The sequence below is a fragment of the Heterodontus francisci genome, chromosome 11, assembly GCF_036365525.1.
Source record: "Heterodontus francisci isolate sHetFra1 chromosome 11, sHetFra1.hap1, whole genome shotgun sequence".
NCBI classification, from domain to species: Eukaryota; Metazoa; Chordata; class Chondrichthyes; order Heterodontiformes; family Heterodontidae; genus Heterodontus; species Heterodontus francisci.
The window spans coordinates 71,424,244-71,568,422 of NC_090381.1; the positions used below are offsets into that span (position 1 = coordinate 71,424,244).

Below are 144,179 nucleotides of genomic sequence, written 5' to 3' on the forward strand. Positions count from 1 at the left end.
GGGTTTTATTTTTAAACACACGGTGTTTTTATCTCCCCCTTGGTGAATCCTTGTTCACCACTTTCCAATTATAAGGGAAAGAAACCAGCACAAACAGGCTTTATTAGGTTTAAAGAAGAAAAGTTGAAATTTATTAAACTTAAACTCTAATTCGGTTAATGCCTACGGATAGATGCCGCGCCCACACTAGCATGCATATGCGATACACACATGCAGATACAGACAGAGAAGAGCATAAGAAAAATAAAGTGGAAAAATTTGAGGCAATGTCTGAAGAGGGTTTTTGTTACTGTGCTTCGAGCTCGCTATAGAGTCCTTGATAGTAGGTAGATATTGCTTTTCATTGGGGCCCAGTATTCTTCTTAAACCTTGTTCACTGCAGGAGACTTTTCTCTCTTGAGGTTCATGTGTCTTCAGTGGGTTTTGGAGTTCGGTGAGAAAGAAATGGGAGCAGGCAGACAGGAGAGGAGGTCTGCTTCAGTCCAGGAGCATTATGCTTTCTGCAAGCTCTCAGTTCAAAACTGTACAATTCAGAAAAAAACCCAGACTGCCAAGCAGGTTAGTCATGTGACTAACTGGTTTGACCACGTCTGTTTGTGCATTGTATTGGAGCTGCTCTGTTCCAAACACTGTCTGTTAGTATGCAAAAATGTCTTTCCAGCCAGGGGCCTGGCAACCCCTTGTCACAGGCTTTCTCTTGTTCCCAGCAGCAATTTGAAATTTAATGTCCACGTGGCGAAATTAATATGCCTCATTCTTGGCAGGCGGGGGCCTGCATGACAACCTGAAGAGAAAAGATTTGCAAGGCTACGAGAAAAGGCCAGGGAAGTGGGACTAGCTGAGCTGCCCTTGCAGTGAGCTGGCACAGACATGATGGGCCGAATAGCCTCCTTCCATGCTGTAACCATTCTATGATTCTATAAGTATTACATCAGTGCATCAGTCTGGATTATGTGCTGAAATGCTGGAGTGGGACTTGTGCCGACAATCTTCTAACTCAGAGGTGAGAGTTCTACTAATTGAGCCAAGGTGACATGAAGAGTTATTAACCCATTATGAACTTTTCTACTCACACTCATGATTTATATTTATACTATTTAGTACTTGCCAGATGTTTTATGCTTCACATTTCCATTTAATGTTTTAATGAAAATATTAGTTATTGTAGTCTGATTGTAATAGTCATTTGACATAGCTGCAATAACATAACATGGGACTCTTTTTAATTACCACCATAATCTATATCTGTTACAGGCACTTTTTTCCTCAAAGCAATGATGATTACTCCTAGTGCCACAATTGGCTGATATTCAGGAGGATGGGAGAGACCGGCACCTTCCTGATATGCTTGTGTTTCTGGACCTTCAATGTGGAGCGGCAGGTGAACACTACAAATGTGCTGCATACTAACAAAGTCCTGCTCCTGGAGGCCCCTCCCTTTGATTCCTTGAACTTTGTTGGGGTGAGCAGCACATTTCCAAAGCAGGCATAGTCTCAGCATCACCACTGGGATCACACCCCCAAGGATTGTTGAGATCCATGTGTTCCACTTTGGGTGAATGAATTCGGCCATGCCCATTTCTGGGGTCGTTTAAAGTGGGCCCGAGGAACACATGATATTTGGCCTCGAGATATTACTATCAAGCTTCAGAAACTAATAAGCAGCTCACTGGCAAAGCAGAATGGAAAATCGGACTGCTGCAATGCCAGTGGTTAAAGTGGGAAAGAGGCAACTGGGAAGGGTAGGGGGGTAGCGATTGGGTCAGGAGGTAGCCTAACAACATGCTTATATGAAATTCCTTTGTTAATATCTCCTTAAAATAGTGGAGACAGCAATTTGATACAAGCTTGTTAAATGTTCAAATGATAACATCACCTACAATTCCCCTAACTCAGTTATGTTGAAGTCCGAGGGTTAGGTGTTTCTCTATTTATTAGTTTTAGTTAAAATGTAAATGAGATTAAAGATCCAGGAATTTTGTTTATATTCTCCTTTTTAACTAAAATTAGTGCACAGGTCAAAATAATCCTATTAGTGGCAGACAGGAAACCTTATTTAAAATATTGAAATGTTGCTTTGTATCTGTAAGAACACTGTTTCCTCCACCTAGCAACCATCAACTTTCAATCTACTACTTTAAAGTTGCCCGTAGCAGGAGTGAATAATGAGACACATACACTCATTTGGATCAAAATTAGACAATGAATGTTTACAGTTACTGAGTACTGTATAATTTAAGACCAATACTTGCTTGCAACAGTACTGTTCACTGCATCAGTCTCAAAGCAAAAGCTGTGTGTGTGTGTGCATGCTTATACACGTTCAGAACTTTGTTCAACAGTGTCCAAATACTGATTTCTAATTTTAGCAGTTACGACATTCATTTTATCTTAAAAGTGAGGTTTAAAATGATTCCATAATAAAAACAGAAAATGCTGGAAATAATTATACATACAAAGTTCTGATGAAGGCTCATTGACCTGAAATGTGAACTCTGTTTATTTCTCCACAGATGTTGCCAGACCTACTGAGCATTTCCAGCATGTTCTGTGTTTATTTCAGATTTCTGTCATCTGCAGTATTTTGCTTTTGTTAAAAATGTTCCAAGTTGATTATATGCAAACTTTTTAATATTCATTTTACTCCAGCTTCAGTTATGATGTAACCTGTGCAAAGCCATTGTGACTTGAGACTAACATTTCAACTGCTTCTGTTTAACTGAATCCAAGCTGAAATAGCCGAAGTTGCATTGTATTAATTCAGTGTGATTTTCACATTGAATCAATGTAAGTTGTTAGGAACAGCTAGTCTATTAGAGAATTCTGAATGAACAAAATCCATTATATTGGCAGGTTTAATTTATTCCAAATTTTCATACAGCGTTCCCCCCAATGTAAAGTTTGGTAGTCAGTCACTGTCTATCTATGTCCTATTTTTGTCCCAGCTGTACTTCAAGGATGTCAGTGGGACTTGCTTTTTTAAAAATTCATTCACAGGATGTGGGCGTCACAGGCAAGGAATTTATTGCCCATCCCTAATTGCCCTTGCGCTGGTGGTGGCAAGTTGCCTTCTTGAGGGCAGTTAAAGAGTCAACCACATTGCTGTGGCTCAGGAGTCACATATAAGCCAAACTGGGTAAGGATGGCAGGTTTCCTTCCATAAAGCACATTAGTGAACCATTGTACAATTCTAAAGGGGGTGCAGGAGCAGAGGGACCTAGGTGCATATACGCATAAGTCATTGAAGGTGGCAGGACAGGTTGAGAGAGTGGTTAATAAAGTAGACAGTATCCTGGGCTTTATTAATAGGGGCATAGAGTACAAGAGCAAGAAGGTTATGTTAAACTTGTATAAGACACTAGTTCGGCCTCAGCTGGAGTATTGCGTCCAATTCTGGGTTCCGCACTTTAGGAAAGACGTGAGGGCATTGGAGAGAGTACACAAAAGATTCATGAGAATGGTTCCAGGGATGAGGAATTTCAGGTATGAAGATGGATTGGAGAAGTTAGGACTGTTTTCCTTGGAGAAGAGAAGGCTGAGAGGTGATTTGATAGAGGTATTCAAAATTATGAGGGGTCTAGACAGAGTAGATAAAGAGAAAGTTTTCCCACTTATGGAAGGATCAAGAACGAGAGGGCACAGAGGTAAAGTATTTGGTAAGAGAGGCAAAAGTGACATGAGGAGGAACTTTTTCACGCAGCGAGTGGTTAAGGTCTGGAATGCGTTGTCTGAGAACATGGTGGAGGCAGGTTCAATTGACGCATTCAAAAGAGAACTAGAAAGTTCTATGAAAAGGAAGAATGTGCAGGGTTACGGGGAGAAAGCAGGGGAATGGAAGTGAGGGAATTGCTCTTTCAGGGAGCCAGTGCGGACACAATGGGCCAAATGGCCTCCTTCTGCACTGTAATGATTCTGTGATCATTTTAAATAATATAGTAGTATTCATGGTCACCATTACTAATACTAGCTTTTCATTCCAGATTTATTTAACTAACTGAATTTAAATTTCCCAATGACCGTGATGGGAACAAAACTCATATCTTATCAGTCCAGTTGCAAAACCACTATGCTATCGTACCTTTACTTAATGTTCAAAAAGCATCTTGATGTAGGAGGATAAAAAATGAAAAGTTCCTTAGTCATGCCAATATTAACAAAGTATCTAGAGTGAGATTTAGAGTCATAGAATCATTTAAGGCGCAGATGAAGGCCATTCAGCCCATCATGTACATGTTGGCTCTCCACAGAGCTATCCAGTCAGTCCCACTCCTCTGCTCAATCCCCAGAGCCCTGCAAATTTATTTTCTTTAAGTGGCCTTCCAATATAGAGTCATTAAAGTGTGACCAAAAAGGTAAGACAGATTGGAAATGCATTTAAATTTAGTCTTAACTTGTAGATTTTTTTCATAGGGTGAAATGCCCTGCCTGGGAGGGTGGTAGAGGCAGGTTGCCTCACATCCTTTAAAAAGTACCTGGATGAGCACTTGGCACATCATAACATTCAAGGCTATGGGCCAAGTGCTGGCAAATGGGATTGGGTAGACAGGTTAGGTGTTTTAATGCATTGGTGCAGACTCGATGGGCCGAAGGGCCTCTTCTGCACTGTATTATTCTGTGATTCTGTGAGTCAGTGATAAACAAGCTGCCTGGTAGTGACAGTTGCACAGTTAGTTAATTAGGTGGCTAGTTAGAACTGGTTACTTGGTTAGCAGGAGCTGACTCAGGTCTTTGGCATTTTTGCTCGTATAAATACAAGGATTTTGCTTAAACATGAAATAAGTAGCACAAAGTCCAGCTTGATGGAGTATTGCTTTGTCAGAGTGCTTAACTCAGGAATTTGATGGATCAGGGAAGAGGTGCTGTTCTGGTCTTTTATAAAGCAAGGAGTGGTCCGAGTGAGGGAGCGGGGATCAGAAAGGCCTGAAAGCTGAAGTCTGGCGGCATTAGTTAGGTGAGCAGTGGGATATTTATTTATATTGCAGAGAGATTCGCCAGCAACAGTGCCAGTGGTTGTAGACTGAGTTCAGTGACTAAGGAGTTAAAGCAGTGGAGAGAGCCTCCAACAGCAAAAGCAATATCTGCAAAACAGCTATATTGATGTCCCAACGAGGGAAGGAGCTGTGGCTGGAGTCACTATGGGGCATCCATGAGGCTGAGAGATTTGTGGACAGCACATTTCTGGAGCTTAAAAATGTGGAGGCAGAGAGGGAATGGGTGATTACCAGAAGGACAAGGAGGACCAGGCAGGCAGGGCAGGGATCCCATGAATGCATCTTGATCAGTTCTGACTACTAGTGAGAGTGATGATTCCTCTGGGGAGTGCAGGCAGACCCAAGTCCATGGCACCATGTGTAACTCAGCTGCAAGGGTGGGTCGGAAGAAGAATGGAAGAGCAGTAGTGCGGAGAATAGAGGGGCAGTTCTGCAGCCGCAGATGTGAGTATGTTGCTTCCCTTGTGCTACATTCAAGGATATCACTGAGCAGCTGCAGGACATTCTGAGAGGGGACGGCAAAAAGCCAGAAGTCGTGGTCCATATTGGCACTAATGACATAGGCAAAAAGAGAGATGAGGTCCTGAAGGCAGAGTTTCGGGAGCTAGGAGAGAGATTGAAAAGCAGGACCTCAAAGGTAGTAATCTCCGGATTTCTCCTGGTTCCACATGCTTGTGAGTATAGAAGTAGGAAGATAGGGCTGATGAATATGTGGTGGGAAAGATGGTGCAGGAGGGAGAGCTTTAGGTTCCTGATGCATTGGGACCACTTCTGGGGGAGGTGGGACCTGTACAAGCTGGAGGGGTTGCACCTCAACAGGACTAAGAGCAATATCCTCGCAGGGAGTTTTGCTAGCGCTGTCAGGGAGGGTTTAAACTAACTTGTCAGGGGAATGAGAACCTGAGATTCAGAAGTAGTAGAATCTAAATAGTAGATTCAGACAGGTGAGAAGTCTAGGGAATAAGGCAGATCAGCTGAGAGCACAGATTGGCACATGGGAGTATGATATTAAAGCTATTACTGAGACAGGGCTAAAAGAAGGGCAGGGAGAGCAGCTCAACATTGCTGGTTACAGGATTTTCAGACAAGATAGAGGGGGAATAAAAACTGGGGGGGTGTCATAATATTCGTTCAAGAAACAATGAGGAGGCATGATACGGTACAATGATCATCAAATGAGGCCTTATGTGTAGAACTGAGGGAAAAAAGAGGGCAATCACACTACTGGGAGTGTACCATAGACACCCAAACAGTCAGAGGGTGATAGGAGAACAAATATGTAGACAAATCTCTGAGAAGTGCAAAAAGAATAGGGCAGTCATAATGGAGGATTTCAACAAGCCTAATATTAACTGCAATAGAATTAGTGTGAAATGTACAGAGGGAGCAGAATTCTCAATAAAACATTAAGAACTTCTTTTGCCAATATGAGAGAAACCCAACAAGAGAGGGGTGGTTCTGGACATAGTTTGAGGGAATGAAGCTGGTGGAAGGGGTATCAGTTGGGGAGCACTTTGGTGGAAGTGATCATAATTCAGTTCGAATTTGAGTAGTCATGGAAAAGGAAAAAGATAGACCAGGAATAAAAGTTTTCAATTGAGGAAAAGCTAATTTTACTAAGCTGAGATGTGATTAGCTAAAGTGGACTGGAAACAGCTACTTGAAGGTAAATCAGTGCCAGATCAGTGGGAGGTATTCAAGGAAGAGATAGTGAGGGTTCAGAGCAAGTATGTTTCCTCAAAGAAAAAGGGTGGGACAAACAAATCCAGACCCCCTGGATGTAAAGGGGCTTAAAGGAGAGGATAAAGAAAGAAAGGGAAGCTTAATACTACAGAAACTCTCGAGAAATTTATATACTGTAGGGGTGAAATTAAAAAGGAAATTATGAAAGCAGAGAGGGCATACAGAATAGCAAGTAAAATCAAGAAAAACCCAAAGATTTTTTATAAATATATAAAGAGCAGGAGGATAACTAAAGAATGAGTAGGGCCTATTAGTAGGGCCAAGTGCTGGAAAATGGGATTCGAATAGGTAGGTGCTTGATGGCTGGCACGGACACGACAGGCCGAAGGGCATGTTTCTGTGCAAGATAACTCTATGACTCCATGACTCTGAAGGGTGACGTATGAGGAGGCGCAGGATGTGGGTATGGTTCTTAATGAATAGTTTTTGTCTACTTTCACAAAAAAGAGGACGATCCAGACACTACAATCAGGGAGGAGGAGTGTGAAATATTAGACAAAGTTAACATAGCGAGAGAGGAAGTATTCAGAGGTTTAACATCTTTGAAAGTGAATAAAACCCCAGGCCCGGGTGAAATGTATCCTAGGCTGTAAAGGGAATCAAAGGAAGAAATAGCAGAGACTCTGACCATCATTTTCCAATCCTCTCTTGCTACAGGCATGGTGCCAGAGGACTGGAGGACAGCTAACATTGTACCATTGTTTAAAAAGGGAGTAAAGAATAGGCCGAGTAATTACAGGCCAGTTAGCCTAACCTCGGTGGTGAGAAAATTATTGGAAAAAATTCTGAGGGACAGGATAAATCCTCATTTAGCAACACACAGATTAATCAAAGACAGTCAACACGAGTTTGTCAAGAGAAGGTCATGTCTGACTAACACGGTTGAATTTTTTGAGGAGGTGACAAAGAGGGTTAATGAGGGTAGTGCATTTGTAATCTATATGGATTTTAGCAAGGTTTTTGATAAGGTCCCACATGGCACACTGTCCAAGAAAGTAAAAGCCCATGGGATCCAAGGCAAAATGGAAAGTTAGATTCAAAATTGGCTCAGAGGCAGGAAGCAAAGGGTAATGATTGATGGGTGTTTTGTGACTGGAACGTTGTTTCCAGTGAGGTTCTGAAGGGCTCAGTACCAGATCCCTTGCTTTTTGTCGTCTATATCAATGATTTGAACTTCAATGTAGGGGGTGTAATTAAAAAGTTTGCAGATGATACAAAAATTGGCCATATGGTTGATTAAGGAAGAAGATAACTGTGGACTGCAGGAAGGACTAGTCATGTGGGTGAAACAGTGGCAAATGGCTTTCGATCTGGAAAAGTGTGAGGCAATGCATTTGGAGAAGGCTAACAGCAAGGAGATACACAATAAATGGTAGAATACTGAGAAGTGTAGAAGAACAGAGGGACCTTGGAGTGCATGTCCATAGATGCCAGAAGGTGGCTGATCAGGTAGATGAGGTGGTCAAGAAGGCATATGGAATACTTGTCTTTATTAGCCGAGGTATGGAATATAAGAGCTGGACTGCTGTGCTGGAGCTGTAAAAAACACTAGTTAGGCCAAGCTGGAGTACTGCATTTAGTTCTGGTCACCCCACTATACGAAAGATATGATTGCCCTCAAGAGGGTACCAAGGAGATTTATGAAAATGTTGCCTGGACTGGAGAATGTTGGTCATGAGGAAAGATTGGATAGGCTAGGGTTGTTTTCTTTGGAACAGAGGAGACTTAGGGGAGACCTAATTGAAGTGTATAAAATTATGAGGGGTCTAGATAGAGTGGATAGGAAAGTCCTATTCCCTTGGTCGATAACCAAGGGCTATAGATAAAGGGTAAGAGGTAGACAGTTTAAAGGGAATTCAAGGGGAATTATTTTTCACCCAGAGGATGATGGGCATCTGGAACTCACTGTCTGAAAGGGTGGTGGAGGCAGAAACCCTCCTAACATTTAAAAAGTACTTGGATATGCACTTGAAGTGCCATAATCTACAAAGCTATGGATCAAGAGCTGGAAAGTGGGATTAGACTAGATGGATACATTCGCGTGGACACGATAGGCTGAATGGCCTTCTGTGCTGTAAATTTCTATGATTCTATTGATTATGCATTTGGAGTTGTGGCTAATTTCTACCGTACATCAAAATAGGTCTCAGGTTTAAACCACAATGGATGACCATCACTCTGACTGTCTGAAATCTATTAGGCACCAGTGAGCTGGGCATAGCTTCATTTTAAAGCTTCCTTTTTGAGCAATGTCAATCACAACATATAGAGTAACTTGAAACCTTTGCACTGTTTTTCTCTCTCCACATACAGGACAGAATTTTTCGTTGGGCAGGAGGCCCCGCACACTGGCGGAACAGTCAGCGGCGAGCCCGTCTCTGTTGAGCCTGGGGAGTTCGGCTGGGATTTTTCGCTCTCCAGGCCCTTAATTGGTCCCGTCTAATGGAGCTGCCAGCCAATCAGCGGGCCAGCAGCTCTTAGTCCCAGCAGCACCACCAGGAGCAGTGGCCCCTGCTGGGACTACATCCAGCCATCGCAAACAAGGTGAAGGACGACCCGGAAGACAGGAAAGTTTTTAGGGCCTCATCGGGGACAATCGGCCGTTCCCGGTGAGGCAAGGGAGGGTCAGTTAGGGGGGGGCAAGGGGAGTGTTTCGTTGGGGTGGTTGGGGCCTGGGGGTGGCCCTCTGTGGAGCACAGGGTGCCCAATCAGGAGGGCCCCCCAGCCTGCAAGAAGGCCGCCAGGTTTTACCAGGCGGGGTTCCTGAGGCTTTTGCCATCCAGCCACCGAGGGTAAAATACTCGTGGCGGTGGGAGGAGGCCCTTGAGTGACAGTTAATTGGCCACTTAAGGGCCTTGATTGACCTGGGGCGGGCAGGACGTTTCTCACCCATGTAATATTACAGCGGGAGGAGGTCGGGATCGCACCCCCCCCGCCTCCCACTCAATTTTATGCCCCCCAACACCAGCTCGCTCGTTTGGGGGCTGTAAAATTCCAGCCTTGCTACCTGACTTACTTAGTATTTCCGGAATGTTTTGTTTTTATTTCAGATTTCCAGCATCCACAATATTTTAACTTTATTTTAACATATAGGGTAAGTTCAATTAAAACTTTTTGAAATCGACTTGGTGTAGAAACTGGAAGCTTATAGGAAGGTGTGCTGATAATTGGTATGTTTACCTTCTGTGCTGTTAATGAAACAGCCTTACAGTGTAAATGGGGTGTTCTCAACATAAAGCAGAGAACTGAATCATCATTATAGCAATGTACACAGAAAGGTTATAAGCATTCATTCCTGGTCTGCTAAGAGAGTTTTGAAGATCAAGGCCATTCATTCCCCAGTGAGATGAAAGGTGATTTGAAGAAAGTAAAGAAATCTAAAGTTGTTCTTTAAAAAGGTGGGCATAAAATCCAATTTTTAAAAAATTAATATGATACAAGCCAAGTGTTACTGGGAATGGTGGGATTCCAAATTTAGACCACTCTGAGAAAGATATGAATACCTTTGTCTTCCATATTCATACATGAGGTCCCTATTGAGATTCTGTGTCCCACTTCATATCCTTTTTTCTACTATTTGCTACAAATGGTCCACATGTAGAATAAATGCTTTTAACATAGCCTTACCATTAAAGATCTGCTTAGGGAATTTATCATTTAATCCTCAGTGGAAACAGGATTATACCATGTCTGAATTTTCACCAAGTCCTGTTCACCTATCACCCTTGTGCTGACTGATCGATGTTGTTAAACAATGCCTTGATTTTAAAATTCTCATCCTTATCTTCAAGTCCCTCCATGACTTCGCCCATGCCTATGGCTGATTCTTCCTCCAGCCCTACAACCCTCCGAGGTATCTGCATTCCTCCAATTCAGGCACCCTGAGCATCCCCAATTTTAATTACTCCACGATTGGCGGCCAGGCCTTCAGCTGCCAAAGCCCGAAGCTCTGGAACATTCTCTCCTTTGTCAGAAGGTCAAGTCCCACTCTAGAAACTTGAGCATAAAAATCTAGGCTGACACTCCACTGCAGTACTGAGGAAGTGCTGCAATGTTAGAGGTGCTGTCTTTTGGATGCGACATTAAACCAAGGCTTTGTCTGTTCTTTCAGGTGGGCATGAAAGATCCCATGGCACGATTACAAGAAGAGCAGGGGAGTTATCCCCAGTGTCTTGGCCAATATTTATCCCTCAATAAATAACACAAAAACAGATTATCTGGTCATCGTCACATTGCTGTTTGTGGAAGTTTGCTGTGTGCAAATTGACTGCCCCATTTCCTACATTACAACAGTGACTATGCTTCAAAAAAGTACATTAGCTATAGAGCGGATTCGGAGGTTCTGAGGACTGGAAAGGCTCTACATAAATGCAAGACTTTCTTTCTTATGCAACGATTCATATTTAAATCCTAAGGCCGTGTTTATACTGCAGCTATCCTCAGACCAGAACGTGCAGCAGACAGGCGAAGCTCTGCCCCTGGCTGATAAATGTTAAATGTTTTGAAGGCATGAATGAGATCTTTGTCATTCTTAAAACATTGGAAACACCCCTGGGTGTGATTTTTTTCTTTCTTTCTGGGGTTGGTTTTACTTTTTAAACCCAGTTTGAGATCACACTGCAGTCATGCACCATGTAGCGCCCATAGGGTGCGTATTGGCAACCTCCAGGCGACCTCACACCGCACCCTGCCAGAGCTGACTTGAATTGCCATTTTTGCAAAACTAGGACCCAAATAGGGCTGCGAAACAGGGACCAGGTAGAAAACAACTTTAAAGCGAGATAGAACTACACCTGGGTTCACTTTAATGAAGGTAGAATAAATCTGCTTTCGGTCTCTTGCAATAACATAACCCGTGGTTTGTATTACTTTGGGATTTTTAAAAATTACATAACAAACCACTTCGTTGCTGTCGTACGGTTATTTATTAACCCGTAGGTGGCGCAAGAGACTTAACATTGAACCGGCATTTCCTTTCAGTCTCCTCATGAACTGGCTTCAGGATACAGACAATAAATAAATAACACGTTTGGAAACACATTGACAATATGCACCGGATGTAACCTTCCCCTGTGTTCCAGATCCCTTTATATTACAGTCCCTGCCCTATAGCCTGTGGACAAGTTACTAACGATGACTCGCCTATCATCTATTACTATATAGGATTAGCATACAGATTGCTGTACACACAAGTGAGAGGATTTTGCGTTCATCGTACATATCTAACTAGCTGTGAACATACTGTCCGAGCAGGGCTCTAATACACATAGTAGTGTCAATAGAAATACACCTGAAGATTTGCTAAAAAGGTTGGCAGTGATCGTTGTACCTCATTTTTCACAACCATTTGGTTTCTCTTAAATATTATACATGTGTGGACACCAATAACGAAGAATTAGAATCTCAATATTTAAAAAAATAACTTCGTCTCAGCAGTCTGTTTCCAGAGAATCCAGGTACTCAGGACAGTGATCAGCAGTAACTAGAAACTGTTAGAGATCTCTGTGCTTGGTTTAATACTTCTTCTTAATCCCTCCCCAAACGAGGAGAAACACTGACCTTCAACTGTATCATTAAACTATTCACTGGAGCAAGAAAAAGAATACAAACACCAAACGCGTTTTAATTGTTTAATTCTGACGCCGAATAAACATGACCTTTCAACTTTGGGGTTGCCTTCTACCTTTATTCTTTACAATCTTTAGTTTAAAATTGTTTGGTAGAAACGTTATAAAGTGCAAGTGTCTGAACCATGTATTAAGAAAAGAGCCGAGTACAGTTACTTTGATGTCAAACCTTTAGCTGAAAAGCGCATATTTTAAATTTCCCTGGAGCCATTTAATCGATAGTCGGTCACTGTAATCATCCGATCAGGGAATTCATGGCTACCGAATTCTTCTGACCGAAAGTTTAGCGACCATCGTGGGTATGAAGATGAACTTTATTTTCCCCAGACCTCTGGATCTTAAGTTGCTGTAGGCTACACAAGTGGTTGAAGTGAAAATCGGATTGGCAATAAAGATCTTTCCCAGAGTCAGCGTCGCCACAACTCGCTTAACAGAGTGGATTATACACTTAACCACTTCATTTCTTTTTTTGCATTCGAGCGATTAGAGAATTTTGAGAGTTTAAAGGTTGGTGCTGCAACTTTGTTGCCTTCAGCTTCCGTGAAAAAACTTTTCCCCTTCCCGATTAAATTCACAGGTCTGTGCAACATCTCAGACCGCTCAACCTGCAGTTCATTTGTATCTGACATTAACCTTCAGCTCAGCAAGAAGACTGCTTGATAAGAAATGACCTGCTTACTTGTTGGATGGTTGTTTAAACGCGGGCCTTTTTTTTACAGTAAAAAGATATTTATTTTATTTATTTTTCTTTACTGCCTGTGGGAATATGAATACACCTAACAGATGTTATTCGTACACAAACATTGCATGGCGGAATGTTGAAGTTGCCTATTTTGGTATATATTGTCCTCTGTTTCAATTAGTTTTGCTTCGCTTTTCTGCCATGTAAATGGCGCGTTATGCGTGAGTTGTTGCCGCCTGTAAACCCCGAGCGTGCGATGAATGCCGTGTGTGGGTTCATTTGTCGGGTAGCGACCTGTTCTTGAACAACAGACAGATGCGCTCGCAGAGAAAAGGGGAGAGAGAGTGGAGAAAAAGTAAACCAAAGGAGGAAGAAACGGCACGAACGTTAGCCTCGTAGTCTGTAATAATAACACTATCAGCGAATGTTAATGTCATCTGTACTTTGACATAAAGTAACAGAGTACTGGGATGGGACTAAACAAGGGAAAACTATTACACACCAACCTCGGTATAACCGTCACAATTGATAAGTACTCAGCCTTATCTTTAAAGCCCGTGTGCTACTCTATATTTGAGTAGTAAAGTGTCAAATTATCAGTTGATACATTTATGCTTTAAAATGGTTTGAAAATCTGATAAGACTATGTAGCAGCGAGCTGCTAGTTTACGTCAGAGATATTTGACGAACTCCTTGTAGTGTGGAAGAATACAGCTTTCAGGTGACTCATGGAGTCCCAGATGATGAGTCGTTTCCAGGTTGTTGCTCACCTGTCTGATTGCTTCCCAGAAGCAGGGTAGAAACTGCAGTTACAGAGTCATGAAAGCATCAGAAGTAGGGATATTTTTTAACAATTCATTTCGGTTGCATGGAATTGCAAATTTTACTGGAAATGTACGTGAAAATAACAACAAGCCTTTAACTAAATACGTGTAAATGATTATATTGCACATACATACAAATAATAACGTAGCTTATGTGCACATGTTCACGAATAAATTATAGAACAATGCCAGCCATTGATAATAATTGCGACATAGTCTAAACTAATAATCTAGTATAAGGTGTGTTGGTGCAAAAAACCCTTTAATATGAATAAACCTTACAGCAATGTATAATATTGATAATAACAGGGCCATACTTTGTACATATGTGTGGGTAATGTCACACTTTGTCCCAAGAGAAACCAAATGCTGGAGAGTATTAGTTTTCACGATGGTTGCAGATATTTATATAATTTATTTCTGTGCTTTTCCATAGACCTTTGCTTCGATTTCCCCCCTCCTTGTAAGGGAATCTTTTTAGGTAAAGGAAAACACACTCGTGACTGCTTTGAGTTTTTTTTGCTTTCAAATCTTCTGCTGGGCGAATCTATGAAGTATTTTAACAGCAAACACTATTTCCATTTTCTGTTTTAATTGAAATGAACTATCATTTCCATGAGAGTTTAAGGTGACATTTCAATAGGTCAAATTAAAGCATAATATGCAGGCCTTACATGTATATAATCTTCAGAGATGCCATGACATAGTCAAGCTTCTCTTTACACTAGGGGACATTCCCCTCGGTGTGTCGATTCTAATGCAACGGTAGAAGTGAGTTAATGGATGGGCAAGAGGAATAGGGAGCACTATTCTGAGACTCCCTCCCATACTCAAATGTGTGAAAAGAAACTAGCAAGAAAAAGATGCTTGTTACGGACAATTACATTCTGCTAAAGGTCAAAGAAAAGAAAGTCATGCAGCATTACAGTGGCCTGTGTGGAGACCAAAAAGAGAAGTGAGCTTTTAGCTCAAAATTAGAACTGCACCAGCTTTGAACAATAAGAATTCATATTAACTTGACAGCAATGAAGGTGAAGTCACAGATTTTTTTTTCTTTTGACACCTGTTCTCTGAACATACACGTTTCTATGCAATGATACCTTACAAAAAGCAAAAGCAGCTAACATCACGTCATTCAGCGTTATAACATTTAAGCATTAAATGCATGATTTATAACATCAACCTGGTTACATGAAATGACATCCGTGATACATTAAAGTTGGAGAAAAATAATATTGCTATAATGTGGTGTGGAACATGTATAGCATGGAACGTTTAGGCGGATTAGGTTGGGATGAGAAAAACATGCTTCTAAGTAAACTTGCTGCCGTATAATAGGGATGGACGTGACCATGCTTGTGATATCACTGCACTTAATAAATTGAAAACAAATTGAAAGTTGCTGTAAGTTGTTTATTCAGCCGACTGCACTTAAGTGTATGCCCATTAAGCATGTACTTTAAAGCCCAAATCTACCTCTATTATTTCTATAAATTCCCATTTGTTAATTGTACAATAAAATGTTTTTTTTCTACTGAACTATCATTTTACTGACAAGCTCCAACATTTATTTTAAATTCTGTTATTTTTCTCCCTGCCAAACCTCAGCCAGACTCAATATCATACTTCAGGATTCACATTCCAAAACTGTCCCCATTGTTAACATGAAGCAATACGGGTCTGGGTCCCTTATCAGCCTGTTTGCCCAGGCGAATTTACTCTTTGGAACGTTCACAAATAAATGTCCTTGTCATTTCTATGAATATCCACTGAATTCAGTAATGCGGGCAGTGCTTAGTTTTTAACGATTGTATTTGTCCATGTGCAAAAGATTTGCAGACAGTTTACAGGGAAATTGGTATGTCAGGAAATATCGAAACTTTCCAAATTGTCACCAAATATCAGTAAAGTTTGCATGCCTCAGTGCAGCAACACACACACACACAGCAACAGCGGTTGATTTAGCCGAACTAGAAAATAAGTCGATAAGGAGAGCAAGGCAAGTATAGTGGATTTTTTACTACTAAGGCGGGAACTTAAGGGCGAATCGACATGTTCTCCATTTTTGTAGAACCATTACCTACAAGGAAATTACAGTCCACCGCCGGACGCCGAATATTTCACCAGTTATGCCAATGAAGTCAGCTTAACTGCTTCGAAAGGATCATTATTATAAGGTTGATGCTATTTGCAGGCTTTCTATTGTTCCTCCGAATGATTAGGATTTTACCATATAGTTCTCAGGAATATCACACTCAACCACTGTTTCGATCGTTAAACTCTACAAAAAACAAATTCCTGAAAAAAGAGGAAACATGAGCTGTGAACACTGTCAAATGGTGGAAAATAATCTTTAATACTTGCAAAGCCAGTTACAGTGTTCTGTATCTTTCAACAAAAGGCACAAAATATTGTGGAAAGGATAATGCGCTGAACAATCTGAACAGTTAAATGTTCAGTTCCTGCACTATTTTCAGTTTGCAACTATTAAAGACTATAATTAAATCGAGCGTCAAAGACCGACAAGTTTGTTTTGCACCTGAACAGATGTGCGTTCCTTGTTAAAACACCACTTGTTATATTTTTACAGTAATTGCAACCTTCAGACTTGGGGTCTGATTATTGTTAACGATATATACAGTATTTATATATTTCGGGAAAATACTGGTTCTTTTATAAATCGCGGACTATGTAATTTTTAAATGCATAAAAGGTACTTTAGCGAAGCAGTGTAACAGCCTGACGAAGCAGCGGCTGGGTTTTCAAGATTCCAAGCTTGGTGCGAAGCCAATATGACAAGTAAACGGATGAGATCGATAAATAAATCACCTGTCTCCCTGTGTAATGACCTACCTGTCAATACCTTTTATACACTGTGCTGTAGTCAAAAAATCAGTAATATCTGTGCGACCTTCAGTGATTCGAGTAAGACATCAATAAATCCGTGTGAAGCCCTGCAGGTTAGTTTTGATATTGAAGAGCTGGTGTCCATTTGTCCGGTTCTGGTTCAGTTTGCTGTGCTACTTGGCTGCTGAAGATGGTGGAGGCCGTTAGGAGGCGCTCAGTCCACACAATCCCGACCCGGGAGCAGCCTCTCGGGTGCAGCAATGAATCGCTGAGCCTGTGGGCGGACTGGCCCCTCTGATTGACAGCCCGAGTGGCTTTCCCAGCAAGCCGCACTCATTCACTCCTGATTTCTGACCAAGTGCCAGAGCGATCGAGAGAGCAGTGTGAGCTCGGCACTGGAATAAGACGAGGCGAGCAGTGGGGAAGTGGCCAACGTTAACATTATGGATATCTCGGTGCTTTTGTACTTCTTCTTCCCGCTAGCCATGGCTGTTGAAGGTAGGACAGCCTTTCAGAGGTCCCATTACTCTTATCATTTGATGAAACGCAACAATTTCCATTGGATTCATACAGGGGGACGGAAAAGGCAACAATATCGCGGCAAATACATGACTCCACCTGATAGGAAAACAGCGATGCACATTATTTTTCCTTATGTTATACGAGTAACTCCATCTATTCAATCCAAGCCACTCTGTTACGGACCTGTAGTGTATATGGAAACAGTTACTGCATAAACTTGTGTCTTCGAGTTCATTACTTCATATTTGCTGCTTTCTGATAGCCTTTCCTGTGTAATACAAGGATGCATATCGTTAACGTTTAGATAGTTGCACCGTATGTATTCTATACTCGGAGGAAATGGTCAGGTTGAAATTTCGAGTATGTAGAACAGTTTTTTGTGCAAGAGTGTTGCCGATCGGGGCAAAAATTACTGGAATGTACATTCTGAGGGTTGCAGTCTGACTGCGCTTATGTTTTTGTGGGGCTGAGAAAATCTTGCGAACGAAGTTTGCGATCGGCCCTCACAATCGGGCAAACCTGCCTGTACCTGGCAGTTAGAGCCCAACCTCCCGGAGTTTTCTCTTACATGTCGAGGCCACTAGTCAGTAAGAAGGACCGATGCATTTCCATGATCCGCTGTGTTGCCCCCTACACTGCACCATTGTTCAGTCGCTGCTAATTTAAACAAGATAGTGAGGGATAAGCTGGGAAGCCCGGATCTTTGGAACGACGTTGGAAGTGCAGGAGTTTTTTTTAAATATTGTAATTCCCGAGTTTAGAAGTAAACAAAGTAACAAGCAATTTCTCGTGACGGAAGATAGGGGCGTTTTATATGGGGCTTATCTGCAGGCATTGGCGTCTTCCATTCTCTTAAGAATTACACAGGGATGGTTTAGAAACCTGAATCATTTTGAATCAAAGTGGTTAGAATTTTAGAGTTTTTTTTAACCAATTATGCAATCGGTCACCTATGAATGCCAATCAGAGTTTGGTATCCGTAACGATAAATATTCATTAATAACAAGTCTTGTCTCGATTGGCCTTGTTATGGAGAAACTAAGTTGACTGGAATGTGTATAGACTGGAAATAGCTGCCAAAGCGTATGTAGGTTGCCTCTTACAACCAAGGTACAAGGAAAATTCTCGGAACTTTGTAGGCAGTTATACTCATTGCAACTTGCGTTCAGTGTTAGACAAGTTTACATTTTGTCCGTGTGCGCTTAAAAAGTGGTCAGAGTGCCGTTTAACTATTTGTTGCTCCCAAATCAGTTTGGACTGTTGGCGTCCATGATGCCTTCGATAACTCTTCAATTGGTCTCAATCTTTCAACTAGACAGTATGTAAAAGTAAACCAATCAGCGGATAAACATGGAACTTCACAAAGACGTTTACTCAATAGTGAGATTTTATAGTTGCAGAGGAATGATAGCGCTCCTGGGTCTTGATTTCCATATAGTGCAATGGTTGTGAGCTACAGCATAGATTGTAATTATCTTCCACACACCCACCACATTAAACAGCTATATTCAGTAGCTGACTGTGACAGCTAGAAATTGTGGGATTTGCTCCATAGCTTCATCTATCACCGAGCAATATGTCAATTCCGGCAGATTCTCACTGTTGTAAGCTGTTCTATATTTTGTATTCTGTTAAACTGCCAGAGTAGTCAAAAGGCACTGGGCCGTCGGTTAACAGGGTACAATTAAAATTCTCCCCACGAACACAATCACTGTAGTTAGAGTAAGGTTTCCTGCGCTAAACTCGCCGCTGCCGCCTTCCGAAAATGTTCCGAGTGAATATCACAGATCTGCATCAGCGAGAGTGGTAGAGCTGCGACCAGACCCAGAAGCGACGGTAACACGACTAGGTTGTCTCACTTTGAGAAAATTGTTTTACTTCAAATCAGAGCTCAGCCTAAATTTTCCCATTATAAGGCCTGTGCCAAATTTCACGTCATTTCTGTTATTTATTGTTCTGGCAAACCGATGGAGTGTTTATTTTCATTGTTTGATCTTCCCTAAAACTTCATAAAACAACACCCAGCTTTCCTGGGCGGAATCCTGTAATTAGACATCACCAATGCCACTTTGCCAGCAGATTCACAGAAAGTGTGCACAGCTTGAGTGTTTAACCTCAGCATATAATTTAACCATTTGTTCATATAAAGCTGAGTCAACCATAAAAACCATAAAAATACTGCATTGTCAATTTTTACATTGGAACCCAACTTGTATATATAATGTCCCAAATGCATATTTGGAGAAATAATATTTTAAACAAAGGTGCATCCTCTAATCTATGCCCATTTAATAAAAGGCTAAGAATTCAAATTTATCAAGTATTCTGATCTCATCATAACCATGAATTAAGTGTTTTGATATACATGTTAAAAAGATGTATTATACAAAATTAAACGCAAACACGATATTTAATCACAAAACTTTTGATGATTTGTGTTGCATCCAGTAGTAAAACTTTAAAAAAAAATACCGTCCAGGGCTTTTCAGGGTTTCATTTTCTAAAACTGAAAACGTCAATTTTATTTTCGCTATAATTTGCTGAAAGACATCCTAATACGGGAGGAATCCTAAAATGGATTTATTTTTAAAAATAAAAAGTGATAGTGTTTTGCTTAAATTTATATTATGTATGCTTTTATTTGATTCTGGAATTACAAATTCCCGAGTAACGCAACATAATGAAATTGATAAACGTACAAAATGTAAACCATCAGTTTCACATTTCTACCGCCCAGTTACAATCCCAGCACAGATCTAGCACTGGACTTTGGTGATATTAATAATGTAGCGATGGCTGAAATTCCACGTACTGATTCCTTAGCTTTGTGAATCATGACTGTGCGCAATGATGGCCGGTACACATCAGCAGGCGTGAAGTGCTCAATGAACGTTTTGTTAAAGGGAACCGGCTGGCATATTGCATGGCATGGGCCACTCGTTAGAAGGAGACGGGGGCTCCAAGTGTTGGTCGTGCAGTGGGGACGGTGCGCGCTGTGTGCCCTGTCCCGGCAGCACGATCAGCTGCTGGTGTGCTCTGCGCCATTCCCTCATCCAAGGCAGACGTGGAAGGAGGCTGGACGGTGTGAATTTCAGTATGCTCCTGGGATCCTTTTGTCTGAAGTGAATTTCGCACATTACTGTTGGCTTTTCCTCCCCCTTCCCTCCACATTTCCATAAAGGAAACCGATCTAAGGAATGCAGGCTGGTTAAAAAGCTGCTCATGTGGCAGCCTGGTTTAGATTCTGGTTTCAGAGTTGCGTGCCTGCTTGTTGTGGCGTTTTCAGCATAAGGGGTGGCGGATTCAGTTCCTTTCAGTGGATTTATTTTAAAGGAAACAAATCCCCCAGATACCATGACAGCACATTAAGTAAACAACTGCAAGAAGAATTGGCGTTTCACTGGTTTTCTTTCTGTGGAGTGGTTTTTGCCTCATTATAACCAATCGGTTGCGGTTCGGTTTACAACTCTCGGGAGTATTATGCAAGGCAAAGCTTCCGGTTAGTTATAAACAGCTCATCTCTAATCCAGACATTTGATAATATTTTTATTATGGGGCGCCACAAAGTAAATGGTTCCTCGCTTGCAACTGGATACGTTTCGTGTAACTAAAAGAAAATCCTCGGAACAACTCAATCTATTGAAAGTACTTTATTCTTCCCTGTCTGTATCTCTCTATATGAGGTGTGTATAATCCCTGCACTGTAGATTGCCACACAAGTGAATTGGAACAAACATTTCAGGATTGGTGATTAAACTGGTGGTTTGGGTGGCCAGATAATGAAAATCCTGGTGCTGTCAAGGAAGACTCACCGCAGATAAAAACAATAGGAAATAGTGCATTTTCAGGTTGCTTGTTCAGACTAACGACACCCACAAGATCGATATTGCACCTAAACTTGGCTTCAATAACGTTTAGACTACGGCCGGGACAGGAAACAAGTTTAATTAATTAATAATAACAGAAATAAATTAAAATTGAATGATCACATTTATCTGTGGTTCTTTGATTATCATTCGCCTTGACTTGTCTTGTTTCCTTTGCTATAGAGCGAGGTTAACTTGAGTATTTGTTAACGTGAGGTTGATGTGTTGGGAACCAATTTTGAAACATCTTCGGGGAAGTCATTGCACACTGTCCTTTTGCACTAGAATGATGAATTGTAGAATTAATGCACTGGGAGCTTGCAGTTTTTAATCCTGAGGCATGAACTGTCATCAAGAGGGCAGGGAGAGGTCGTGAACTTGCTGATGGAAAAGCAGAAATAGCATTGGCGCAATACCGAAAGAGCCTTATTGGGAAAACGACAGGCAAATTGGATTACATTTGAAATGTATGATGAGTCCTGGCAGTGCAGGACACTGCTGGAAAAAAGGTCACATTAATTTCCTACATAAGTTGTCTCAAAAGCTTGACGACCTGTTGCTCATGTTTTGTTCATTATTTGTGCATTCTTAAGTAGCTTTTGCAATTTTGGTTCCCCTGCTTTTAAATGTGGAATAATTCCCGTCAATTTATGGCATCATTACATGGGGTGTGTGTAGGCCGTACATTGTTGATTAAAATAACCATTTGCGTGAGTAAGGTACTAGATGCAGGAATAGGGTATATTCGAGTAAATTATTTTACCAGATTTAGATAAAAGAATGTAAGAGAGTGGGTTGGATATCAGACAAGAGTATCATACTTTAGGTGAGAGGGGGAGCTGTAGGTCAGGCAGCTGTATGCTCACCAACAGTACAAACTAATTAAACCCTTAGGTAGTTCTGAATAGTAACATGACTTTTTAAAAAAGTGTTAGTATGTAAACTTTGATCTTCAAATATAATAAAGATGCAAATACTGCTTTTAAAATACAGCATCAAGTCCAGAAATGTATTGGCCCTTGGTTCCATGATATCAGCGTTGGTGTCCTTTCCTCTAATTGGTTCAAAGACTGCCTTGTTCTAAACTGAATTGGAGTAAGACTGCAGTGAATATTAAATAAATATTTACACTAAATGAATAAAAGACCAGAGATCATGACTTACAATCTGATTGGTAAGAAACTCCATGCTAAGGGAAGAAATTCTAATTTGAACACACACTTGTCATCTTTGACTGGCTAGGAAAAAAATATGTTGCAAGCTTGTTCCTGGTCCTGATGTCTTGCATGTTTATTTCTCAAATATATGCTGTTGAGAATAAGCATATATTTTGTTGCTTGCTCTATACTGCAAGTCATTGGATCTAAATGATAAGAACAGTTTTAGGTAATTTTTCAGTACAATTGACTTTTTTAAATAGCTTTTGTTCAAATTGATATTTAATACAAATGGCAATGGGCTTTTATGTGTATGGAGAACATAATGGGTCATACATGTATAAATGTCAGAATGAAATTTGTAGCTTGATACCTAACAGATAGATGAGAAAGAGTGTGAGAAAACCCTCATTTCCCAAGGCTGGCTGTGAAATCTATTTTTTGAGTAGGCAAATGGATCACGTTTAAACATCAACTATACACATGCACAACCAACGCCTTGATAACACTTCACACAGCCCACTCTGCAGGCAAGCCTGTGAAAAAAAGTCAATGACTCCCTCTGTCAAGGGCCCTCCCAGACAACAATGAGCATGAGTGTGCTTCACTGAGGAAGGGGAGACACTCCACAACACTAATGGAGCTTTTGATTCCTCCTTTTGCGGGACAGCAATTAGTGATCGATGGTGTGTACAGCTGGCCAGATGTTTTACAGTCAATGTCTGCTGCTTTTTGATGAACATTTTTAGTCAGTGAGAATTTGAAGTTTATGTGGGAATAATGAATACAACAACATGGTGATGGTTTGATTTAAAATAGTAAAGATGCAGCAAGAGAATTAATGGAAGAGAAGGAAAGACAAGGGACAAATACAATGGGATCTGAAAAGAGGGATTGCTGATTTGGAATACAGCCGGTGATGAGTGGAACTATGGTTACTAAAGTAAGTTAGCTTCAAGAACAGTTTTCAGAAAGTACAAAAAAAAGCATGAAAAATCAAATAAAGAAAATGAAAGAAGAAGACAGCTAGGAGGGAAAACAAGAGAGATGTCTGGTCAATGTAATCAATAATATCTGTGTAAACCAATTGTTTTATTCAACAAACCAGTTTATTTTTAATTGCACAAATAGTTTTATGTTAGTTATGAAAGTAAGACTAAAAGATAAATTTGCAAAATTAGAACGCACCAAATGTACTTTACAATCAGGTAAAAGTGGGTTCAGTTTCTCATGACCAGCAGCCCAGCATGGGCATTGTTTGGTTACAATTTAGTTTCATACATTGCATCCACTCTCTAGCTGGGAATAGAGGTTTTTGTTTGTTAGAATCCCATTATTGCATCATGTATCCTTTCTCCTTTGTCTTTACTGCCTCTACTTCAAGAAATCATATAGTGCTGCCATGCTGGCCATTTGTTAAGACCTGTGCAGTGACAATGCAGGCAACCAAATTCAATGAAATCTTGCTAACATTCACTATCTTCCAACCTTGAACATTACTCAGATAAATGCAATAGATTAATGAATAAATGCTGTGAGTCTAAAACCCCCAATAATTCCCAATTAGTACAAATTACTGCACTTGAAAACAAATCACACAATACCATCAAAGAGTGGTTTAGCTTTAAATCAATGAGTCATTTTTGTTATGCTTTATTTATTGCCCCTACAGTTAGTGCTGAGAGAAAGCTTTTGTCGTGAAGCATCTCTTCCTTGTAATGAATTGCATGACCTAGGGTTTGCTTGTGTACATATGTGTGTGTATGTGTGCATGTGTGCATGTGTGTGTGTATATATATATTTGTGTGAGTATATGTATAGGTGTGTGTGTATTTGTATATGCATATATATATATATATATATTTATACTTGTGTATGTGAAAGGAGTTTATTGGCATTGGAGACAAATATGGCTCAACTTGCAAATTTACGGATGAGAAAATGGAGTTTGATACTCATACTAAATATGCTTGTTTCTGTATACTGTATACTGTCAGATGATCTGTGGACTAGCTGGGCACTAGTAACAGTCAGACTGCCTGTATTTGTGCGTGTGGGGGCCAGGGTTGGGGCAGGGGAGGTGGGGGTGATGGTGGTATTGCTGTGCTGGGACATTAGGTGTCACTCTGGGGCTGCTTCACTCTAAGCAACCCCTTTAGGGCCTTAATATATATGTATTGTAATCTCTTTCGTGTGCGTGTATGGAGGGGGGTGCGGTCGGGGGGAGTGTGTGTGTGTGTGTGTGTACACGTTTGTAAGTGTGTTTGGTGTATTTGTGTAAAATCTGTACTGTGGGTAATTGGATCTGGGAGAGAGAGGATGCTCAGTAGCAAACCATTGATTACAAAATCTGGTCCAGGATAGAAGAGAACAAACAATTCATATGCATGTGAGTTCTGTAAATTCTGTAAATTATGAACAGAATAAGTTATATAATCAATGAATTCACGTCCAGTATTCTGTTTATACCACAAGTATCGTATCAAATGTGAAACTAGAAGAAAATACTATTGCTATTAAATATTTGATTTTAGTCTGGACTATGGGAATGTGGCAGTATCACAATACTTACCAACTTTAATCTCCAAAAGATTTTATTCAGCATTTTGAAAGTGACATTAGCAGAAATTAAAATGCTAAATTTATGGACAACTACATTCCCAGTAACCACAGTTAGTAAATATTTTAAAGCTACTGTTTTCAGAGTATCAACTGAGGAAGAAAACTCAGAATTTTTAAAAAATAAAGCTTTCAAAAAGTTTGCACTGTTGTATACTGTCTACTCGAATGTGGACTTACAGCAGCAGACAAAATGACAGCACAGCAACAAAAATTCCAAAGCGACCTGCCCCAAACTGCGCATGTTCAAAAGGTCTATTTTAATTTTAGCAACGAGTGCTCCACACTTTTTAAATTTAGAATTCTGGCTTATTTTGAGTTCTCACTAAAATGGTAGTCTAACTAGTCAAGGAATATTCCAGAATCATTATCCTTGTTGATGTCAGGAAAATGTGAAAAAGAGTTGTAAAAGATTATTTGAATCATAATACCTCATAATGCTTGTGTTCATGTCAGGCCTCATCCCATAAAATAATTTGTGGTTGGCTTTTAAGTCTTGTCCAAAATCTTCGTGTTTCCAAAGCACAGAAGTATAACATTTTAAGCTCTGGTCATTCTTTATTCCCAACTCCAAAAAAGTAACCAGCATAGGAGATCCTTGTAACTGATGCTACGTGCTGAAAAATTCTGCTTCTGCAAAAGTAAATATTTAAAGCTTAATGCAGTATTGTTTAGTGATTCATAATGATCAGAAAGCCACTGCATAAAGGCTGTATGAGAGATCTCATTTCAATCCGTGCAAAGAAGTAGATTTTTCTTGATGGTAGGAGAGAGTTATAGTTCATATATCTTACAGTGTTGAATTACATGTGACAAGGAGAGAAAAAAAGCTTCACATCAAGCTGATTCTGAGGGGTCTGCCCCTCCTTGTGGCGCCCACTGAGTCGTTATCTATAAATATAAGGCCTCTGTGCAGCCTTCCCATCCCAGCATAGATTCTATGTTTCATCAAATCTTTCAAATTTTTTTTCTAAAAGAAAAATGGTAAATGAAAAAATAAATGTAATCACTGAAATCCCAAATGCTTACACAGGTCATGTAGTTTTGTAATAATTCATTGAGTAAAAACTAGGCATTTGGTTAGAATTAGAACATGGCTACAAAAGTTCTGTTTTCTCATTATGGTCAGAAGGTAAAATAACACAAGTATAACCCTGGTGTGGAATTGAGAATTACTCATTGCAAATGATCATCGATGGTACATTATAAATAGGATGTCAGCAGAAGTTTTCTTGAAAAATTTGTGACATTTTATATGAGCCTGATACTGATTTATTGTGAAATGATTAATAGTCATGTTGTGAAGTGAATATCCATTTTATGTAGATGCAATTTACCCAACACTCATTGGGCTAGTTGATTCCCAATTAATTTTAGTTTATTTCCTTATTCAGTAAAAAATTGAAATTAGGGTGTGGTAAATTCAGTTTCATATTAGTAACAGGTATATATCATTGGTTACAGAATTTAAAAAGAACATTTCAGTTAGGCTAATAGCTTTACATGCAAACTTTTAGTACTTTGTCAGCTAAAATGGTTATATATGATAAATTTATTTTGGTGCATTCTGTATGGTACATTTATTGTGGAGTTGTGCTTAGGAATCTAGTATTTTGAGTTCATTGGAAAGAATTTGGGCAAGTGCAGGAATATTTGAGCTGTGAAAACTCTTTTGCAATATCATCATGTTGTCCATTGGGAACACTGTCACAACAGATGCTATATTTACTTCAATGCCAAAATTTTGCAATGCTATTTTCACATTACTAACTATACTTTACATTTTTTGTGCATTCAGTGATACAATTTCACCAACACTAATGATTGTGTTCTGGCTAAATTGTCTCACAAGACAGTTTACTAAACATCAAATCCCCTTTAAGGAACAGATACCAACTGGGCTTTATGGAGAAGTTAAATGTCAATGTGTTGAGAGGTTTTGTACTTTGCTGAAACTGTGAAACAACCCGTGAGGTAAAAACCAATTGTAACAGTAGTAGTAGACGCCTGTTAAACCACAGGACTATAATTTTTTTATGGATGAGACAGAAGATAAGGACAGTCAATAAAGATAATAGAAGAAAATTACAAAACTCTTGTAAAATGTCTAGGTAACAGCAAACACAGCTGGTCTCTGGCCCCTGGGCTAAAAAATAGTTTAAGCAACTGTTACATAGATAAAATGAAAGTGCAAATATAAGTCTTATTACTTTTAATAAAAGATTTGGCTATTGTTTCTACATGCCATGGTGAATATTTATTAGTTTCTGTATAACTTGGGTACATAAAAGGAAGCCAAGCAAAGTAGAAGGTAAGATGTGTGCATTAATAAAACAGTGCAAAGCATGAGAAAAGGTTTCACAAAATGTGTTTTTTTTTGCCTAAGGCTGCATCTGTGATCAGAAACTGGTTAGTGATTGTGCATTTCAGAAAACCAATGCCAAACTTAGACAGTAGTCTCTTTGTTACTGCACCCACATCATCACCCATATCTAACCAAATTAAGTCGACTCATCCCTTTACAACATTCTTTAACTTTCTGACTAAGTTCTAGGGTGTATACTCAATCACTGCCGTCATTTTTACGATCTTGTGAAATAAGTATATGTTAGTTTCACTGGTTTACTGTAAATCCACTTCAGTCTGTTTATTTTAAATGCAAACATTTTGACTTGTTGACAAGAATAAGAAGCACTTAGCTGAATGTTACATTATAACCATTTTGTATCAGTAGGACTCAGAAAGTGGCTCCTGATACTTTGGTTTTGTACTTTGCTGGCATCCCGGGCTCCTTGATATTATAGTATAATTGGTAAAAATTTTCAGAAAAGGACCTGCTTGGACTTACAGTTTAGATGTTAATTAACAGTTCGATCACAGTTGTGTCATTTAGCAAGAATTCCCATTGTGCCATTGGCAACTGTATTGTAATGTCTATGTGAAAAAATCCAGACAGACCACACCATTGTAATAAATCTACAGTAGATTTACTTCATTCCAAAATGAATAAATTTAGGAGGAAGAAAGCCTTGGTTTGTAAGTTGTTCATTGTCAGTTTAATTATTCACACTTATGCAATGACCATAGGAGAACAGTTTGGCCCTATATGCACTGATTGGAGTGCTTAAGATTTATGAATGAATGGCTTATGGGGTGTGTGACTGTGACAGGATGTAACCTAGGAAATGGTACCTCGTTAAGAAAATGCGAAGATATTATTCAGTTTATTAGTCAATCATAGGGAGAAGAGATATCTAATTGTGTGCTTTATGGGAGAAATAACTGCTCATGCTCAACCAAATTAAGTATATATATTATATTTTAATGTTACAGAAAGTCAAAACATTACCCAAAGTTGCCTATGCCCTCTAATTTCAACAGTCTTCTATTGATAAAGAAACCTAACAAGGCAAGCGATGGTGTCCCGAATACTTTTTCCATTTTTAGCAACTGATGTCAGCATTAATTAATCCTAGATCAGGTAGAGCATAGCAAAGTTTCCTGAGTGCTTGTTGCAACAATATATGTAAACACCAATCTCAAATGCACACTTTCTTTAGCACCAGTGTGGATTTTTCACTTTCAATGCCAACCAGCCCTAGAACTTTTGTGAGTGAGACAGTGAATGAATTGTGAACTTGGTTAGGATAATCCAGATTCCTTAATTGCCATCAGAACAAGACTCATATCATTGCTTAGAACTGGATTCAGATCTAGGTCCCGGGATAAGTCTGTTGTTCTAATGCATTGGACCACCCAGTTCCTAAATATACTGCAGTATTTAAAATTTATGGTACTGAAGACACTAAAATTTTAAACCAAGTGAAACTAGTTTGAATATATTAGTGCCAGATAATTAAACTTCTTACGTGTGCAAACAGAGACAATTTATTTTGAATTCAGATATGCTGTCACATATACTGCAGCTTAACAAAGCCCATGTTCCAACATGGTGGTTTCATGTATATACTTATATATTATATATATATAAATGTTATTATGATACAGGTTATGATAAGTAGCTGTTTATATTAGGGAAAAGCATATCTTAGTGAAGGGAATTTTTTAAAATAAACTTTAGGAAATATTCAGTTTATAGTCACACTCATGAAAATATCCAACAGGGATCTAGAAGTCTATTGCTACGTTTAACATGCTAAGACCTACTGCATGGCTTGACTATACTGTGATTTTCTTTCTTCTCAGATGAATTACTGCCTGCTGAGATGTTGCTCAAGTTCTCCTGAACTCTGCGGCATTTTCTTTCATTTGAGTCAAGGCTCACTGCAGATTGGCAGGCGAGAGACAAGCAGGGCAGCCTGTAGCTCATTAGCTGGTGAAATTACCATTTTCACAGTTTTTTTTCCCCTTGGTGTAATTGTTCCTTAAGAATAGTTTTGTATAACTGACTGCACTCTGCATGCAGCAAGTGAAGCAAGGGGCTGATGTGTGTAAAAAAAATAATTCTGTCTTGTGCAATTAACTATCAACTTTCTTTAGGAGGTGGACGATGCCACCATTGTTAACCCCTGTCAGATGCTTTTGTTCCAGGCCAGTGCATGCCTGAGTCCATTCTCAGAAGTCAATGTGCAATTTTTTTCCCCGGCCCATAGTTCTCTTTTGCCTTCATAGAAGTTCATGCCTTATTGTATTCTGTTACGATACAAGCAAAACGTTAGAGTAGCAGAGGCCACACACAGAATGCTGTGTACATTTTCTCCATGCCTACCCTCAATACTTCTAAACTGAACAGTTCTATGTTGCTTTTGGAATATTTTAAAATACCACGGAAATGTGTTAAAGTGTGATTCTGAGGGCACGGCCATCAGTTCAACTGAATTTGAAATCATTACTGGCTTCAATTATTTTAGCAAACCTATAGTTATGGAAAACACTTAAAGTGATTAAACTAACCAATTTAATGGTTTCAAATAAAAGAAAATCAACATTCAGAAATACTGACTATGCAGTCTTCTGGAAATAGAGACCACAATGTATTTGTAGAGCTTGTAATCATGGATAAAAGTAAGTAAATCAGTAAATTTGTAATAGTATGGATACTACATAATATGAGGTTTTACAAATATGCTCGTTAACTGTACATCTGATCTGAAACCTGCTGTGTGATATATGGATTAGCCTGCACCATGCTCAATTTATTTTCAAGATAATTTACGAAGTGTAGTTTGTTCCAAACTAGTGGGGAAAAGTGCAGCTGCAGAACCTTCCTTCACTAGTACTTAAGTGGCAGTGCTAGACCACTGGCCCACTCATTCACCCGGTTTAAAGTCCTAGTGGCAGAGATCTGGTTCAGTAAGTGCATCATGCCACTGTACTGGCATATCTGCTGATTGCCAGGGATTGAGGATTGAAGGGTAAAGGTAATTCCACAAGTATATGAACCAGGAGCAAATGAAATTAATCTGCACTGTGCACACTATAAATTACTTCAAAGCAAGTGGTTTTTTGGTCTTCAATTTTCTTGCCAATTTTCTCCACTTGGTAGAAGAACCCTTATAGTGAACATCAGCACACTATTCCACTATGAGTAGCAACCAGTAGAACTTGACCCTCCTCTCAAATACTATTAACATACACATTTGCCAGGAGCATTACATGGATAATAATCAATGGGCAGAAAACCTGCCTATTTTACTTCTCCTTATTCCAGAGATGTTGAGATCATTTTGAGTATCTTAATTGCCTTTCCAACTGAGATCAGCTAACTTGACACAGACTGCAGATCAAACTTAGTACCTTCCTGGATTGTTTGACTCAATACTGCAGCAAGCAGTGCAGTTAACTATTGAGACATAAGGGATGTTGAAAGCAAATGCTTTTGACATTTTTTGACTTTAAGGGCTTTCATATAATGATTAAAATCATTAAACTGCAGTTATGTGTTGCTCAGATTCTGCCTGAAATATCTTGTTTCAGAATATTGTTTTAATTCCAGTATTTAAAAATATATCTCCTGTGTGCGTATATATGTATCAAAAACCATACGCACAATAATACTTGAAATATGTCATGCATTCAAGTTAAAAGTGCCCTGCAAGATATTTTGACAATTATAAATAGAAAAGAACATTGTCAAAACCATTAGTTTGGAATCAATTTTCCAAACAGCCGGCTAACTCCAATATGCAGAGTAGTGTAACAGTAACCTATATTTTAAATTAAAAGTCATACCTCTCGAACTGTTGAAAAAAATCCTGAATATAGAAAATGCAAAGAGGAAGCATCTCAGTGAAACTTTTATTTTCAAGATAATAAGATCAAAATTAAATCACATCACTCTTTCACAGTGTCTATATGTGGAATAAGGTTCAGAATTGACCAGCTGTGGCACATTAGCCCTTAAAGTAACAAAGTTACTCAATATGGGGCTAAACATTTGTGACACTGCTCATGCACCACTGCATAACTGTCTGAAATGTGGCAGGATGGCTGTAAATTATATCAGGACCCAGCGTATGCTCTGGATTTTCTATTTGGCCTAATGGGAAAAGGACCTCTTTCTGGCCTAAATAAGGCCTTTCATACAGGAGAATGTGGGTGTGACCACTGGAAGTGTGGCATGCCAGCCCACCAGATGGCAGAGATGAGTTCCACCTTGGGATTCAAGTCAAATGATGGCTTGGACTAAGACACCCCTGCCGTACCCTTGGTCTGCCAACCCGGCCACCACATGCACACAAAAGAAAAGGGAAATTCTTAATTATATAAACACGCCCTGTCACACTTTGGCCACCTTAAAATTCTTTCTGTGTATAAACCGGCACCTTCTAGAACCAGCGTTATACTGGAAATTGTGGCTATTGGTCCAGGTAGCACCCTAGTTGTGACGTTGGTGACTTGGGCACCTGCCATTCACATGTAAATCAAGGAACCACCCCCTGATCCTGCTCACTTCGGTAAGGTCAATGGCAGAGGTTCAGAAGAGCACATCCTAGTACTTACACCAGGATGCACACCCTCAGTATTATCTGGATAGAAGCAGCAGCTACTTCATCCTATACCTCAGATGTCAAAAAGGTTCCTCCTATCTCCATGCATTATGAAGACGAGATTTAAGATTAGTATTATGACAAGAGCTGTAAGCTCGAAATTAATAGTTGGCATTATTAGCAGGCAAATGCATGGCATGCTGCTATTAACTTAATGTAGGCGTTTACCTGCAGGCCTTAATCTACTAAATTTTAAATAGGTCAGTGCCTCTGTTAAAGTGGCAGGTTGAGGAATTTCTTATGTGCTGGTGAAATGTGACGTGTTAATATTGGCAGCAACCATTTCCAAGACTAAACAGTTTCAAACATAATGGGATAAATGTGTGCCCCAATTCTCAAAGTATACCCTCAGCAGATGACAGGCTGCCAGACGTAATGCAGATGAAAATTTACCCCTGTGTATTCGAATTAGCTTGTTGTCACAGCTGGCTGGATACAAAAAGACGGAGAGGTTGAATACAAGTTCAATTTCCAGCATTGTAGATTTCCAGTCTTTCTGGAACATCTGGATAAGATGAGGCCCAAGCACACCAGCTCACCACCCGCCAACCCCCCTCCACCCACCCCCAAAACACTTCCCAGAAAATTGCAAGTGAGACACTCCATAAGTAAAAAGCAGATACTGGAGACCTGAAACCAAAAAAAAAAGCTGGTAACACACAATAGGATAGTCAGCATCTGTGAAGAAACAGGTGGTCAACACTTCTGGTTCATACTCATCATAGTTTTGATCAAGGGTAAGACTCAAAATGTCACAGATGCTGATTGACTTTGCTGTGAGTTTCCAGGTATTCCTCTACCAGATTGAAATTGATACCTTTGCTTAGTTAATCTATTTAAATATGGTGTTCAGACAGAGAAGCACAGTTTTTATTCGTTATGCCTGGCAAATATCTTATTAAGTTTTGTCCATTCAATTTCTGTAGTTTTTGTACTTTAGTGATATAATCCCAGCTTCAAGTTTGTATCAATGTTATAGTCATTACACTCTGATTGCACAGCCCAGTTATTTCATTATGATCCTCAGAACGTCACTTGCTAAACAATACTGGGGATAATTATGTTATTACTTGTGTTGTAAGATTTAATCAGTAAAGGCTACTCAACTACCATATGACAAAAGAATTTACACAACTTTAATTGCAAGGATTTGGTACACTTTTAAAGTGATCATACTAATTGAGTCTATTAACATATGGAAGATGTTGTTGGAGCTTAGGAAAGGTCTGGACTATGTCTTCAATGTAATTCTGCCTATCCTTATAAAGTGATGCTGAACAATATAATTAATATAATTTATCTACATCATAAACAGCTGAGCATGGCTTATGGGTCTTCAGATTATAACCCCATTAGGCATGAGGTGTAAAATCCCTCCCAAACTACCCATGCCACATAAGGAAAAGTCTGCTTTAATTCTATCAGCAACAATTCTGTGGAGAATATTTGTCAAGTTCTTCTTAAATTAGAGCGCATAGTGTTAGATATCTTTTACAGAAGTCTCATTATATTTTTGCTTGCATTTTCAACCTTCTGACGCCTTTGGAGACACATGGTAAGTATAATCAAGAGTCAGGGATCATTTCATCACCTCTGATGAAGATAAATGACTTCCAGTACAGGAACTGAACCTTGTCACAAACCATTTGCACAAAATGGCACACTTGGGTTTTACATAAATCTGTGGGGAATAAGATGAAAACCACAGGACAGCTCCTTGCAGGGCTTACGTAGCTTGATTTTTTTTAACTCTTTCACAGTTTTTAGGTATATTGGCCAAAGCCCAGCTGTGTCACTGCAGCAACGTTGGAATGTCTGCATCAGGTTTGACCTATAGCAGTCAGTAAAATAGTTATGACTATAGTCTTACTATTTTAAAAGAAATGCTCACCAGGTCTACCTCTTGAATGGGCTACTGTGCACTTCATAACAAAATGTGCTCTGCACATGCCTTGGTGTGTTTTGCGAGGTATGCAGAGTAGCAAGATTAAATCAAAGATAAATTTGAAAATTATGTAGAGCAGATTCAGAGAAAAGATATTGCAGAGAAGCTTTGGAGAACAGAAGCAATCTGTTTAAACATTCCTGAATTGAAGTAAATTGAAAGATTACTGAAGAAGGTAAAGGCAAAAAAGGCGATGAAAAAATTTAATCTAGATCTCAGGAGGAAGAAAGTAAGTAACAAGTGAAGAGACAGTCAGAGGTATAGCCATAACACTTCACGAAAGCAGTATATAGACCTGATGACTTGAACTGTAACACAATCAAAGTGAAATATAACTTTGTGGCATACATTTTCAGTTTTCCAGTATCACAATGAGAAACTACATCCACCTCTCCAATTCTGTTTTCTCCAGCTCTTAACCATTGTCCACAATATCCATCCTCTTCAGCAACGAGCACAATCTGTGTGACCATGACTCCGATTTCTTTTTGCATAAGATACAGTAAAATCCAAATATGTAGATGCTTTTAGTTAGTTCTGGCTTTTGTTAAAGTTTAAAAATTAATTCCAAAACTACACAGTTTCGAGTTGTGGCTAAACTCATTACTAAAGGTTAACCAAAGATGTTATTAACTGAAATAAATACATCAATATTTTTGGTGAGTATGGGAAATATTGAAGATCATTTGATCGAGCATATTATTTTTGCCAGAAATTATGATCCCCAATGGTCATTTAAGTCTCCTTCCCATATAGACAAAGAAAGCCTAAGAGAAACCTAGCACTTGTGACCTCTATTCAGTTTTTAAAATAATTGTTACTTGTTCTTATCTCCTGATATGCAGTGAAATGACTTTGTGATTGACATACTGGACTATAGCAGCATAGAAATAAAAATTCAATTCAGCCAAGTTTCCAGTTCAATATTTCAAGAAGTAAATGGTTTTGAATTGTGATTTGTGCTACAGCTACTTCTCTTGAGGGTGAGGCTATTGATTCAAACTAATCAAATTGTCAGGCATGCAGCTTTAAATTCTATAGCTTAAATTGATATAAGTAACTAAAAGTAGATGGTGGCCAAATGATTCTGCAACTTTGATTGTTTGTATTAATACCTAGGACTTGGATTTGTAAAGGAAACAATGGAATGGAATGGAATGGATCTGCTTTGTAGTACATTTTAAATCAGGGATCATATTGTAGCAATAACATAGGTCACTGTCATGTGAAAACCAACAGAGGTAAAGGTATTGCTCATACAGTTTATGAGATTTCTATGCTTGAATGTCTTAACATGATGATTGTTTTCATTTTATTTCAATAATACTATGAATTAAAGCATGTTCTGTAGTTTAGTTTATTTCTCTAATTCTGCTTTTTAGTATTCATCATTAGGAATTTGAAGGAAATTACTTTTTGTTGCAATTATTTGAATGGAAATGGTACAAACAGACAAACATTCAATCTAACACATTTGATTATTGCGTGTTTTGAGAGCATTGGTGTTAAATGGCTTGATTAATTCTCGTTCACTTTTGTCAAGATTTAAACTAAGCTAAGAGAGGCTGATATCAAGAGCCAATTTCAGGATATCAAAAAACCCTGCAGGGGATTCTTTTGTTAGCAACATTATGCTATATGAAACAACATATTATAACATCCACAAAGACAGCAGTGTTTATAGCTTGGAAAAATGCAAATGCTGTACATGTTAAAGCTGACTTTAATGGCAATATTATTTTCTACTTTAAATTCACTGGAACAAACCAGAATCATTTATCTTCTGTCATCCATGTTTTGTATTATCTGTATTGTTTGAGGAAATGCTGAGCAAACAGGCAGCAGCAGCCTGATCTACTCAAATTTGCTTACACTAGCATGTCACTTGATCCCACTGACCGAGAGCTCCTGTCGATTTACATCTCATTATGGTACTAATTGATTTGTTTAGGCAACAAATTTGGCAACAGCTTTTCATGAGTTACCATCCATAATTAATTGGACAGTGTAATTGTTAATATTTGCACTTTTGTCATCCCTGTTCCTCGGTTTTCAGCTATTGCTCAATTGGCTATTGGCACAATTGATTACCTGCAGTCTCAAACCCAGGAGTTGACCAGTAGTGGTGTGCTTTTTGCTTTCAGGCAAAATAATTGGAAAAATGTTTAATTTTGGAATGAATTAAGGTGTGTCTTTTCTGTGAAACAACAAATGATTCACTTTTATTTGCACTTGAGTGTGGCTTTTGCCTCAGTTTACATTGCTGTAATTAATATCTTGCAGTGATTTTTTTTTCTGATATATGAACTGTCTTTCTGCAAAATTTTTGAATAACTCTATTGCTTCATTAAGGTATAAGGGCATATGGAGACATATATACATTTGCCTATATATGCACAAGCAATCACACACATTGAGAAAAATTAAAGGGCAAAATATGTTTAACTATTTTATTTCAGACTGTGTTTGCCACAATTTTTCATTAATTAATACTAAGCAGATTTTTAAATTATATTTTGAAATGAATGTGGTAATACAATCATCCATAGGGCACTATATAATCATAAAATCAGACAGTATTGAAGGACAGAAATAGGCCATTTGACCCATCACATCTGTCCTGGTGTTCTTCCCATGACTCACCTAATCTAATCCAGTTTTCCACTCACTCCCCTTCTCTTTAATGTTCTTATTCCTGCCTCAGGTCATAGGTTCAAGATCCACGACAGACATGAGCATATGATTTAGACTAACATTTCATAGCTGGAGGGGTTGTATTTTGGATGAGAGGTCAAACTGGGGTTCAATCTACCTGATGAATGGCCTCCTTCTTAGGTGAATGCAAAATATCCCATGGTACAATTTGAAAAGAGCAGGGAATTTTCCTGGTGTGCTGCCAACACTCCTCCCTCAACCAACATCATCAAAAACAGATGAACTGGCCAGTCGTTTGTGGGATGTGTGTGCAAATTGGTTACCGCATTTGCCTACATATCATCTGTGTCCTTCAAAAATAATCCATCGGGTGTGAAATACTTTGAGGTCTCCTGAGTATGTGAATGTTGTTATGTAAACACGAGTTCCTACTTTGCAACAACAATCTAATTCCCTTTTTAAAAAATTATGAACACTGCTTCAACAAAAGCTTATGGCAAAGAAGCCCATATTCTAACCACCATATGTGTGAAGAAATGTTTTCTAACTTCTTTTTGTCTTAAAATTGTGTTCTCATGTCACTCTCAGTGATCAATAGAAACAAACTATTTACTCTTAAACTTTTCAATATTTTGAAAGCCCTCAAAGTTTTCAGTTCCACTTAAAAACTCCTTAACTTCTCAAGTTTTTTTCATAACTGTAACCCCTAGTGACTGGTTGCATCTCAGTGAAGGTACATTTTACTTTTCCCATTGCTATTATATCCCTTCTTCAATGGTGTGCCAATAAATGTCCAACTGCAACGTAAATAAGCTTTTGCACAAGTTTAGTATTATCCTCTTTCACTTGTTATTATTTACTTTTCTTCTGTACCTGTGATACATTAGCAACAATTGTAAATGTCTTTTTATGGCCTTATCTACTTGTGTTTTCATCTATAATGACCTATATCTGTACACCAAGGCTTCTTTTCCCTTTTTAAAATATTATAATTAAAGGGACACGTCCTTCACCTATTCTTATTTTCAAAATGTATTACCAAGCATTTCTCGACATTAAATTGCATCTGCCACCTATCTGCCCATCCTGTTAGCTTATTTCTGTCCCATGTGATCTTTCACAGTCCTGGTCATAGTTTCCCATAATCCCAAATTGATACCATTAGCAAATTTTGATACTGTTTCCTTAATTTCTATGTTAAGGTCATTTGCATGATTAGAGTAAATAACAGCAGCCTCAACACCAGCCCCTCTGGAACATTAGTTACCATGGGCTGGATTTTGCTTGTGGGCTTCTGAACCCCACCATCAGGTTGAAATATGGGTCAGAAGCTTGCTCTGTATGGGGAAAGTAATTCGTTGGGATTTTTCCTGGGGCGGCCAATTAATGGCCGGAGGGCAGGCTCGGTGCCCAATTAAGGACAGAAGCAGGCTCTTGAAGCTGGCGGCCAATCAGAGGCGTTACAGCTTTAAAGGAGCAGCAGCCTGCAATGGAGGGTAAGTGAGGGAGAGGATGCTTTAAAATTGAGGTGCTGTCTCTCCAACTTTTAAATCTGAACCAAAAAATGGGTTTTGTAGCCAGGTCACCACTGGTGGTGGGGGGAGTTGGGGGGGAGTTGGGGGGGAGGGGGCATGAGGAGCCCTTCGACAGAATGGTCTGCAGCTGCTGTAACACGTAGGCAGGCAGGGAGGACCTGTAGCCTGCTTACAGTACTGCTCCCCTGGCCTGTTGCCTGGAGGCCACCTCCAAGTAACTAAACTGGCCCCACCCACCTGCAGGAACCTGAAAGCATACTGGAAAATTCCAGTCTGCCTCCTTTAATTGGCCTTAATAGACTCTTAATAAGCTGGGTCAGCTACCTTTTGCATGCAGGTGGGTAGCCCGACTACACCCCATCCCCCCGACCCCCGTCCTGCCTCTACAAAAACGGCCCTGGGTGGGACGGAGCAGGGGAATGCCAGCTGGTACCAGTATTTCCATTCCCCCCACCCAACCCCACGACTCCAATCCTGGCCCCGATGGGGCCTAAAAATCAAATTCCATATATTTACAGCCCAACAAACGTCCCTTTATCTCTAACTTTATTGTTTGCACACGACTCATTTCTCCAGCTATGTGTCCTCTGTATCGAACAAAATTAGCAGTTTATGCTCAAAGTATATTTTGGAAAATTTACTTATCTGCACAGATTTAAGTTAGTGGTAACCCTTTATAATGGTCAAGCCAGTGAGCAGCTGTTTTTCATCATAAATGGCTACAGAAATCATCCCCAGTTTCACTGATTTGTAACAGTCTTTCTCTGCTGTAGGGCATGTTTAATGCGAATTACCCTGATCCATTTTAAAACCCTTCTGTGCTTTTGACCCTGTCCTCCCTCCCAAGCAATTTGTGCCCCTGGTTTCCTTAACCTTTGTCTTTTAAAGTGCTGATTTATGTGCTGAGACCCCCAGGTTGTATTTTGCATAAATCAAAAAATTCTGTGGATAGAACACAAAACATTTGTGTCAAAAGAAGTAAATGTACCCTTTGCACTGTTTCTTCTCCATGAGTGAATGGCATATTCGGGTTATAATAGTAGGAGAGCAAAGACATGTCATATTGTATGCAGCAGCTATGGGCAGAATTTTATGCAGCCTTTGGGGACAGGAATGGAGGCGTGCAATGGGTGGTGTATAAAATCGGGACGGGAGACGTCAGACCGCAAGTCACATCGATGTCATGATATCCTGTCCCGATTTTATTGATGGCGGCAAATGTGGAGGGTAGAGCACAAACACAACATTGCGGGCAGGCAATTAGGTACTTAAGAGGTCTGTTGACAGTGATTATATTTTTAGAGTGGAATATTACGCCACGCCAAGGAGCGTGATGGTGGTGAGGGGTGGGGGGGGGGAGCGGGGGGGAGGTGGCGTAAAAAGGAGTGGGAGGCTCCAGGAGGCTTTCCCGACCCGCTCTCATCTCCATCGCCCTTTATGTAGGGCAATGGCGGGGAGCGAAAAACAGCCCGCCCACCCCAGGCCAATCAAGGCCCTTACGTGGTTACTTAACGGCCACTTAAGGGCCTTCGAAAATGAGCATCTTGGAGCTGGAAAAAGCTGCCTGGGAAAAGCAAGTGGCTTCTGATGGCCTCGGGGAGGTGGGGAGGAAGCAGGGGTTGTTGGTGGTGGGTGCCCCATGAGCAGCATGGTTCCATCACTGCTGATATACCCTTGTGATCTAAGGTGATGTTGCTAACTTTGGAAGGTGCCCCTGCCTCACTGTCTGCAACACAACGTCCGTCCTGTGCTGGCCTCCTCCTCCATTGGGCTCCAGACATGGAGATTTGGCAATTCGCTGTTGGTCTTGGCCTGCTCTCTGCGATTGTATGCTGTCTTCTCTTTTAGACACAAGATGAATGATGTTAGTCTCCCAGCAGGGACAATCCCAAGACATATGCTGGAGGTAGTCAAGCAGGTATTGATGGGGGCGCACAGATGCCTCCTGCATGCAACCCCTTTCCAGGGACTTTGTGAGGGTCTCCAATGACAAAAGACCACCTGTCAGTGCCATTTTGCCATGCCTCAGGTAGCTTGTCTTTATACCCTAACCCTTTGCCCAAATCTGGGTGGGCACTCCACCCAACGCACCCTCCTTCTCTGGCCCTTGCAAGGCTCAAGAGGTGAAGGGTTTATGAGATATTCACTCTTGCTGCCTGCATGAGGTCATTGAGCTGCCTGTGGCACTGGATCCGGGTCCTTCGGGTGATCCCACGACTGTCGACCTCCTCCGTTATCTGCAGCCCGGCTTGTTTGATCAGGTTCCCAGCTCTCCTCCTCCCATCCCGAGGGAAGAATACCTCCCACATTTCCTTGACAGCCTGTAAGAGAACCTGAAGGGAAGCATCATTAAGTGGGGCCACCCAGTAACTTCCTTCTGCCACCATTGTGCAGCCTCTGTCTCCTGAAGAAATCCTTACACTTTGCAATAAAACATTGAATGCAGGGCTGGTAGCCCTTTAAGTATGGCGCTAGCACCTGCCGTAGCGTAAGCTGATGCCGGCATCTCTGCCTTTGCCACCATCCACTGTATTGGACAGCCCCCGCACCTTATTCAACTTAATTGGCCGGATGCCACTTAATTGTGTGCGGCCTGCTGCTCATGGCCCCAACGGAAGCCGCGCCTGCTTCCAGTCCTAACATTGGGACTTGTGGTTTCAGGATAATCAGCCCTATATTTCTGAAGAATGGGTACAATGGGCCAGTAATGTAATTCTACTGTGTTTTATTCTTCTGATTCCATGAATATGTGAGTTATTGTGCAAACTGCTTTGTATTTTTCTTGCTATTCTTTCATTATTGGACCTTACATTGATTTTGCCTTTATTTTGATCCACAGAGACTCTTATGGATTCAAGATGGGCGACTGCTGAGTTGGGATGGACTGCACACCCAGAATCGGGGGTAAGGACAATTTTCACAATAGATTATTGACTAGCAAAATTAAAATAATAATAAAAACAGATTCATTGAACTTTTTCGTGCTTTGAGGTGATCGCTTAGGCTAAGATTCCAGTGCAGTACCAAGGGAATCAAAACAGAAAATGCTGCAAATACTCAGCAGGTCAGGCAACCTTTAGGAGAGAGAAACAGGGCTGGATTTTACCAGCTCTCTAGGGATGGGCTGGGAGGTGGGGGGGTTGGGGTTGGGGGCTTAAAATGGTGAGGGAAGGCAGGGAGGTGGAGTGACTGTTGCCTTCCTGATGCCTTGGAATTTTACTCGGGGTGGGGAAGGTCGAGGAAAGCCTTCCTGCCCAGAGACTAATTGAGGCCCTTAAGTAGCCAATTAAGGGCTACTTAATGGCCTCTTCCCACTGCTGCTGTTATTTACCATATATGGAGGCTGCCTAGTAAAAACCGGTGGTCTCCTTGCGAGCTCGTGGGAGATGCTGTCCTGATCGCGCACCCTGTGACACATGGAGGGCCCCCTGGGGGCAAGAGCCACCCACTTGGAAAGAACACCCCTGCCCTCACAAACCGCCCCTCCTCCCCCACCCCGGCCAGGGCCTGCCTGAGTGGCTCTGATGAGCCTCACAAACCATGCTGGCTGGTCCGGGCCTGCTGCTTGCCCAGTAATGGCCACCGCACCCAGTAGCGCTGCTGAGACTTAAGAGCTGCCAGCTCTCCCATTGGCTGGCAGTTCTTGGAGGAAGGCTCCAGTCTGCACCAAAAACTGTGGCAGCTTGTCCCCTGCATTGCCGAGGTGGGGTTACCCCTGGTTTACAGCCCGATGTTGGGACACCATCTGCGGGCTCAACATTAAGCCCAACATTTCAGGAGAATGACCTATTGTCAGAGTACTGAGGGAACTGGACATTGATGGAATTGCTGCCTTTTAGATGAGATGTTAAACTGAGACTCTGTTCATTAAAATTGTTAAAGATCCTTTAGCACTGTATAAAGAAGCATAAGAAGCATATCCTAGATGACTAATATCACTAAAAGCAAACTATCTGATCATTCATCTTGCTGTTTGTGGGGCGCTGCTGGTGGCCGCTGCATCTACCTAAATTGTAATACTCACTGCACTTCAAAAATAATTAGTTCTGTGAAGCACTTGAGGATATTTCAACATGATGATGTGCTGAATACAAAGGAGTGTTAGTACTTAGAAAACCTTGCTCACCACTTAAAGTATCACATTTGAGCCACTAGCACAGGAAGAGTTGTGAGGAGGGATTTTCATGGATCTGGGGCCAGGTGTATTGGGAAAGTCCAAGTGCACACCTGTAATTGAACCTGCTTGAGTCATTTAACTTAATGGAAGGAAAATTGAGCAACTTACTTTACAGGCCTGTGCTTCAACCTCGCTGAATTTCTGATATTCACTCTTGCCCATGCAATGCAGTGCTCCTGGGCACAGACGCAAGAAAATGTCTCCTTTACCTGTAATTGGTGATTTATTTATTATGAAAAATTTGTTGTTTTTTAGTCTTTCAATTACACACCAAATTTTGCAAGTGCTATTGTTTCTACAGCTTGAGAGGCAAAAAGTCAGCCCAAGATCCCTAACACTTTCATAACAGTGGACAATTACAAACTGGTGTGGAATTATATCAGGGCATAAAGTAACTTGGAATTAACTATTCATTGCCAAATAATGAATCAAATATGCCAGTTTGTGTCAGTAAAAAATGGTAAAAAGCAGGGTAATAGTAAATAATTAAAAGGATTGTGTGCAAATGCAGAAATTAATTGGAAGGAATATTGAAAACAGTCAAATCCTGATACATATATAACTAATTTGCCATGATAAAAATTCTGCCTAAATCAGTATTATATTTAAATTAACGTTCCATTAAACTGCAAATAAAATTAACAGATGATAGATCTTTGTCCTACACAATATTTAACAATTGTTTCAAGTATTGAAAATAAATCAAAAGAGTATCTAAATTATGATAATAATAAATGTGATTTGATTGCTTAGCAGGCTACAATGTCCAGATCAAACTTGAGAATAAATTGGTTCACTGCGAATGCATTGATAGTGTTTAACACACTGCTGTGTTTAGTGTAATAAGCATCAAAGTACATAAGGAAAATTTTATGCTTCAATAATCATTTTGTATTTATGTATTATGATTGAATCAGAACTCCTGTAGTTAAAGTCATTGGATATATTGGAGTTTAATTCTGTATCAGGCAATCTGTATAGGAATGCTCCAGCACATTACAGTTGAATTCCTGGATCAGGACATCAGTGTAATCTGTGAATGGTATGTGATTGGCACAATGGAATTTAATTTTAGATCAGATGTGCATTTATTTTCTAAATTAAGGAATATGAAAATGAAGGGGCATACTGCACACACCTAAAACTTCCTAGTAATTAGCTTAAATGATCCATTGAATGATATTGTGTGACACAATTGCTAAGAAATATTCACCATCATATTGCCCACCATGAGTGACTCTTGCTTCATATCATTTCAATAAGAATCAACAAAATGATTGTGATTCACAACATATCTCTGATATTTTATGCCCTATTTATGCCATGTGTTGGGAGAATCTGGGACATTCTGGTTTGTGTTTGATCCAGCTGGAGTGGATACTGCCCACCAGCACTGACTGCACTGTTTGCTTTCCTCTGCAGTGTACTTCTAATCTCACACTCTGGTCTACAATTGACATTATAGGGTGAAATTGGTCATGGACAGTAGGACCAAGCAGGTGGTAATGAATCAGAAACTCATTTTACACCCATCCAGATTTCCTTTTTCATTGAAGTCATTGACATGAAAATCCATGAGTGACTGATGGAAGGGATAAAATACCAGTAGAAGCCACATACCAATAAATGTCTGAACAAAAAAAAACCTAAATGTGACTTTTAACCTACAGAAGGTAAACTATCTTCAAGTAACAAAAGACAGCTATGTGATTAATTAATGACAAAAGCATAAAATCTCAGAATTTGCATGCAAGGTATCACTGGCCATAGATATTGTACTATCTTTGAAGTTTCATTTTTTTTACAAACCATTCTTTAGCATTATTTTTGTTGTTGGTAGTGGTAAAGGGTGAAATATTTACCAAGTACTTTCATAAAGGAAGGAATATCAGGATTAAACCTATTGCATTGCAAAAAAAACCTTTCTGTATGTTAAAGCCTCAGCTTTAGTTGTTTAATGAAATAGGGTACAGAACATTTCATCTCTTCCAGTGGCAATATGAAGAGGTATATTTGAACAGGTGTGAAGCTTCTGAATAGAAGAAAAAGATTGGACATTGAGTGAAAGTATCATTAATCTTTATATACCTTTTCATTATTTAATATGACAAAGAGTGTGGACAAATTTCATCTCTGCATGCAAAACTACATGCAATTACACATGTGTAAATTATGTATTTTCCCACTGTGTTCATCAAATGGCTCTTTTATATTGAACGCGCATGGGCAATATTCGGGATTTCCAGGTAATAAAGCGAAACATTCTCACCATAAGCAAAGTCTGAGTTTGACTCGATTTTTGTTTTCAATAATTATTTTTCAACTGTTTTAAAAGGACACTATATAAAAGTCCCAGAGGATGGATAAGATAACTGCACCAAAGGGCCTTCCTCAATTGCATTTATCTTTGTTGAATCTATGTTCATAAATTAGTAAGGCGACTCCTCAATTTAAATATGTGTACAAACATTCTAATGAACTGTTCTGAAATGGATTGTGGTTGCCAACCTTTTGGAAGGTTACAGCATTAAGTGATTACTGCAACCACAAAAGTTACTTCTTAAGATGCATTTGTGATCGTTCTGAAAGATAAACATAAGAATGTACGTAATGGAACAAGAAAAGGCAGTTTAGCCTGTTGAACATACCTCATTCAGTTCGAAAAGTTTTAATAGCATTGCATAACATGCCCTCTTCCTCTTCCAGTTCTCATCCAAAGCTGACAATTAGAATCAGTTTTACAATGTAACTCTACTCTTATCTCATTTTCTTTTTAGAAAAACCTAATTAACTGTAGTGTTACTACACAATGCAGATTATTTAACAAAAATTATTTCACAGATCAGGAAAAAAAATGAAGTATAATTCGATTCTTTGAAATTGTTTTGGTGATTTCAAAGAAACTAAATTTGTTTGCAGTTTCTGCCTTAACAGTTGTTATGCATGTTGTAAGCTATGAGTGATGTTCCATACACTGACCAGTAATATTACCCACACCTTAAAAAAAATCTGCTCCTTCACCAAGTTTCAGTCCAGGCTCCTGAGAGAGGTCTGGCTACTTTGAAAAAAAGCAGCAGCCTTGGGCATTACATTGACTTAACTAGACCTGATGGGACCTGTGACCTTTAACAGCTATTAACTACTTAGTAAATCTAGCAGCCTAGACATCTATAATCACATTTTAGAAAACAAATCTTAGCAGTTGATTTTCGTTTGCCTAAACCAGTAACCTCAAATGTCAATCTGTGTTCTTGGAAGATTACACAAATTTGCAGGATGGATTTTCTTGTACATGAGACATTTCTATTCATAGAAAGTTGTTTATTTAAAATGTTACAAAAACTGATTCGAATGTTCAGTTAAATATTGCGTTGGATGTTTGATAATATTAGAGCAGGATGGCGCTAAAATATGTATCACAAATTGTGATCATATGCATATGAATGTTGTTAGAAGTACAGCAATGTTGCAGGGATTGCAGCAGCAATGAAGGGTTTATTTTTAAATGATTGAGAACCCTACCGATCATAATGCCATGAATCCAGTATAACACTAATAGAAAATTTGAAGCTTTACTCCCAATTCAACCATTTTATAGTTAATATATAGATAATATTATAACCATTATGTGTAAAATGTTAGGTGTTTTACTGTTACAATAAATATTCATTGTTTCCTTTGTTCAGTGGGAAGAAGTAAGTGGATATGATGATGGAATGAATCCAATTCGCACGTACCAGGTCTGTAATGTGATGGAAGCAAACCAGAATAATTGGCTTCGAACTACTTACATACCACGTAAAGACGTTCAAAGAGTATATGTGGAGATGAAATTCACTGTGCGGGACTGCAACAGCATACCAAATATCCCAGGTTCTTGTAAGGAAACTTTTAATTTATTTTACTATGAGTCTGACACAGACTCAGCAACAGCGTCTGCTCCATTCTGGATGGAGAACCCTTATGTGAAAGTGGACACCATTGCACCAGATGAGAGTTTTTCCAAACTGGAGACTGGTAGAGTCAACACGAAGATCAGAAGCTTTGGCCCATTGTCCAAGAATGGATTCTACCTAGCATTTCAGGATCTGGGATCATGCATGTCAATCATTTCTCTGCGTGTGTTTTATAAGAAATGCCCATCTGTGATCGCAAACTTTGCAGTTTTTCCAGAAACAGTTACTGGAGCAGAACCTACATCGCTTGTCATTGCTCCTGGTACCTGTCTCAGTAATGCTATTGAAGTATCTGTCCCCCTGAAGCTATATTGTAATGGGGATGGGGAGTGGATGGTACCTGTTGGAGCTTGTACCTGTGCTGCTGGATATGAACCTGCTGAACAGGAGACTGCATGTCAAGGTAGGAAAATGATCAAGTGTTTCAGGTATTTTTGTCTCTTTTCACCCAACTGTTTTAGAGATTTCCTACTCCATGGGAACTTTAGGCACTTAAGTCTAATTTTGGAATATTTTCCAGTGTGTTCCTTCCCACTCTCAAAAAAATCTGTGGGAAAGTCAGATAACTTAATAGTCTTGTAGAAAATAGACAAATCTCTGGAGATGTAAATATTGTTTCTCCCCCGAGTTCCCCCTCTGGAGTAACCAGAAAATTTGGCCCAGCTGTAAAGTTGTGCTAGGATTTCTTATGCCATGTACATAATGGTTCTTGCAGCAGGTGATAATGGTTATTCTGCGTGTCAGACCCAACTGAAGCAGAACACTACTTGTGAATCATGGGGCCAAATTTTGAAAAACCCGCTGGGGGCAGGAGCAGGTGCACACGTGATTTAAAGATCGCTTTCTCGGAGCTCGGCACTGGGTCCCGCTGCCTTCTGAATGCAAAGCCATTTTTAAAGGGAGGGAGGGAACTGCAATTTTGCCTGCCTCCAATTATGTGCTTGTTGAGCTCATTGAGGAGCTCATTAGCAGACATGTCAGCAGCAGTTTTGGATTTTCACAGGAAGGGCAGAGGGAGAATGCCATGTCTGAAACATAGCAGGGTTTAGAAGACATGAACAATGTGGAGGGCTATGAGGACTACAGGAAGGAATGATTAACATGATGCAGAGGCACAATATAAAGCTCAATTTCTTCAAAAGTTCCACAGATTAGTTATTGCTGGAGCTGTAAGACTTGCTTTTCTCAGTGGTGAGTGGTAGGAATCACTGGGGCAGCTGGGGTTGGCAGGGGAAGGCCTGGTGAATGCACAAAGCCTAGCTGAGGGAGTTGAGATGGGAAGAAGCTACTCTTGACATTGGACAGAGCAGCCAGGTTGAGCTGAAGCAGATGCAACCTCCTGAACAGCAGGAGGCCGGAGGAGCACAGTTGGGGGGGGTGCGGGTGCAAGGGGAAGAGGGCACTACCCTAGACATCGGGTCTACTGCCCAGGAGACTGCTATCAGCAAATAACAGAGGACCAGTGCCATAGGAGGCTGCACCTATCCAGGCAGATGGTCTAGGACCTTTGTGCTTTTATCCACACTGACCTGAGGCCTTGCGGCCCCCATGGCAGTTCTTTACCTGCAGCCATCAAGATATCTGTTGCCCTAAATTTCTATGCAACCGGGTCATTCCAGGGATTAGCTTCAGAAGCAAGTGGCATCTCATAGTCGGCAGCTCATCATGCTATCAGATGCATATTCCAGAGGGTGGGGGACTACATCCATTTTGGGACAGATGGGCAAGCGCAGGCACGGATGGCAGTCTGTTTCATCTCAATCACTGTATTCCCCAAGGTGCAGGGCATCATTGATTGCACCCATGTGGTCATCAAGGTACCCAGTAACTGGCCAGTGAGATACATCAACAGGAAAGGCTTCCACTCCCTCAATGCCCAGCTGGTCTGCGACCACAACAAGAGCTCCCTCCATGTGTACTCATATTCCTGGCAGCTGCCATGACTCCTTAATCTTCCCCCAGGCTGCCTCAGATCTTCACTCCATCCCCCAAAGTGTGTGGATGGATCCAAGGGGACAAGGGAAATCCCTTGAAGAGATGGCTACTGACCTCCCTACGGGATACCCAGACAGAGGCACAATGGCAATACAACCAATGTCACCTGCTGAGCGGGCCAATCGTTGAGCAGGCCATCGGATTTCTGAAGAAGTGACCTGGTGCTTGGATCGGTCAAGTGGTGCCTTCCAATACCCTCCTGCAAGAGTCTCTCTCAATCTGGTGGTTTGCTGCACACCATAACATGGCGAGAGAGATGTGAATCTTGAGGGCAGTGAGGCCCTGGAAGGAGACAGCTCATCAGGGGAGGAGCAGGAGGTAAGAGAGGAGAAGCAAGAGGAGGTGGAGCGGAATAACACTAAACAAAGAGGTGACCCTGCTGCACGATGATGTGGCCGCCTCCTGCCACCCTCCAGGAAGAAAATCACCCTCCTCTCCCTCATGACCTGCAGCATTAGATCCAGGTCGGCATCGATGAAGCGAGGGTCTGCCCTGCCCCTAGTGCCAGGCCTCCAGCTCCCTTGTGACATCTCATTTCCCTCTGGTGTGGTGGAAGGTTTTGGCACAAAATGCATATCTCTCCCTCAGGACATCTAGCAGCCTCAGTGATGGATGCCGTGGGGTATCTACATGAGCCCCATACTTGATCTTATCTCCTCCATTCCCAGCCCCACTACCTCTAAGTGGACAGGAAACCTGTCTCCTTACCAATTAAGGGCTTACCCATAAATAAGAGTATAAGCACACTTGAGGTGTGAATTAAAATTGATAGTTTAAACAGGTTACTAATTAGATTGTTTAAAAAGGACTGAGTGTGACTTGAACAAAGTGCTGGGAGTTTGGTGAGTTGGGTGAGGAGGGGAAGGAGGTGCTCCTTTGCTTTTTCCAACTTTTTCACCCTGTAGAAAGGAAGAAGCTAGTTGTTTGTTGAGTATCTGGTATGTGGTTAAGGTCTATTCTATTCCTAAGATTTAAAATAGTGCAGGAACTGGTGATAAGGTTAATAAAATATATATAAAAAAGAAAATAAATAATTGGATAAAATAATTAGGTAGTTTATTAAAACACATTAAGGATGGCAGAACAGGTGGTGTGGCACGACTGCAGCATGTGGGAGCTCCTGGATCCCAGTGTGATCCAGGGCAAACACGTCTGCAGTAAGTGTTTGCGGCTCGAGGAACTTCGGCTCAGAGCCATTGAGCTGGAGGCTGAGCTGCAGACACTGCGACACATCAGGGAGGGGGAAGTTACCTGGACACTTTGTACCAGGAGGCCGTCACACCCCAAGGATAGGGTCTTCTGATTTGGTCAGTGGTCAGGGACAGGAGAGTGTGGCTGCACCTGAGGTGGATAAGGGGACCCAGAGGGCAGGAGTGCAAAAGCCTCAGTTTTTGTAATTGTCCAACAGGTTTAAGGTTCTTTCAGCTTGTTTGAATGAGAGTGGGGGCTGCAGGATGAGCTAACTGACCATGGCACTGTGGTACAACCATTCAAGTGGGGGGAGCAAAAAGGAATTTAGTGGCAGTAGAGGACAGTATAGTGAGGGGGATTGACACTGTTCTCTGCAGCAGAGAGCCAGAGTCCAGAAGGCCATGTTGCCTGCCCTGTGTCAGGGTTCGGGACATCTGCTCAGAGCTGGAGAGGAACTTACAGTGGGAGGGGGTGGATCCATTCGTCATGGTCCATGCAGGTACCAATGACATAGGCAGGACAAGGAAGGAGGTTCTGCATAGTCAGTATAAGGAGCTAGGCACCAAATTAAAAGGCAGAACCTCAAATGTTAGAATCTGTGGATTATTATCTGAGCCACGTGCAAATTGACATAGGGCAAATAAGATTAGAGAAATTAATGAGTGGCTCAAAGACTGGTGTAGTAGAAGTGGGTTCCGGTTCCTGGGGCACTGGCACCAGTACTGGGGAATGTGGGGGCTGTACCATTGGGACAATCTATACCTGAACCGTACTGCGGCTGGTGTTCTAGCCAGTCACATAACTAAGGAAGTAGAGAGGGCTTTAATCTAAATAGTGGAGACAAGGAATCAAATTTGGGAAGATGTGGTAAATCAAAGAGTAGAGACAAGGCAAGAAAGGTATTAAAAAGGGAAATGATAAACAGACCGTGACAGGAATGGATAGAGAGTACAAATCTAAGAGTAAGTCAGTCAAGGCTAGAGTTACAAAAATAATAAAAGGTCAAAACAAAAGGCGCTGTATCTGAATGCATGTAGCATTTGAAACAAAACAGATGAACTGATAGCACAAATAGAACTAAATAAGTATGATCTGATAGTCATTACAGAGACATGGCTGCAGGATGACATAGATTGGGACCTGAATATTCAAGGCACATGACATGTAGGAAGGACAGGAAGCTAGGAAAAGGTGGAAGGGTGGCTCTATTAATTAATGATGGTATTAGCACAATAGAGAGGAATGAACTAAGTTCAGGAAACCAGGTTGTAGAAGCGGTTTGGGTAGAGATGAAAAATGATAAAGGCAAGAGGTCACTCATGGGAGTGGAGTACAGGCCCCCTAATAGTAACCACACAGTAGGACGGAGTATAAAGGAAGAAATAATGGGAGCTTGTCAGAAAGGTACAGTGATAATCATGGGGGATTTTAATTCACATATAGACTGGAAGAATCAGTTGGGTAAAGGTAGCCTAGATGAGTTCATAGAATGTTTTTGGGATAGTTTTTTAGAACAGCACATTCTGGAGCCAACCAGAGAGCAGGCTATACTAGACTTGGTATTGTGCAACGAGATAGGATTAATTGATGCCCACATAGTGAAGGCACCCCTAGATAGCAGCGATCATAATATGATTGAATTTTACATTCAGTTTGAGGGAGAGAAGAATGGATCCAAGAGTAGTATTATAAACTTAAACAAGGGCAATTATGAGGGCATGAAAGTGAACTGGCAAAGTAGATTAAGGGATGGGTCAATAGAGATGCGGTGGCAGACGTTTAAGGGGATATTTCAGAATATACAAAATAGATACATTCCAATGAGAAAGAAAAATTCCAAGGGTAGGACCCACCATCCATGATTAACAAAAAAGTTAAAGATATTATCAAACTTAAAGAAAAAGCATATAATTGCACAAAGATGGGTGGCAGGTCAGAAGATTGGACAGAATATTAAAAAAAGCAAAGAATGACTAAAATATTGATAAGAAGGGATAAGTATAAAAGAAAGCTAGCTAGAATTATAAAAACAGAGAGTAAGAGTTTCTGTAGATATAGAAAGTGAGTCTGGGGAATTAATAGTGGAAAATAAGGAGATGGCAGATGAATTGAACAGGTATTTTGCATCGGTCTTCACTATGGAGGATACAAGTCACATCCCAGAAATAGCTGTAAATCAGGAAATGGAAGGGAGGGAGGAACTCAAGAAAATTACAGCCACCAGGGAAGTGGTACCGAGAAAACTGTTGGAGGTGTGGGCTGACAAATCCCCGGGTCCTGATGGACTTCATCCTAGGGTCCTAAAAGAAGTGGCTAGTGAGATAGTTGATGCGTTCGTTTTAATTTTCCAAAATTCCCTTATTCGGGGAAGGTTCCATGAGATTGGAAAATAGTGAATGTAACTCCTTTCTTCAAAAAGGGATGGAGACAGAAAGCAGGAAACCACAGGCCAGTTAGCTTAACATCTGATTTAGGGAAAATGTTAGAAGCTATTATTAAAGACGTTATAGCAGGGCAGTTAGAAAAATTCAAGGTAATCAGACAGAGTCAACATGGTTGTGTAAAGGGAAATCATGTTTAATCAACTTATTAGAGTTCTTTGAAGAAGTAACATGTGCTATGGATAAAGGAGAACCGATGGATGTACTCTACTTAGATTTCCAGAAGGCATTTAATAAGGTGCCACATCAAAGGTTATTGTGGAAAATAAAAGCTCATGGTGTAGAGGGTAACATATTGGTATGGATAGAAGATTGGTTAGTTAACAGGAAACAGAGAGTAGACATAAATTGGTCATTTTCTGGTTGGCAAGATAACGTGTGGTGTGCCACAGGGATCTGGGCTAGGCTGTCAACTTTTTAATGACTTGGATGAAGGGACTGAAAGTATGGTTGCTAAATTTGCTGATGTCACAAAGATAAATAGGAAAGTAAGTTGTGAAGAGGACATAAGGAGATACAAAGGGATAGAGATAGGTTAAGTGAGTGGGCAAAGATCTGGCAAATGGAGTATAATGTGTGAAAATGTGAAATTGTCCATTTTGACAGGAAGAATAAAAAAAAAAGCATATTATCTAAATGGTGAAAGATTTCAGAGCTCTGAGATGCAAAGGGATCTGGATGTCCCAGTGCATGAATCGCAAAAGGTTTCTACAAGGTACAGCAAGTAATTAGGAAAGCTAATAGAATGTCATAGTTTATTGCGAGGGCAATTGAATACAAAAATAGGGAGGTAATGCTTCAGTTATACAGGGCATTGCTGAGACCACATCTGGAATACTCTGTATAGTATTGGTCTCCTTATTTAAGGACGGATGTAAATGCGTTGGAAGCCTTTCAGAGAAGGTTTACTAGACTAATACCTAGACTGGGCGGGTTGTCTTATGGGGAAAGGTTGGACAGACTAGGCTAGCAACCACTGGAGTTTAGAAGAGGTGGCACAGTGGCGCAGTGGTTAGCACCGCAGCCTCACAGCTCTAGCGACCCGAGTTCAATTCTGGGTACTGCCTGTGTGGAGTTTGTACGTTCTCTTGTACGTTCTCCCTGTGTCTGCGTGGGTTTCCTCCGGGTGCTCCGGTTTCCTCCCACATGCCAAAGACTTGCAGGTTGATAGGTAAATTGGCCATTATAAATTGCCCCTAGTATAGGTAGGTGGTAGAGAAATATAGGGACAGGTGGGGATGTGGTAGGAATATGGAATTAGTGTAGGATTAGTATAAATGGGTGGTTGATGGTCGGCACAGACTTGGTGGGCCGAAGGGCCTGTTTCAGTGCTGTATCTGTAAATAAAAATAAAAAATAAAAGAGCCGACTTGATTGAAACATATAAGATCCTGAGGGGTCTTGACAGGGTGGATGTGGAAAAGATGTTTCCCCTTGTGGGAGAATCTAGAACTAGGGGTCACTGTTTAAAAATAAGGGGTCACCCATTTAAGACAGAGATGAGGAGAAATCTTTTTTCTCTCAGAGGGTCATGAGTCTTTAGAACTCTCTTCCTCAAAAGTCAATGGAAGCAGAGTCTTTAAATATTTTTAAAGCAGAGATAGATAGATTCTTGATATGCAAGGGGTGAAAGGTTATTGGGGGTAGGCGGGAATGTGGAGTTGAGGTTACAATCAGATCAGCCATGATCTTATTGAATGGCGGAGCAGGCTCGAGGGGCCGATTGGCCTACTCCTGCTCCTAATTCATATGTTTGTATGAAAATCTGAACATGAATCTGTTTCCCTCCAGAGACGAGTTTCTGACACAAAACCATACCCGGCTCCTGTTTCCCACCTCTGTAGTGAAAAACCAGCACCTGTTGTCACTTGAACGGTCTTCGTCAACACCATGCAACATGTGCAAAAAATGTTTCCATTAATTTTATTTTCTCTTTTTCGGCTAGCTGAATCTTTAGTCTTCATTAATTATTATTTATCTTCCTTAATTTCCTCTCCTAAACAATTGGTGAATCATGGGGCTAAGTCTTTATTTAAGTGCACAAGCATTGTGGAAAACAAAAGACGACAAATGCTGGATCATAAAACATGTGGTTCTTCAATTGCATTGATCATAGGAATGTAATGTTCTGAATGCAGCTAGTTCAGAATGATTTACTTTTTAGTGTGACAGTGTAAAGTTTGGTAGAAACTTTTTACAGAAGACAGAATAAATTAGGATAGTCCAGAAAAATAAAAGCAAAATACTGTGGATGCTGGAAATCTGAAATAAAAACAGAATATTCATAGATTGTGAGATAGCATGTTGAGGTTGAAACACACTGGTATAGAGTTTTGTCTTCATCACCTAGGTTGGGGCCCACCAGATCAAGACCGAGGCAGTGAAAACAAAAATCTACCCCAGCGTGTTAATAGAATGCACTTGATTTCATTCCATTGATTTCAATGAAATGAAAACCAGGCAGGTTCTCTAAAGTGTAATCTGATTATGCTCAGATCACCATAGCTGTTAAGTGGTAATGATAAAAATCTACCCAACTGTGTCATACAGCAGAAAGGCACAAGACCATAGCCTTAGTTGTTGTGTGTATGCCCAGGCCAGATCCTTTGTTACAGGTAGGGTAGGATGCTTTTGTGGGAGAATGATGCTGGGCCAATCATGGGGACCTCCTGGATATAGATTGAAGCCCTCTGGTATTGGGTATGGTGCAGGAAGACTAATAGAAAGAGAGACAATTCTACGATTAAATAAAACAACTGCATGGTGATGCATGGTACATATAAAAGCAAATTTTGCCAGGTTCCAGAAGCATCGGTCTTATTCTAGAGATCTTTTGTGTTGCTTTGAAAACATCTATGAAAACTTTAGGGTGGGACAGTTCAAGACAATGAGAAATAACTGAAAATCCTCTTCATCAGGCCTCATCTGTCATTCTACTTCTTTCTCTTTGGAATTATAGAGTTCATGGGAATCTGCTTATTTTACAACATCACTGGATATTTTTTGTTGTTTTATTCCTTTTGCCAGACAAAAGGCACATATGACTCCAGTGTCGCTATTTAAGTACATAATATTCAGCTATTTTGGTCAATTAAAGGCTGTTCATGCAGGTGAGGCATCTAAAAATAAATCACATGCTTTCTTAGCACAGAGAATTTTTACTGCTGCATGATATAAAGTACATTTAAAAAGAAACACAGAACAGTATTTCCTTCAGATAAAATGGTCTTTAAAGAAGTATTATTGTGAAAATACAAAACAGAGCTTTGTTTGATGATTGATGATGTGTTCAACAGTTTTAAAGAGTACCTAGGCTTCAATTACGTAGGCCTGAATTTCATCGTCAGTGGTGAAGTGATGGCACTTGCCCCTGGCCTTGAAGAAAGCTGCCCAAGTAGATCTCTCGATCTCTGTGGCCTGGATTTTCCCTTTCCCAACCTTAGTTTGAATCTGGTACCAGGTCCAGGGGATCTCAACACATCCAGCAACAGCAAAGTCATCAAACAGGATAAGCAGCCAATCACATTGAAGTATTCTGATAGATAGAACATCAGGAAGTAAAATGCATTGATATCCTTCACTTTTAATTAAATTTTACAGAGAATAAAGTAAACAATTGCAACATACATTTGGGACTAAGGTAGAAGCTAAAATATCATAAACAAACTTTTAAAAAATTTGAACTTTTTCATCATAATGGAGAATTTTGACATTTTACAAGTATAAAATTAGTTTTCCAGGGCCAGAGAGGTTTTTCAGCAGTAATTATGAACTTAGTGTGTCATTAAAATACCCAGTTACACTTCATTTAACTGGGTATAACTTTTTCAAGGGTTTTTACAGTGGTACTATTAGCATAAAAGGGCAAGTTCTCATAATTGATTTTTACTTTGATTGAATTCTGGAGGAACTGCAACAATGCGTCAGTAGCTTCAGAATAAGGGGAGGCCATTTAGAACTGAGATTAGGAGGAATTTAGGTGGTGAATCTTTGGAATTCTCTTCCCCAGAGGGCTGTGGAAGCTCAAGATTGAGTATGTTCACGACTGAGATCGATAGATTTCTCCATATTAAGGAATACAGGTGTTGAAGTAGAAGATCAGCCATGATCTCACTGAATGGCGTGTGAGCTTGAAGGGCTGAATGGTCTACTACAGCTCCTATTTCTTATGTCCTTATGTCCTATTGAGAAATGTAGAACCACTGACAGCAACTTCTGGATTTCCACATTTAACTGCACATGTGCAGACTCTAGAAGTTGTCAGTTTCAGAGGAGTAATGATGGTGAACGCTGATGGTTTCATCATCATTACCACTGCAAATTCTGGGCCATTGAAAGTCATTTGAAATGTCTGTTGTCTCAATGGCATTATCTTGATGCCGCTTTTGTCTTTCTAAGCAATGTGTACAAGGTTAATAAATAATGGAAATTTCTGGTTGTTGATGGTAATTCAATGGCTGAAAGCTCATTTCACAATTTGTCAAGTATGATTTGATGAAAGCTTGATTCGTTCTTTCATCTGAACACAAATTGATACTTTCATTGATGTTTATTAATACTCATTATCCTTTCTCATTCAATAGTGTGTACAACAACAGGCCAGGTGATGTATACAGTTGGAGGCAGTCACTTTATATGTAGGGCTAAGCCCATGCCATAAATAATTTCTTCCATGTAAGGTTGCCCCACTTACTGCCCTGCCATTTTTATTTAAAATATTAATTTTCTTTCTATGTAAATTTGACCTTTATATCTTGAAGGAATTGCCTATGAAAAATATGGTTGGAGTATAAAATCGCCTTATATTTTGTTAGGTGGTTACTATAGACCCTTATGTTGTCACCATCTGGCCTCAGTCATACATTATCCTCTCCCACTGGTGGAATACACTTAATTGCATCAGAAGAGATGTCCCATATGCCCCATTGTAGCTGAATATTGATTTTACTGGCCTGTGGGTGCCTTGGACCTCCCACTATCCTGATTACACATAACTAGTATGCACTTTGAGAAAACAGATTTATACTCCTTGTTGTCTTGATAGATAACTTTCTGTCTGAATTCTCATTGATAAAATATTGACTGAGCTGTTGCTTGACTGAACATAACACTGATCACCCACAGAGGTTGATGAATTTGTTTACCAACTGCAAAAGAAATTAATTACTGCTGCCTGTGCTCTGCAAACACTCAAGATGTGCGCATTAGAGACAGAATGCCGCAGTCATATAATTATAGGATCCAGACATTATGCTCAAATGTAACTCAGATGCAGATGAAGCCAGCTGCTTTTGGAGCAGTAACATTGGATTATGTTTTTTATATATAATATATGTATAGTAGCATTATGCATGTGGGGCGGAATCTTGTCCCCTTTAAAAACTAATCGAGAGTCGGGACCATTTCCGGGTTCTGACCCCGCACTTGCTCTCAGCGTGCCCGCCTGGGAGTTCTTCCTAGAGGGGGCAGACAATTAAGAGGCCGCTTCTGGGCCTGCCATCCAATTAAGGATAGCGGGCGAATCCCTGAGGCTGCAGGCCCAATCAGAGTGGCTGCAGCCTTGGAAGAATGGCAGCCCCACTCCCAGAGGTGGGCGCTGCCGCTGCAGGATGGGGATCTTGAGGTGCCCTCTGAAGAGGTATTTACTTCCATGAAATAAATGGTGATAACAACTGCCAGGCCACCCCTGTGGAGGAGAGACCCCTTTACAGGATGGCCGGCGGCTGCAGCTGTAGCCTGCTGATGGCCGCCGCTCCAGTATGGGGGGAGGGTGAACTGAAAGAGGCCTCACAGGCACCCCCCGCCCCTCCCCCCCCCCCCCCCCCCCCCCGCAGCTAGTCACCAGCAAGCCTCCTCCAGGCACCTGCTGGGCTTACCCCTCAGTGTGGGGTCCATCCGCTGCTGGAAAGATCTTGGCAGTGTCCCCAATCAGCCCACCAATGGACAGTTAATTATTCAAATTGGCTCCTGCCACTGCTGGACAGGTAGCCATTGCCGTAGATGACCTGCCTTCGGGAAGATCACCCGGAGGTGGGAACACATTGGACTGCTGACCCGATACCCAGATATCTGAATTTCCTCCCAGACCCACCTTTAAGCCCGCCCCCTGCAGGACCAGGAAGATTCTGCCCATGGAGCATGGATTAGTTTTAGTATTGGGGCCAAGCAGTGCTACAATATGGGGTGATAGGAGCAGGAAGGAGAAGGCGAATGCATGGTGAGAAGTGGATGAGGGATGTACATAGAGAGTGAGATGAGGCAAGTGGATGGGAGAGAGGTGGGAAGTGGGAGACAGGGAAGAGAAGGGCAATAGAGTAGGAAAAAGAGTTGGGGCATGGGGGTGGACGGCACTGAGCAATGGCTCATTTTCTTTGAAGTGGAAGTGGGTGCAATGGGGCATCCTTCACGATAGGGCAGGAGGGTGAAGATAGGGATTATGGGCAGAGGGGAGGGGGAAAAATGCTGGGGACATGTCATGGAGCAGAGTTCACAACAGGACATGGTGAAGGAGTGGGTGGCCCTAGGCCAAGAGCTGACTTCGTTCTCAGTGAGGGAGGGTACTGAGGACCAGAGTTAATTTTCTTCATATGGGGGTGGAGGAGTTGTACTAGCCCAGGGGCAGTTTTTATTTCCATGCAGGGTGGGGTGAAAAGGAACAGCTCTGGTTTTCTTTTCAGTAGTGTGGGGGAGCAGAGGGTAGGTTTTTAGCTTAATGTGGCGGGAGTAATAGCCACATGTTCTTTCCCCATTGCAGGGAGAAGGGGACGTTATTGGCCAAGGGAGGTTTTCCTCGCTTGGGGGTGTGGTGGGAGGAGGTGGGGAGAGGCCAGAGTTAGTTCTCAAGAGTTGGCGGGGTGGTGGGGGGAAGGGGGGTGCGGTGTGGGTGTATGAAGGGTAACGACCTGAATTCCTTCTCAGCGGGATGGGAGAATGAAGTTGGTTATTGAGGGAAGGATCGGGGGTGGGGGCAGTGGTGAGAAGAGAGTATAGTACTGATTGTCATTTGGACATGTGTATTATATTGCTTCTCTTACCTTAGCAACTCTCGCAGACATCATAATTTCATAGCCTGTGGTCTGAGGCAACCGAGTTCCATGCTGAACAAAAAGGTTTATAACTTGTTTACTGTGTGTTTAATCTGTTTTTACTGTGGACTTCAAAGGCAGCATGTAGTGCAGGTCTGTTCCAAACTGTATTTGCACTTTGTGTTTCTCTAAGCATCAGCATGCAATATACTACCCTTTGTGTTGGCCGTGTAGATCCTGGTGGTCCCCAGAGGGAGCTGGGAATGCTTACACCAATACAGGATCAAGCGTGGAAATCCTGTGCAGATACAGTGGAAATGACAACACAGTGCCTCCCTGCAAATATTTTTGAATCCATGCCAGGCGATGCCCATTTAGAGGTGCAGCAACTGTAAGTGGGCCTTAGTCTTTGTACCTAGCCCCATTCAGGTTGGAGGGTCTGAGAATCAACATTTAACCTGTAAATGGAAGCCAAAAACAGGTAAATGGCTTTGTTTTCTAGGTGCTGCACTGTACCTTTTGGGTCTGAGTCCCTCTGGCTGCTACTTTTAGACTGACTGCCATTATAACAGCTGCAGACATCAGGCCTGCACCAGCAGTTGACTTTGCTCCCCTGCTTCCAGGCGTATGACCCTTTCAGGAGACAGAACTATGCTGGGGCAAAAACAAGAAATGCTGGAATCACTCAGCAGGTCTGGCAGCATCTGTGGAAAGAGAAGCAGAGTTAACGTTTCGGGTCAGTGACCCTTCTTCGGAACTATGCTGGGGGAATGCTGTCTAGTAAAATGCCCTGAAACCAGCAATACAACCTCAAGGGTGAGGATAAGATTGTTTCTTAAATCGTGAGATAATTTCTAAACCGTTTGTTTTTTTCCCCCTACTTTGCCACTTAGGTATTAATCTTAGTTTGTGACATTTGATGTGGGGCATCAGTTTATTTTCGTCCAGCTTCTACTCTGCAACACTGGGTTTCCCCGTGGGATCCTCTTGTATCTCTGATGTTTGGAAGAAAATGAGAAGCAACGGAGGGTTGCTGGGAAGGTCAGGGAGCACCTCAGATGTTGTATGTTCACCAGTCGGTATCCTCACACTCACAAAGGATTGGTTCATGCAGTGCTTACAGTTCCCAAGGAACACTATTACACCAAGCCCAGCGGCACAGAAATAATATGTGAAGGCCTGACTAGTTAGATGTGCAGGATGGTTCTGTAGGAGCAAACCAATCACAGTATGTCATGCACTGAATGGCACTGCATGAAAGGCATGCTAGGGTAAACAACAGCCAAACAGAGCCTGATGAGCTACTTTCACCAAGCTGCCACCACCTGTATCTGCAGGCCTTGGTACGCTAACCAGAAAAGGACCATGTGGGGCTGTATTCACAGGGTCTGACTTAGCAAAGAGTCAGAAGGAGAGCTATGTCATCTGCTGTTAGGACACCTACAGCTAACATGCAGATAGAGTGGCAGCACCAATGAGGTACAGAGGCCTCAAACTTACCTCATCTCCCTAGAGGCACACTGAATTATACAGTTGTGGGCATGGAGTGACAAACAAGGCCACTATCCTTGCAGCTACCTTGGGCAGCACCACCTCTACTTCAGCAGCCATCAAACAATGAGGGTTCTGGACTGCCAACACCTGTCTCTAGACTTAGGCCTGCATCACGGTTTCCTTTTACTTCATTTTTGCCTGTCACTTCTTATTCCTCTTCCCCTTCAGCCAAAGAAAAGTCTGCTAGTGGATTGAGATATGTATTAAAATTCTCCTAAGGCTGAAAGAGTTTTGTTTCACTATTCTGACAGTGAGTTGTCATACCCATTAATTGTTTGCATCATTTTCAATTTCACTTACAGGCAATTTTCTGCATGAAATTTGTGGTTCAAGCAGAAAAGTATTCTTGAGACACTATAATGGTGGAGGAGAATTTAATGGTAATTTACATCTCGGCAGTGTGTCCTGGTGTGGTATAGATATGCATGAGGTTGCAATGAAAGAGCTGTGAGATTCAGTGAAGGTTGCTCAAGGGCAAACAGTGAAAGCTTAATACATATTGTGCCCTGTAATCCAGAGCTGTTTACCTATCTGGGTCGTTTTACCTTGTCAGTGTGTTGCCTTCTCCCACTTTTGTTCTGTAGCTACTACCATCAGCATTGAGCCAGGTTGTCAGGTTCTGCCAGGTATGCTAGAAGAGTTGGAATCATAGAAACATAGAAAAGTTATGGCACAGAAGGAGGCCATTCAGCCCATCGTTGATCTGAATGTAAGCCCCAAATTTCAAAGGTTCAGTTGGCTGCAGTTCTCTTAGGGAGCCTCCATGCACCATCCCTCCATGCACCATCCCTCCACGCACCATCCCTCCATGTCCATTCCCTCCATGCACCATTCATGCACCATCTCTCCGTGCACCATCCCTCCATGCACCATTCATGCTCCATCCCTCCACGTACCATCCCTCCGTGCTCCATCCCTCCGTGCTCCATCCCTCCTTACACCAGCCCTCCTTGCACCATGTCTGTGTGCACCATCCCTCTTTGCGCCATCCCTCCTTGCGTCATCCCTCCTTGCACCATCCCTCAGTGCACCAGCCCTCCTTGCCTTGCACCATCCCTCATTACATGCATCTCCTGCAGCAACACATCTACATTGCCAGGCATCTAGCAGGGCCATAAATGCATTGTGGAATAGCTTTTCCTTGCTTTCGTCATGGCATATCACTTCTTGCCCTCCAGACAGCCTTAACAAAAATCACAGATTTCCCTGTCCCAATGTGGTCGCATTCCTTTAATTAGATAAGTTCCCTTTAAGTTGAAGATGCAGCCTGTCAGGGATATGGGCTGTGAGTGCCATTTCTGCTCAACACAGAATCACACTGTGTGCAAGGCTCCAGGAGTTTAGGGGGTGTATTTAAATCACATGCATGAGGTGGATTTGTAATATCTAGCTAGCTAGTGAGCCCAATGTTAGCCCCAAATAATTTATAGTGCAGAAAATATCTTCATATAGGCTCTGCTCTTTTAGGCATGGGAATTGGCTTTTCCGAAGTCTTTGGTGACCTATTGGTTTTGTATCCTTGATGGCATCTAGCACCAGCAAGGTAACACGCAGCTGAATGTCCTCAGATTTTGGACAATACAATTATTCTGTGACTAGAGCACCCTGTGGTGAGGACATGGCACAGATGGCTATTTCTCACAAAAACTACTTCAGGCAGAAGAATCCTTTCCACATCAACAGTAACTTGTGACTAATTGCAGTCATCTGTTACTAGAGAATTCTTGCAGGTGTCAGCGTTGTAAGGGATAACAGAAGAATTTGTTCCTGACAAATTAGGAGGCAAGCTAGAGCTAACAAATGATACAACAGTAACTCCAGCAAGGGACATGAATAGGAAAGTGTAAGGAATGAAAGAAAGAAATTCTGGTCTATTAATGTAGGTAGTTTTGACAGGAACATTGAGTATCAATTTTAATTGGGAAAAATAAGAAATTGTTTTATGTAGGCTAAGGCTAATGATGTGCGGAACTTTAATATTTCACTAAGCATTACTATTACAACAGCTTACATTTATATAGTATTTCTGAGTGTAATACACAACACAAGGGAGAGCCAACTGTGTAACAGCCCCGACAACCAATTTTTTCTGCAGCACCTGTGGAAGAGTCTGTCACTCTAATATTGGCCTTTATAGCCACTCCAGGCGCTGCTCCACAAACCACTGACCACCCCCAGGCGATTACCCATTGTCTCCCGAGACAAGGAGGCCAAAGAAGAAGAAGACGCAGTAGAAGAGAGTGATGGAGGCTGAATAGGAAATAAAGGGGTGAGACTGAATGCACAGTTGAAGGGTTTTTTGGAGCCTTTGAAAAGTAGAGGGAGAGGTAGCAAGAGGAAATGGTTTTGGGAGCGAGGGCAGGGAACATGTAGTGATGTGAAGTTAGAATAAATGAGGGTGTAGGATCAAACATATGTCTGAAGACAACTTCCTAAGTAGGATGGTGCGAGGCTATGTTGAGAATGAAAAACTAGGACCAGGATCTTGGAATTAATTTGCCGGGGTGCAGGGAACCAGTTAAACAGTGAAAGTAGTGCAGGAACTTGTGAGGGGGCAGCATTAGTTCTGCATTAATTTGAGGGTGGAGATGGTGAGGCGGGGAAAGAGAGCTTTAGAGAAATAAGTCTTTGTAGTGATGGATGAGGATTTGAGCAGTTGGTTGGGGGGGTGCGGGGGGGGACAAACTTGCATAGTGGGGAATGCTCTAGAGATGGAAGAAGGTGATCTCAGCAATAGAGCAGTTGTGTTTAAAGCTCAGCTTATAGTTCAACAGAATGCTGAGCTTACACACTATTGGCTCACCCTGAGTGAGAAACCAAAGGAGATAATAGATTTTAAACTAGAGACTCATAGGCACCCGACATAACAGGGTTGCTTCAATTTTATTGATGTTGAACTACAGGATATGTCATGGCATTAGATAATAAATCAGCAGCCCTGGAGTCAATGGTAGTAGTAGCTAGGTAACGTATGGGTACACAAATCTTCAAAGAGTTGTCTCAGTAAATTGGTTTGGTCAAATACAGCAGATTTTATGAGGACAGAAATGCTGGAAGCACTCAGCAGGTCTGGCAGCATCAGCTTAGAGAGAAACATGAAGGGTCACAGACCTGAAACATTAACTTTGTTTCTCTCTACACAGATGCTGCCAGACCTGCTGAGTATTTCCGGCACTTTCTGTTCTCATTTCAGAGTTCCAGCATCTGCAGTATTTTGCTCTTACAGTAGATTTTATGTTGGATTTTACCAGTGCATGCTCCTGCCACTGAGTTTCACCTATTGGGATCATGTATCAGGAATTCAGGTGGAGAAGTCACCAGTCTCACAATCTCTCCTGTCCATTCCCGCAGGTGAATTTCTGTGCCAACAGCAGCTATTTCATATCTACCCTTTCATTCAGATTGAAACAACCTTCTTGCAAAATAAAAACACATTGATTCTCTAGTTACTGACATTACTACTCCCTGTTATTGCTTGGGGGGAAGGGGAATTTTGTTCTAATTAAGGTGAGGGATGATCATGCTGTGAAATGCTGCCTTTTACCCATTTGTCCATAGTCCACATCCAGCATGTTTCCATCTTTGTCCATAGGTTTGCAATATTGGCAGTTTTCATTGCTGATTATAGCTGGCTTTTGTGTTTATTTATCCATCAGTACCTGCCAAGAAGAAAATCAGATACAAAAGATCACATATCTAACATGGAGCTCGGTAGTGATGACTACAGTTTAGGAGTAGCTATATTGGCATACTTCAGACAAATAATTCCCTAAATCACCGTAGGTGGGGATTCATTGGATACATAGCCAGCCATTAAACTATCAGAAAAATCACAAGTAACAGTTGGACACAGTAACATTAAAATTGATTAAAAATACAAACATGAAATCTGCCTCTCTTCCAAATGCCTGGAGCCAACGATGGTAGCTAACTAGCTTTTGCTGCTATACTAACAACAAAATGATGTCAGCGCTTTTACTGAACAGCCATTTTCATAAAGCACCAGTGGCACAAATCCAAATCTTTTGAATTGGGTTGGATTTTTACAATAAATGGGCACAGATTTCGTGTGAACTTGCTGGAGGAAAATCCTGTTTGTTTTTCATTTCAGAGTTGAGAGTGCTACCATTGAGCCAAGGTTGCCCCTTAGTCAAAGTACTTTTGTGTTGAAGATTCATTTTCTCAACATGTACCATCTGTTTGTGATTCCAGTAGTAGCACCAGCTGAATTTGAATCTCTTTTACATATATATTTAGAGCTTATCAGGGCCAACAGTCAGATTGGTTGGCATCCTTCCATCTATGAAAGATGATAGGCATGTAGAAAACAATCCATTTAGGTGGGGTGTCTTCTCTTGGTGCACCTTTGTTGATGGCTATGAAGGCCAATACTTGAGAGGCAAGTTCTGCCTCAAGTGCTGCACGTGAAGCTGCCAAGTGACGCTGTGGGTTGTTGTTTTTGACAAAAAAGTGTTCATTCCAAGACACATAGTCGTCACATTCCAGCTTTCAAGCCGCAAGGTTACCTTTCTTTGTTTGCTGCTTAGCCTAGGCATGGTTCAAGGAGGTGCAGACTTGCCTACCATCTGCACTCCTCTCTTGACCTCGTCAGTCAGATGAGCAGCCAAATAAATGCGATGTCTTAGCATTTACATTTGTGCTACTACCAACTATAGTCAAAATATTGGCAGGAATTTTATGCCACCCCAGCAAGCCGGATGGTGTCGGGAGGGGATGGGGGTGGGGGGGGGGGGGTGGCATAAAATTGAGCGGGAGGCTCCAGGAGGCCTTCCTGACCCGCTCCCACCTCCGTCCTACTTTATGTGGGCTGGGGGGTGGGGGGGCGAGAAACGGGCTGCCCACCCCAGGCCATTCAAGGCCCTTAAGTGGCCACTTAACGGCCACTTAAGGGCCGTTGGCGCCTCCGCGGGGATTTTACCCATGCCAAGCAGGTGTCTGGAAGTGGGCCCTGACAAACGGGCACAAGGTGCCCAATTGAGGGCTGCCCCTGCTTCCCCACCCACCCCCAGGACCCAAGACGCCCCTCCCCCTTCCCCCCACATGACCACCCTTGCCTCGCTGGTCACGACCGATCGCCCCAGCGAGTCAACTCTAACTTACCTGTTGTCCTGGCTCCATGTCCTCGGCTGGGCCACAGTCCCAGCAGTGGCCACCGCTCCCAGTGGCGCTGCTGGGACTAAGAGCTGCTGGCCCGATGATTGGCCGGCAGCTCAATGAGGCAGGACTTCCCCTCAAGCAGGTGGAAGTCCCGCCTCGGAACAGTAAAATCCTGGGGACCCATAATGCAGGATGGATCCCCAGGCTGGGCGGAAGCAGGCTCGCCACTGACATTTAAGTTAGTGGCCAGATCCCGTCTGCCTGACGTAAAATCCAGCCCATTGTGTTGTTATAGAGCTTCAAATCATCTGGCTTGATTAATATATTTATTTACCTTTTTAAACTAGGAAATAGTATTTCAGTGATTCGGTTTGATCAAAATTAAGTTCTTGCAGGTTGATATTAAGATGAAAAGATTTTTAAATCCTGTAGAAATGGGTGACATAAGTCTCTGTTTCATCAAAAATACTAGTACAATATTAATCATAGATGATCCTTTTCTAGCACAAGGAATAATCACTTATAATGTTTTCTATGTAAAATTTCAATCATTTGTTTTTAGGCTGTGTTCTTTCCAAAGAAAAAAATGATTACAAGCTACAGTGTAGTCAGAAATAAAGTTATGTCCAATGGAGTGCTCTTCCGGTCTTATTCAATGCCTTCTCATAGCTTTGACCAAAAGTGGCTGTGGCAGAATTTCTCGGTTTAAGTGCTTAGGAATAGAAGAGTGCATAGAATAGTCTTGTCAGTAAAATGGGTCATTCAACCTGAAAGTCACTATAACAAATTGACAATTGAAATCTGAGAATTGAGGAAAATACAAAAGTGATGAAATATGAGAGGGGAAAGCACTTGTCTACATATTAGAAGTGACATTGAGTCAAAGGAAGTGACATCAATTGACAGGTTATGCTACACATGAATTTTGGAGAATCAAATGTCACATATAACTGGATCTGAAAATGAAACATCTGAAAATGACAAACCTCTACAAAAAGAGTTCAGTCTAAGGATTCTTTCTGTTTTATTCATCATGTCTCACTATACTCTTCATTCCTCCAATTCGTGATAAAAAATGAGTTTCCAGCTGCCCAATCAAAGGATTATTTTTAATACTAAAATTTTGCAGCTTTCAAATGATTAGCTTGATTTTTGTTACTTAAAAAAAGCCTAAATGTTTAAGTAGTATATTCAATGGCATACCCGACAAATTGATTTTTTTTTTAACTGCTTTTTACAGTCGTAGAATATTAATGTGGGAATTTTAATAGTGAATAACTGAACTCAAGTTGTGGGTAACTAACAGTGAACTTAATTTAGAAACCCTGGATTACTGCAACCACTAAATTAACATTGCAATCTACTTGGGCTTTTGCCTTCAGAGATTAATCTCTTCATGGTAGAAAGTTCATTGCCTCCACCAATTGTATTAGTAGTTTCTGTATCTGAAACATACCTTCTTGTTATAAATTCATTTTGTGGTTTAATAAAATGCCAAAATTAATAGATACATAAATAGACATGTTGTAGAGATCCTTGCAACTGTGAAGGGAAGTAGAGTGCTTAGGCAGAAGCAGAGGGTCTTTAAGATGGGACTTGAAGCTTCTTCAAAGTAATCAAGACTTTTTGCAAAGATGGATAATAATGGAATGCATCTTGAGACTGGATGCATCATTAGGGAGATGAAATGGGATCAGTAGGTTTCCTTGATCTCAAAGGTTTGCAATTTTTTTTCCATTAATGCCGTTTGTTGATCATGGATGAAAAGATTCCTATTGAAAAGAGAGTGACTTAAGATTGATGCCATTATCAATTATGTATTGGATGGCTTTGTAAGGAATGAGCTCAAAAGTGCGCAAAGGCTTTCTGAAATAATCATGACACTTGATTTTGTAAAAGAAATGTTGTTGCCAGGCTCATTTGGAAATCTTAGTGTCCTCCAAGATAAACTGATTATAGATACTAAATGTTTCTCCTGCTCTATACTCCATTGCAAAGATTTGTTATTGCTGACCCTATCTAATTAATTAACTATGCTTACAACAACAACACTAAATTCCAAAGTTCCAAAAATGTAACAAAATGTCTTGTGGTCCAACAAAACTCATAGGATTATAAAGGATATATGGCACAGAACCAAGGCCATTTGGCCCACCCAGTCCATGCCAGCATTTATGCTCCACTCAAACCTCCTCCCCATCTTTCCTCATCTAAATGTATCAGTGTAACCCTCTATTCCCTTTTCCCTCTTATGCTTGTCTAGCCTCCCCTTAAAAAATGCATCTATACTACTCACTTCAACCACTCCCTGTGGTAGCAAGTTCCACATTCTCACCACTTTTTGGGTAAAGAAGTTTCTCCTGAATTCACAATTGGATTTCTTGGTTACTTATCTTATATTGATGGCCACTAGTTATGCTCTTCCCCACAAGTAGAAACATTCTCTCTCTATCCACTCTATCAAAACCTTTTATAATTTTAAAGACCTCTATTAGGTCACCACTGAGCCTTTTTTCAAGAGAAAAGAGACCCAGCCTGTTCTTCCTTTCCTGATATATATACCAGGCATTTCTGGGACTCCTGCGCTGTCAGGAGCACAGTAGATGCCTGGAGGCGGCTTCCTGGCAGCAGACCAGGGTCCCAGTGCTCTAGGATCAGTTTGAGACTCCCCACCCACAGCCACCATGCCTATCTGGCCACAGCTGCTGCCGCAGGCCATCCTATGGTGGACCTGCAGCTGTGGCCATTTTTAATTTCAATTATGTTAAAAGTGCTGAGAGGGCACCTCAAGATGGAGGCGCCATCTGTCTCCATTACCTGCAACGGCAGGCTGCAACTCCTTCAGTGCTGGAGGGCCTCCTATTGACCCTCTAGCTTTGAGCGCCCTTCCGGCGTCCTTAATTGATCACCAGCATGCCCTCTGGCCAATAATTGTCCAATCCAGCAAAAATCGATGTCGAGTTACTGCTCCCATCACAGTATGGCGTCAAAACCTGCTTTTGATGTTGATATCGTGGTGCTGACCCAAAGCAGAAAATCCTGCCCCAAATTTCCATGAGAGAAAAAAAAGAATATTTTTCATATCTTTAAGACATCTGAAAGCACTTCCCAGGCAGTGAATAACTTCTGAAGTAGAGTACTGCAATCATTGGTTTACAAACGTGGAAAAATCAATGGGGACACCAACCTCTCCCTTTCTCCGAAGCATGATAATAAATGTGAGTTAAACAGACTCGTCTTCAGAGCACAAAATAAAAGGGCCTGCCTCCTGAACTATATTCCTCTTCTTAAACATATTTGGATTCTATTCCAGCTCATATGTCAACTTCCTTATTCTAAGAATTAATGCAGTCAAAAGAATGGGATTACATATTGTGTGAAAAATTGAGAGGATCTCCAACATAAGCTGATGATCTAAAAATGCTTATTACACCTGGAATCATCTCCTCTATTTCAAGACTTTATTGATGGAAATAGCAGATTAATCTCACCATGCACTAATTACACAAATTTCAGTGTAAAAACTAATGGATATATTTTCATCTTCAGAACTCTTGGCACATCTCTCCACACTCTGTGAGTATATGTAGGGATTTCACCTGTAAACTCCCCACAATTTTCCATCCAGTCATGGTAAGGAAATGGTGAAGGCACCCCTCCTCACCAGATTCTACATATGCACTCCTGCCAGAAGCACAATTAATAAAAAATTAACCTCCGTTTGCTTGAACTCTACTGCCGAGGTTTATACCCTCCATTTACTTTTTCCTTCAATTCTTCCTGTGCCTCCATTTCTATTTGTTTACTGCTTCAATTAAAGGTTTTAAATATTTAGGCCCTGAAAATCCACATGAAACAATGTGGCAGTTAAGCAGGGAATGCACCCTCCACTGTCCTCCAATACTAAATCCACCAGAGTTGTCAGTTTCATGGCAAGGTACCTCAATTACATGGGGAGCCATTTTTGGCACGTGGCTGCTCCTTTTGACTGGAAAATCTGGCATTGGAGATGGGGAACAGCCAGGCCTCCCCTGAACTAAGCCAAAATCCCTTTAGCCCCTATGTAAGATCACTGATCACCAAGTATTTTTCTTTAATTGTCCATTCTTCAGGAGCCCACTTGCTCTCATCTGAATGCTGATAAGTCTAATCTCATTGGAAACACCAAGCTCCAGTAATATGTAGAATCCCAAATGAAGCTGACAAATGGAAACGCCCAACATAGGAGGTCCCTGCTCCCAGGCCCAACAACCCACCTCCTGCACCCACCACCACCATACCCACCCCCGCCCCCCCAACATCCTGACTCCCCAAAAGCAGTTGCCTTATAAGGGGTTGAGAGTGTTACCTTACAAAACAGGCCTGAAAATTCAGAAACCAACAGGCCAGGCATAACTGGGTTCCTGATATTTTCTGGTGGATTCTGCTGATCTACTGCTGGAGTTCTGGCATGAATCTGTTGATACCCTCGAGGATTTTCAGGCCCTTATGAAATGTGCTGAATCTTCTACTTTGCAGTTACTACTACTGACATGTTCCAGTAATATTGTTTTCAATCTAATTACTTTCAAGCACTAAATGTATGAGTCAGTTTCTAATGGATTCTGTAGCTTTAAGTAGCTGTACTGCTACTTACAATTTACTGACTTCCTTAGCATTGAAAAAAACACTGCAGTCAGTGAGACATTGTAATGGCTGGAATTTATGCATTACAGGAGTACCACTCATCTGTCTGTAACTAAGGTTAAAGATCTTCAAAGCCTGGGGCTGACATACTGAATAAAATGCAAAAAGTTAAATGAAAGGTTTTGGCCAAAGAGTTATTACTGAATAGAGCAGGCAGAACTGGTGAAGCAATAGGATAAAGTGTCCCTTCATTCTGAACTCAAAAAAAAATTCTGCTATAAAACAGCAGAAATATTCTGTGCTCCTTTTCAAATAAAGCCTAATTAAAACTGGGATTCAATCCAAGAAAGAACCAGGGGCTAAAAAAAAAATGAAAAGTTATTGTGAAACCTTCCCCTTGCATTTTTTGTGCTTTATTCTCAGTGCATTTTTATTAATCCCATGAGCCTTGGAATTGTAACATTCAACCTCACCTATGGCAAACCTTAAATTAAACTGGCTTTTATTAGGCTGAGAGCTCCTGCTTCTCAGAAATCAGTTACAGACATGACTGGGAGTAATTTTAACCTAGCCCGGCGGATGAATAACTGATGGGATCTGATCAACCGCCCATTTTCCATCCCGCCCGATATTCCAACCTACCCCTTCCATTGCAGTCAAAGGAAAGCAAAATCAGGCAGGGTATAAAATTGAAGGCCAAAACATTCCTGTCAGTTTTCAGTTGGGCATGTTAGGTTTAAATTATTCCCAGCATATTTATCCTTAATTCAGATTTTTCCATTTAAGAAAAATTAAGAATTTATTAGTTTTCATCTTACACAGTTACAACAAGCAGCACATAGTATATAAAAGCAAAAAATGCTGGAAATACTCAGCTGAGAAACAGAGTTAGCAGGCTGAATTTTTCTGCGGGTGTTGGGACCTCGATGTTGGGACCATATGCAGATCTCGCATCCAGGCATGGCCTTAGTGCACCTGCCGGAGCAATCTTACATGAGGCGGCCTACTAATTGGCCACCTCTGTGTTTGATGCCTAATTAAGGATGCCGGACGGGATCGCGACTTGCGAGGCCCAATGAGAGGGCCCGCGGCACTGGATGGCTGGCAGCCCCACTAGGTGAGATGGGCGCTGCTGAGGGAGGTAGATGAGTGTGAGGGAGCCTCAAAATGGAGGTGCTCTCAGATGTCTGATGAATATGTTTAAAAAAAGCCCCAGAGGTGTTAGGGCGATCAATGTGGAGGGGGAACCCTTCCACAGGAATGATTGTGGCCGCGACTGTGGCCATTTCAGCCTTGCTGCTCCGTCATTGGGTGTTTGAGAGGAGGCTCCGATGGCCTGCCAGCCTGCCATGCGGAGGCCATCTCCTTGCAGTTGCTGGGTTCCGAATCAACTGCGGGCCCATCCAACTTCAGGAATGTCTATAATGCTCTTGATTGGGGCCTTAGTTGAAGATATTGGCTGCCCCATCCATGGAGGAGACTGCCGATTCCCCTGGCAGCCCGCCCTGGGAAAGTCGCAGGGAGGCAGGACAGGACCAGGGAGCCATCTCAATGGGGTTTCCCGCTACTTTCTCAGCTCCCCCCCCACCTCCAAACCGTCTTCACGGGGCCAGGAAAATTAACCCCAGCGTTTCAGATCGATGACCTTCTGTCAGAACTAAAACATTAACTCTGTTTCTCTCTCCATTGATGCTGCTTGGCCTGCTGAGTGTTTCCTGCATTTTCTGTTTTTAGTTCAGATATCCAGCATCTTTTGGCTTTTGTATCAGCACATCGTATATTATGTTAATGATAGTTAATGTAAAGCAGCAGGACAGAATTTTACTTATGTTAACCAAGTCAATGGTCTTCAAAACTTTTTTTGTATGAGACAGACCTACAAAATGTTTGTGAGGTCCTGCTGTTAAGATTGCCAGAATCTCCTCGACGCCAACCTTGATGGGCTCTTTGACAGCTTTTGCACCATCTCCCTGTGAATATCGGGGCCAAGATATTAGCAAGTCAGCCGAAGAGGAGTGCAAAAATCTAGAACCCCTGGGACCTTCTCATAGAAACCCCCAGGTCCAGAGACTACAGTTTAAAAACCAATGAACTGAATGATTACTTAAGTGCAATAAAAGGTGGCTAGAGAAAGAAAAGAAAATTTTAGTAACTTGCTTGTAATACTTCATATTTTTATTTTGATGACTTTCCATTTTGTGAATAGGTACATTTGAAATTTTATCAAAATGTACATATGCAGTATCTGCGGAAGCATGCAGTTTTAATCTTGTACAATTATTAAAGGAATTACTAATTTAAAATTCTTGTGTTGGGCTTGGCAATTAAAGCATAATGGGCAGACTTGGTCAGTGTGAGTATAAAGTGGGGAATGGAGCCTTTAGCCAGCAAAAAAAGCACATGATGGAACTGCACCAGCTTGAAAATTAACCCATGTAAAATGGTGGTTTAATTCAAAGGTTTGACAACACATTACTGCTTTTAGTATTTTATTTAAAGTTTGCTGATGAATTAATTTCCTACTTTGAGTACAAGAGCTGATACTGTGCAGCCCCTCTGTTTTTTGTTAATCCAAAATATAGATGCAGGTCACAAATTCACTGTAACAAGATGCGTTTCTCCTCAACATGGTATACATATATTCATTAAACCATTTTATTACCTTTATTGTATTAAAATAACCAAGGGAATGGTTGAGATATTTTAATTACACTACAGTATTCGAATGTTACGCTTTTGGGCATATTTTGAAGACATCTGCTATTCATTAAAGCATCTACGTGTCCTTATTAAACTGCAGAGCAGGACAGATTAGGTCCAAGAACATCTATTTGTTTTTAATGACATTAACTATCCCATTGCATTCTTTTTACAAAGACAATAATGAAAAAATACTCAGGCAGCAAGTCCCAAACAGCATCTCACTATTTCTGAACTTGAAAATACTAATACTAAATATAAAAAGACTTCTGCTGTAGTCTTTCAAATGCTCAATTTTGGAAGAATGTACGGAAAAGGCTTTGAGCAATGTTCAATGATCCACATTATACAGTGCCACTGAAAGGTCTGAAGGTGATCATAAAAAAGAATGTGAATAATACTTCATAGAAACATTAATTGTAACATGCGAACTGAATTGCATGAAGTAATAGCATTCACTTATTCTGCAGTCTTAGGAAACCTTCTGTAGCAAAAAAGATACTAGATTGTATTCTATTGCTACAATAAGCAATACGTTGTTTGGAGGAAGTTAAAAGTTGCAAAGATAGTTTTGAAGTTGAAATTACATTTTTTAATCAATTTTTCCACAATGTTATCCTCCCCTGAAGGTGACAGTTCTTGCTGGGTGTTATCCCATAGGCCATGCTTTATGCACAAGCCCCAACAATGCGAATCAGCAGATTGTTTAACCATGGAGGGCATGACAGTTTACCTTAATCTGGTTCTTAGCCAGCATCCACAAGCTTGCACTTTGCCTCAGGAGTCACTGAATAGCAATCAGGAGTGGGAACACTGAGGCCAAGTGTAGCACCACAAGTGCTGTCCCTGCTGAGATCAGCTAACTAGGCACAGACCTGGAATAATATGCAAGACACCCCCGTATGTAGGGCTTTGTGCTACACTAGACAGTACTTTTAGCCATCAGGCCATTGGTGGAACATCTACAACAAAGTCTGCAGCGGCATAGGGCATAGATTCATAGAATGTTGCAGCACAGAAGGAGGCCATTCAGCCCATTGACCCTGTGCCATCTCTTTGGTAGAGCTATCTGATTAATTCAACAGTACTGCCCTTTCCTCATAGCTGTGTAAATTTTTCCTTTCAAATCTTTATCCAGTTCTCATTTGAATGTTACCATTGAATCTGCTTCCACCACCCTTTCAAGCAATGTTCTATGTCCTATGTTCTAAAGTCCTAAACCTAGTCAAAATATCTCAACACAAAGAACTACAAGTTTTACACTTGCAGTTTAAACATTATTTGAGCCTCCTGAGATAAAGCAGACAAATTCCCCTTCATCTTTTTTATTTCTCATCCACATTGGTCCAAAAATGTTTTCAAGGAGCAACCATAATACCTGGCACCACTGTACAGTTTGCAGTTTCAGTTGTCAGTCATTCATTGTTCTCTGATTGAATTATTTGCTCTGACTTCTAGTCCCATTGGTAATGAATGTGCATGTTGGCTACCTATCTGGGAGTGTTTATTGCACACATTAGGCAACTTATCTGTGGCTATTTGTTGAACATACTTGAAGTATTTTATTCTTATTTCAATTCTCTGAACAAAAGTTGTTTTGACATTGGTTTTCCCTCATTTATCATTACTACAGTCTGCTTATATCTTCCACAGCAGAATAATTTAACTCAGATGCTTCAATTTATCTTCTGCCTTTAAAGATGAATTTTCTAAGTTGTGTGCACCCAGGGTAGGGAATTGTATGTGTGGTAGGACATTCACCCAATACATTGTGAATTCGTGTTCCTGCTTGAACAACTAGGTTAGGGTAATCATTCATTATTCATTGGGAATTCCCACTCATACAGGGGTTGCCTCAGAATGGCCATTTAAAGGCAATGGCTTTTGAGAGATGAAAAACGTTTCATTCATAAAGGACATCACTGTTCAATTCACGAAGTGCTGCAGGAACATAATTCCCAAATTAACAAATACTAAAGTGGCTTCTGCAAAGTGGGCTGCCCTTTCTTGGCACTCAGGGCACCATTCCTCAAGGACAGCAGTGTCGCATGTCTAGAAAAAGGAAACAGTCAATATCAATGCTGTTTCCAGTATCAACAGGCCGCTGGCAGCAGGCTGCCAAGGTGAACCTATCCAACAGTACCATATATTACCTTTATGTCCTAAGTGTAAAAGTAACCAAATTTCGCCTGTCAAATCTGCTGCTGCTTTACTGCTGCTTCAAGCAAAGCAAGCATACAACTTTACAGTTTTATTAAAATATTTACATTTTAATTTAAAGCCTATGGGATTCAAGGCAAAGTGGCAAGTTGGATCCAAAATTGGCTCAGAGGAAGGAAGCAAAGGGTAATGGGCCAGTAGGTGTTTTTGTGACTGGAAGGCTGTTTCCAGTGGGGTTTCGCAGGGCTCAGTACTAGGTTCCTTGCTTTTTGTGGTGTACATCAATGATTTGAATTTGAATGTGGGGGGTGTGATTAAGAAGTTTGCCGATCATTCAAAAATTGTTTGTGTGGTTGATAACAAAGAAGAAAGCTGTAGACTGCAGGAAGATATCAATGGACTAGTCAGGTGGGCAGAACAGTGGCAAATGGAGTTCAATCCGGAGAAGTGTGAGGTAATAGATTTGGGGAAGGTTAACAAGGTGAGGGATTACGCAATAAACGGTAGGATACTGAGAAGTGTAGAGGAACAGAGAGACCTTGGAGTGCATGTCCACAGATCCCTGAAGGTGCCTGGGTTTCTGCCTCTACCACCCTTTCAGACAGTGAGTTCTCGATCCCCATTACCCTCTGAGTGAAAACATTCCCTTCGAATCCCCTCTAAACCTGAACAGATAGATAAGGTGGTCAAGAAGGCATACAGGATACTTGCCTTTATTAGCAAAGGCGTAGATTATAGGAACATGGAGATTATGCTAGAACTGTATAAAACATTAGTTCGGCCACAGCTAGAGAACTGCCTGCAGTTTTGGTCACTGCAGTATAGAAAAGATGTGATTGTGCTAGAGAGGGTACAGAGCAGATTTATGAGGATGTTGCCTGAACTGGAGAATTTCAGTTATGAGGAAAGATTGAATAGGCTAGGGTTGGTTTTTTTGGAACAAAGGAGGCTGAGGCGAGACCTAATTGAAGTGTATAAAATTATGAGGGGTCTAGATAGAATGTATAGGAAGGTCCTTTTCCACTTGATTGAAGGGTCCATAACCGGGGGCATAGATTTAGGGTAAGAGGTAGGAGGTTTAGAGGGGATTCGAAGGGAATGTTTTCACTCAGAGAGCGGTGGGGATCTGGAATTCACTGCCTGAAAGGGTGGGAGATACAGATACTCTCATAACATTTAAAAGTTCTTGGATATACACTTGAAATGCCACAAGGTACAAGGCAACAGACCAAGAACTGGAAAGTGGGATTAGGCTGGATGGCTCCTTGACTGCCAGCATGGACACGATAGGCTGCATAGCCTCCTTCCTGGATGTAAATTTCTATTATTTAATGGTTCTATGATTCTATTGCTTATGTCCATTTACAGCTGGAACCATTAGTGGTGTAGGTCCTAACCCTAGTTAAGTATCTCAGCACAAGTAGGTACCTTAATCTCAAACAGATTTCACTGAAACTCAGCAGCCAGCCACCTTCCACTGAGGAGTCATTTAGGAGTCATCACTAAGCACTAAAAAGATATACTTTTGCGAAGGGGAATCAGTGGAGCAAAACATATTAATATCATGAACGTGTAGCACAAAATAGGCAAATTAAAAGCGCTGTTTTGGTCCTTCTCCAGGGAATGTCTTTTCCTTGCTTTTAATGCCCACTTTGGATGGATGAACTGAACAAAGCCAGGACATCTGTTTGAAAATCAGCAAATGCTGTATGCAGGCATAATGGGGCTTTGTACATTCTGTGCCCTGGATACACTGATGAGAATGCTCTCCTGCTTCAGAATTTCCACCTTTTTATTAGTGTGCAATGGTGAATGGGATGATGAGGCTTTGATAAAGCTTTGATATCAGTTACACTGTTACCACTTTACCAATTGTCCATGTGCATTCAAATTCTTCATTTGATGTCTCTTGAGTATCATCTGGTCTCTGTCATTAACTCACTTAAGTAAACAATGAATCTACTTTTTTGGCAGTGATTCTTTCCAATATGCATGTCTGTGGTTTCTTTAGCAATGGACATTATCTTAGTTTTTCTGTCTGTGGTATGGAGCCCAAATTCCACTCAGAAAAGCAAGAAACCATAGAAAAAGCAATCAATTATAGAACCATAAGGTTAAGTATTGGATGTTTTTTAACTTCAAATTTAGAGTATTTGAATACTACTTAAAATTTGAACTCTGTAAGTAAAAAGAGAAATAGTGAGTAAAAAAGAAGCAAAACTTGCATTTACATAGCACCTTTCACAATCTCAGGATGCCCAAAAGCACTTTATAGTCAATGAAGTACATTTAAGTGTAGTCACTTTTCTAATGTAGAAAATGCAGCAGCCAAATAGTGCACAGCAAATTCTCACAAACAGCAATGTGATAATGACCAGATAACCTGTTTTAATGATGTTGATTGAATGATTAATTTTGGCTAGGACACCCAAGGATAACTTCCCTGCTCTTTGAAATAGTGCCAGGGGATCTTTTACATCCACCTGCAAAAGCAGATGGAACATCAGTTTAATGTCTGGCACCTCTGACAGTGCAGTACTCCCTCAAATGTTGCACTGGAGTGTCAGTCTAGATTTTTGTGTTCAAGCCTCTGGGACTTGAACCCACAACCTTGTAAGTCAGAGAGTCAAGTCTAAGTCTGAGACGGTTTAGCATTAAGAGCTACTCACTCAGGTTACCAGATGAATGTTTCTCCTTGGTTTGCCAAGGCCAGTGAAGCCAATTGCTCTCCTTCAACAGCCAGGGTTTCAGATCCATATTCCATAAAACATTTGTAGATGAAAGCCTTGGATCAGAGGACTGCTGTACTTATACTTGTAGAAAGTGCAGAACACATAGCAGCATACAAATCTCTCACCCAGCCTCTGCCCTGACTCCCTGCTACCCACTTTCCACCCTTAAAATGCTACTCCTGCTCAAAGGGTGGCCAACAAGCTGTTGACCAGCTACTGATGTCCAAAGTTCTAGTGGCTCTCTGGATGGGTCATGGACTATATGTTGGGAACATCATAGGATGATGCTGTTGAGTGAACCTTGCATTATGGGGTGAACAGAAGGACCTGGGTGTGGCAGGACATATTGAGAGGGTAGTTAGCAAAGCATATGGGATCTTGGGATTCATAAATAGAGGCATTGAGTACAAAAGCAGGGAACTTATGTTGAACCTTTATAAAGCTCTGGTTAGGGCCCAGCTAGAGTAATGTGTCCAGCTCTGGTCACCACACTTTAGGAAAGATGTGAGGCTCCTTGAGAGGGTGCAGAAGAGATTTACAAGAATGGTTCCCGATTTGGAGGATTTTAGTTACAAGGTTAGGTTGGAAAAGCTAGGGTTGTTCTCCCTGGAGCAAGGGAGATTGAGGGGAGATTTGATAGAGGTGTACAAGATGATGACAGGATTAGATAAGTTAGACAAGGAAAAACTGTTCCCATTAATTAATGGTGCAAGGACTAGGGACACAGATTGAAGATTTTGGGCAAGAGATGCAGGGGAAATATGAGGAAGAAATTTTTTACATAGCGAGTGATGATAACCTGGAATTCGCTGCCCACAAGTGTGGTGGAAGTGGAGACAATCAATGATTTCAAAAGAAAATTGGATGGGCACTTGAAGAAAATAAACTTGCAGGGCTACGGGGATCGAGCGGGGGAGTGGGACTGACTGGATTGCTCCGTGGAGAGCCAGCATGGACTCGATGGGCAGAATGGCCTCCTTCTTTGTGGTAAATGACTCTGGATGGAATTTTATGCTCTCCACCATGGTGGGAGGAGGCCCCCGCCAACATCCTGCCTCCGCCAAAATTTAGCTTGGGGCAGGAAGGCCTTTGAATGGCCTGGTCTTCCTGCCCAGCTGCCAATTGAGGCCCTTAACTCTTCTAATGAAGTCCAACATACCATTTGCCTTCCTAATTGCTTGCTGCACCTGCATGCCAGCTTTCAGTGACTTATGAACAAGGACACCTAGGTCCATTTGGACATCAACACTTTCCAATCTCTCACCATTTAAGTTATACTCTGCACCTCCATTCCTCCTACCAAAGTGGATAACCTCACACTTATTCACATTATATTCCATCTGCCATGTTCTTGCCCACTCACTCAGCCTGTCCAAATCCACTTGAAGCCTTAGCATCCTCCTCACAACTCACATTTGCACCAAGTTTTGTGTCATCTGCAAACTTGGACATATTACAATTGGTCCCCACATGCAAAGGTCCCCACTGAGGGCCACCCACCTGCCCTTGCTGCTGTCCCCCTCCCCGCGATCCTGCGAGACGCCTCACTCCCTGACCTACCTTAAGCCTGGTTCCAGTACCTTTTAGTGTCTGGTCATTGCAGCTACAGCAGCAGCCACTGCCTCCGTGGTGGCGCTGCAGCTGCCGGCCTTTGATTGGCCGGCAAGTCTGCAAGGCCGGAACTTCCAGTGATGGGATCCTATATCCTATGGAAGGCCCGCAACTGTCCAGTTAAGTGCCTGATTGGCAGTAAATTCAGCGGGCCTTCCGTAGAAGAGGGGCCACGGGGATCTCAACATCGGTTCCCCTGGACATTGAGACCCCCACCACAAGCATAAAATTCCCCCCATGACTCTAAGTCAGCTCATTCAGGGCCGGTGTACTGTTCCTGGTACTTCATTGCTGGGATTACATAATTAGCCCCAATGTGACATGTAGAAGCACTGGGAAAGTACATCAGTCATGCCATGAATATGTTGTTTTCTTACACTGCTGTACATGTTCTGTTTGTCAACTACTTGTACATCATCTCTTTCATGCCTCAATTGCTCCCTGTAGTAAACATTCCATTCTATTCCTCATGACTTTCTGTGTAAAGAAATTTCTCCTGTCCTCTCTCCTCACTCTTAGTGACAACTTTAAATAGGTAACCCCTGCCACTGACTGAAAATTGAGGGAAATAATCTGTCCCTATTCACTCTATCAAAACCTTTAATGATTTAAAACAGTTGTATCGAATCTCCTCTCATACTTCTGTGTGCCAATGGGAATAGTCCCAGTATTTCAAGTCTCTCCTCAAAACTATAGTTTCTGTCCCTGTGGGGAGATTTTTTCTGTTTTGTGCAATAAAATCATAAATAATTACACTTGGTGCACGAAGCCAATGCTACCCTCCTCCATATCAGCTTAAATTAATAATTGCCCACCATCCATGGAAAATACAATTCCTAAAACTTCCCATGATGCAATCAGTGTTTTATAAATGCTCCAAATGTGTCCTCGCTGAAACTTATCCTTCTTTTGTCTTGTTGCCACCCTGTAGAACTACCATTTCCAGGCACAGGGAATTACTGTTCCTTTAAAACATTCCCTGGGGATCTCAGCCCATATTATCAGCAACTGTTTTATTCAACTCAGGATTTATAGAATATATTTACAATTAATCTTCGGCCAGGTTTCAGTGGAGAAAGTGAGCAAGTAGTTTCAGAGAAATCCCTTTTCCTAATGTGAATTTCATTGTGAAGCCACGAAAATACTTACTGAAAAATGGTGTTTCTCCCTCAGATGTTGTGAGCTCACGATGTAGCACAGTACAGGCATTTTTTTGTCACATCACTGAAGATACCAGTTAAACCACTTTGCCACTAAATTCTTTTGCTGTCTTGCAATGTTCTGGAAGCAGTTTGCTGCAAGAGATCTGTGTTGACATTGGTCAGATTAGAAAGGAATGAGTTTCCTGACGGATAAGGCTTGCCAAGAGGCCCTTTGCAGATATATTCTATTTTCACTGCTGTGATAATAGTTGGAGTGAGTCTCATATCATAGAAAAGCACTCGTTAAGCTTTTGCTGTCTAAGTAGAACATGGAAGATCACCACATATTATCAGCAAATTCAGGAGGCCCAACAAGGACTGGCTGGCTCACGCAAACCTACAATGCTACAGTAAAATCACTGTACATAAATTTGCAGGGTCAAATCATTTGAACAATTCCCAATACAGCTTTGACCTTGTGCCAGCAGGTAACCCATTGGAGGATGCACAAAATCTCAAATTTAAAAGGTTGTGCCCAATTAAAGGTAAATAGGTAGAGAGAATTACTGTTTCAGCCTTCATAAAGCTTCAAAATGAGATTAAAATATTGGTTAGCCTTTGACAGGGCTTAGGAGAGACTTGAGAAAAGAACCAGGTAGAAATGAAGTGAAAAAAATGTGTGGCAGGGAGAGGAATCGTTTTCCATAGCGCCTGATTTTTGGGTGAAAAATAGTTGTGGGCACCAGATTCCCAGTGCATTCCCCCATGCCCAACACCTCCTGAAGTACACCAGTTGCCAAACTGGTACCTGGAAGCTTTTTGAGTGCTCAGCCAACCTACCGAAATAATGTTATCGGTTCTGTGAATATTCTAATCAGGGTGCTAATACATGTTTCAGGACACAGTTGCCACATTAGGTAAAAACTGGGTGTGCTCCATTCAGTTTTTCTGGATCTACAGTGGCCTAATCAATGGAATTTATACAGACAGCTGCAGGCTGCAAGATAACTGGCAAGTTTTTATTTTCTTATTTACCATACTATGGAGCCACGAAGAGCAGGATTTCTTGGACCTACCTGCAGCCCAGCTTTGTGCTGGAGCCAAATATCCAGGCTGGCAAGTTGTATTGGAGTGCTTAGTTGACACCCACTGCTTATTGGTGTTTTGTTGCTGAGGCCCGAGGCCTAAATTCCAGCAAGTCTTAGGGTTTTTTTTCAGCCTCAGGTGCATGCTACCCATTTCAGGCCAGTTTTCACCACAAAACTAATTTCTTGTCTGGAGTCTTTACCCAAGTGACAAGGGTGATACAGCATCTGACTTTCTGTTTGATGATCAGCACATTGGACATGCTGTTGCATGTGCATGAGCAGAGATGTCCTGTTTGGCCCTCAAGGCTACCCTTCCCAGAAGACAGCACTGCAACTCACTTGTCAGGAGCTGTTGGGCAAGATCCAGTTTGTATGGAACATGGGCACTATCTACTACAACCAGTGTTCTTGGGAACCCTTGCACCTGGGAAGCATTCTGTGCCCTAGCAAGCTGCTGCCTCCTTTCCACAGGGAAAGGGGTGAAGATGTTGCCCTTGAAAACAATGCCTCTGTCACATGTTTGATGGAACTGTAGACAGCAGACTAAATGATGTGACATGTTACTAATGGTAACTTGGAAGAAGCTGATGGCAAAAAATGTAATACATTCTCACGAGATGACTTATCCCTATTGCAGACGTTGTCTGCAGGTCAGACTCCAAGAGATGGCGTAATTATATACTCGCCCCCTTGTGAAGCAAAGGCAGTGGGACAGGTCTCATTTGACATGAGCAGAAATGACTGTCATGGCCAGTAAATGCAGTTGTTACATTTTTTGAATTTGTCTTCCTCATTTAGGCCACACAGTGCTATCAGAACTGGAAAAAATGAATATCCTCAATATTTAGTTTGCTGTTAGATGAATTGCAGCAGCAAGTAACAATACTTACAGGAAAGTACTACAAAAAATTCAACAAAAATGACACTCTGCAGCAACAAAAGCTAAAAGCAGGGAGGAAGTATCAGTGTTTTTAAAGTTTCCATTCATGTTTTGTTGCAGTAATACAACTTAAGTAGACCAGAGCAAAGGATTAGTAATGTGCTTGTTTTATAGGGTGAGCCTGGTGCTAAGGGCATAGTAGGCCAGAAACTTGTTTTAAATAGTCATGAAATGTAGCGAGGAGTCTATATAAGTAATGATCAGGGCCTGTAATGTAACATGTGTTTGCCAGCAGTTTCCAGATTTCTTCACCACAAATTGTAGCCACTGTGCTCTGGGCACACGGCACAATGTTATGATTTCCTCTCACAGTGAGATTGGCTCTGCGTTGATAGTGGAGCCATGAAAAGTTGGCTCTATTCTCCAAAGGCATTCAGTTTAGGTGGAAAATAACTCTTGAGTTTGAATTACATTTTGATTGAAAGTAAACTGTTGCTTCAGTCATTTCTAATCACACTGGAACCTCACCTATCTATGAAAATTTTTATGGGAGTCAAAATCTGTTATGGAGCACAGTGGGTTTTAGAACTGAGGGAGAGAACGTTGGTAGTCAGGGCAGTGTCAGGAGAGGAGTGGTAATTAGAACTGGAGGACCAGCTGGAGTCAGGTCGGGAGTTGGACTTTTAACAGCCTTCCTGCACAATTTTACTTATATCAGCTTTTGCAAAGTTCAATAAACTGTTACTCATGCAAAATATTAGTTGACCTCTTGGGCCTGCTAATTCAACTTGTGTCCTGAGACTACATTTTCAATATTTGAAATTTAAAACATCAGGACAATTTTCTAGAACACACTGGCAGTCAGGGAACCTTGCCTGTTGCGAGCGCATGTTGGAAGATAAGGCAACGCTGCTGTGATTTTCCAATTTGTGCGGCAGCTGGAATTTGCCACCAGTATATCCTTGAATGATTACACCACAATGTTTACTTCATCCTAATTAGCAACAATTGGATTGTGTGCAGTGGAACTTAGATGAACTTCCAGTTTCTGTTATTCATATGGGTTGGAATTTGCTGTCTCCATTATCTTGGGTGGCTCTAAATAATCAGAGTAACAGCATCAAGAGTAGAAATTTTTCAACTTACAATTTATCTTATGTAGAAAGCAAAATTGTTAAACTTGTAAAAACAATGAGAACATGTTCACCAATTTTGTGAAGCAATAGCACAATAAAGAAAGAATTACAACGGGCCAGAATTTGCTGTCAAAATAACTGTGAGGTCAATGGCACTTGCTGTTATTTATACTTGAATGGTACAGCAACTTCAGGCGAGGGACATATGCATGATTAAAAGTAAATGTCCAAAAGTTGCTGGCGGAATTGTGCCACTTTGACGGGAAATGGTATTTTGCTGTCTTCCTCACCATTAACATGCATTGAATGTCGTGAAGTTACTGTACTTGTGCAGTAGATGCAACCTAAACTCACCACAGATAGTAATTAATCGTGCATGTACCCTTTTATTGACATGATAAATGTTATTTACTGCCAGTCAAACACTCTAGCACCAAAAATTAACTATTTCAAGTCTGGAGTCTCATTCTTTCAGGTTTTGAATTTTTCGAGTAATTTAAAATATGTCAAGTTTTAATTTTAAAATGTTTTTTCGTACTTTTCCTTTCTGTCTCTTTTTTCCTCTCTTAATCCAATCTTTCTTTCCTTCTTTTTATTTCTCTTTCTTTACCTGATTTGACGTTGAATTAATTCCCTTTAATTCACTTTCCTTTCTGTGCTTATTTCCCAATTTTTAAGCCTCATTGGTTAAGGATATGTTGGTTGCACTGGTCACCCAGGTCCCAGGTACCCTGTTTTCTTCACTGTGACGTTACCAGGTCACACTTTCATCAACTCTATGAGCAAAATTCTTTTGTTCTGAACAGTGCAGGTACAAGTCTAACAATTGGCAGGCAACATTAGATGCCCGCTACAGCAAAATTTAGCCCATAAAATTACGACAGATGACCATTGTCAAATAATACAGGATATCTGTAAAAACTTATATTGCTAGCAGTATACTTCAGTATAAGCCTGTGTAATATTCAGAGTTGAGGCATCTCTTCAGAATCTGTTGACCATTTTAAAGAATTTGGTCTCCTCTACATTGGGAAGACCAAATGCAGATTGGGTAATCGCTTTGCAGAATACCTCCACTCAGTCTGTAAGCATGACCCCGAGCTTCTGGTTGCTGGTCATTTCAACACCCGCCCCCCCACCCTGCTCCCATGCTCACATCTCTGTCCTGGGATTGCTGCAGTGTTCCAGCGAACATGAACGCAAGCTCAATGAACAGCACCTCATTTATCGATTAGGCACACTACAGCCTGCCAGACTGAACATTGAGTTCAATAATTTCAGAGCAGGACGGACCCTCCTATTTATTTTTAGTTATTTTTTTATTTTTTATTTGTTTATTTTAATTTAGTTTGTTTAGTTTGTTTCTACTGTGCCTTCCCACTGTTTTTGTTTTTGCTTTTTTTAATGCTTGTGCTTGGAGCCAGGTCTGTTCCTTTTACAGTCAATTCACACCCTCTGTACTAACGCTGTGTCTTTCAGCACACTATTAACATACCGTTTGCCTTTGTTCCTTGACCTTCTGGTTAGTTATTTTCTGTGACCTTGTCCTATCAGCACCTCTTTTGTTATTTCTTGCCCCACCCCTGCTTTACTTGCTTAAAACCTTTTACATTTCTAATATTTGTCATTTCTGATGAAGGGTCACTGACCTGAAACATTAACTCTGCTTCTCTCTCCATAGATGCTGCCAGACCTGCTGAGTATTTCCAGCATTTCTTGTTTTTATTTCAGATTGCCTGCATCTGCAGTATTTTGCTTTTATTAAAGAGTTTGGTGTTGGATTCAAGGAATCAAAACGTTCTATCCTTAGCTACCTTCTGCATGCTTTGCAAATATGGTAGAATAAGTTAATTGCTAACTGTGCTCATGACATCTAGCAGCAGAACAGCAGTAAACTGCATCAACATTATCATTCTATTGCACTGAGACACTGCTCACTTTGGACAATCTGAGTCTTTTTTTCTTGTGCTGTTTGGCTGGAATCTTAGATCTGTCATTGATGTAACTTGAATATCAGACTTTTTAGGATTATCTCTGGTGGGATCACTTCCTTCGCAAAGAAAATTTACTGATGTTCTTTCCAAATGTGGTTTTGTCTCTGAAAGGAACGCTCTTTGCTAAAGCGTTTATTTTTTGTTGGAATTGACTTGCGAGTAATGTTTACAAATCCAAATGTATTTAATGGTAAAATATTATGTTCCTCATTACTGTTTGTTCTTGGTTTTCAGCTTGTCGCCAAGGAACATTCAAATCCAAACAGGGGGAGGAACCCTGCTCCCTTTGCCCATCTAACAGCAGGATCAACTCTGAAGCAGCCACTATCTGTCCCTGCAAAAACGGATTCTATCGAGCAGACAGTGACCAGCCTGAGATGGGATGCACAAGTTAGTCACTGGCCCTATCTGTTTATGTCAACAGGAAATGTAGCACTTTCTCAGGACAGCATTCATATCAAGCTCTGTTGATTTCATAGCAAAGATCTATTCTTGCCAGAATTGATTATGATTCTGGTATATTGTTCTGATACCCATATTTAGATTTAGATTTAGAGATACAGCACTGAAACAGGCCCTTCGGCCCACCGAGTTTGTGACGACCATTAACCACCCATTTATACTAATCCTACACTAATCCCATATTCCTACCACATCCTCACCTGTCCCTATATTCCCCTACCACCTACCTATAACTAGGAGCAATTTATAATGGCCAATTTACCTATCGACCTGTAAGTCTTTTGGCACCGGAACACCCGGAGGAAACCCACGCGGACACAGGGAGAACTTGCAAACTCCACACAGGCAGTACCCAGAATTGAACCTGGGTCGCTGGAGCTGTGAGGCTGCGGTGCTAACCACTGCGCCACTGTATGTGTCCTGATCTCCTAGTCTGTAAGAGAACATTTATATCTTGATTTTTCTGCTGTTCGGACTCCAGCGACATGGCAAATTTACCAACTTCCAAATCTCTACAAAGTCTTTTGATGCTCTGAAATAACTTTCTTTGTGTTATATCCTCACATTTAACTTAAACTTCAGTGGAACTTGCTTATTTTTCAGTACAGTAGTTATGTCTGAATTTTTCATATTTTAAAATTATTAGTATTATTATAATAATGAAATCAAATCAGCATTAGACCATGGTTTTTTTTATTTGTTCATGGGATGTGGGCGTCACAGTATAGGCCAGCATTTCCTGCCCATCCTTAATTGCCCTCAAGAAGGTGGTGGTGAGCTGCCTTCTTGAACCACTGCAGTCCTTGGGGTTTATGTACACTAACAGTGCTGTTAAGAGTCATGCCTACATCCTAACTCTCTTTATTGCTAAATTATGCACAGCTGGTATTCTGATTATTGCTGTTTTCCTCTTTAATTTTTTTTTGCTTTATCCTTCATTTCAACCAGCTCTGTCTTTATTTCTCCATTCAAATGAAAATGAATGTAGTTTCTTTGACTTCTTAAATATTGATCAGCAGTGAACAGTCAGATAACCAGAAACCCATAAAAACCCGACTTTGTCCACCAAGTCAAAGGTCCAAATATTCAAGGCCACAATGATCAGAAGCAGCCTTACTCTGCCGTTATTTTGCATTAATGAAAAATTTAACAACAAATTCTCGTACTATTAAATATCAATAGAAACGCAGCCAAATGGAAATGACCAGTGTAGTAATGGGTAACTTCAGACCCATCTGAAAGAATGACATTGCATCCAACCAAGTTCCAAATATTTTAAACACTAATCAAGTCCAGTCTTCTCAGCATTGGTACAGTAATTGCTGAACCTAAGCTGCCTAAGCCAGGATATACTCTTACTCACATAGATTATTTTACAGACCTAAATAACAGTTTGTGTTGAGAAGGACTTTAAAGCAGACAATGACTTACAAGAACAAAGACAGCAGTTTTTAAACCACTTCCAAGGCTTTTATAATCTTCTTTCTGTTTTCCCTGTGATCCCAAACCCATTAGTTTCGACTTTTTATGGCACTAGAGGGAACATGTCTGAGACAGATATATTTTTATAGTGCCATTGGGTTATTTGCAGTTTAATTATCTAGAATAGTAAAGGCACCTCTGGCACATTAATGACCATGCTGCTAGTCTGTAAATCTTAAGCAACCATGTCTGTGTGTAGTTGCCGCACATTAATTTTAAACCTGAGCACTATTCAAAGTAGTTACATGCATATTTTGTCCATATTGGCAGCATTAGTGCAGATGTGAAATGTTTCAGTTGATAACTGAGGATTTTTTACACATCTAAGCAGCCTGTGGGTTCTTAATCTCAAAAATTCCTGACCTTTGTTGAAACTTGCTCCTATACCCCTATGAAATTTCTTGTACAGTATGTATTCATTTTTTTAAAAAGCTATTTGTTGAAGTATCACAATGAAGTGTGCTGCAGGGGCCTGCTACAGGGATACAAGTACTGAAAGGTGATTTTTTTGGCTTTGCTGAATTTTCATGTGAAAATATATATTTTGCATTTTAAAAAAAAGAAACCATACATATAATAATCAATACTCTCAAATTTCCCCAAAAATCTCATGTGAGGAAAAAAAATGAGTTAAGCAATAAAATTTAAACTTGATATCTTTCATAACCATGATTGGCAAGATCTTACTGAGGTAATTGCTGTCACTCATTGAATCAATCTCTGTATTTCTCTAATGCAGTATTTTCAATGCTGTTCTTAGCTCAAAACACAATAATGCTAGTTATTGTGTTAAATTACATCTGGGAGAGTGGACATTTCCTACTCTAACTTTGATGTGATAATTTTTCGCTCAGCAACAGTATTAGGGGAAAAATGTATTCTTTCGATGAATCAGTGTAGAACATAATGTGACACAGAGCTATACCAGATAGACCCCTGATTTGATCTCTTGCCTATGCCAAAGCACCACAACTGTCATCAAGATTCATGAATTAGAAGGGGGAAAAAATGGCCAGAGCTCTTGTTCCTTATAGTTATTCAGAAATGCTGGTGAATGTATATGCTTGGGTTTCAGAGGAAGAACATTAAATTGTAGTGTTCAACCTCAAATAATGAAATATTACTGCTAAGGGAAGGTAACAGAAGGCTGCCATACCCAGCTGTTAAACTGCTGCCTTCAAGAGATGAGGGGGTAAAATTTCATCTTTAGCAGTTCCAGTGTAGGGCTTAGCACAATGAGACAGTATATTGAGAATTCAGGCATAGAGCCCAGACATAAGGGGAGAAAATCAGAGGTGGGAAAGTTGAAAGCCCTACGAAATGTACATTAACTTCTAAAAGGCTGTTGCTAAAGTTCCCATGAAAGTCTTATTATTTGAACTGTTGGGATAATGGGAAAACCTTCATAATGAATAAAAAACTGATTGAAGGGTAGGAAACAATGAGTACTCATTACAAGAGCTATGTTCAAGTGAGGTACACAATATTGGTACCACTGCTGTTTGTAATTTATAGAAATGACCTAGATTCAGAAATCCAAACACAAAATAGCAAAATTAGCAGTTGATACTAAACTAGGAGGGACAGTGGAATGAGAAGAGGCAACTTAGAAATTATAGGAGTTGGAGAACCTATGTATCTAGGCAGATCAGTAGCAGATAAAGCTAATGCAGTCAAGTGTAAATTACTGTACATAGAATGGAAAAATAGATGACAAACATAATAAATAAATGTTATTGAAATAGCTGAAGGTGAAGCTGAGAGAGAAATAGGAGTCTTAGTTGATTTGACGTTAAGCATATCCAACTAGGGGAAAGCAGCAATCAAGAAAGTCAGTAGAATGTGAATTATACAGCCTAAACAGTAGAATATAAATCAGAGGAATTCATCATCAAAACAAATAGTGCTTTGGCTACTCCTCGCCTTGAATCCTGTATCCATTTTTGGTCATCAAGAGACAAAAGAGACATTCAGATGCTATGCCAGTGCAGATAAGAACCACGAGGCTGATCCCCTGTGCCAGAGGTCTGAGTTATGATGAAAGACTGGAGAAACTTTGACTTCTCGGCCTAGAAAGGAAGCATTGGTGAGGTGATCTTACAGAGGTATGCAAAATAGTTAAGTGAATGAAAAAAGTAAATTAAATAGTGAAAATAGAGCAATAGGACAACAGTTAAAACTAGGAAAAGGTAAATTAAGAAATTCTTCTTCAGATAGGGTGATTAATATTTGTAGAATAACAGAGGGCAGAAATTGTAAAATTATTTAAGAAACAAGTTGGATGTTAAACTGAGGAGACATTAGGATCTTTCTGAATGGATGTATTAAATATGGGTGGAATGGCTTGCCTCATCCCTAATTATCTGTGATTTTGGGAAGAGATTTTTCTAAAAAGGTAAATCTTAGGTCTGTGTAGATATATATATGTCTCTGAAGATCTTAGTGCTAGAGAAGCAAATGACTATCTTTTCTGGGTTTGTCATATTTATTCTGTATTGTGCACTTTAGGTGTTCATTGTTCCAAGATACTTCAGACCAAATAAGTGAGGAATGAACTAAGATGTTAGAAAAACAAAGCAGGAAACCAGTAGGTTTGAACTGTAGCTTCAGAGAGGGTCAGTGTGTAGAATCCCTGCTTGGCAGTGACCTTAGGGCTGAATAAACGGGAAGACAATTTGTTGTATTTATCCTCTTTCAAACTAAATGCTATCTTTCCTAAAAAGATTCTCTGCAAATAGTTCTCCCCAACACATTTGGTGAAAAAAACACTTTACAACATCTACCTTGCATTTAAAGGATTGTCACTATCTCAGATGCTTTCCATTTCTTTTATCAGCACAATGCAGGCAACAGACTGGCCGTTAAATGTACATCTGAAGTTTCTTTCTGCCTTCTATAAAATTAGGGTCTCAGATGCTTCCGTGGCTGGCTTATCAGTAAAAGCAGAACCTAACCCCAGATGTGAACAGGCTTTAATTGCATTTTATAACTTTTCCCTTTTAAACACTAATTTGTCTTTCCAGTGACCTTCACAAACTGTTTTTAAAGCTGATGTTATATTCTTTCAACTTGCTGTGTATAATATCCCTGTTGTCTCAAAATGCCAATACCTTTCATTTAAAAATAGTACCAAACCTACTCTTATTTTACAATAAAGAAGGCAAGTAAATATTGCAGTCTCCTTCCTGCTGGCCTGCTAGATTATTTGTGTTTTTATAGATTACTTTATTGAAAAGATTGATCTCTTTGAAATAGAATGTAAACAGATTTTTATGTATTTTAATTCAGTGTTTGCAAGCCAATAATATATATGTATGTTACGTATAATATGGATTACATATACTATGTTATTTGTAGTATAATACATAACATTATGTATTATATACTTAATACATTGTAGGTATTTAACATTTATACATGTTGAATGTATATATATCAACATACATTCTGACTTCCATTTTCAATTTCAATTTTGCTAAGGTGTGCCTTCTGCTGCACGTAATGTTATTTCAAATGTGAATGAGACCTCTCTGAGCTTGGAATGGAGTGAGCCACGGGATACTGGTGGCCGTGATGACCTGCTCTACAACATCATCTGCAAGAAGTGCAGTGTAGAAGGCAAAATCTGCTCCAGATGTGATGACAATGTCGAATTTGTTCCACGGCAGCTTGGCCTGACAGAAAGGCAGGTGTTTATCAGCAATCTTTTGGCTCACACCCGATATACATTCGAAATCCAAGCAGTAAATGGCGTCTCCGGCAAGAGTCCATACCCTCCTCCGTTTGCAGCAGTTAACATTACGACAAATCAGGCTGGTAAGTAGAGCAGTGTTTCAACATTTATGAATGTGATATCTATATAAAACTTAAACATCCCATATTTCAGCTCCCCAGTAATTCAGTGAATCAGTGCACCGTATGCTGCCCAATGTGGTATGCAGAACTATAGAGTGAGTGAGGTCTCAGGACCAGTCCATGCGCTGGTCTGTTCATATACAGGTAGCTTTATGGGTGCTAGAATTGTGAGGAGAAGTGTCTAGGATTCATGCTGTTGATCATTACCCAGTGATTGCTGTATTACAGTGCATGTGTGTGGCTATAGAAGGAGGACAAGTAAGGAGAGGACAAGGTTGAGTGAGGAGGGGATGGGAAAGATTGGGAGGGAAGAAAGGGAGATGTTTCAACTTATTAAAAAATCTCAGAATCACAGAATTGTTACTGTGCAGAAGGAGGCCATTCGGCCCATTGTGTCCGCACCAGCTCTCCAAAAGAGCAATTCACTCAGTTCCATTCCCCCGCCTTCTGCCTGTAAGCCTGCACATTCTTCCTTTTCTTCAAACAGTCTTAATTCACTTTTGAATGTTTCAATTGAACCTGCCTCCACCACACTCTCAGTCAGTGCATTCCAGACCTTAACCACTCTCTGCATGAAAAAGGTTTTCCTCATGTCACTTTTGCTTCTCTTACCAAATACATTAACTCTGTGCCCTCTTGTTCTTGATCCTTTCATGAGTGGGAACAGTTTCTCTCTGTCTACTCTGTCCAGAGCACTCATGATTTTGAATACCTCTATCAAATCACCTTTCAGCCTTCTCTGCTCTAAGGAAAACAACCCTAGCCTTTTCAGTCTCTCTTCATAGCTGAAATGTTCCAGCCCAGGCAACATCCTGGTGAATCTCCTCTGCACCCTTTCCAGTGCAATCACATCCTTCCTATAGTGCGGTGACCAGAACTGTACACAGTACTCCAGCTGTGGACTAACTAGCATTTTAACCAGCTCCATCATAATTTTATGCTCTTATATTCTGTGCCTCGGCTAATAAAGGCAAGTATCCCATATGCCTTCCTAACCACCTTATCTAGCTGTGTACAGCCTTCAGTGATATATGAACAAGTACACCAAGGTCCCTCTGACCCTCTGTACTTCCTATGGTACCACCTTCCATTGTATATTCCCTTGCCTTGTTAGTCTTCCCAAAATGCATCACCTCACACTTTTGAAATTGTGGCTGGGGAGTAACTTGTTCACAAGAGAGTGATTGATAGTAGAGGGCAACACAAAAACAGGCTGGAGTTTGGGGCCCTACCAGAAAACTAGGGCTGGATTTTAAGCAGCCCTCGACGTCATGATCCGTGGTGGGGGGTGGCCTGAAAATGGCTCCGGATGAGGCCCACCACAGACCTCGATGCAGCAGGGCCCAGCCCGATCCTCCTGGCGGTGGCGAGGCTCAGTGGCGGCCCCCCACCACTGGGCAACGGGACCACAATTTGAATGTTTAAATCAATAAAATTAATTAATTTAAATATACTCACCTGTGATCTTGAGGGCCCGCCGCAATCTTCGGCGTAGTGGTCGGCACTCCCACACCTTCAGATCCCCGTCTGGGGAAATGAGGCGTGATACTGGTTGGGAGGGGGAGGAGGTAAGTTTATCAGTGCGGGGTGTGGGGGCCGTGGTTGGATGGGGTCCTGTAAACTTTATGGGTGTAGGGGATGATAGGAATGGTTGTACTTTAAACTTTGTGCAGTTTGGGAAAAGTCAGATGTTAAAGCTAAGTGTTTTTTTGGGGGAAAAGGGCAAATGTAATGTAATGTTCATGTAATTGTTATGGGGGGTGGTGGGAAAGGGGGTTTGAAACTTTATTTATGTAACTCTGGTGGGATATGGCTTTAAAAAATTAAATATCCCAGCAGGGCTGATTGCCCTTTGAAAATGGCACCAGCACCTGCGCACAGGCAGCTGACGCCATTGCCGGGGACCGTCCCCTCCATGTGATTGAGAGGGGGCAGGCAACCCGGCTATTTAAATGAGCTGCCACGCTTAAGATTACGGTGGTTCTTTGGCAGTAGCCTGCCAGTTTTTGAGCTCGCCACTCATAGAATCCAGCCCCTACAGGGGCATTGAGTCAGGGATAATAGAGAGATGAAGAGGGGGCTAAAAAGATTAACCATCGGTTAATGAGCTGGGCAGGATGATTGTTAGAAAAGGGGAAGAGGTAGTTGGGGATGCTGCTGTGGGAGAGACAGTAATGAATACCACTGGTAGCCATAGTCTGTGGTAGAACAGAGGGAATTTAAACCAGTAGCCTGGAGTGACAACAGAAGAGGTTGGCAAGGGAGAAGTGTGAGATAGGGGGTATTTTATGCTCTTCTCCATGGCAGGTTTGGAGCCAGGGACAGCACTTAATCGGGTGGGATGGTGTTTGGGGGGGCGGGGTCCACTCCACTAGTCTGCCATTTGGAATCTTATCAAAAGACTTGCTAAAATTCAGATGGACTACATCAAATGCACTACCCTATTGACTCTCCATGTTACCTCTTCAAAAAATCAGTCATGTTAGTCAGACACAACTTTCCCTTGAAAATCTGTGCTGATGTCTTTGATTAATCCACATCTTTCCAAATAAAGATTTATCCTATCCCTCAGAATTTTTCTCAACAATTGTCCCACCACCAAGGTTAGGCTGACTGGCCTGTAATTACTCGTTCTGTCCCTTTCTCCCTTTTAAAAAATTGATACAATGCTAGCTGTCCTCCAGTCCTTTGGCACCACACCCATAGTCAGAGAGGATTGGAAAATGATGGTCAGAGCATCTGCTATTTCTTCTCTTACTTCCCTTAACAGCCTAGGACACTTTTCGTCCATGCCTGGGGATTTATCCATTTTCAAAGATGTTAAACCCCTTAATACTTCCTCCCTCACTATGTTAATTTAATATAATATTTCACACTCCTCCTCCCTGATTGCAATGTTTGTATCACCCCTCTCTTTTGTGAAAACAGATTCAAAGTATTCATTAAGAACCATAGCCACGTCCTCCACCTTTACACACAGGTTACCCTTGTGGTTCCTAATAGGCCCAAATTTTTCTTTAGCTATCCTCTTGCTCTTTATATATATAAAAATTCTTTGGGTTTTTCTCAATTTTACGTGTCAATATTTTTTCATGCACTGACTTTGCTTTCTTAATTTACTTTTTAATTTCACTCCTATACTTTTCATACTCATCTAGATTTTCTGCAGTTTTGTGCCCTCGGTATCTGTTATATGCTTCCTTTTTTTTCTTTATCCTCTCCTTTAAGCCCCTTTACATCCAGGGGGCTCTGGATTTGTTAGCACCACCCTTTTTCTTTAAGGGAGCATTCTTGCTCTGAACCCTCTCTATCTCTTCCTTAAATATCTCCCACGGAACTGGCACTGATTTACCTTCAAGTAGCTGTTTCTAGTCCACTTTAGCTAATCACATCTCAGCTTAGTAAAATTAGCTTTTCTTCAATTGAAAACTTTTATTCCTGGTCTATCTTTTTCCTTGTCCATGACTACTCGAATTCGAACTGAATTATGATCACATCCACCAAAGTGCTCCCCAACTAATACCCCTTCCACCAGCTTCATTCCCTAAAACTATGTCCAGAACCACCCCTCTCTTGTTGGGTTTCCCGCATATTGGCAAAAGAAGTGTTTTTTGAGAATTCTGCTCCCTCTGTACCTTTCACATTAATTCTATCCCAGTTAATATTAGGGTACATGAAATCCTCCATTATTACTGCCCTATTGTTTTTGCACTTCTCAGCGATTCACCTACATTTTTATTCTCCTATTACCCTCTGACTGTTTGGGTGTCTATAGTACACTCCCAGTCGTGTGATTAACCCATTTTTTCCCTTCAGTTCTACCCATAAGGCCTCATTTGATGATCCGTCTACCGTACCATGCCTCCTCATTGTTTCTTGAATGAATGTTATGACACTCCCCAGTTTTTACTTCCCCTCTATCTCATCTGAAAATCCTGTAACCAGCAATGTTGAGCTGCTATCCCTGCCCTTCTTTTAGCCATGTCTCAGTAATAGCTTTAATATCATACTCCCATGTGTCAATCTGCTCTCAGCCGATCTGCCTTATTCCCTCGACTTCTTGCATTGAAGTTTAGCACTGTCAAGCTGTTTCCAGTTCACTTTAGCTAAATCACATCTCAGCTTAGTAAAATTAGCTTTTCCTCAATTTAGAACTTTTATTCCTGGTCTAGCTTTTTCCTTTTTCATAACTATCCTAAATTTAACTGAATTATGATCACTTCCACCAAAGTACTCCTCAACTGATATCCCTTTCACCTACCCAGCTTCAGTCCCTACGACTAAATTCAGAACCTCCTCTTCTCCTGTTGCGCTACTGGCTACAAAAGTTCCCCTGAATGCATTTTAAGAATTCTGCTCCCTTTCGCAATAGTTCTATCCCAGTTAATATTATTGTATTCCAGTTATTATTAGGGTAGCTGAAATCCCTCATCCAATAAGGCATCTTAAGTAATCTTACAGTGGGAATATTGCATAAAAAATTAAAGTTCATTTCAAATCACTTATTTCTGTGCTGATTGCATCTGCAGAGACTGCGACAGTGCACCCTGTGAAGGAGCAGGGTATCTCTGATGGTAATGTGTAGACGCTAGCAGGTGCTGTCAGTTTGTCAGAGTAGTGACGCCGAACGCTGACAGTTTCTCCATCACTACAGCTGCAAAATCTGAGCCTTTCTTTCTCAATTCAAGAAAACAAAATCGGCATTAAATATCGCTTTCTTGAAAGCACACCTTTACATTTAAAATAAGAGCTTTATTTGTTCAGACATTTTTTTCTTGTTTTTAAAGCAAAATTACCCCTGGTTAAAGTAAAAGATGTAAAATCTTTGAATGTGTTACAGAGTTGAAGTTAAAACTGTATTTACATCTGTTGAAAACAAAGTTTATGTTGCTCCTGGCCAGATCTGTAACCATGTTGGGCAAAACACCAGGAAGACCGGCCTGAATGCTAAGCAGCTACTAACACATTGGGCTGATTTTGTTCCCAGACTGACGTCGGGTTCCATGACAGGGGTTGGGGGGGTGGGGGCTGTGGGCTGGAAAATTGGAGCAGCCGCAGCCACCACGGAGCCCGATGCCAGGATTGCCGGGCCCAATCTTCCCGGCAGCAGGGAAGCTCTGTGGCGACCGCTCCTCTGCTCTGCGATGGGACCTGACTTAGCATATTTAAATAACACATTTGCATGCATTAAAAATAAACTGCAGCATTCTTACCTTCAGTTCCCAATCCTCAGCACTATGAGCGGCACTCGCGCGCCTTCACTTTCCCATCCAGGGAAAGCTGGCACCACTGAGGTGGGGAAGGGGTGAACTCTGCACTTTGTGTATGGGGAAGGGGGGAAGGGGTGAACTCTGCACTTTGTGTATATGGAAGGGGGGAAGGGGTGAACTCTGAACTTTGTCCAGAGTTTTGTCTGCAGGGCTGGCAGCCTTTTAAAAATGGCGCCAATGCTGTCCCCGCCACGTGATTAGGCGGGTGGGAGCGGCCTTCGTGAATATGTAAAATGGCCATCCACCTTGCAATCACGTCCACGCGGTGCGCAGGTCTCGTGGAGGAGGGCCACCATGTTCTGCGCCTGCTGCTGCTGCCGGTGACGGGAATACAAAATCCAGCCCACTCTTTTTATGATATGGTTCCTTTAGTTACAAAATAATAAAGGATATGACAGTGTTTTTTTTCTGTCAGAATAGTAGTCAGTTTTCAAAATGTTCATTGTTTCCAGCATGGCTCAAGTCACTGTGTAACACCTGGCGATCTCTTATAAATCCTTTCTTGTCTCCTTCAAGTTTTTTGATTAACATTAAGGATGCATGCAAATAAATACGAAAGTGGATCCTTTCCAGCTCTCCCCCTTCCAACTTGGCATGTCATTCCACGGCAAAGGCACTTTTGTACAATCCCCCAAACTGCTGCAAGAGGGAAGATTACAATTCTTGCAGCTATCATGCATGTACTTATGCCTGTGCAAATTTAAATTATTTGTTGCTTTGGTTCCCATCGGTGTCATTATCTGCCCTGCCCATGTCGTAAAGAACAACAAAAATACGTTTATTTCAAGATGTTAAAAAGAACATGTAGCTGGAGTATTGCAGCTTTTGGTTGCACAAAAAGCCTGCAAATTCAAAAAAAAAAATGTCGTGTTGACACACATTTGTCATAGCAATAGAAAAATCTTACATTTGCAATAAGTTTGTAAAATCTGCATAGTCATAGTTTTGATACATGTTTTACAGATACACAAACATATTTTAGATATATATCTGTTAAAAGATTATGCCCTGTTTATCGAGTCTGTCACCACACACAGGATATTGTTCCAATGGTAACAGCCCTGTAGATTCCTTAAACTCTTGATTCCAATTATTGAAAGCTCTCGACCCTTGAGAAGAGAGGATTTATTTGAGGGTGGCCATCCTTGGGGTTAGGACATGTCTGACTTTCACATTAAGCTCCCCTTTTGTACTGTAGCTTATCTTCCAATGATTAGGGCCTGAATATTCATTCATCTGGCACTTTCTATATTATAAGTCTGACACAATGAAATAGTGTTAGGAGACCTGCTAAGTCACAGCCTGAAGCAGCTGGTGGGATGCCATCAGGCTTTGTCAGACAGGAATTCTCACTGGCAGTCCAGGTGCTAGATGGCGTAATTGTAATTAGGCCCTGAGAGACAGATGACTGTGTTCTGAGTTAGGCCTTTAAGGGAATCTTACCTCCAGGCAGTATGTATGTAATTTGTCCATTGATTGGTGTTTAATGGACGGTATTAGCTTCTATTCATGTGTGACTGGATTAGAGGAGTTGGGCAGCAGGAGCTGTAAGTGGAGGAAATCTGAAGTCTTTCTTTCTATAGATAAAACTTTTAAAATTGTTTGGATTTAAACACTGCAGCAGGATGATGGAACTTGCTCTGTGTATTCACAATTCCACTTGAAACTTTGTATAGAAAGAGAACGATATCCCTCTTAAAGTAGATTGCTGTACAAAACCAATAAATTAGAAAGCAAATAAATATATTTGTTCTTAACAACAAACACACAATGACTTGTAATTATATAGCACCTTTAACATAGTAAAACATCCCAAGGCATTTCACAGGGGCATTAGAAAACAAAATTTAACACAAAGTCACATTAGAGCAGATGGCCAAAAACTTGGTCAAGTGGTAGGTTTTAAGGAGCGTCTTAAAGGAGGAAAGAGAGGCAGAGAGGTTTAGGGATGGAATTCCAGAGCTTCGGGCCAAGGTAAGCTGAACACACATCACCAATGGTGGAGCGATTGAAATCGTGGTTGCTCCAGAGGTCAAAAGTGGAGGACCACAGATATCTCAGAGGGCTGATTGGGAGGGGCAAGACCATGGAGGAATTTGAAAACAATGATGAGAATGTTAAAATCAAGACATTGTTTAACCAGGAGCCTATGTAGATTAGTGAGCATGGGGTGATGGGTAAACAGAATTTGGTGCAACTTAGGACATGGGCAGCAGAGTTATGGTTAACATCAAGTTTACAGAGGGTAGATTGTGGGAGGCTGACCAGGAGTGCATTAGAATAGCAGCAGATGAGCTAAGGCAGGGGTTGAGTCAGGCAATGTTACGGTGGTGAAAATAGGTGCTCTTAGTGATGAGATAAATGAAAAAAATTACCTTAAAATAATAACCTTAGATGAAAAATGTGTTAGAAAATATTTTAAAAAGTTAATTTGTTTAATCTTTATTAATCTAATGAGTTTCGAATGTAATTAATGTAATAATTTGTACATATTATGGGTTATAAAACAAGAAAACATTTTTTTCAGTTGTAGCTAAAGTACAGGTGTTATAAATAGAATATGCTGTGGGTGCAATGAGATGTAATGAATTACTGCACTCACAAGACAGGACATATCCTACTATAGACTTCATCATATTCATCACTCACTCATGAAAGTATGCAGCTGCTCAGGACATGCTTTTAAATGAGTGTCTGTCCTTGTGATTGAACAAATAAGACAGTTTAGTAGAATTGTGGCTTTTGCATTTTTAGGTGTCAGCCTTGGCTCAGTGATAACTTTTAGAGATTTAATAGAGGTTTTTAAAATGATGAATGCTTTTGACAGAGTGAATTGTGAAGGATTAATTCCTGGTTGAGGACTCAGTAATCAATTTAAGGTTATCAGTAAGGGAATGAGGAGATTCTTTTTCACAAAGTGTTGTTGGATTTGCGAATGCTTTGCATAGGAAATGATTGAGGCTGTGAGCACTTCATCTTAATATTGTGAAAATTGGCTACTTATTTGAAACAGCGGAAGATACAATGCTACGGGGTGTGGGATTTGTTTTGGATTGCCGTAGTAAAGAGCTGGTAGAGATACAATGGGCCAAAAGATGATCTTCTGTACTGTACACTTCTGTGGCTCTGTTGGTTGTGCTTGGTGGCAAAAAAATGTTGGCAATGTTTAATGCTTGTGTCTTCTTTGCAGCTCCTTCTCCTGTGCTTATGGTGCATTTACTGAGTGCCACTTCAGATAGCATGACTCTATCGTGGCTTGCACCTGAGAAACCTAATGGCATAATTCTGGACTATGAGTTGAAATATCGTGAAAAGGTACAGTAATGCTGTGCATAGTTAAAGAGCCTTGCTGAAAAGATCAAGTGGTACTTTGGTAACACTATTGTCTTGCCAAAGATTATTTTCAATTCTTTTATGTGTGCATTGTGCAGTTAATTACTGGGGGCGGGGTGGGGTGGGGAGGGGGGTGGAATGTAGAATCTTTCAAAATGTTCAGGAGGGAATGTATCTTATTTATCGTATTTTAAAGAATATGACCTTTTCAAAGGTCATTTGTAGGTTAATACCCAGAACACTTTGCATAGACTTTTCAATAATGCATCAAATAATTTTTTTTTTGCAAAATCAAAAAACATTAACTTCTTCATAAACAACTTTCTGAGTCATGTAGCTGCTGAGTTGTGGATTGGACAATAACTATTAAGCCCATGCTAACATACTTTTCCTTCATATATTTACACTTATTTTAATCCAGGATCAAGATGAATCAACAGCATCGACCATTACAAGTCAGAAAAACACTATTCGTATTGAAGGGTTAAAACCAACTGCTTTTTATGGAATTCAAGTGCGTGCCAGGACAGTGGCTGGATATGGAAAGTACAGTGAATCTGTAGACTTCCAGACATTGATGAAAAGTATGTCCATTTTATTTAGAGTTTCGCTGGCAGTATTCAACAAAAATATTTAGAGACATCAAGTTGATGATAACTAATTAACACTATGTCTGATGCATTATCAATATTGCAAAAATATAAGTAATCTAAATCTCTTTTAATTTGTAGACATTTATTATAATTTAATAGTGGCATTTGTCAAATGATTTAAGGAGGTCAGATACTATGTAGAACCGTGGGAAGGAGATGATTACCTTAGACCAGGATTAAATCTTTGTTAAAGTGGAGTGTACATATAAAAATATTCACAGATTGTTAAGGGCTTTGCATTTCTTTGATTTTATACCTATTTGTGTGAAACCACCTTTTTTACTGGTGGGGCTCTTAATTAAAACCTGTCTTTTTCCATTTAGATGAGAGTGGGAAAAGCATCCAAGAACAATTGCCCCTGATTGTAGGTTCTGCCACTGCAGGCTTGGTTTTTATTGTAGCTGTACTTGTGATTGCGTTTGTGTGCATCAGGTAATTAAATATTTTCATTTATTCAAAAAAAGCCTTTTGTAAGAATTCTCATTGTGTGTATTTAATGCTTTTAGTATCACAATAGAGGTTTTACATATAATGATTTTTTTTCTTATTTTGCATGAAGGAAACGTGGAAGTGGCTCAGAGTCAGAATACACAGAGAAACTCCAGCAATACAGCACTGGCCACAGTAAGTTCTTTGAAAAAACCTTTCCATAAGAAACACATTGGGATAGAAATTAATCTTAATATGTTTTCAGGCTCAGAATCAGTGCTGTGTAGGCTCTGTGTGGCCCAACCTGGAGATCCACGACACCCAAAATTCAGGACTCCTTTCAGTAGGTTTGGTGAAGTGAAGCACCTGTTTTGTCTCCACAGGCATCTCAAACTTTTCAGATTTTTGAACTTTGTTCAATGGTAACGACCTCTGATAAGTGCTGGAGCAGAGTGGGATGCCTTTGCATGGGGCGGGGAAGTCAAGCACAATACTGTGGAGTCATGGGGACCATTCCCGCGCCTCCTGTCTCCACAAGAACAATTTTATCATTTTTTAAAAAAGAAAACAGGAAACATTTTTGGTGGCTGCATTGGATGCTGAAGAATTCTAATTGGAGCAGGCCCAAGTTCTGCTCTGCTCATCCAAAAGCAATTTCTCCAAGGGGCTGAAAACAGACATTAAGCCCCTCATTTGCATATGTAAGGGGCCTAATATCAGTTTTAGGGCCGGCTGAAAATTGACTTCCATTGTGCCCATTTTGTGCCTGTAAAAGGGGCAAGAAGTCCAATTTCTATTTCCCATAGCTAACCATTGATCCAGAAAGTGGAATCTATGTTGTTCCATTAAAGCTATTTATCACTTTTCTTTATGTACCAATAGTCACACCAGGAATGAAGGTGTATATTGATCCTTTCACCTATGAAGATCCAAATGAAGCTGTCAGAGAATTTGCCAAGGAAATTGATGTATCCTGTGTAAAAATTGAAGAAGTGATTGGAGCAGGTAGACTAAAAGGCATTGACAACCTCTTATACTAAAATATATCTAAATTTACTACGTTTTATGTAAGGCTAAATTTGAAATTTAATTTGTTGTCTTTTTTGTGCAGGTGAATTTGGGGAAGTATGTAGAGGACGCCTTAAACTGCCAGGGCGAAGGGAGATCTTTGTAGCAATAAAGACACTTAAGGCTGGTTATACTGAAAGACAGCGAAGGGATTTCCTAAGTGAAGCCAGTATTATGGGACAATTTGATCATCCAAATATTATCCATTTGGAGGGTGTGGTCACTAAAAGCCGCCCAGTAATGATTGTTACTGAGTTTATGGAGAATGGTGCCTTGGACTCCTTTCTCAGGGTAAGTGGAAGAGTAAAGGCCTCTTACATATAATGGTGTTTTCTATCAAGTGGTCCTTTTCACTAGTTGAAGTCCATAGAAAGAAAAATCAGGTGGGGTGTATTACAGGCAGCCAATCCACTACCAGCACTTTGTACCCATCAAAGCTGAACTTTACCCTTATTATTATGCTTGATGAATTTTTCAGTTCATGGTTTCCCTCTAAACTTAGGTTACATGTGACACAGCAGCATTTAATTTGAATGGAATTTCATGTATTTCCTAAGCTGAAGTGAAATGCCTTGATGATGGGTTAATATCCTTGCTGAAGGCCTATAACTAAATACAAGCACACTTGGCAGATTTCTTTGTGTGATATAGTGCAGGTGTGTTCTTTATAGTCACCTGATTGAAGGGATGTCATTCTTTTCATCAGGGTCGCCTCAGGAATTTCAAAGAAACCTGAGCTCCTCTTCCAACTGCCTTCATAGAAACAGAATACTTAATGCATTTTGTCCATTGAATTTCTGACCTTGCTGCTTGCTATTTTGCTTGCTTTGCAGATGAATGATGGACAGTTCACAGTGATCCAGCTGGTTGGCATGTTGAGAGGAATTGCAGCTGGGATGAAATATTTGTCAGAAATGAATTATGTGCACAGAGATCTGGCAGCCAGGAACATCCTGGTCAACAGTAACCTTGTGTGCAAAGTGTCTGATTTTGGTTTGTCGAGGTTCCTAGAGGATGATCCAACTGATCCAACTTACACAAGTTCATTGGTGAGGGCAACATTGAGTTATGTTGTGTATACTTCTTTCTCAAGTCGTGAAAACACTTTCAATGTTAAAGTACAAAAAAAGTGTTGTAAATTTTATACTGGTTGCAAATGAATCATAAAAATCATCTGAAAATACCAATGATAAAACTACTCTTTGTGTGGATAGATTCATTCTATGTTGTAATGTTCGGCTCAGGTGCTGTTTAATTTATTTATATAATTTATTTATTTAGAGATACAGCACTGAAACAGGCCCTTTGGCCCACCGAGTCTGTGCCGACCATCAACCACCCATATATACTAATCCTACATTAATCCCATATTCCTACCACACCCCCTATATCCCCCTACCACCTACCTATACTAGGGGAAATTTATAATGGACAATTTACCAACCAACCTGCAAGTCTTTGGCTGTGGGTGGAAACCGGAGCACCCGGCGAAAACCCACGCGGTCACAGGGAGAACTTGCAAACTCTGCACAGGCAGTACCCAGAACCAAACCCGGGTTGCTGGAGCTATGAGGCTGTGGTGCTAACCACTGCGCCACTGTAGAACCTGAACATAGCTTTTTAATGTGCTATTGTTTTGTTGAATCTTGGTGATCAGGTGAGAGCTGGGTGATTGAGAGTCGGCAGTGATCGAAAGTCGGTGGGGGTGGGGTGGGGTGGGAGGGAGCGGTGACAGCACGATCAGGAGAACTCTAAGGCCAATGGTTAGGCCGGATGTAGACATGTTTCTCCTGAATATAGCAGGCCTGTTGCTGGGAGAAAGGGTATTGATGTGGGTAGGGGGACCAAAAAGGGCTGGCAGTAGGCTGCTGTAAAGCCTGGCCCGACCCGACAACAGCCAACCCAAACCCGACCCGGGCCCAAGTCCTTTAATTTTTTTAAATGCCCAACCCAAACCGAACCTGACACATGTAGTCGGGTTTGGTCGGGTAGCCGGGCTTTACTGCAGAGTGCAGAGTCCAGAGTGCACATTTCCGACTGGACCTCCTGAATGTTCATTTGAAGATTACTTCCCGGAGCAAGGCAGCACTGTCCATGTCCAGCCCGACCTGACCCGAGCCTGAATGCTGGACCCGGAAGAGAGACCCAGAACGACCCGAACCCGACACACGTCATTGGGTCTGGTCGGGTTCGGGTCAGGTAGCCATGCATTAGGCTGCTGTAGCTTTATTGGGCCCAAACTCCTGCTCCTCCACATCCCTACAAAAATTCTCCTCAGAAAATTCCCACGCTGTTTTTGGAATGGCTTTCCCTTCAACAACCTGCTCAATAGACTCGTACAACTGGACTTAGTGTGAACGGCACATGTTTCATACTTTGTACGTGATAGTGGCAAAGAGGGTCCGAGCAACCCAATTTGCATATTTAAGCAGCCTTCTGCCCTTTAAAAGCATGCCTGAAAATTGAATTAGGTCAGCCTAAGACTGTCCAAGGAATCCACTTGATTTTCCTCTGCCAGTCTCCCATTTTTCAGCTGAGAAACAGGCAACAACAGTTAAAACTTGTCGCCATCCTTTTTGAAATTCATGAAACTAAATTAGGCTCATACCCTGAAAGCTTCTGCTGCAGAGTAATAAGATGTAAACTGGCAGTGAGGCTGGTGATTTATAGCTTTCTGCCAAAATGGTTTGCTCCTGAAAAGAAATGGCCTTTTGTTTTATGCTGCATATAACTTAATATAAATCTGTTAAAAATGAAGGGAGACTGAACACAGCTTTCTCTTTTTACCAGGGTGGAAAAATTCCAATCAGATGGACAGCCCCTGAAGCAATTGCATATCGCAAGTTCACCTCAGCCAGTGATGTGTGGAGTTACGGAATTGTCATGTGGGAAGTAATGTCATATGGGGAGAGACCATACTGGGACATGTCAAACCAAGATGTAAGTGTTTGAGCAGATAAGCAGGTATTGCCTGACAGATTCATTTGAAGTGTTAAGATAAAATGTTATACCTTTACTCACTTCTAATGAAATAAGGATTAGATTATTTTGAGTACCTTTAGGCATCCAGGATTTTGGCTAGTTTAGATAATTCTCAATTTTAAGTATTGGATTAGGTCCCTGGGGTCAGCATTGGCTTAAACACGCACTTTGCTACCAAAACCCCAATATTTCCTACCAAGTTCTCATCAAAGTGATCTGGTAGGACTCCAATTCAACATAAATTTAACAGTAGGTGTCGCACACTGCTCTAGAAATGTAGGCCTGTCATCATGAGTCCAATTATTGGTATTAACAGAATTCAGATGGATACCTGTGAAGCATGAATGCACCATATGGAATTACAATAAGTATTTCTGGGTAATTGGACTTGTTATGGGGACATACTTGCTCCATACCTACAGAATTGGATGTAAAAGGTCTATCCATTATAGAGTAAATGCTGGAGATTTGAAGCCTGTAAATGCAGTGCCTTGGAGCTGCTTTTTATGAGGCTGGTGAGTAGAGACACACATTCCTTCTATACTCCAGAATCCAGTTCTGGTTTCTACCCACAATAAGAGGAAACCTAAGCCTGAAAACTACCTAATATCTCACGATATTCAAAGTTCTTAAAATGGTTCCTTGGTTTGAAATCATGGCATGTACATTGAATGCTTTTGATCTCACAGAATAATCAGAAAGGGCCTGGCTGCATTTTGTTCTCATGGGGAATGATGTGGGCAGGTCAAAGCTTTATACAAAATTGCAGGATGTCATGTGGCTGAGGGGAAATCCAATTCCATTGCTTTCATTGACTTTTGCAAGACTTTTGATCTTGCACCACATGCAGCCTTCATGGAGAAGCTGGACTGTTGGAATATCTGTAGAAACTTGAATATTATCGAGCTGTGTATTTTGATTCAAATCCGTATATGATTAGTTTGGAAACTCACCAAGTCTGTCTCTCTCAAAAGAGGCCAATGTACCTTTGCTGAGGTTTGGTGCTCAAAACTGAATGCAATACTCCAGATGGGATCTAACCAAGACTCTGTACAATGGAGGTATTACTTCCACACTTCTGTATTTCAATCACTTTGAGATAAAGGAAAACGTTCCATTTGCTAACTTGATTACTTTTTATACCTGTACACTGGGGCTGGAATTGTACGTTGAGGCTGGAAAGCCAGGGGTGAGCCCTCCTCCGCCGAGCCTGCAAGCCCCGCTGCTATTTTGCTTGGCTCAGGCCATTAATTGGCTGCAGCCAGCCAGTACCAGCAACAATGGAGGAGACCCCGGACAATCGGCTAGGCCCCAGCGAGGAGGGGGTAGTCGGAGTGTAGGACGGGGTGGGGTGTTCAATTGGGGGCAGCCCGTGTTGCTGGAGGGGTCCCTCTGTAGGGCACAGGGTGCCCGATCAGGAGCGCCCCTCTCCCCAGCCCACATGCAGGCTGCCATGTATTACTAAGCAGCCTCCTCAGGTGCTGATGTGCCTGCCATTTATTGGCTACTTAAGGGCCTCAATTGGCCTAAGGGCAGGCGGGCCACCTATCACCTCCCCATCATTGGTAAAATAGCTGCTGGGGCAGTTAAGTGATGGGCATGGCACCAGCTCGCCTCCAACCCTATTTTATGCCCCCCCTGCTTCCTAGCCCGCTCCCGGGGAGGACATAAAATCTCTGCCTATCTTTTAGTGATTTTTACACATGGCCTCCTAAATCTCTTCACTTGTCCATAGCTCTCAGTCTCTTATAATTAAAACAATATTCCGACTTGTATTTCTCGGATCCAAAGTGGATGCCCTCACACTGCCTCACATTGAGCTCCATCTGCTAACATTTTTCCTACTCACTTCATCTGGCTAAGTCTCTTTGCAAATTTCTAATTCAATTTACTGTACCTCTTAACTTAGTATCATCTGCAAACTTGGACATACAACTCTGTATTCCTGCATCCGACATTACTACATATGATGAGGCCCTAATTCCCATTCCTAGAGAACTCCACTTCTCATATCCTGTCATTCACAGAACTAATCCTTTGTCCCTACACGTTGGGCTGAATTTTATGAGCCCTCTAAGGGACGTTCAAGGTGGCGGGGCACTCATAAAAATGTGAGAGAAGGCAAGGATCGAGTGCCCGTTGCCTTCACAACGCCAATTAATATAGTCGGGGTGGGGAAGGCTGAAGACGGTCTTCCCATCCAGAGGCCAATTGAGGCTTTTAATTGGCAACTTAAGGGCCTCTTCCCACCGTCGCTGGTATTTTACCAGCAGTGGGGTGGGGGGAAGGGGGGCCCTCCGCTCTGTGTGGAAGTTGCCCAGTATAACCAGGCGGCCTCATTGTGGGCTGGTGGTGGTGGGGGGACCCTCCTGCCTTGGCAAAGGCTGCCCTGTGCCACCACCCACTCCCCTGCCCTCAACCACCCCCAACCCCTCGCCAGGGTCTGCCAGACTGGTCCCGGTGAGCCCACCCCCACTTACCTGCAGTCCAAAACTCTGTGGCTGCTCCTGGTCTTGTGATTGCTGCAATTCCAGCTGTGGCCACCATTCTTGGTGGCGCTGCTGGGACTGCCCGGCTGCCAGCTCTTGGAGGTGGGATCCCCATCCTTAAAGGAACAGGGGCTCTGGCACCGGACAGTTAATTGTTTGAGCACTGTTAAATGCAGCTCGGGGTCAGCCAAACGGCCGAGGCAGGGATCCCCTCTCCTTTTTGGTCCAGCATTGGGACCCCTGCTGGCTGCATAAAATTCAGCCCTTTGTCTCCCACCTTCCAACCAATTACCACCCATGTCAATAGGTCATCACCAGTTTTTTTTCATTCATGGCGTCACTATAAAGGCTAACATTTTTTGCCCATTCTTAAGTTCCTTTGAGAAGGTGGTAATGAGCCACCTTCTTAAACTGCTGCAGTCCGTGTGGTGTAGATAGACCCACAGTGCTGTTAGATAGGGAGTTCCAGGATATTGACATAGCAACAGTGAAGGAACAATATATTTCTAAGTCACAGTCATGTGTGACTTGGAGGGGAACTTGCAGGTGCTGGTGTTCCCATGCGCCTGCTACCCTTGTCCTTCTAGGTGATAGAGGTCACGGGTTTGGAAGGTGCTGTCGAAGAAGCCTTGCTGAGTTACTGCAGTGCATCTTGTAGATGGTACACACTGCAGCCAGGGTATGCTGGTGATGGAGGGAGTGAATGTTTAAGTTGGTGGATGGGGTGTTGATCAAGCAGGCTGCTTTGTCCTGGATGATGTTGAGTTTCCTGAGTGTTGTTGGAACTGCACTAAACCTGACAAGTGGAGAGTATTCAATCATATTCATGATTTGTACCTTGTAGATGGTGGAGAGGCTTTGGGGAGTCATCCATGCTGATTCTGTTTGATCAGCATAGACTGTCCCAAGTGCTCAATGTCTCTGTGATGATATTCCAGTAATCTTCCTACAATTGATGCTTAACCAACAACAGTGTAGTTCCCTGGGCTGGAATTTAACATTGAGGTGGTGGCCCCGCCCACCGGCTGTAAAGTCGGGTGCAAGCCCGCCTCTGTCAGGCCTAGAGGCCACGCTACTATTTTATGTGGCTCAGGCCCTTAATTGGCCTCGGTCAGGACTTCCGCCCCTCTGAGGCAGGAAGTTGGGTACAGGGTGCCCAATCAGGAGGGCCCCTCTCCTGAGCCTGCAAGGAGGCTGCCATGCATTACTAGGCAGCCTCCTTCGTTGCTGAAGTGCCCATCTGCCACTGGTAAAATTCCACCTAAGGGCCTTAATTAGCCACAGACGGTCGGGCCATTTGCCACCTCTTCCGCTGCTGGCAAAACAGCAGAGGGGACGGGTCTGTGACGGGCATGGCATCCCACCCCCTGCCTCCCACCTGATTTTACACCCATCCCTGCCTCCTAGCCTACTTCCGGGTGTGGGGAAGGGCATTAAATTCCGGTATTGGTTTCTGTCTGCCTCCCTTCTTACATTTGCAGTTTTTCATTCCAAAGGCACAATTATAGAATCTGGAGAGCTATGGAAAATGAACTGAGTGTATTTGTAGTCTCTGATAATGCTTTGGATTCCCTTGCAGGTTATCAATGCTGTGGAACAGGACTACCGTTTGCCCCCTCCAATGGACTGTCCAACTGCCCTACATCAGTTGATGTTGGACTGCTGGGTGAAAGATCGTAACAACCGACCCAAATTTGCCCAAATTGTAAACACACTGGACAAACTCATTAGGAATGCAGCTAGCCTGAAGGTAGTCTCCATTGCCAATCCAGGGTATGTCTCATCACAAGGTAGAAATTTTGTTTCAAAGACTGCACAGAAATGTCACCTTTGATTTTGACTAATTTCCTACCTTTTTAATCGTTATATTAGATAATATAATCTTTGGTTATTCATATAATAAGGATGTCATAAAAAAGACCTTCATTTGATCAATGAACATTTATTTCACAAACTAAAATACTGACAGTTTAAGTGATCAAGTTTAATATTTTGATCTTGGCGCCTGCTGCTCAAGCATGGAGTCTGTATAGGTCATGACCCTGGTTATCTCCTGGTCTTTGGTATAAATGCCTGTTATGTCAGGTGATCTGTGGGACCACAAAAAACAGTATGGACTCTTCAGCAAATGGAAAGACACTTGAGGATTTTCAAAATGGTTTGGATCTTTTCTTTCTGTCTGTGCATCCAGATCCTTACTGATGAGTGATAGACAGGAAACAATAATGAAGTGACCTTTTTGTTTTGAACTAAAGGTCACAAGGTCAGGTGATTCTTAATTGATAAGACAGATAAGAAACCTAGCTAAAGAATGAAAGAAGAATACAAACAGAGGTGTATTAGTTACATGAGTGGTTGCACAAAATAAAAAAAAAATTGCTTAGCAGCACGATGGGAATAAACAATGAGCCTCTGGAAAGCTTTAGGTAGCAATAGACAAGTTAATAAAAAACATATAAATCGAAAGGGATTATTAGACAAAGTCTGCTTCTGGTAATAGAGATGAAGCCTTCAACTAAAACAAAATCTCCAATTCTAGCCTGACACCTGTTGAGGTCCCCTCTTCAAGTTTGGTTTGCCACGAGGCAGCCAGTACCATCGTAGGCTGCATTTAGGGAGACTAACTCTGGGGATCACCTGCAACAAAGAATGTAAGTAATAAAAACAAGAAATGCTGGAACCACTCAGCAGGTCTGGCAGCATCTGTGGAAAGAGAAGCAGAGTTAACATTTCGGGTCAGTGACCCTTCATCGGGTCAGTTCCGATGAAGGGTCACTGACCCGAAATGTTAACTCTGCCAGTTCCGATGAAGGGTCACTGACCCGAAGCGTTAACTCTGCTTCTCTTTCCACAGATGCTGCCAGACCTGCTGAGTGGTTCCAGCATTTCTTGTTTTTATTTCAGATTTCCAGCATCCGCAGTATTTTGCTTTTATTAAAGAACGTAAGTAACTTGTGTGAATGTGGAGCTGCAAGGAGCAGGGGTGCTCCTAGCGGCTCTAGGTCAAAGGACCAGATTGTCACTCTGAACATCACCATCCCCCATTGCTGCCACTCCCTCCCCATCGCCACCGCTCCCAGCCGCAACCACCTGATTGCCAGCCACAATCTTCCCTCTTCCTCCAGCAATGGTCCTCACAGTCTCTGATGCAGGTCATCCTCCTGATCCCAGGCCCTGACCCCAACCCCCTGAACAAGGTACCCCTCCCAATCCCAACTGAGACTCCAATCCCTGACCCCTGACACCACTTGCCTGAGGGCTGCTGCGACCTGAGGCCCAATATATGGAGCATTTCAGGCTTCATCATTCAGGCTGGAGGATGGGAAAGTGTGAACTAAGTTCCTCCTGCATCCAAAACTGGGTGCGGCTCTATTTCTAGGTCTTCACGTCATAACCTGAGTCTGCTGAGTTAAATGCCCCAGAGTACGGAGGGACAAGTAGCAGCTAGTGTTCATAATGCTGATCACTATGCTTACTGAAAAATTTATGTGCTTCTGTGCACAAATGTTGGGTGAGAATTGTAAATTTGGCTATGATGTCCCCATTGAATCGTCTTTCGGAATTCACTGTCTAAGTTCCTACTTGAAGTATAGCCACCTCGTTGATATATTAGGGGCTTGCGAGTGCCAACGGAACTTTAATCAACATTGTTAGGAAAGTGGGCAAAACTGGTAGGTGGGGTGGAAATGGTGATTCTTAGATCCTGCTTAGTATTTGTTTGCTCATTCAAGAATGAAAGTTTGAAGACATCTGTTCTTTTCCCTCCACTCTCTTTGTGTATAACTAGAAAAGATGTACCAAATTAGATTCATATGATTTTAATTTTGATCTAAACACTGCTGGAGGTGGAAATAAATGAAACACATACCCTGAATGGCCATTTCAGTTTGAGCTTATGTGAGGAATGATTACATAGAGTGTCTGTCAAGCATTATTTCCCTCATTTCAAAAGTTTAAGGGGAAAAATTGAAAAGGCAACTTAAGAGGATTGGTGCCCTGAGAAGACCTGGGACCTTTTACTTTATTCCTTTAACTAAGGGAAAACTAGACCTGCCCTTGAGGAAGTACTATTTGCCCCTGTATGGAGGTGCAGAGAAACAGATCCTCAAATTATTTTCTTTAAGTAACAGTACATCTACTGCAACCATGACACATTCCATACCTGTATGCTGGCTTGGAATGTTCAATTGGCAATGATATGGTCCACAGACCCAAATACCCAAAGGGGCTCAGATGTTTTGTGCTTTTTATCACACATGTATCATCAATGTCGTCATCAGTTAACAAACCTATTCCAATATTGGCCCATGTGACAGGATGGGTCATTAGCTAGGGCTGTCTAATCATGCCTGCTTGATCTGTTTCCTCAAAAATTCTCATCCATTTCCTGTGTGGTCTGTTTTACATTATCTTTGAATCTTTTCTGTGGATGCCTTGGCCGGAACTTCTTGGCAATTGTCACTCATAAAACACTTTACATATCCAAAGCAAACTAACCTTTATATAGTATTCAACTAAACTGTGCCTCAAATTCTTTCCTGATGTCCTCATTGCTAATTGTTCTCACTCTATTCAACTGTAGTTCTTTTATCAGACTATCTTCTTCAGTTCTCAGGATTTGTCATATAAATATATTCCTTCGGCAATGTAGTCAGGCTTAACAGTGTGCTACGGGCATAAATACTATAGCTGTATGTTTAACATATTTTATTTATAGCTACAGAATTTATATATTTTAACACTTCATATGGAAAGAAGTGTTTTATTGTTTTGTCATGAAGGAAATCCGACAACATGATTTTGGTTCCTTACATAGAGAATCTGACAAAAGATCCGCAAAGATCTTGCAATCACTGTGGCGTGGAGTTCCCCTTTCCTGACGTCAGCTTCAAACTGGCGCCAAGTCAAGGAGATCTCCAGGTGTCCAGCAGCAGTGATGTCATCAAGCAGGGCAAGTAGCCAATCACCTACACCACATGGACTGCAGCAGTTCAAGAAGGTGGCTCACCACCACCTTCTCAAGGGCAATTAGGGATGGACAATAAATGCTGGCCTTGCCGGTGATGCTCATATCCCATAAGCATGTATATAAAAGCATTGAAGTAGTCTCAGAAACAGCAAACCAGGAAGTATAAACCACTGACTCCCTTCACTTTTAATTTAACTTTTACAGATAATGAAATAAAAGATTAGGACAAACACATAGGATTAAAGTAGAAGCTAAAATATCATAAACAAACTTCAAACAATATTATTTTTAAAATATGTAGAATTTATCATAATAATGAAATTTGACATTCAACAAATATAAAATTACTCTTTCAGAGCCATTGAGGCTGTTTAGCGGTAATTATGAACAAGTACGCCATTAAAAAACAGTTACACCTCATTCAACAAGCTGTGAGTTATACAAGTGTTTTTACAGTGAGATTAATAGCTTAACAGTAGAAGTTCACATCAGTTCAATGATTTCTAATTGATTGCATTCTGGGGGGCCTTAACAGTGCACCTTCTAAAGAAGGGTAGAATCACTAACAACAGCTTATTTATTTCAGTGCTTAACTATGCATGTGTGAACTCCAGAAGTTGCTGTGAGTTTCAGAGGAGTAATGACAGTGAATGCTAACAATTTCATGACAATTACCACCGCAAAATCTGGGTCATGGTGAAAAATAAAACTAAATTCTCTTGATGTAAAACTGCACAACCAGAAGGTTGACAGAGAAGTAATTGCAAAGGACTTCTAGCTAGTGGCAACCAGTGTTTTTTTTGTATTGCATAACATTGAGACTCTAGCACAGACTGAGCTCCGGAATAATTTGTGCCAGATTACACACACAGCCAGCCAACACAGATACTCTTCTCCCCAGGTGCAGGTTAGAACATAAACATGATGTTGGAAAATTCCATTTGTCAGCTGGTCAGGACTGGGGTACTCTGCACTGAAAAAGAAGAAAAGTAAAATAAAACATGCTTTCTCCCTCTATTGCTTCTGTCTTCAAAAGTTTCACTTTGTTGAGGCCTGTTTTAGTTTTTCATTGTTCATTTCACTTGTCATTGGTTCTGAAGAATTATTTTGTTCCTTTTTGGTATTAATTTTGCCCATTTAAAGTTCAACACACAGTTCAAGGTGAACAAGAGACATTTATAAACAAGCCTTTTTTAGTCAAGGGGCAAGTAACTTGTAATTGTATTTTGAGCACTGCTTCAGAGTCAGGACCTTGCAAAAAAAAAGCTTGAAGTAACATTGGCACAATTACTTTATGGTTACATAGTAATGCCTATGGAAACAGGAAACATCAGCAGCAGTTGATGTCACCCCTTTTGTCACATTAGATCTTTAAGCAGTACAGACATGCTCAATCAGTTATCAATGGTCAGAACTGACCTGCTATGTGAAGTAGCATAAACAGGGCATCTGTGATCCTTATCATCCTCAGTACCTGAAGTGACTTGTTCCAGACTCACTCTGGATACTGATGTAAGCAGGGCTTAAGGTGTGGACTGATTTTGTCTTATCTTCCCCACAGCCCTTCCCAGCCTCTTTTGGACCGTACTGTTCCTGACTACACCACATTCACCACAGTGGGAGACTGGCTAGATGCAATTAAAATGGGTCGGTACAAGGAGAATTTTATTAATGCTGGGTTCACCTCTTTCGACTTGGTTGCTCAGATGACAGCAGAGTAAGTATTAACCCTCATCACTTTCTCTAGCCTGTTCATGGAATTTGTGATGAACTAAGGCTGAGACAAAAACATGTACAACTGGAGCAGCCATTTCAATCATGATATGCCTTATACATAAAGTGTAGACTCTGTCCCTAGAATACCAGGTGGAAGCCACTGGCTTCATGCTTGGGTTTTAGATGCCAAATAATTACAAGTATTTTTCCATCAATGGGACCAAATAGTTTCATGTATTTTTCCATCAGTGGGACCACAGAATTAATATGTAGAGCAGGAATATTACATACAATATTAATAAGTGGGAAGTTGGGTTTGAGAGATATCAAAAAGGGACTTTTTCCATTTCCAAAAAAAATGCTTAGTTTCCAATGTTCTTTAGAATAATACCAAGCAGTTAATGGCATTTAAAGGCTTCATTGTGCAATCGGAGCTATATTCATTTTTATAAAAAAAATAAATAATACAAAAGTATTATGTTCAAATAGAGGAACCTTAGAAGATAGAGAAATGTCTCAAAAACAAATGTAGCAGAGAAACCAAAGTCAGCAATTAGGACAGTTGTGAAACATTGCTTTAATATTCCCCATAAATTTTGGAAAATGCACTTTTCGGAGCTTTAGAGGCAGAAAGAACATTCTGAGGACATCAGAATTGAATTATCAAACATTCTTTGTTTTTTTTTGTTGGAACACAGTCAAAATAACTTGCCAAAGAAAATGTAACAAATGTACATTCTGTTGCAGGGACCTGCTGAGGATAGGAGTCACATTGGCTGGGCACCAGAAGAAGATTCTCGGCAGCATTCAGGACATGAGATTACAGATGAACCAGACGCTTCCCGTGCAAGTCTGACAGCAAAAAACTCTGGAACTGATTAAGATTGAAGTCAAGTAGAATAATTGCGTGCAGTGCCTGGCTTCCAGTTTTTCCTGTGTGGAGCACCTAGAACTATTGTTTCAAGTCAACCCTCAGTTCAAGGATAATTGTAGCATGAATTGAAAAATGTCTGAAAGAGCTCCAAAAAGGAATGCAGTCTGAAGATAGTTATTATGTCTTTTGGGCAATTGGTTTGTTTCATGGAATTTTGCTCCTATTGCACCAAACCTGTGACAATATCAAAGACTATCAAGAGTTGCCATGGGAGGCAAGATCTGCCCAAAAGCCAGTACATAAGTCTTCATATTGAAGATGAATTATTTAAATCAATGTGTAAAGATACCACATGAAATATTGGATCACAGATTTGATATTCAGCTTGTGTGTTGCATTCCTTCAGAGCAGCATCTATGAAAAAAATAATAAAGTTGAACAATTCTGTATATAGCGTGGCAACCTTGTAACTAGAGTCTGAGCTAGTCCCTATTTCTCAACTTGCAATAAAGCCAGATTGGAATAGCTAAACAGGAATGCCTTCAAGGTGTGCTTGCACCTTTTGGTCCAAAATGACCTTTCTTCACAACTTGTGTGGCACTTGAGCATTGAATACTGGCATCAAGATAATTATATCTTGCGAGGGAAATGAAAGTACACATGCCCAACTATCATGCATATAAGATTTCACTTGAAGTTCCCAGGTGTTCTTATAATTTATGGTTACTCTAAGTAAACGGATTACTGGATGTATTGGCTCTACCTGTGCACTAGCAAGTGAAGGAAATGCTGTGCCAAGAATAGTACGAAACGGCTCTTATAGTGTTCAATCAAATAACACCTGGGCAAAGATGGATGACAAAAGCCTCAACAATGAACTGATTCTGACAGATTCAAAACTGCTGTAATGCAGGGTAGAGTCTTTCTTCTGGATTTTATGATTGGGATTCCTTTGGTTTCATCTGAATTTATGAAGTCGTCACCTATGGGAGAAGAGTTGGACAGAACTTTCTGAATTATAGAAGCAGAGACTAAACCACCAAAATGATTTAAAACCTTTAACTGTGAGAGCTGTCAAGAAAAATGAGTGACTATACATGACTGAAGAAACTTCATGGCCATCTGTTTAACCAAGTGCTGTTAAATTTTGTTGTCATTGCCAAAAGACAGGAAATTTTATTTTTTCTAAAGGACACATAAAACCTTTGTAAACAATTGTGTGCAGAGTCTGTAATTGTGGAACAAAATATGGAAAAGGCAATAAGCATTTTTAATTTAGCTTGTATTACAGTACATCATTCTTAGTTAATCTGCAAACGTTCCCTTACTCAATATTCCAAGTGAACATGATAGAGGAGACTGTACATTTGTACATATTATTAGATATTTTCCTTTGTTAATGTGTGGGCTTTAAACAATAAATACAGACTGTGTATATTTTGCCACTCTAAATAGCATATGCCTGTATTGTATATAGACAAGACAAAAATGTGCAGAATGCAACAGTTAAATTTGAATGTTCTGCAATCCTAAATCACAAAAGTAGACCCTTAATTCCAAATTGTACTGTACGATAACACTGTGTTGTAAAAAATAATTTGAACTATTTGTTGTGATAGGTTATTCATTAGTAGTTCACGGTGTCTGCGTGGCATCTGTGACTAAGTTAAAACATTTGGTTACTGTTGCTGTGAATTTGGTGCAAGCTTTAATAACCATGGCCCACCATTTCCTCTCAAGTAATCTTTCCACTTAGTACTTCTGTAATAGCCTTACTATGGCTAATCTTTTGTAGAAAGACCTAATGGCTGTCTTCCAGTCACTTTGGAAAACATACCTGTATAGTATTTTGCAAACTTTTTAAAATATTGAGATGTATTTAATGGTGAAAAATGATGCATTCTTGCATTTGTAGAAATATTTTTAAAGAACTTTTGCAATTAAATTATTTAAGAAGTTTATGGTATTTCTTTGTGCCTGTTTCTTTTGTTTTATGCATCAAATTCAAAGTCACTGCCAGTGTTCAAAGTTGGCAATTGGTAATACAATGTTTTATGGTAGTGATTATTTGTTGGAAACATCCTTAGGAGTAGTGTTTGTTTTTGAAGAATACTTTCCTGGCAATGCAGCCAGTTTTCAATACATATTTAAAAACTATCATAGTGGCCTGACGCAGTACTGTAATACTGTAAAATGACAAAAAAATGTCCTAATGAAAAATAAAGTTTATTAAAATTTAGATTTCAAATTCTTCTACTGGGTACAAGTCAACTAGGAATCCACTTTTACTATTTTAATATTTACAGCTGATTGACAAATAAATGTGATGAACTGAGAATGTCTCTGAAATTGAGGACATGTTTCACAATGTCTTAATGTCGTGATAAGGAGCAGAAGGGTAGTAAAAACATATTTAAGGCTGAATACTAACAATGAATCTTCAGTCTCATTCATGAGTTGATTACTCGCCCTCAAATTGTTAAGTACACCCTGCAGAATACCTAAATCTCTGATCTTTAGAAGTAAAACTTTACTCCCCCAAATGGCTGCTCACTTTCTTGAAGCTTCCTGTAGTATGTAGAATAGCTTAGTCCATTTTGTATATTTCTTTATTACTACTTACCGCTCAGTGACTGGTCAACAGGAGGTGTTGCTGCCGTGGGCCAATAGGCAAATTTCAACCACCCCCAGAGAAATGGAATATTCCAATATAATTATAAGGAGCCCTTGCAGCTTAAGCCTGTAACTGGTAAAACTAACTGCAATTGAAGTTGATGGATTCAAGTATCCTGCAACCCATGGATTTAAATGTGTGACCTTCACATCATGAAACTACTTTCTTACCAGTACTTTGCTGAGTCCTCTGTTACTTATTTTGGGGAAGTTATGCTCATTTGTACAATGGGCTTCATGTCATCCTCTATTTATGATTTACTGGATGAAAGCAGTTTGGATTAAACCTGCATATTTAGAAGCTATTATGTTGATGTCAAAAATTCTGACATTTTGATAGAATAGCTGGATTTAATTTCAATCTATATTGCTTTAAGATTTTTTCACCAAGCATTCCATTGCTGTGTTCAGTGTGAAGTGATTTTATTCTCATGACCTATTTTTCAATATGACAGCCTCTGGTACTAATTTAATGCACAGTTTTCAAACTCAGATCCAACAAAAATAACTAACAGTGCATTTGACTAATTTTCCAAAGGGTAGTTTTACTGGTAAGTGGCATAAAAGGTCGGCTTCGTTCACACATAACCCTTTAATTCCAGCTAAAAGATAGAGGCTGGTTTAAGATGGAATAGCTGGTTGTAGTTAAGTTTTGGCTGAAGTTACCCAAAATAGTCAAGTATTTAGATAAGTTCTGGTCTTTGTCTTCATGTGAAAATGTATTTCATTTGTTTCTTTTCAATCTTGCTGACAGGAAACTGAATTTAATACTCAGGAATGTTCGATGTTGCAGTTAGAGTTTTCACCCTGCAAACATATTGAGTGAGGTGAAGACAGTTAATATTCTTATGCTCAAGGAAATTTAGAGGCAGCTGTAGTCCATAAATTTTTATGGCTTAATACCACGGTACATATTTCATCTTCATTGCTCACATCACTTTTATGGAAGCTGGTTTCTTTTTTCACTTCAGAATTGATCTTTATTAAATCCTTATTGGGGATTTGAATTTTAAATTAAATGGTTAGCTAGCATTCAGCAAATCCATTGACGAGAAGGTACAAGAAATAGAAGCCTTAGTGTAACATCATAGATTTGAGCATTTCCTTTTTAGGGCTGGGAGGCATGGCCTCAGTTTAGCATTGCATCTGAAAAAAAGCATCTCCGACAAACAACTTAGTCTCAGTACTGCACTACAGGGGCCAGCCTAGATTATGTGCTTATCATCTGTACTAAATCTGATTCAGAGTCAAAAGTGCCATCAACTGAGCCAAACAACAATTGTATTGAGCATTTATATTTCTGGATCCTTCCAGGGACTAACACAGGATATTGGGTATGAGCCAGTATGCTGTACATGTTACATCAGGAAGGTCGGATACGCACTTTGAACATCACAGCACCCCATTCCAATTCACCCAAAATCATTGGTTCAATTTAATAACAGTTATGTCTTCTTCAGAGAGTAAGATGCATTGGGCTGTGCATATGCTGTTATTGGAACACTAGCACATGATAGAATAGGAACATATTCCACTCCCATGCATGTGCAGATGCTCTGAGACTACACCTCAAATTCACACACTGAGCTGCATGCTTCCCTGGAAACCTGTGAAGCGATGTTTCTGCCTCAACATTTTCAAAGGGAGGATCAATTGGAAACTGGCTTCAGAGACTGGACTTACCTTCTGTAATTTGATAAATAACCCTCAAACATACCACAGAGCAAGTACACAAAAAACATGTGGTTATTGAGTGACTTATTGAGTAGACTTTTGCGGTCTTGAAACAATGTCTAAGATGCTTAAATTGCTCGGGCACTGCAGGAGAGCCATTACAGAATATCCCAGAATGTTGTTGGCAGACGAACTGTGTTGTGTTGCATGTTTCACAATTTTAAAATTGACAGACACCTGTTCTTGGATTTCCAAGAAGAACAACAAAAACACATTGTTAACGACTTATATTTAAATCATGGAAATGGATTCATTTTTTGGATGCTGAAGATTTCATAGTTACTGGACTCTTTTTTAACGTTCACCGAGGGGACATCCCGCCACCATTCTCAGCCTTGGGGACCCTTTAAAATCCAGTCCTAGGATTGACCATATCGGTAACTGGGTAAACATTTAAATACATGTGACCTGTGGAGGAGTGGAACTAGAAAATACAGCGCACTCCTCCCAGCTCGGTCGTAACATATAATTGGGGACGCTGTGTGGGATAACCGAACACCGACGATGTGCATTTTCAAGTGGGGTAATAAAAATTGAAAAGAGGAAAAGTAAACAAAAAAAACAGGTTTCTTGTGCATTAGAGCAAAGATTACCGGAATATCTTCGTTAGTTGCTATAACCTTTCTGGGGAAGGAGGATGTATCCCTGAGTGATGTCAGAAACTTAACCAAGGTTAGACTAAAGGATTTAGCAGACCTGTTGGCATTAGCGTTAAAACCAGGAACTAAGAAAGCACAAGAACTGAAGGAATTGCACAGCATTTGCAATTAGAAGAAGACAAACCACATGGTAGGACAGTTGAATTGACTAAAATTCAGTTACAGATAAGGCAGCTTGAACTTGACAAAGAAGAAGAAAAAGCAATAGAATTAGAAAAACTTACGTTTGAACAGGAAAGGGAATTGACCATGAAAAAACTTGATTTTGACAGAGAGGAAATGGCAAAAGAGTGAGCATTTCAAACAGAAGAAAGGGAATTCAAAGTTAAAAAGCTGGAAATAAGCCAAAAGAGTGGTTTGGCTCCAAGGAATTTTCTGGTGAGGAAAGATCTGACTCTAGCCCAGGACCCAGTGGAGAGCTGTTTAAATTTGCACAAGCCCATCCCGTTTCTCTCTCTCTCCCTCCCACACAAAGACAGGGACCCACAGACGAAACTAAGCCTCAAGACAAAAAAACCATGGAAACAAGTTTGAAAGAGCGTATTGGGCTCCAACGAGATGGCAAGATTTAACTGTAATCAAAGTCTTTATATCGAATTCTAAAGACAGTAAATGAACTCCAGCTATTGCTTCAAACCTTTCCTCTTGTTTCTTTCTCCTTTTCTGTCTCCATTTGCACGTGTGTTTATTGCATATGTTTGCGAGCGTGGTCGCATCGCGTACTTTTAGTAGTTTTAACCGAATTAGAGTTCTAAGGTTAATAAACTTACACCTTTCTTGTTTAAATCTAAGAAAACCTATCTAGTTGATTTTTTTGCCATTACAATTGGAGAGCAGTGAACTTCCCACTGAGGGGAAGCTAAAAACACGGTGTTTTAAAAATTAAAACCTGTTACAGTCAAATCAGGAAAAGGCCGAGAGGGAACCCATAGACCCCTTTCTCACCTGGTCATAACATTGCTGAATACAACCTTTTGCTGGAAATCATGTGATTTAAGATAAATAAGCAACAGAAACCTTGGGCTAAGGGGAGTTGTTTACAAAGAAACAACAAGGCAAGATTTATGAGGGTCAGAGGGTTTTAGACCTGCTGTTTGGAGTTTCCCTTTTGGAGAGATTGTTTTGGTTTCACTTTGGACAGAGTTGGGGATGTGGGCAGAGTTTAAAAAAAAACAGTTGGAGAAAATTTGCCAAGGGAGCAAACCCCAATTCAGTTTGTTTGATCTCTTTGAAAAGTCTGCCAGTTTTTCCGCATCCTTGAGAAGCCAGGGTAAGAAATAGAAAAATTGATAATGCTGAAAGGCCTGCCTGAAACCCCGGTAGCCGCATTTCTCTGGAGACGTTGGAAAAGCCTGCTGGATAAATCCTCGAAGCCGCCTGAATGAATTGCTCCAGAGAAGGAACTCAGTGACAGCTGTCTACGCTGATTTGTGACACCAAACCAAAAAAGTACATCTGACATCTTTCCATATCTTCTCTTTTTTCTTCAAGAATTAGCAAGTATTTGGCCAAAGTATTCTTTTTCTTTTTTTTTGTAATAGAGCTCTAAAGAGAAAATCTCTTTATTTTTCAGTAAACCAGTGTGTGTGCGTGTTTGTGTGTGAGGGGCAAAGGTAAAAGGGAACCTTCATATTTCAATCTGTGTGTTAATGCTTTGCTTCGTTACTGGTGTGACGGAAACCACACCTACCAAATGGAAACATTAATTTCGTCACATGGAACATTATTTGACCATAACTTGCTTAAAAAGACCACAGACCAGTGGCTGAAAACATGGCTGCACCTTTGCATTCTGAGAGACAGTTGCCTAGAGAGACAATGGGAGTGCTCCCTAATTCAATTAGCCAGATGGGTTTTGTCAATAGTGATGATCAAAAGATGTTGAGAGCTATTGTCTGTATAAGAGCCAGCACTCCACCTTGCCACTGAGTGTGTCTAGTAAGCTTTGAAGAATTAACAACCCTCGCAATCGATGCTGTGTCAAACAAAGAGATATTCACATGACTAACCTGCTGGCCAACCTGGGAATTGATTGAATAGTGCCTCACTGTAAAGTTTTGAGACATACTGTAATTTTGAACACCAAAGAGAAGCAACTTCTCTCTCTCTCTCCGTTGCCCTCTCATGCAAACTTCCAGGGAACGACAGAAGTAACTTAAGCCTCAAAACAGAAGACCCCTGCAGCCTTCTGGTATCAGTCAAAAAAGTTTGAAAGTGTTCACTGGGCCAGCGAGAACTACAAAACTTAACCAATCAAAGACTTCACAGCAAAACTAAAACAGTAGTTTATAACTAAACAGTAATCCCATCCACAACTTCAAACTTTCCCCCTTTAATTATTTCTCCTCCTATGTATTTATTTGTGTGTGTGTTTAACGCATAGGCATGCCAGCGTGGTTGTGTCATGTATGTTTAGTAGTTTTAACTGTGGTAGAGTGTTAAGGTTAATAAACTTACACTTTTCTTGTTTAAACCTGAGAAAGCCTGTCTGATTGATTCCTAGGGATGGGGCCGTACTGGACCTGGTATTGGGGAATGAGCCCAGCCAGGTGGTCGAAGTTTCAGTGGGGGAGCATTTCGGGAGCAGTGACCATAATTCCATAAGTTTTAAGGTACTTGTGGATAAGGATAAGAGTAGTCCTCGGGTGAAGGTGCTAAATTGGGGGAAGGCTAATTATAACAATATTAGGCAGGAACTGAAGAATTTAGATTGGGGGCGGCTGTTTGAGGGTAAATCGACATCTTTCAAACGTCAGCTGATTAGAATTCAGGACCAGCATGTTCCTGTGAGGAAGAAAGACAAGTTTGGCAAGTTTCGGGAAGCTTGGATAACGCAGGATATTGTGAGCCTCGTCAAAAAGAAAAAGGAAGCATTTGTAAGGGCTGGAAGGCTAGGAACAGATGAAGCACTTGAGGAATATAAAGACAGTAGGAAGGAACTTAAGCAAGGAGTTAGGAGGGCTAAAAGGGGTCATGAAAAGTCATTGGCAAACAGGATTAAGGAAAATCCCAAGGCTTTTTATACGTATATAAAGAGCAAGAGGGTAACCAGGGAAAGGGTTGGCCCACTCAAGGACAGAGATGGGAATCTATGTGTGGAGCCAGAGGAAATGGGCAAGGTGCTAAATGAGTACTTTGCATCAGTATTCACCAAAGAGAAGGACTTGGTGGATGATGAGTCTAGGGAAGGGAGTGCAGATAGTCTCAGTCATCTCATTATCAAAAAGGAGGAGGTGTTGGGTGTCTTGCAAAGCAATAAGGTAGATACGTCCCCAGGGCCTGATGGGATCGACTCTAGAATACTGAGGGAGGCAAGGGAGGAAATTTCTGGGGCCTTGACAGAAATTTTTGCATCCTCATTGGCTATAGGTGAGGTCCCAGAGGACTGGAGAATAGCCAATGCTGTTCCTTTGTTTAAGAAGGGTGGCAAAGATAATCCAGGAAATTATAGGCCGGTGAGCCTTACGTCAGTGGTAGGGAAACTATTAGAGAGGATTATTCGGGACAGGATTTACTCCCATTTGGAAACAAACAAACATTAGCGAGAGACAGCATGGTTTTGTGAAGGGGAGGTCGTGTCTTACTAATTTGATTGAGTTTTTTGAGGAAGTGACGAAGATGATTGATGAAGGAAGGGCAGTGGATGTTATCTATATAGACTTTAGTAAAGCCTTTGACAAGGTCCCTCATGGCAGACTGGTACAAAAGGTGAAGTCACATGGGATCAGAGGTGAGCTGGCAAGATGGATACAGAACTGGCTCGGTCATAGAAGACAGAGGGTATCAGTGGATAGGTGTTTTTCTGAATGGAGGGATGTGACTAGTGGTGTTCCGCAGGGATCAGTGCTGGGACCTTTGCTGTTTCTACTATATATAAATGATTTGGAGGAAAATGTAGCTGGTCTGATTAGTAAGTTTGCGGACGACACAAAGGTTGGTGGAGTTGCGGATAATGATGAGGATTGTCAGAGGATACAGCAGGATATAGATCGGTTGGAGACTTGGGCGGAGAAATGGCAGATGGAGTTTAATCTGGACAAATGTGAGGTAATGCATTTTGGAAGGTCTAATGCAGGTGGGAGGTATACAGTAAATGGCAGAACCCTGAGGAGTATTGACAGGCAGAGAGATCTGGGCGTACAGGTCCACAGGTCACTGAAAGTGTCAACGCAGGTGGATAAGGTAGGCAAGAAGGCATACGGCATGCTTGCCTTCATCGGTCGTGGCATAGAGTATAAAAATTGGCAAGTCATGTTGCAGCTGTACAGAACCTTAGTTAGGCCACACTTAGAATATTGCGTGCAATTCTGGTCGCCACACTACCAGAAGGTCGTGGAGGCTTTGGAGAGGGTACAGAGGAGGTTTACCAGGATGTTGCCTGGTCTGAAGGGCATTAGCTATGAGGAGAGGTTGGAAAAACTCGGATTGTTTTCACTGGAACGACGGAGGTGGAGGGGCGACATGATAGAGGTTTACAAAGTTATGAACGGCATGGACAGAATGGATAGTCAGAAGCTTTTTGCCAGGGTGGAAGAGTCAGTTACTAGGGGACATAGGTTTAAGTTGCGAGGGGCAAAGTTTAGAGGGGATGTGCGAGGCAAGTTCTTTACACAGAGGGTGGTCAGTGCCTGGAACTTGCTGCCAGGGGAGGTGGTGGAAGCAGATACGATAGCGACGTTTAAGAGACATCTTGACAAATACATGAATAGGAAGGGAATAGAGGGATACGGTCCCCGGAAGTGCAGAAGGTGTAAGTTTAGGCAGGCTTGGAGGGCCGAATGGCCTGTTCCTGTGCTGTACTGCTCTTTGTTCTTTGTTCTTTGTTATTTACAATTACAATTAGAGAGCAGTGAGCAAGGACTCATTGAGACAAAGCTAAAAACACTGTTTCAAAAGTTATATCCTATTACGGCCAAACCAAGAAAGGGCCGAGAGGGGAGCCTGAGACCCCTTCCTCACCTAGTCGTAACACTGGTTACATCTTGTTTTATAATAAACAGATAATTTTGTTGCTTATTAAAGAAACCTGGTTGGTGTATTTTATTCTGGGATAAAAATAGATTCTATGATTGACCGTATTGATAATTGGGTTAACATTTAAATATATGTTATGACCTGTGGAGAAGTGGAACTAGAAAAGTCAGTACACTCCTCCCACCTCAGTTGTAACAACATGGAGAGGAGGAGGATAAAGCTACTTCCAGCAGAGATACTAGAGTGTGGGACCACTCTCAGGTTTTCAAATCATGCTTTTATTGATAACTATTTTGAATTGATGGACAGATATGGTCTTTCAATAGGAGCGGGCACAGGAAGAGTTACACTGGTCATACAGTACACATTACTGATAATCCACTTTGGGCATTTGAGATGCCAGGTAACCTGAAGCAAGATTGTGAATACTGGAGCTACAGGTGGTGCAGGGCGAAGCAGAGAGTAGTGAGAGATATGCATTTGGAGTCTTAGCTTAGGAGCCTTTGTTAGATCATTAAACAGCATTCTCCTCTGCAGCCAGTCCTGGGTGCAACAATTAATGTGTTGACCTGTTCTGGCACCTCTCACTATTAGTGCCTGGAAGCTTACTTGAAGACCTTACTGCCCTTGAGTGGAAAAAGCACCTCTATCCTTCATCAATACCTTCAGAGCAATTACAATTAAATTGAATGCAGCCAAAGTGCACCTCCCCTTTGAGAGATACAGGCTGCCTTTCAATTGTGCCAGTGAGGTCTGATTTTCTATACTACTATACAGTAAGCTGCCACTGAACAGTGTGAGTAGTCCTGGCAGCTTGTCAATTTTTTCTCATGAGACATGAGGACTGACATGGCTGTTGCCACATGGGATCAGGCGAGCTTGCTGAGTTCCCAATCAACTGTTGGGCCTTAACCAATTTCTCCCCCCTGCTCTTCGATGGCATCTGTGACGGAAACTGGCCAGATGGAAACATATCAATTTTATCATATAGAACACCCCTCTACACTTTACTGGACATTGAACATAACTTGTTTAAAAGGACCACAAAGCTGAACAGCTGAAAACATGGCTGCACATTTGCATTCTGAGAGACAGTTGAATAGAGACGATGGAAATGTTCCCTGATTCAGTTAGCGCAATTGGTTTTGTCAATAGTGATGATCAAAAGACATTGAGAGCCTTTGTCTGTGTAAGACCTAGCACTCCACCCCACACTGAGTGTGACTGGAGGACTTTTGAAATCAACAATCCTCGCAGACAATGCTGTTTCAAACAAAGAGTTGGTCACATGATAAACCTGCTGGCCAACCTGGGGACTTTATGAATTGTGCCACACAGAAATGGAGACTGCAATTGAACTTCAAGAAGAAAGCACACCTGTCTCTCACGCAAAGTTCCAGGGACCTGCAGAAGCAACTTAAGCCTCAAGACAGAGGACCTCTTCAGCCTTCTGGTACCAGCGAAACAAGTTTGAAAGTACGCACTGTGCCCCAGTGAGAACTGCAAGACTTATCTCCAATCAAGGTCTTTACATCCAAATTAAAACACTAACTGAATTCCATTTACAATTCCAAGCACAACCCCCCCCCCCCACTCTTTATTCTTTCTCCCTCTCTGTATCTATTTGTGTGTGTGTTTATCTTGTATGCATGTTAACGTGGTTGCGTTGCGCAATTTTAGCAATTTTAACTGAGTTAAAGTGTTAAGGTTAATAAACTTATCCCTTTTTGTTTAAACCTAAGAAAGCCTGTCTGATTGGTTCATGTACAATTACAATTAGAGAGCAGTGAGATGAACCTAAAAACACAGTTTTAAAATTTAAACCCTGCTATGGCCAATCCAGGAAATGGGCCAGAGGGGAGCCTGAGACCCCTTCCTCACACAGTCGTGACATAAATTTGGGGGCTAGTGTCCAGATTGGACCCACAGACAAACGAGAAATTGGAAGTGGGAAATCAAATTGATTCCAAGCAAAAGAGAAAAGATTTTAATATAGGTTTTCTTGTGGTTGTGTGTGTTAGAATACTAACATGTCCGCGACTGAAGCCAGTAACTGCCCAAGCCAGTGTGAAGCAACTTGGATAAGATGAAGGCACTGTCTATGGATGAGTTGACAAATATGGCTGAGCAGTGTGGGATCACTTTCTATATCAAAGCTAGGAAATCGGAACTCCTGAGACTAGTGGCCAATCATTTTTCCCTCGAATCTGAAGAATCAGAGACAGGGTTAGAAATAGACTCTGACAGGGTAATGTTAGCAAAGGTACAACTGGAACAGAGGAAACTTGAATTAGAAGAAAGAGAGAGAGAAAGAGAGAGACAGGAGAAAGTAAAAGAGATACAAGAGAAAGATAAAGAGAAGCAGGAGAGAGAAAAAGAGAGAGAAGAGAGAGAGAAAGAAAGACAGGAGAGAGAGAGAGAAAGAAATTTACAGAAGGAACGGAAGGAAAGAGAGCTGTAGTGGCTTGAGTTAGCTAGGGCAAGACAGAGTAACTCCAGTGAAAGCATGGAAAGTACAAGTAGTGCAGGGTTGTGTACTGAGTTTTTAAAATTATCCCGACTGATTCCAATGAGGGAGACGCGGAAACATTTTTGCATTTTTTGAGAAACTTGCAAGGCAGTTAAAATTGCCAGCTGAGAGTTGGACTCTGCTGCTCCAAAGTAAGCTAACAGGAAAAGCCATGAGGTTTATTCCCTGTTGCCAAATGAGAGTTAATCCAAACTGACAAAAAATGTTATCTTCGGGGCGCATGAGCTAGTTCCAGAAGCCTGCCGTCAGAAGTTCTGAACCCTCAGGAAACGGACTGATCAAACTTATTTGGAGTTTGAGAGAAGTAAGCAACTAGTATTTGACCAGTGGCTGAGGGCTCTTAAAGTGCAGCCCAGCTATGAAAATCTCAGAGAGGTAATTCTGCTCGAGGAATTTTAAAACTCTCTCCCCCTCTCCATAAAGACCCATGTGGAGGAACAAAAAGTACATAGAGCAAGGCAAGCCGCAGTGCTGGCTGATGAGTTTTCTCTCATATCCAAGTCGGTTCCCCAGGGGAAAACCTTTCCTAGTCACCCCCACAAATCTGAAAAGGACAAAGTGTGGGAAGGTGATAGGATCCCAAGCAGTCCTGGGAGAGAAAGAAATGCAGGACACACAAAGGGCCTCCTGCAGCCAAAAAGGATAGTACTGTAAGTAGGAGTGAGACCTGGAGACCTGTGTGCTTCCATTGTAATAAGGCAGGTCATCTGACAGCTGATTGCTGGAAACTATGGGGAAAGCCTGTACAGTTAATCAGGGCACACCCACCCAGTGAAGGAGAAGGGACCCTGATGGAATGCACAGCTGAACCAGCCGTGGCTTTAACTGTAGCAGTAGTAAGACCCAGAAAACATACTGCTGCGGATGCAGCAAAATTTAATAGGATCCCTGAAGGTTATCAGGATTTCATATCCGAAGGGAAAGCAACCTAAATGCCTGCTTGGGTCTTCAAAAAAAAAACCCAACCCAAGCCCGACAGAACCACATTCAACCCGAGGTGGACCCGGCCCGAGTCCTTCCATTTTTTCCCACACCAGACCCGACCCTACCCGACTCACTGAGGTGAAGTTAAAAAAACTGTGTTTTAAAAGTTAAACCCTGCTACGACCAAACCAGGATAGGGGCCAGAGGGGAGCCTGAGACCCCTTCCTCACCTGGTCGTAACACATCCAACAGGTTGGTCTTGGCCATAATGAACTGGATGCATGTTTCATGCACATCACTTTTACTACTTTCCAGCATATCACAGGCCAGTGACTCAGTTCAAGAGCTACTCATTTCACATTTCCATTGCTTCACTGGCCTAGTATTGTATAAAACAGTTCTTCCAGATTTGCAGCTTTTTTGGGACCTAGGTCAAATAGAATAAAGGTCTAATCTTGTTCACACTACAGGCTTTGTTCCAATATAAATCTAGCAAGAGATATTGAAGTAACATTTAAAATCTCTCAACTGCTTATTCCTATCAAAACTTCCACAGAGTAGGTTTTGGGGGCCATTCCTGCTATTGCACTAGTATATTGATAGTCTAAACAGTGTTTTGAGAGAAACTCAAGAAATCACTGTCTTCATGCAATGGATGTAGCAAAGAGATGATGCAAATTTAGGCTTCTTTGCGACTGTATTTTCAGTAACTTGCTCTGTTTAGTTTGTTCTCAGTGACTTGCTTGCTGGTAATGAAGATTCTAAGTCAGATGAACAGAAAGTCTCAACAGAAACACTAGCCTTCAAGCCAGCTTTAAAACAAAATACTGACAACTGAAAGGTACAATTATGTTATTTATTGTGAAGGTATCACAGTTTTTGAAGCATGTCTAGGATGTTGTCAGTCTCAATAGCAGGCTGTGAAATTATTTTGAGTTTTGTTAATATTAAAATATATATAATCATCCTTTGATGAATTACAGTAATGTCTACTGGATGTTTGTGTATGCCTTTGATTCTCTATAAATGGTTAGTTACACCAAGCCACAGTCATAGAAGGAAATTTCTTTTGCAGAGAACTTAAAGTTGTCATTGAGTTTCTGCTCATAAATCTTGGAGAGGTTGTCCAAAATATTCGTTCTTAAACATAATTGCAAAAGAAAACTACTGTTGGTGCAATACAGCCACTCAACATCCTTTTTGATCTTGTTTTACTCCAATTTATTTATTAGCTCTCATGAAAAACTGAATTTCAAAGACAATTTCATGTTTATATTTCTAAGATTATTTTTAATAATCAATTACATGCTGTTTATACAGCTTTGTGTTACTAAATTTGGCTGCTTAATTCTCCAGGCAGAGTGAATGATTCCCCTCTCACTAGAATGGAGTCCATCCAACAACTGGGCTGTGCACTATTTATATGGAGTCTAACAGGCTCTTATCTGAGCTACTCCGCTGTGACTGCATTGTTGCAGATTGCTATCTCAGCAAAACCTGGAGCTGTTCCAAGCAATGTTGATGGGCTCTTCAATAGATTGCAAAGAATCCAGCTGAAATTAGTTTTGACAGTCCAACCTTTATTTTTTGATCAGCATTATTTCAATGCTGGCAGTAAGCCATAAAGGGTTACTACTGTCATTAAAATAACACCGATCAAAAAATGTGGACTTCCAAATCCAGAACACTGGAAACAAGTCCATTTCATTTAAAAAAGATCAATACAGCTAAGCACTCTCACTCCTAAGGCTAGATTTTCTGATATAGTTGAAATCTGAATGGCTAGAAAGAGGTTTCAGATGAACTCAAATGGAAGTGTACTGCTTACATCCAATGTTCTGAGGTTATCTCATTAGCATAGCTCCAGGTACAGATTTGGATGGGTGGGGTGCATGAAGCACGTTTGTGGTGGACGTGGCAAACTGTATGCAAGTGTAATTTAAAGGCATGGGTGCAATTAAAGGGATGTGGCAGGGTAGAGAGACAAAAATGGAGAAGCCTTTGGAAAGACTCCAAAGTCATTTCCAGCCATCTGCAACTCCTGTTAAATCTGAAAAGGCAGGGCACTAAGAAGCAGGCAATACCGAAGGGAATGGAAATTCAAGATGCAGGCAAGATTCTGCAGGAAAGTGATGCTGCGTATTAGCCCTAATGCTCTGCTGGATGACTGCTGAAATGGAGATGGTGCTCCATGGGATGAATGCAAGAATAGTGGACCTCATGGCAGCATTTCCATCAGTCAACATTGCAAAATGCCTACAAGGAGGTGGAAGCCACAGGTGACCATTTGTTTTTTAAGTGTCCGGGATTGTCATTGGCTGTAACAGTGCTGTACTTAAAGTAGTTGCAGATGCCCTAACAGCAGATGGCAAAACTTTGCCTCAGAACTTGAGAAGGTAGCTTCCCATGGCTATCAGTCGGTAGGTGCAATAATGTCCAGAGATCAATTTGTGGCATTATGGCAGTATAGTTTTGCTAGCTGTTCATGCAGCGCCATTGAAAGCAGAGATACATTGCAATTGAGGTAATCCTGAGGAAGTATCTAACATCACTGCTAGTTAGCCATTCACATATCTTAGTGATGCCATTGATTCTGCTATTCCAACTTCCTTTAGGAAGAGGAGTTGCTGTACACACTAATTCTCTGCCAAAGTGTGGTGTCTTAACCTTGGTCTGCAGATGCCTGTGCATTTATAAATTCCATGATTTTTTCAGTGTATACAGAAAAATTATGCCACAATTTTCTAGAATTGCATTAAGTGAATTTTGACATAAACTCAATATTTATTTAATCAAGTTTTTCAGTAGTATTGATTTCCAATTAGTTGTGTAGAAGATTAAATATACCAGAGCCCAATTGATAACCTAATGCAAGAAAACAAATTACAACTTCCATGCAGTCTGGCTCCAGAACTGAATCGAAAATAGATGGCATAACCTTAACCAACACAGCACTGCCTATTTAGGGAATCTGAAATGGCCACATTATTATTACACTATATATAAATAAAATGGAGGTCATATGATCAACAATTCTGCAATACATGTTGCTAATTACAAACTGGAATCTGATTCAGTACACTATCTTGAAATGGATTCTAATGTGCCAAGTTACTTTACTGTCTGTTATTTTTACTGCCATGTTATACCTAAAAAAATTGCAATACTGACAATATTGATTTCCAAGTACACTGTTCCCAATTAAAATGTGCTAAATATGAATGAGATGAAACCTAGCACTATTAAACTTTTAAAGCTGGTTTGATATCACATTCAAACTTAATCAGAATGAGCTTCAGACAGAGTAGAGGAGAATGTCTTTGTTTGATTTAATTTTTTTAGAAAGGTTCATCGTTTGTTTTTGTTACCTAGTTAATTACTGTTTTATAATGCTTTCTAGTTTCTAGTGCAAAACAATAGCAATAACTTGTATTTATATAGCACCTTTAACATAATAAAATATTACAAGGCAATTCACAGGTGTGTTATAAAGCAAAATATGACACTGAGCCACATAAGGCAATGTTAGGGCAGATGGCCTAAAGCTTGGTCAAAAAGGATAAGGTCTTAAGGAGTGCCATAAAGGAGGAAAGAGAGTTGGAAAAGCAAAGAGGTTTAGGGAGGGAATTCCAGAGCTTAGTGCCTAGGAAGCTAAAAGCACAGCCACCTATGGTGGAGCAACCAAGATTGAAAATGTTCAAGAGGCCAGAATTAGATGAGGGCAGATATCGCGGAGAGTTGTGGGGCTGGAGGAGATTACAGAGAAAAAGAGGGGCGAGGCCATGGAGGGATTAAAAAAAAAGGATGCAAATTTTAAAGTCGAGGCGTTGCTTGACCAGGAGTCAATGTAGGTCAGAGAGCACAAGGGTGATAGGTGAATGGGTCTTGGTGTGAGTAAGGACAAGGGCTGCAGAGTTTTGGGTGGCCTCAAGTTTGTTGAGGGTAGAATGTGAGAGGCCGGCCAGGAGTGCATTGGAATAGGCACAGATGAGAGTTTCAGCAGCAGATGAGCTGAAGTAGGTGCGGATTCGGGTGATGTTATGAAGGTGAGAAAAGGTGGAAAAATGACTAAGGTCTGGATTGTCCCTGATGAAGCTGGTAGTAGAGCAAGGGAAATAGGACAGACAGACTTTCTGCTGAAACTCTGCCACAGCCAATTGCGTGAATTACCTCCACTGATTTTGTCATAATATGATCTGCTCACCCGATGCATGCAAAAGGTGAGCAAATGCCTTAATATTCCTTGGAATTTCGTCATCCTTCTATCCATTTACCACTTCAAAAAAACACCACCACTGTCAAGGGGGATGTGTTGTTAGTACAGTTTAGAGGCAGAAAGGAATCAGGAAGAACTTTGGTCACATTTTGGCTGAAAGGAACTTCTCATACTTACCTGGCAGGGGAGAGACCATGATCAGTGGCCTTTGATCCTGTTCCAGGTAGGTTTTGAGTAAAATGGCTGTAAATCATTTCTAGAACTTCAGGCCAGGGAGTGTGTAACACCGTTCAGGTGGTGGTGAAGGATAATGAAGGAGATGCACCGGTTGACCATACCTTCTTCATTAAGAAAATCCTCATTGATTGCTGTGGATCCCAAGCTGGGGACATCTTCTGCTTGCAAGACTTCCCCAGCAGCAGATATTTTGATGTGACTTTCAAGAACGTGGCGGGATGCATCAAGTTCCTGAAGGTCTTCAAGGAGAAGGGAAACCAGGCACCGCTGTCCATCCTCACAGTGGAGCCACTCTTCACACTGCTGTCACAACGTTACTGGGTGGTGACAATTCACCTCTATAACCCCCATGTTCCTGTCGTGGATGTACTCACATTCCTCGTCAGGTACGTCGAGGTGGCCAGCAGCAGCACTGATGTTAAGGACCCATTTGGGAGTTGGACCAGCAAGCGGCAGGTCAAGGTGAGCTTGAAGGTCGATGCCAATGGAGCCATCATCCATCCTGCCTCCAGCTTCACTATCGGGGGAAGTCGAGGCTTCTTGGTCGATGCGGGACAGACCAGAGTTTGTCGCACCTGTGGCAAATCTGGTCACGTGGCAGCTAACTGCAGCACAGTTGTCTGCAAGAACTGCAAGAAGGAAGGACCATCAGACCAAGGACTGTAAGCAGAGTAAGTGCTGCAACCTGTGCGGTGATGCAGGCCATCTCTACAAAACCTGCCCCAAACGCTGCCTCAGTTATGCTCAGGCGGCAAGGCCCAAGGAAAGGCCGGGAGAAGGAACGACGAATGCGTCTGGTGCTAGGAAGGAGACAAGCAACCCTCTCCGCAGCGAGGAAAATCTACCTGAGAAGGAGAAGGGGAGGCAGCTGCAACCAGTGACCCAACACCTACCCCGTGCTTGGAAACTCCTCCTCTACAGAAAGAATCGATGGAGGAGGAGGCAGCAAATGGACAAACAGGTCAGTGGCAGGTGGTACAAAGGAAAACCACAAAGAAAAAACCTCCAAAAAAGGAACAGGCCACCATCCAAACCAGTGGCAAGAGGAGGCTACCGTCTGAGACAGACTCTGGCAGCTCTTCCTCACTGGATGAGGATGGCCGGAACAATGGCACCTGCAAAAGAAGTGACAGAAGTCAAAGGATTTGAAAGATAAAGCCCCCCAGCTCAAGGGTACTGGAAGCTGTGATGGGCCCAGCGCGCCCCAAACCCAAAGCACCGAACCTAGCGACATGCCCAGTGCATCCCAGCTCCGGGACACCGAGAACAAAGAAGCGTCGGGCGCACTCCAGCTCCGGAAAGCCGGGAGCAGTGATGTTTTCGAGGAGGAACAGAGGGGAAAGACACCAACAGCAGAGGACAGCCCAATCCTTGCTGCCTACAAGACCCCCCTGATGTCACCCCAGCGGAACAAACCCTGCATGAGAAACCAGGAGGGGTTTCTGAGCCCAATGAACGTGAAACAGCTTGCGTAAACTATGGGTATGCAGGAACATACCGAAGGACTAGGACTAGCAAGGACAAATGGTGTGGGAAGCAACAACTAACTTAAAAATGGGTATAAAGATTGCATCAATTAACGTGCGTAACATCCACTACGCGATGTGTTTCAACATTGGACTACCTCGCCAAGGTCAAAGCTGACCTACTGTTCCTGCAAGAATGTGGAATACCACACCTCAGCACCTACAGGCAATGTTTACGATGGTGGTCCCACGGGCCATTGATCTGGTCAGGGGGCAATGATTCCCGTTCCTCTGGCCTGGGTATTCTGCTGCGGGGAGGTAACTTCACCATCTCCGAAGTTAAGGAGGTGGTGGGCGGTCACCTTGTCGTAGCAGATGTAATGTACAACAATGCTCCGCTCTGGTTGATCAATGTGTACGCCCCGGTTCAATGCAGTGAGTGGCTGATCGTTTTCCAGCAGCTCCCACTGCTGCTGGCGTCGTCCAGGCCGGTCATTCTAGGCGGTGACTTCAACTGCATCATCGATGCAGCTGGACGATCCGGCAGTGACGACAGCAAACTGGACGCTATGTCCAGATTCCTAATAGAAACAGTAAAAGATGCCAAACTGCATGCACGACCTCTTCAGCAAACCTACAGATGGAGCACAGCATCGATACACTTGGTTAAGATTGGACGGGTCTACCCGTTCCAGGATTGACTTCCTGTTTGTGTCTCGTGCTGTCACGGTCAGATCCGCCATCAAGCCGGTGTTCTTCTCCGACCATTGCCTCTTACTGGCCTAAAATAAAAGCAAAATACTGCGGATGCTGGAAATCTGAAATAAAAACAAGAAATGCTGGAACCACTCAGCAGGTCTGGCAGCATCTGTGAAAAGAGAAGCAGAGTTAACGTTTCGGGAACCCCGAAGAAGGGTCACTGACCCGAAACGTTAACTCTGTTTCTCTTTTCACAGATGCTGCCAGACCTGCTGAGTGGTTCCAGCATTTCTTGTTTTTATGCCTCTTACTGGCCAACTGTCACTTACAGGACGACCAGCAGGTTGACAGGGGGACATTGAAGCTCAATGCTACACTGCTAACCCCAGAGAACATTGAGGAAATCAAAAGGGATTACAAAGGTTGGAGAACCATGAAACCCCTCTTTGTGTCTCCAGTTCACTGGTGGGAGGTGATCAAGGAGAACATCAAGAGGTTCTTTATCTTCGAAGGTGTTCAGAGGGAGAGAGGGAGACAGAGGGAAATATCCCAACTCCAGAAAAGAATGCAAAATCTGCTCCGTCTGCAGTCGATGGGGGTCGAGGTCAAGGAGGACCTCCAAGAGGTGAAGAGCCAGCAGGCCTCGTTCTTTGCCACGGAGGCCTCTGAGATCATCTTCCGGTCCAGAGTCTGCTCCGTTGAGCAGGATGAGACATGCTCACATCTCTTTTTCTAAAAGGTACAGAGAGAGAGCTCTGTGATCAGCAGCCTGAAGGAAGAGGATGGCACGGTAACGTCTTCGCAGTCCGACATACTAAGGATCAGCAAATCCTTTTATGCTGGGCTGTATGACGTGAAGTCCACAGACAGCACAGCTTCCCAGTCCTTCCTGTCATCTATCATGGAGATCTTAGATGACAGCATGAGGGAGAGACTGGACAAACTGCTAACTCTGGATGAGCTGACAAACGCCGTCAGGTCCTTCGAGATGAGTAAAACTCCCGGAAGCGATGGCTTACGGTTGAGTCGTATTCAGCTCTGTGGGACTGGGTCAACCCAGAACTGCAAGAAGTATACGAGAGTATTCTTCTGGCCGGCAGCCTGTCAGAATCCATGAGGAAAGGCATCATCACCCTCATCTACAAGCGGAAGGGGGAGAGGGCGGAAATCAAAAATTGGCAGCCCATCTCACTGCTCAATGTTGACTACAAGATTCTGTCTAAAGTCATCACCAGTCGGGTCAAGTCTGCTCTGGAGTTGGTGATTCACCCTGACCAGACCTGTACTGTACCTGGCAGGAAGATCTCTGATAGTCTCGCGCTACTCAGGGATACGATTGCCTATGTACGGGACAGGAGGGTGGACACCTGCCTCATCAGCTTGGTCCAGGAGAAGGCTTTTGACAGGATATCACACACCTACATGATGGGCGTGCTCTCCAAAATGGGGTTTGGGGAGGGAATCTGCAATTGGATCAAACTGCTCTACACAAACATCAGTAGCGCAGTCTCAATCAATGAGTGAGAATCAGAAAGTTTCCCGATCAAATCTGGAGTCAGACGGGGCTGTCCTCTCTCCCCTGTCTTGTTTGTTTGCTGTATCGAACCTTTTGCTGAGTCTATCAGGAAGGAAAAGAGGGGTGACAATCCCAGACAGTGGAGGCACTCAGGTAAAAGCCTCCCCGTACATGGACGACGTCGCCATCTTCTGCTCGGATCCGCTGCCCGTTCCCACACTGATGAGCATCTGTGACCGGTTCGAACTGGCCTCGGGAGCCAAAGTCAACCACAGCAAGAGTGAGGCCATGTTCTTTGGGAACTGGGCTGATCGATCCTTTGTCCCCTTCACTGTCAGGTCAGACTACCTGAAGGTGCTGGGGATATGGTTCGGAAGGGCTGAGGCGTGCGCCAAAACTTGGAAAGAGCAAGTAGCCGGGGTACACCATAAACTGAGCATGTGGGAGCAGCGATCTCTCTCCATTGCGAGTAAGAACCTGGTCATCAGGTACGACGCGCTTACGTTATTGCTGTATGTGGCACAGGTCTGGCCCATACCCTACTCCTGCGCCGTGGCGGTCACCTGAGCCATTTTCCGCTTTATCTGGAGATCTAAAATGGACCGGGTCCGGAGGGACACGATGTTCAAACCTCTGGATAAGGGCGAGAAGAATGTACTCAACGTCGCCCTCATCCTGATGACAACTTTCATGTGCGGCTGAATTAAGCTGTGCGTAGAACCCCAGTACGCACACATCAAGTGTCCCTACGTGCTGAGGTTTTATCTGTCCCCGGTGTTACGAAGGATGGGTCTGGTCACATTGTCACGGAACGCTCCGTCCAGTTGGACCATACCATACCACCTGTCCTTCATGGGAAAGTTTCTGTGGGAAAACACCTTTGACCCCCTGCCTTTATTAGCCGAGGCACAGAATATAAGAGCAGGGAGGTTATGATGGAGCTTTATAAAACGCCTGTTAGGCCACAGCTGGAATACTGTGTACAGTTCTGGGCACCACACTATGGGAAGGATGTGATTGCACTGGAGAGGGTGCAGAGGAGATTCACCAGGATGTTGCCTGGGCTGGAACATTTCAGCTATGAAGAAAGACTGAAAAGGCTAGGGTTGTTTTCCTTAGAACAGAGACGGATGAGGGGGGACATGATTGAGGTATACAAAATTATGAGGGGCATTGATAGGTTAGATAGGAAAAGACTTTTTCCCTTAGTGGAGGGGTCAATAACCAGGGGGCATAGATTTAAGGTTATGGACAGGAGGTTTAGAGGGGATTTGAGGAACAAATTTTTCACCCAGAGGGTGGTTGGAATCTGGAATACACTGCCTGAGGTGATGGTAGAGGCAGGAACGCTCACGACATTTAAGAAGTATTTAGATGAGCACTTGAAACGCCATAGCATGCAAGGCTACGGGCCAAATGCTGGAAAGTGGGACTAGAATAAGTTAGGTGCTTGATGGACGGCACAGACACGATGGGCCAAAGGGCCTGTTTCTGTGCTGTATAACTCTATGACTCCACGACTGTATGACCACCAATCCATCAGGCAGTGGTCTGCATGGAATGTCCTCAAGGCCCCACGGCAAAAGGAGATGGTGTATCCTGTCGGATGGGTCCCCGAGTAGACTGCCAAAGTCATTTGGCAGAATGCCTCATCACCAGAACTTACAAACAAGCACAAAGACGTAGCTTGGCTGATGGTGAGAAGGGCCCTCCCGGTCAGATCCTTCCTACACGCCTGGAGTCTCGCCCCCTCTAATCACTGCCCTCGAGGTGGCTGCGGTGGGGACGGGACAGTTGCCCACCTCCTTCTGGAATGTGTCTTTGCAAAGCAGGTGTGGAAAGAGATGCAGTGACTTTTGTCAAGGTTCATCCCAAGCAGCTCTGTGCTATACGGGCTGTTCCCAGGAACGCACACCGAGATAAACATCAACTGCTGCTGGAGGACCATCAATTCGGTGAAAGACGCTCTTTGGTCTGCCTGAAACTTGCTGGTCTTCCAGCGCAAAGAGTTGTTCACGACCGCATGTTGCAGACTGGCACATTCCAAGGTCTAGGACGATGTGCTGAGGGACGCACTAAAGCTTGGGGCAGCCGCTGCAAAGGGTCAATGGGGAAAGACCACCATGTAAGGTCCTCCCGCCAAGGTGAACTGAGGGGCTGGATCCATGGCAAACCCCTCGGGCTGTATGCACCAGATATGGGTTTGCTGTAAAATGTACATGGCATGTAAAATGGAATGGAAGGGTTGTGAGGCAACTCACTCCTGTATCGGGGAAAACTGATTTCCTTTGCACTTTTTGGAATGTCAACTTGGTGCTGTTTTGAACTGGTTTGTAATGCATTTTTTTTTACAAATTTTTATGAATAAAATATATTTTTTGGAAAAAAAAGAAACTTCTCATAAGATGAAACTGTAAAATCACTGAAAAGTATTTGCTGAATTTTAAAGGCAATTTAAAAAGAGTTTTGTTTGAAGAAATAACGAATTTCTATTTTGTAATTCCATTGCTCTTGTGCTTTGAGGAGAAGAATGGTGATGATATGGAGGAAAGGATGGAAGCCTGGAGAGTGTGGCATTGAGCTACAAATGAGTTTTGCATATTTATGATCTAAAGACTGCAGACTAAGGAGCTGTAATCTGAATTTTTCCAATAATCAATGTCTAAGAAGGTTGTGCCTTACCATGGCTACAGTAACAGAGATGTGCCAGCTTTTGGACCCTAACTTGCAGCCTTTCCACCAGGGGCACTGTCTTGTCAGTGGTTATAAAGTTGACAATGGCCCTAAATGTTTCTGTATCCTGATGTTTCCATGTGACCTCTGGTAACATCAATCACATCAGTCAATTAGCAGTGTATTGGTGCATTGCACAGGTTATTGATACCCTGTTTAGGTACACATCTAATTTCATTAATTTCTCCATGGATTGATAAAAGAGATCGGTTGAAGGTGCGGGTTGATGCCGGGGTGGGTTTGGGGGTTGGGTGGCAGAGTGGGGGCGCAGAGAGAGAGAGAGCAATCAACTTATTTCAGGTGGCTGAATTCCCCCAAGAAGTGCAAGATGCCATTGATGCAACCCATATAGCCTTATAGGACCCCTCTGAAAGTGCTATCAATTTCATCAACAGAAGGGTTTACATTTGCTGAATGTGCAGATAATGAGTGATGTAAGCCTCCTCATGCTACATGTTCATACATAATACACACAGAGCTGCTATGGTTATATTATCCATGGGTAATCCAGGATTCCTGCATTGCTTAGCAAGAGCAATGTGCAAGGATGGCTGATTGAAGACTAGAGGCACTCACCTCAGTCATGGCTGATGACTTCATGGCCGTAGACTCCACTACTCCATCTGAGAAGAGACATTGAAAACAGATTCAGTAAAGTACTGAGTGCTGTGTAAATAATAGTCGAGCAGGCCATTTCTGTTGCATGGATAGGTCAGGGGAAGCCCAAGAGTAAAGTTCAACAGGGATTTCAAAAATTATAATGGTTTGCTGCTTTATCATAATTTGACAATTACAAAGGGATTGGGTGTTCTACTGACAGAAGAGGAGGAGGAAGCAGCTGGAGATACCCAATCCCCTAAACAGGAAGAGTGTGCAGAAGCAAGAAGTGAGGTAGCATGCAGCACACCAATACTTGTAGCATGTACCATTGAATTGGACATTATTGTCAACTTCTCCGAGTATAAAGGTACATAACACAAAAAAAAACCTTCATTATTACCTGCCTTGCTCTAAGATGATACTACCCAACTCTATGATACCTCTAATGTCCTTTAATATCTAATGATGCTTCCTCAGTGTCAGAGCAATATGAGGTTTGTAGCTGGCACATTATCAATGGAGCTCTCAAATATTTGGATGGCACTTGGCTCAGTGATGCCAATTTTCTGGCAGGACCTACTTCTGGTATCATGCCACTTGCTAGATTTAGTCCAGAAGCTCTCCCCTGTTCTGCCATTGGAGAGGGCTGCATTGCTGGATCCACGTTGTCACTAACAGGCGAAATGGTAACATCTGTGATTACTTCTTGCAGGCCACTAGAGCTGAACATTCGCTCAGTTAGGCTAATAGACTGCATTAGAGTTGGTCAAATCATCCCAGTTAAGTCCTGAATGCTCTGAGCAAGGGGTCTCTTGAAGTTGCCATTCTGGAAGGAACAATTGTCCTTAGGACCTCCTCCTGACTTGTTGATGCTGCAGAAAGCTCTTGGCTTGCCACACTTACACATACGAACATACAAACGTACAAGCATACGAATTAGGAGCAGCGGTAGGCCATTCGGCCCCTCTAGCCTGCTCCGCCATTCAATAAGATCATGGCCGACCTGTTTGTGCCTTGAATTCCACACTTCTATCTACCCCCAATAACCTTTGATTCCCTTGCCTAACAAGACATGAACATACGAATTAGGAACAGAAGTAACCAGCGTGTCTTTCATGTCCAGTGAACCCTTTATGTTATACCATGCCTTCTTTCTCAGGGGAATGGGAGATGAAGCGGGTTCCTTTATCAGCCTGGATTTTTACATTAAAAAGTTGATTAAGAGAAAAATTTTGACTGTTCACCCAACTGGCATTATTCTGTTCAAACCAACAGTGTAGTTTCACACAATAGGTGGAGCAAATAACACAGTGAACCAAAATTCAAATAGTATAAGAATAAATTTTTTTTGAAGTCTGGACCAAACAAAAATATTGCACATACTAAGAATTAATTTCAAAATATGTTTAGATTTTGGTAAATTATTTAAACACTCTAAACAACTGAGAACTGAAAAATAGTGAAATGTAACTTCGAGAAGAATCTTACATGTTTACTAAAACTAATATAATGCTGGTGACTTCAGTTTGTCGAGTATCTCAGCAATAAACAATTCTTGCACTTTAATTAAATGTCTCTGTCTATGTTCTCAGTACTCAATCAGTGTAGAGGTTGCTTTATTGTCTCGTACACAACTGACAAGCTTAAACGTAACATTGAAATAACATTTTACACAATAAAGTGAGTGAAATGAAAGACTAACAGTCACCAGGTGTCTTATACTTTGATTATGGTATGATGTTTGAGACAAATACTTAATATGGTAAGTTGTGATTCATCCCCACATCCCATCTCCAGAGATCTACTCCATTTGATCACAGATTTAAATACATTGTTGTTGAAATGTAATCACAAATTACGTTGACAGTTTATTCACAATTTACTGTGCTTTCTCCTGGGCTGGTCTCCAACGGAGCACTGGGATGCAGTCCAGTGCAGACATTTACAGGTAAACCCAGAGGAAATGGTTTATGAATACCATCTGTGTCAGGTTTTAGTGCGTGAAAACAAGGTTGTTCATTAAGATTTACAAAGTCTGCTTTTCCTTTACAAAGGGCTCCATTAAAAAGGAATCTAAATGCCTGTTCTGGAAATAATCTAATTTTATGCCAAAGTAAGAAGAATGGCCAGTTTTTTTAATATCCCAAGGTACAAAGTCAGTACGAAGGAACTTTTTAATAAATTGATGTTTATTTGATGCAAAAAATCTATAATGAGAAACATTCCTTGAGTTGTTTTATAGTTCTAATGGCAGAGAAAAGTTAGTCTGGCTCTTAAAAAGCCAAATCATTGCCAAATTATTTTTGTTCTGGCACAACTGCCATCTTTCACCTGCCACTAAATGTGCTCCATCTCCATTTAAAAAGAAAATAATCATACAACATACTGTTTGCATGGACAAAGAAATAGAAATATAATTTAGTGGAGTTCTGCCATTGAGAGCCTTAACTAAATCATGAATAAATCCTAGAGAGTTTGAAAACCTGCAGTAAAGAGCAAGGACTAATAACTGAGGTATTAACATTGTGGCTATAGGATTGAAACATCTAGAAAGGATTTGAAGTGTTATTTTAAGTTAAATTAGGACAGTGGTGTGCCTCATCAATCTACGTTGAAAGCTCTTTGATTTTCATTATTTATTTGGAAATTGTGTAAAAGGTATTGTCCAAAAGCTTGTTGATAAGAACTTAGGAATAGGATCACACCATTCAGCCCCTTGAAACTGTTCCACCATTCAATTAGAGCTGAGTGTACAAGTGGAAGCAGAAAGAGGCACATTGATGTTTGTTGCTGTGACTGGAGAATGGAAATCAGGAGTGGCAAGGTTTACCAGTACTGAGGCTATAGTAGATTGGTGCATAGTTGCTCAGATTTTAAGAAAGATGTGAATGGAAGTCTTACCTCAGCAGTTCTGATCAGGTCATTGAATTTCTTCCTATATTGCTGCTGTGTTTGTGGCATCAGACTCCAGGCAGTCACATACACTGCTATCTCTGCCCACTGTTGCAGGGCTATCTGGCAGGTCACTCTGTGCCTATCAGTGGTGAACAACACTTCCTTCATCCTGGTCATTTCCTGCACTTAAATCTCCATGGCACTGTCTGAAAAATGGGGCTGGAGGGGAGGTGGCTGGGTTGAGTGGTGGCTCTATCAGCAAACACTTTGCTTGCAGCAGCAGCTCTGACATTCACCATTGACTGCAGGCACTTCTACTTCATGAGGTGCAGGCTGCCTTTCAATCATAGGAGCCCCACGGATTTCCCGCCCTCCAATTGGCGAGCTGCCAATTACAAGTGCAATTAAAACTTACAGCTCACCCTTATCATTGTGGAAATAAGGTGCACACCTCAAAATGACACATGTCTCATGTCACTGGCTTTGAGCTAATATTGTGGGTGCCCTGCTACTTGAAAAGCACCCTCATGAATTCATACATTTACAGTGAAAGGGGGTATGTCCTAAAATTATTAACTCAATAAGAGAGATCCACAGGTGCAGATATGTAGGCGTTCAAAGAAAATTCCTATCATTGTCTGGAAATGGTTTAATTCCTATTAAATTTGCCATTTCAGTATTATTGCAAATTTCCTGGTTATTCAGTTTGAGATAACAAACCAGGTTATATTCATTGCTTTTATAATATTTTAATGAATTCCATTCCATGTTTCTTCAATATTTCAGCAAATTTTCTGAAAAAGAACATTTGCAGAGAACTAATGACTGTGGATTATTGTGCAATTATGGAATCAGATTCTGGCAGATATGGAGTGGTTGCTGAAATGTTATAGAATACTGAATTTAGGTATTAATATTCAAAAGCATTTGCTGATCTGTTTATTGTTATTGTGTAAGCTTTCCCAGACTTTATTTTGCTGGTGAAATGTTCTTTTCATGTGTACCAAGACTTATTTGTTAATATCTTAGGTGGCACAGAAACAAAGGACAGGTGAAGACAAATAAAGCAAAAACAGATGGTTCATGGTGGTTACAGCACTATGGGAGGTGGAGAAAATACCCAATACAGAGGATTCTAGGGACAGGTCCTTACACGTTCATTTCATAAAGTTGCATTGATTAATTTTGCCGA

The 144,179-nt window shown here is 41.4% G+C and overlaps 1 protein-coding gene across 4 annotated transcripts; it reads left to right on the top strand.

The window, feature by feature from the left end:
* The first annotated feature begins 17,069 nt into the window (after nt 1-17,069).
* LOC137375304 (ephrin type-B receptor 3-like) lies at nt 17,070-117,299 on the top strand. Of its 4 annotated transcripts, none has more exons than XM_068042262.1 (16): nt 17,070-17,212; nt 40,863-40,927; nt 45,887-46,559; nt 85,784-85,939; nt 90,974-91,309; nt 99,809-99,933; nt 100,373-100,535; nt 100,928-101,036; nt 101,164-101,228; nt 101,916-102,050; nt 102,145-102,392; nt 102,935-103,150; nt 104,892-105,041; nt 109,152-109,345; nt 114,103-114,258; nt 115,005-117,299. In XM_068042262.1, exons 1-16 carry the CDS (start codon nt 17,158-17,160, stop codon nt 115,111-115,113), a joined length of 2,955 nt encoding a protein of 984 aa, XP_067898363.1. In that variant the 5' UTR covers nt 17,070-17,157; the 3' UTR covers nt 115,114-117,299. The 4 variants fall into 4 exon arrangements, with proteins under 4 accessions (XP_067898363.1, XP_067898364.1, XP_067898365.1 ...); XM_068042263.1 differs by having other exon boundaries at nt 101,916-102,038; XM_068042264.1 differs by lacking the exon at nt 114,103-114,258.
* Nucleotides 117,300-144,179: the final 26,880 nt, after the last annotated feature.

Excerpts from the sequence above, each read along its gene's own strand:
- LOC137375304 (XM_068042262.1), top strand. The coding sequence starts at position 17,158 with ATGGATATCTCGGTGCTTTTGTACTTCTTCTTCCCGCTAGCCATGGCT. Across the intron at positions 85,940-90,973 it reads GCCTGAGATGGGATGCACAA|GTGTGCCTTCTGCTGCACGT; the intron begins GTTAGTCACTGG and ends AATTTTGCTAAG. Across the intron at positions 100,536-100,927 it reads CTTCCAGACATTGATGAAAA|ATGAGAGTGGGAAAAGCATC; the intron begins GTATGTCCATTT and ends TTTTCCATTTAG.